The sequence below is a fragment of the Clarias gariepinus genome, chromosome 2, assembly GCF_024256425.1.
Source record: "Clarias gariepinus isolate MV-2021 ecotype Netherlands chromosome 2, CGAR_prim_01v2, whole genome shotgun sequence".
Lineage (NCBI taxonomy): Eukaryota > Metazoa > Chordata > Actinopteri > Siluriformes > Clariidae > Clarias > Clarias gariepinus.
In genome coordinates this window covers 16,377,950-16,499,845 of record NC_071101.1, presented here as the reverse complement: position 1 = coordinate 16,499,845, position 121,896 = coordinate 16,377,950, and the positions used below count along the sequence as shown (strand labels likewise).

At 37.9% G+C, this 121,896-nt stretch overlaps 14 protein-coding genes and 1 pseudogene across 27 annotated transcripts; all 15 read right to left on the bottom strand.

The window, feature by feature from the left end:
- Positions 1-3,982: 3,982 nt before the first annotated feature.
- LOC128540184 (protocadherin alpha-8) lies at positions 3,983-6,507 on the bottom strand. Its single transcript, XM_053510707.1, has one exon. The coding sequence runs from the start codon at positions 6,356-6,358 to the stop codon at positions 3,983-3,985; it is 2,376 nt and encodes a 791-aa protein (XP_053366682.1). The 5' UTR covers positions 6,359-6,507.
- A 543-nt stretch (positions 6,508-7,050) lies between these two features.
- LOC128540168 (protocadherin alpha-7-like) lies at positions 7,051-9,462 on the bottom strand (annotated as a pseudogene).
- Positions 9,463-10,318: 856 nt separating this feature from the next.
- Positions 10,319-12,850, bottom strand: LOC128540152 (protocadherin gamma-C3-like). Its single transcript, XM_053510706.1, has one exon. The coding sequence runs from the start codon at positions 12,713-12,715 to the stop codon at positions 10,319-10,321; it is 2,397 nt and encodes a 798-aa protein (XP_053366681.1). The 5' UTR covers positions 12,716-12,850.
- Positions 12,851-14,065: 1,215 nt separating this feature from the next.
- Positions 14,066-16,629, bottom strand: LOC128540136 (protocadherin alpha-3-like). Its single transcript, XM_053510705.1, has one exon. It carries the CDS (start codon positions 16,547-16,549, stop codon positions 14,066-14,068), a length of 2,484 nt encoding a protein of 827 aa, XP_053366680.1. The 5' UTR covers positions 16,550-16,629.
- Positions 16,630-19,378: 2,749 nt separating this feature from the next.
- LOC128540120 (protocadherin alpha-4-like) lies at positions 19,379-21,891 on the bottom strand. Its single transcript, XM_053510703.1, has one exon. It carries the CDS (start codon positions 21,806-21,808, stop codon positions 19,379-19,381), a length of 2,430 nt encoding a protein of 809 aa, XP_053366678.1. The 5' UTR covers positions 21,809-21,891.
- Positions 21,892-21,948: 57 nt separating this feature from the next.
- On the bottom strand, positions 21,949-24,527 carry LOC128540104 (protocadherin alpha-3-like). Its single transcript, XM_053510702.1, has 2 exons — positions 22,147-24,527; positions 21,949-21,970 (listed from the first exon to the last, which is right to left on the bottom strand). Exons 1-2 carry the CDS (start codon positions 24,525-24,527, stop codon positions 21,949-21,951), a joined length of 2,403 nt encoding a protein of 800 aa, XP_053366677.1.
- A 394-nt stretch (positions 24,528-24,921) lies between these two features.
- LOC128540088 (protocadherin gamma-A1-like) lies at positions 24,922-27,621 on the bottom strand. Its single transcript, XM_053510701.1, has 2 exons — positions 25,270-27,621; positions 24,922-24,984 (listed from the first exon to the last, which is right to left on the bottom strand). Exons 1-2 carry the CDS (start codon positions 27,619-27,621, stop codon positions 24,922-24,924), a joined length of 2,415 nt encoding a protein of 804 aa, XP_053366676.1.
- A 1,335-nt stretch (positions 27,622-28,956) lies between these two features.
- LOC128540072 (protocadherin alpha-8-like) lies at positions 28,957-31,435 on the bottom strand. Its single transcript, XM_053510700.1, has one exon. It carries the CDS (start codon positions 31,384-31,386, stop codon positions 28,957-28,959), a length of 2,430 nt encoding a protein of 809 aa, XP_053366675.1. The 5' UTR covers positions 31,387-31,435.
- Positions 31,436-32,526: 1,091 nt separating this feature from the next.
- LOC128513185 (protocadherin beta-15-like) lies at positions 32,527-33,756 on the bottom strand. Its single transcript, XM_053486863.1, has 2 exons — positions 32,899-33,756; positions 32,527-32,611 (listed from the first exon to the last, which is right to left on the bottom strand). The coding sequence occupies exons 1-2, from the start codon at positions 33,733-33,735 to the stop codon at positions 32,591-32,593; spliced, it is 858 nt and encodes a 285-aa protein (XP_053342838.1). The 5' UTR covers positions 33,736-33,756; the 3' UTR covers positions 32,527-32,590.
- Positions 33,757-41,084: 7,328 nt separating this feature from the next.
- Positions 41,085-43,546, bottom strand: LOC128540056 (protocadherin alpha-7-like). Its single transcript, XM_053510699.1, is given in 2 exon segments — positions 41,085-41,132; positions 41,135-43,546. Coding segments are annotated over 2 exon segments (2,460 nt in total).
- A 618-nt stretch (positions 43,547-44,164) lies between these two features.
- On the bottom strand, positions 44,165-46,534 carry LOC128513797 (protocadherin alpha-8-like). Its single transcript, XM_053487343.1, has one exon. The coding sequence runs from the start codon at positions 46,532-46,534 to the stop codon at positions 44,165-44,167; it is 2,370 nt and encodes a 789-aa protein (XP_053343318.1).
- A 1,139-nt stretch (positions 46,535-47,673) lies between these two features.
- Positions 47,674-50,148, bottom strand: LOC128512928 (protocadherin alpha-8-like). Its single transcript, XM_053486463.1, has one exon. The coding sequence runs from the start codon at positions 50,053-50,055 to the stop codon at positions 47,674-47,676; it is 2,382 nt and encodes a 793-aa protein (XP_053342438.1). The 5' UTR covers positions 50,056-50,148.
- Positions 50,149-50,484: 336 nt separating this feature from the next.
- LOC128540040 (protocadherin gamma-A11-like) lies at positions 50,485-53,004 on the bottom strand. Its single transcript, XM_053510698.1, has one exon. The coding sequence runs from the start codon at positions 52,921-52,923 to the stop codon at positions 50,485-50,487; it is 2,439 nt and encodes an 812-aa protein (XP_053366673.1). The 5' UTR covers positions 52,924-53,004.
- Positions 53,005-53,659: 655 nt separating this feature from the next.
- LOC128513380 (protocadherin alpha-8-like) lies at positions 53,660-56,035 on the bottom strand. Its single transcript, XM_053487131.1, has one exon. The coding sequence runs from the start codon at positions 56,033-56,035 to the stop codon at positions 53,660-53,662; it is 2,376 nt and encodes a 791-aa protein (XP_053343106.1).
- A 2,561-nt stretch (positions 56,036-58,596) lies between these two features.
- Positions 58,597-115,737, bottom strand: LOC128513454 (protocadherin alpha-C2-like). 14 transcript variants are annotated; one of them, XR_008356396.1, is made up of 3 exons: positions 62,624-64,922; positions 62,126-62,161; positions 58,597-61,029 (listed from the first exon to the last, which is right to left on the bottom strand). XR_008356396.1 is itself a non-coding variant. In XM_053487298.1 (3 exons), exons 1-2 carry the CDS (start codon positions 115,705-115,707, stop codon positions 62,150-62,152), a joined length of 2,409 nt encoding a protein of 802 aa, XP_053343273.1. In that variant the 5' UTR covers positions 115,708-115,737; the 3' UTR covers positions 58,597-61,029; positions 62,126-62,149. The 14 variants fall into 14 exon arrangements, 13 of the variants coding, with proteins under 13 accessions (XP_053343273.1, XP_053343243.1, XP_053343234.1 ...); XM_053487298.1 differs by lacking the exon at positions 62,624-64,922 and adding an exon at positions 113,311-115,737; XM_053487268.1 differs by lacking the exon at positions 62,624-64,922 and adding an exon at positions 106,123-108,595.
- Positions 115,738-121,896: the final 6,159 nt, after the last annotated feature.

Sequence of the window (121,896 nt, the reverse complement as noted above, 5' to 3'; positions counted from 1 at the left end):
TTACCCACTACAGACCTGAGCCACTAGAATACTGACCTGACCTACAGCGGGACTGATTCCAATCAAGGATAAAAATTAATTCCAACAAATTCATGACCCACTTGTGAATCTTACTACAGCTCTGATTATACACATACATTATTTGCAACAATAAATTTGCTTCTATCACCAAAGATCAATCAGAGACAGACAGTTGTGTAGCTACCAGATGCAGAACTGCACTGAGAACAGCAAAAAGTATTAAATAATAATAATACAGAAAATAAGTCTGTTCTAGTATCTTTGTAGCCATAGTAATTTTAATTTTATGTTAACACAAATCATGTTTTAAGGCCTTATCAAGTAAATCAATAAGCCCACTCACATATGTCCATGTGATCATCCACACTCTCGTCAGTTCAGCACCACCACCATTGGCCAGCAGCTCATATTCAGCCAATGCCTACACATCTTTTACACATCACTTATGACCAACTTATTAAACGTGCGTTGTTTGTCCAGTGTGGTGTTTATTCAGTGATCTTGTGTTGTCTATCCAGTGCCTTTAAATTACTCAGTGTACATTTTCACTCTAAATTTCTTTTGCAGTTATGATATAGTCTTTCAATGATCTTGACTAAATGCTTTACTCTTTATCATGAAAGTCAATCTCCCTGGAAGACGAGACTAGTAAAGTGGGATTACATGCCCAGGGCACCATTCACTCACACACACACACACACACACACACACACACACACACACACACACACACACACACACACACACCATATAAAGTCACAGTCCACATTGAAATGTTGTATGGAATTTGGAGTAAATCACACAAACACAGAGAGAACATGTGAAAATCTGCACAAATAATACCCTGAGCTCAGCATGAAACCATGGCAATGCTACCAGCCAACTGTAGCACTGTGCCACCCTGTTATATGAAAGCCTTTCAAAAACACAATAAATAAATAAGCAAGCACCTACACGAACATACTGTATGTCAATATCTCTGTTATTCAGAATTGCAACAAACCATACCATCAAGTTCAAGTTCAAGCTCAAGTAGGCTTTATTGTCATTACAACCATATACAGTTAGTACACAGTGAAACGAATCAACGCTCCTCCAGGACCAAGGTGCTACATGCAACATAAATGTACAACATAAATTAACATAGACACTAAACTAGCTAACCAAGAGGCCTAATTAGCTGGCTAGCAGAGACAGGACAGAGAGACCTAACATAAATTACAACATAAATTAACAAAAACTAACTAGCTAAGTATAACATTTTTATAGACAACATGAAGTGCACGTGCAAATGTGCAAACAAGAGCAACGACAAAGTGACAGTGCGCAACCACAACATAACAGAACATAAAATATGGTGTTGAGGTAGTGGGTAAACAATAAAATATGGTGGTGTCAACTTCAAATAATGTAAACATATATTTTTAAATACATGTTGACTTTTATTTTTATGGTGATCACTATGCATTAGATACAGTAAGTGTAATATGATGTGTAATGGTTATAATAATGGTATATTTAATAGGACCACAAGACATAGGGAATCAACACTTTAATTCTGATTCAGTGTCTTTCTTTCTTTCTTTTTTTTCTTTCTTTCTTCACTCGTGAATGCCTTGTTGAATTATTATTGAATTCTTTGCACATTTGTATTCATGAAACACACTTGTTTATTTGTTTACATATACTGTATATTGACACATCAGTGCGACATCATGGATCTGTGTCTTATAATGCTATGCTCTATCTTTCCTGCTGTGCTGGCACTTTCCAAATCAATCAACAAAGCCATCTGGATGCTGCATTGGTGGTATCGCACAGGTTAACGGGATATAGAGAACAATAAACAATATATGAATACTTTTAAAAAATGTCAAGAAAATGTACTTCAGTAGACAATGTTATTACTTACAGCAATCATTGGATGAATTTTTGCTCATGAATACTATTCAGTGGGACAGTTTTTGCTACGTCTGTTAGACAAAGCACACTTTTATCAGGACCAAAATCCTTTGCACATGAAGCCCAGAGTGGTTTCTGCTTCGCGTCTCAACAGTTTATATAAAAGCATACAAGCCGGCATGGTAACCACAGCAACTGATCCAACATACCAGATCATAACCTAATACTGCAGCAGCCAAGGAGATCCCTAGCAGGAAGAATGTAAAATACTGAAAAACCACACACTTGATAAAGCTGCATAACGCTTGCAGCACAGCTTGACTGCAGTCAGCGTAACTATTCATCCTGCAAACAGATTCCATTGGTTACTAAAGAGCTTGTGAAAAAGTAGAGAGCAGCATAAACAGGGAGGAGACGAACAATTGAGTTTGAGGCTGAGCAGGGAGTAAGTCAGTGTAGGGATATATAAAAGGGAGAGTAGTGTGTGTGTGTGTGTGTGTGTGTGTGCGTGTGTGTGTGCAAGAGAAAGAGAGAGAGAGAGAGAGAGAGAGAGAGAGGGGGGTATGTTACCTCTTGTAAAAAGCTAGAAGTTTTATTTCTGCTATGGCTGGGATAGATACAGTATTTCTTTATCATCTTTTTATCATGAAAAAATCATTTTCAATAAGTATTAATACCAGCTTAGATCTGATAATTTTTGTTTTTTTTTACTTTAAATATTCATTCATTCACTTTCAGTAACCAAGTAGAGCTGGGCGCAAAAAGGGAGAATTGAATCAGATAGAGAAGGGATACCTGTCCATGGTAGGCATGCCAGGATACCTAAATATTTCTGAACAATTTAAGGATACCAGAAAATCGAGAGGACACCCAAATAAACAGAAGGAGGTCAGTTGAAACTCTGAACAGACTGTACCTCAGGAAATAAATAAACTATTAAGTAAAAAATAGAGAGAACCTTTTGAGTCAAATGTTAGTCAGAATCAGATAATTGAGACAGTTAAACCAAATTTAACATTAATTTTCTGTATGCACAGTTCAGTTGAGCACAACATATCTTTTTGACAAAACCTGAATATAAAAAGTAAATGAAACATTTACATTTAAGTCATTAACTACTGTATATATTAGGTCTTAAAACCCTTTTTTAAACTGACTTACAATATTTAGTTACACAATTTTAGGTAAAACAAATTTTTTATGTAAAGTTTTAAACTTCTTTGTGTTTTTGTCCTTTTCTCACATGTGAAATAAATTCGTCATCTGTTTCTGAAATCTAAACATAAATTGGTATTTGAAGATAATATTCTTACAAATCTTATACTAGATTAACTGGCATTTCTTAAATTTACTGCAACCATTGAAAAGAGCCATATAAGCTGTAATGTTTTTGTTTGTTTTTGTTTTTGTTTTTTTTAACTAGGAGTAAACTACTGCTAAATTATTACTATTGTTTTAAACAGGGAAAAAAATTATGAACTAAATACATAATTACTTGGAAGCTGGCATGAGAATTAAACACAGGCATACTTTACAATCATTTACAAAATCAGAAGCATTGCTAATACTATGTAGCTCATGTATTGTATCTGAGTAAGTCTCTATCTTTTTGTCAAATATTAGGAAATAAAGAGCAGATCAAGAATAAAAAGACTTGATAAATGGAACACCAAGAATAAAAGAAAGAAATTATGATAAAACAAAGAGAATGAGTTCACAGGCATAATACAAGTAGATAATACCTTATCTGAAATGTTTCACATACAGTAATCTAATATACAGTACATGCAGTATTCCTACTGGCTTAATGGAAACAGCAAGACAAAGAGAGTGAAAGCTAGTGTGCTTTAATCCATTTAATAGTGTGAAAAAAAGAATTCCACATATGGAATATGATTAAAACTGTACACTAACGAACTACTGCATTAGATACTGACCATAACACATGATTAAAAACAAATTTTAGATTTTACACAACTGTCGTTATCTTTCAATAAAATAAGGCATAACCAGAATTCATATTCTATAGTCATGCTAAATACAAACATCCACACCATGTCTACTTTGAGCAAAACCTTACCTCCCTAGATGGTCTCCTCCTGTGATCTGGTACCAGTAAAGTATTTCTGTTACTGCTCGGAACTATAGTAGATCCAATACTCATTCTGGAACCAACTAATGTGTACCGTTTATCTCCAGATCTGTACTGGATGCTGTGACACAGCGTCCCATCATAAGCGGTATCTTGTAAATGCTTGGAAGAATAGTCTGTAGATTTTGAGCACTGCATTGCTATTAAAATGATGATACTAATGATAAAAAGAATTGAAACTGAACCCAGGGTTATAATTAAATAAAATCTAATATTATTTTCCCCCTCATCTTTTACTGCATTTTTGACATTAGAAATTGCAGTAGGTTCTTTGGGCTCTACAAGTTTGACAGTCACTGTTGCTGTTGCTGAAAGTGAAACATTTCCATTGTCTTTGACCAGTATGACCAGTTTATGTTCAGCTTCATCTGTTTCTGTGAATGAGCGAAGGGTCCTTATTTGTCCAGTATAGCGGTCCAAACCAAAGAGACTGTGATCACTCACTTCCTGCAGTGAAAATAATAACCAGCCATTATATCCTATATCTGCATCATAGGCCCTCACTTTTGTCACCAAATGTCCTGGATTTACATTGCGAGGAACCTCCTCCACACCATCAGCAGAACCATTAGCACTAACTGGATATAAGATCACTGGAACGTTGTCATTCTGATCTAGAATGAACACATTCACTGTCCCATTACTGCTTAAAGATGGGTTTCCTGAATCGGTAGCAAGGACTTGGAAGTGGAATGCTTTAACTGTTTCAAAGTCAAAGCTTTTCAGTGCATATACTTGTCCATTTTCTGAATTTATGTTTACAAAGGATGTATACTTGTTTTGCTCACTAATATCCCTCAGAATCTGATAGGTAATCATGGCATTTTCATCTAAATCACAATCACTGGCTGATACAGAAAACATGGTTGTGCCTGGGACATTATTTTCAGTTATGTAGAAGTTGTGTGGGTTAAGTGAAAACTTGGGGCTATTGTCATTTACATCAGATATTTGGACAGTGATAGATCTAAAAGATGACAATGCTGGCTGACCTGCATCTTGGGCCACTAATGTAATGTCATACTGTGATATTTTCTCTCTGTCAAGTAAAGCTGCAGTTGTCAATGAATAGATGTTATGCTGTGAGGTCTGCATTAACCTGAAAGGTATTTCTTCAAGTATAGAGCAGGACACTTTTCTATTTAATCCAGAATCTAAATCACTTACACTAATTAATGCTACCGTAGTCCCCAACTTAGAATCCTCTGGAACTGTGTTTAAAAATGATGTCACTTCAATTTCAGGTGCATTATCATTTACATCAATAATTTGTATTAAAATGCTTTTGTCCGCTGTTAGTGGTGCTAGAGCTTTGTCTGATGCTTGAATGTCAATTTCATAATGGTCTTTTTGCTCAAAATCGATTTGACCTTTTACAATTATTTCGCCTGTGACTGGATCCAGATCAAAAAGTTGGCGCAAGTCACTGTCTACATCGTGGCCAAAGGTGAAAAACACTTCACCATTCACGCCATCATCTCGGTCAGTGGCATTTACCTGCGCTATCGTGGTACCTATGGGGACGTTTTCACTAATCTTCACGGAATACGAGTCTTTTGTAAAAACTGGAATGTTGTCATTTATATCTAGCACATCAATAGTAATCTCCATAGTCCCCGATTTTGGTGGCTTTCCGCCGTCCACCGCTGTGAGCAGAACCTTATGACTAAGACTAGTTTCCCTATCTAACAATTTTTGTAAAATTAAAAAGGGCATCTTTCGGTCCGAGCCTCTGTCTTTAACGTCGATCCGAAAATGTTCATTATGACTGATTTTATACATCTGCACAGAATTAATCCCGCTATCCGGATCGCGTGCCGCTTGAATCTGAAATCGTGAACCCGACACGGCGTTTTCTGAGATTTCCAAACGCTGAGCTCTCTCAGGAAACATCGGAGCATGGTCGTTTATGTCCACAACTTCAACCTCTACGTTATGAATCTCTATAGGATGTTCAAGCGCGATTTTTAAGTTAATTAAGCATGAGCTACTTCTCTCGCATATTTCCTCCCTGTCTATTTTTCCGGTAGTATACAAGATGCCATCATTCTGATTCAGGGTAAATAGAGACTCCCCTGTAGTTGATACAACACGAAAACCTCGCTCCTTTAAAATTCTGCGATCAAGGCCCAAATCCTTTGCGATATTTCCAATCAAGGTGCCGTCTTTCTGTTCTTCTAGCACGGAATATCTTATCTGCGTCAGTGCTACTCTCCAAAACAGCAGCGACAGCGTAAGAAGTGCAAGCTTCAGTCGCCATGATGCAGAGTCCCTTTGTTCCATTTTGGAAGAAAATTATTGCAGTTTCTGCACACGTTAACAAAAACAATCCACGGAATGTGCACCCATTTTGCCGTTCTTATGTCAATCTGGCTGAACCAAGGCAGTACTCAGTTATGGAAAGCATAAAAAATCTTCCTCGTGCACCACGAGGTGCGGCATAGGCTACTAAAAAATATTACCAACAGATGAGGCGGTCCAAATAACCAGGAAGAGACCCAAGCCATGAAGTGCTTCCATTTAGATTACACTGACACCGTGCGATAGCTCAGTGCAGAAAAGCGATTAAACCAATTTGTTCCATTTTTAAAACATGCAACTTAAAAAGAAATCACTTAAACTGCTTTTGGGAGCTATTTAAATAAAAATAGAAAGCCTGTCATTTAAGCACGGTCGCCTTGCACCTCGTGGGTACGGGTTCGATCCCCGTTTCTGTGTGCATGGAGTTTTGAGAGAGTGAGAAATTTGGTTTAGAGTGTAATTTAGAAAATGAAACGTCCTGAGTGTCACAAAACAAATAGTAGTCTAAACATCTCTAAATGAATGGGATTTGAAACTCAGCAGAATATTCTTTAACGTGAATAAATAGGGAAAAACTGGAAAGCTCCGAATATTCGTAATAGTAGCAGTAACCTGAGAAAGTGTTCCAAGAATGACCAGTAGGGCCTAATGTATCAGTTTATAATTATTGAAAATTAATTCAAAAACGTAATTTTATATCTTACCTCACCAGAAGCTTTTCTTCTGTGATCTTGTATCACTAGAGTATTCGCATTACTCCCTGGAACTAGAGTAGAACCGATACTCGTTCTGGGTCCAACTAACATGTAGCGTTTATCTCCAGATCTGTATTGGATGCTGTGACACAGTGTCCCGTCGAAATTGGAATCTTGTAAATATTTGGAGGAATAGTCTGTAGATTTGGAGCACTGCATTACGATCAGCACGAGAATACTAATGAAAAAAAGAAATGAAACTGATCCCAAGGTAATTATCAAATAAAATGTAACGCTATTTTCTTCTTTGTTAGATACTGCTTTTTTTAAATCAGAACCCGCAAAAGCTTCTTTGGGCTCTACAAGTTTAATGATCACAGTCGCTGTTGCTGAAAGTGAAACATTTCCATTGTCTTTGACAAGTATGACCAGTTTGTGTTCAGCCTCATCGGTTTCTGTAAATGAGCGAAAAGTCCTGATCTGTCCTGTGTAACGGTCTAATCCAAACAGACTGTGGTCACTCACTTCCTGCAGTGAAAATAATAACCAGCCATTGTATCCTACATCTGCGTCATAAGCTCTCACTTTTGTCACCAAATGTCCTGGATTCACATTGCTGAAAATCTCAACCACACCTTCAGCAGAACCATTAGCGTTGACTGGATATAAGATTACTGGAACGTTGTCGTTCTGATCCAAAATGAACACGTTTACTGTGACGTTGCTGCTTAGTGGCGGAGTTCCCGAATCTTTAGCAAGCACGTGGAATTGAAAAGTTTTTACACTTTCAAAGTCGAAAGATTTTAATGAGTAAATACACCCATTTTCAGCATTTATATTCACAAACATTTGTTTATCTTCGCCCCGTTCTTTTACTATTTCATATGCGATTATTGCGTTTTCATGTGTGTCTTTGTCAGAGGCCGAAACACAGAATAACGACATGCCTGGAATATTATTTTCCATAATGTAAAATATGTAAGGTGACAGAGAAAACTCTGGATTGTTATCGTTTATATCTGATACCAATATAGTTAAACTTTTCAGTGATGATAATGGTGGTTCCCCTGCATCTTTGGCAATTAATGTAATGTCATATTCGTCCTGCTTCTCTCTGTCAATGGATGATGTAGTAACTAATGAATAAATATTGTCCTGTGAGGTCGGCATTAATTTAAATGGTATATTTTCAGGAACTGAACAAAAAACTTTCCCATTAATTCCAGAGTCTAAATCAGTTACACTTATCAAAGCAACTGTAGTGCCCGCTCTGGAATCTTCTGAAACAGAGCTTAAAAGTGATGTTAACTCTATTTCTGGCGCATTGTCATTGACATCGACTATTTTTATGATGACACTCTTATCTGTTGTCAGCGGTACAGTACCTTTGTCTGATGCTGTTATATCGATTTCATAACCACTCGTTGCTTCAAAATCAATATGTCCTTTGACCAAAATTTCTCCGGTGATCGAATCTATATCAAATATTTTGCGCAATTTACTGTGAACACTATTAGAAAATGCATAAACAACTTCTCCATTTGCGCCGTCATCTAAATCTGTGGCATTTACTCGTATTACAGTGGTACCTATAGGTACGTTTTCATTTAGCTGCACAGAATAAACGTCCTTGTTAAAAACGGGCATGTTATCATTTACATCCAGTACACGAACAGTTATGTCCATTGTTCCAGATTTGGAGGGTCTTCCACCGTCGACAGCAGTTAATAATATTTTCATGCTTTGTATGACCTCTCTGTCTATGGGCCTCTGTAAGACCACTATGGGAATTTTACCACTTTCACCACGATCTTTAACTTCAAGTCGAAAATGATCATTCTGGCTGAGTTTATACGTTTGAATAGAATTTGATCCGCTGTCATGGTCGTGGGCTGGCTGAAGCTGAAAACGTGTTCCGGGTAAGGTTGACTCCCATATCTCTAAGAGCGTTTCTTTTTCATTGAAAACTGGAGCATGATCATTCACATCCAGAATCTCCACAGACACATAATGAATCTCCAGTGGATTTTCCAAGGCGATTTTGATACTGATCGTGCACAGTGTGCTTTTCTCACACACCGTCTCTCTGTCCAAGTTCCCATTAATATACATCGCTCCGTCATTTTGATTTACCTTGAACAGTGAATCCCCGGAGGACGACACGACGCGGAATCCTCTCTCTATTAAGCTTTTTGCATCAATTCCTAAATCCTTCGCAATATTTCCAACGACAGTACCGTCTTTTTGCTCTTCGGAAATAGAATACCGTATCTGTGCCCAAACCGCTCTTCCAAACAACAACGATATAGCCACGAAGGCGAGCCTTACATGTAGCTTTCGCCACAAAGCGCCTCTCCTTTCTTCCATTTTGAGCGGTTACAACACGTCCATATAAAAACAATCACGATGAAATAAATGCGTGGCGCGTTCTCATTTTGTTCTATCTGATATTAAGCACATATCCGTGATCACTGAGTGGGTGGGCACAACACCCATATTATTGATACGTCTTGAACCTTTTTATAGTTACATGCTGACCTCTCGCGAATGTAACGTTCAGTGCAGCAAGAATTTCTTCACGCAGGACAATATACAGTAGTTCTGTATTATTTAATATTTAAGTTATAGTTACGTAAAAGTTAAGTATAATTAAGTTTTCCAGTCGTTCACCAGTTGTTTTCCTTACGTTGGACATGATTGTGGGTCCACAGCAAAATACCAAAAAATACTTTTCACATAACTAAATCATAAATAAAATACCAAACAATGAAACGTTTAAATACATAAGAGCGTAAATAACAGCAACAAAATGCCACGCACTGAAATAGTAATTGTACTGTTTCAATAGCCCAGGTGGCTACATGCTTTCTTGTTCTTAAACACCATCTATCAGCATCCATCTAACACCATCCTAACAGCTGTTTAAGGACAAGAGAGAAGTCATACATACATACATACATACATACATACAAACATACATACTGTACATACATACATACTTGCAATGAGAATTACTTTTGACTATAAGATTTGTTGGCGCTGCAGTAACATCCTACTTTCGACAGTAACCCTGTTTTGCTGTTTCTATGGGTTTGTTGTACTTTCGGGTTTGAATAAGAATGATGAACTGCGATTACTATATACAGATATTATAATTATGCACGATAAGTGTGAGTAAAATATAAAGATTTTAAAGATACATGTGGACACAACGGAGCCTTTTGCATTTAGTTGCAAAAATATTTTATCAGGTACTTGTTAATTTTGAATTTCTAAAGGGAAACTGCCTTACCCCAACAGACGTTCTTTTCCTGCGATCTTGTATCACAAGAGTATTCCCATTGCTGCCGGGGACTAGAGTAGAACCAATACTCGTTCTGGGTCCAACTAACATGTAGCGTTTATCTCCAGATCTGTACTGAATGCTGTGACACAGTGTCCCGTCGTAATTTGTATCTTGCAAATACTTGGAGGAACAGTCTGTAGTTTTGGAGCACTGCATTACAATCAACACGATAATGCTAATGATAAAAAGAAATGAAACCGAACCCAAGGTAATGATTAAATAATATGTAATGTTATTTTCTTCTTTTTTAGATGCAATTTTATTAACATCGGATGCAGCAGAAGCCTCTTTGGGTTCAACGAGTTTAATGATGACAGTCGCTGTTGCTGAAAGTGAAACGTTACCATTGTCTTTAACCAGTATGACCAGTTTGTGTTCAGCCTCATCTGTTTCTGTGAATGACCGAAGAGTCCTGATCTGTCCTGTGTAGCGGTCCAAACCAAAGAGACTGTGGTCACTCACTTCCAATAGTGAAAATAATAACCACCCGTTGTATCCTATATCTGCATCATAGGCTCTCACTTTAGTAACCAAATGTCCTGGATTCACATTTCGGGCAATCTCTTCCTTACCTTCAGCAGACCCATTAGCGCTTATTGGATATAAGATTACTGGAGCGTTGTCGTTCTGGTCCAGAATAAACACGTTCACTGTGACGTTGGTGCTTAGTGATGGAGCTCCTAAATCTGAAGCGAGCACGTAAAACTTGAACTTCTTCATTGTCTCAAAGTCAAAACTTTTTAACGCGAATATGGCGCCATTTTCAGAATGAACATTGATAAAAGATGTGTACTGGTTGTCTTTGGAAGTATCTCTCCATATCTGATAGTTAATTACAGCGTTTTCACCTGAGTCTCGATCAAAAGCAAATACAGAAAATAAAGATGCTCCTGGAGTATTGTTTTCCATTACATAAAACGCGTATGGGGAACTAATAAACTCAGGACTATTATCATTTATATCTGATACCTGTACAGTTATAGTCTTCATCGATGACAATTGTGGGTTCCCTGTGTCTTGGGCAGTTAATATAATAGTATACTGAGAAGCTATTTCCCTATCAAGTGTTGACGACGTAACTAAAGAATAAGCATTATCATGCGAGGCCGACAAAAGCTTAAAAGGCATATCCTCGGGTACTGAACAAAAAACTTTTCCGTTGATCCCAGAGTCTAAATCAGATAAACTTATCAAAGCAACTGTTGTCCCAGATTTTGAATCTTCTGGAATGGTACTCGAAAATGATGTCACCTCTATCTCTGGCGCATTGTCATTTACATCTACAATCTTTATAGTCACTGTCTTGTCTGATGTCATTGGTGCAAGTCCCTTGTCTGAAGCTTGAATATCAATTTCATATTTGTCTTTTATTTCAAAATCTAAAACTCCCTTCACAATGATTTCGCCAGTGGTCGGAGATATTTCAAAAAGTTCCCGTAATTTTCTGTTTAGATTGTTACCAATGGAATAAACAATCTCGCCATTTGAGCCGTCATCCAAATCTGTGGCATTTAACCGTATTACTGTTGTGCCTATCGGCGCGTTTTCCTGCAACATCACAGTATATGTCTCTTCAGAGAAAACGGGTGCGTTATCATTTATGTCCAGGACATTTATGATTACTTCCATTGTTCCAGATTTTGATGGTTTTCCGCCGTCTATAGCAGTTAATAACAATTTTATAGTTTGTGTAGATTCTCTGTCTAACTGCTTCTCCAATATCAGAATAGGAATTTTGCCATCCTCATCACGATCTTTGACTTCAAGTTTAAAATGATCGTTTTGGCTGACTCTATACGTTTGAATAGAATTTGATCCGCTATCAGGGTCGTGGGCCGGCTGAAGCTGAAAACGCGTGCCGGGTAAGGCAGACTCCCATACCTCCATGAGCGTTTCTTCTTCAGTAAAAACAGGATCGTGATCATTTACGTCTATAATCTCTACGGTCACATAATGGATCTCCAGGGGATTTCCCATGGCGATTTTGAGATTGATTGTGCACGATGTGCTTTTCTCGCACACCGCCTCTCTGTCTAAATTACCACTAACATACAACGCTCCGTCATTTTGATTTACCTTGAACAGTGAATCCCCTGAGGATGACACGATGCGGAATTCTCTCTCTCTTAAGCTTCTTCTATCAATTCCTAAATCCTTCGCAATATTTCCGACCACAGTACCGTCCTCCTGCTCTTCAGAGACAGAATACCGTATCCCTGCCCAAACCGCTCTTCCAAACAACAACGGTACAGCCATAAAAGCAAGCCTTAGCCACGAAGATCCTCTCTTTTGTTCCATTTTAAGCAGTTACAACAAGTCCAGATAAATCACAAAGGAATTCGCATTATTCGAAAAACTACCCATAATACCTTCTATAACTTACGAGTACCTAGTGTAAGGCTAAAGCATATAGTCTTTCTTTATTCCCTCTGATTTTTAGAAAATATACGAAGCCACCGAATGGGTGGACACAACAACCGTCTCATATTTACGTCATCAACCTTCTTCTAGTTGTATGCTGACACCTCGCGAATTAAAACGATAATACACTGAGAATTTCTAGAATTAAAACTTTGGTAGTAAAACATTTTAGATGTTCATATGATACCGTTTGCAATTGGACAGGATTATAGAACATGCGCTAAAATACTTAGCTTAAATCCCTAAGCGTTAACAAAATAGATAATCAAATAATAAAACAAACAGACAAAATACGAAGCGAATAAACATACAACACACACACACACAAAAAAAAACAAAAACCTGTCACTCATTTTAAAATCATAATGATACATGCTAGTACCATGGACAGCGACTATTAGGCGTTGCCGGTTTTGTGGAGTCGTTCAATCTGAGATTATCCATTTAATCCCCCTAAATATTCTTCAACGTTTTTCTACATTAATTGTATTCACATTTTTGTAGCAGCTAAGTGTCAAAGCTAATACACTTGGCGGGAAAACAAGTCACAAACGTTGTTCTTGCTTTGCGCCAAACCTAAGCGTCCAGCACAAAAGCACAAACTTTTAGACAACGTGTACTCAACGTACCACATCTGCTCATCGACCACTATGCTCACTGCTTTTTGAGCTTTAGTGAAGATTACACAGATTCTATTATAGAAAGAATCACATTATTTTCGAATCATGTTTTTTTGTTGAATAATTCGTTAAAATGTTAAGTAACATGAGTTCATAAACCAAAACGAGACACAAAAATAAGTAGACAGCAATTTAATAGACATTAAAGAGTAAATAAATACAATTAGGGGGCCTAATTTTTGTGTTACTCAAAAACATTTGGTTTCAGAAAAGTATGTGAATATAAATTGGTTAATAGCGTGCGCGTGTAAGTAATAGGGTCCATTTAAGTATATTTACTTAGCAAGTCTATTCCTTGTGCATTTTTCTTTCCTGTTTTTTTTTCGGGCAATATATTTGCAAGAAAAAAAATCAACATTCACGACTTTGTAATAGTGATTCCCACAAAACGCAATGTTCGCAATCGCGGTTTACTGCTTTTAGCGTAAAAAAAGATATGGGCTAGTTTATTTTAAATTCCTTTAATCAATCCTCAAGACTACGTTGTGCCTTTGTTTTTGGAAAGATGAGTTAATTAAAAATGTTGCAAATTTAAACCCATAACGTTTTAAACAACTATCAGGAAACATCGACTGTTTTTTTTAAAGGAGAGGTACTGAACCCGTCGTGTATAAGGGGTTTTGCCGTAGATACTAAAGGTTCGACTTCGTATGCACATCTTTCTTACCTCAACAGACGTTCTTTTCCTGCGATCTTGTATCACTAGAGTATTCCCATTGTTGCCTGAAACTAGAGTAGAACCGATACTCGTTCTGGGTCCTACTAACATGTAGCGTTTATCTCCAGATCTGTACTGGATGCTGTGACACAGTGTCCCGTCGTAATTTATATCTTGGAAATCTTTGGAAGTATAGTCTGTAGATTTGGAGCACTGCATTATAATCAACACGATGATGCTGATAATGAAAAGAAATGAAACCGAGCCCAACGTAAGAATCAAATAAAATTTAACATCATTTTCTGCTTCATTTGTTACTGGGTTTTTAACATCGGATGCAGCAGAAGCCTCTTTTGGTTCAACGAGTTTAACGATCACAGTCACTGTTGCTGAAAGTGAAACGTTACCATTGTCTTTGACAAGTATGACCAGTTTATGTTTAGCCTCATCTGTTTCTGTGAATGACCGAAGAGTCCTGATCTGTCCAGTGTAGCGGTCCAAACCAAAGAGACTGTGGTCAGTTACTTCCACTAATGAAAATAATAACCAGCCGTTGTATCCTATATCTGCATCATAGGCTCTCACTTTAGTCACCAAATGTCCTGAATTCACATTTCGGGGAATCTCTTTCTCGCTTTCAGCAGATCCATTAGCACTTATTGGATATAAGATCACTGGAGCGTTGTCGTTCTGGTCCAGAAAAAACACGTTCACGGTGACGTTGCTGCTCAGTGATGGAGTTCCTGAATCTGTAGCAAGCACGAAGAACTGGAAGGTCTTTACTGTCTCAAAGTCAAAACTTTTTAACGCGTATATGGCGCCATTTTCTGAATGAACATTGATAAACGATGTGTACTGGTTCTCTTTGAGATTATCTCTCCATATCTGATAGCTGATTTCTGCATTTTCGTTTGAGTCTCGATCAAAAGCAAATACAGAAAACAAAGATGTTCCTGGAGTATTGTTTTCCATTACATAAAACGTGTATGGGGAACTAATAAACTCGGGACTGTTATCATTTACATCTGATACTTGTACAGTTATAGTCTTCACTGATGTCAACGAAGGTTCCCCTGCGTCTTTTGCAGTTAATGTAATAACATATTGAGACGCAATTTCCCTGTCAAGTGTGGACGATGTGACTAAAGAGTAAACATTATCATGTGAGGCTGACAAAAGCTTGAAAGGCATGTGCTCGCTTACTGAGCAAGACACCTTTCCATTGACCCCAGAGTCTAAATCAGATAAACTTATCAAAGCAACTGTAGTCCCAGATTTTGAATCTTCTGGAATGGTACTTGAAAATGATGTCACCTCTATCTCTGGCGCATTATCATTCACGTCTACAATCTTTATAGTTACTGTTTTGTCTGATATCATTGGTACAACGCCTTTGTCGGATGCTTGGATATCAATTTCATATTTGTCTTTGATTTCAAAATCTAAAACTCCCTTCACAATGATTTCACCAGTGGTCGGGGATATTTCAAAAAGTTCCCGTATTTTTCTGTTTAGATTGTTACCAATGGAATAAACAATCTCGCCATTTGAGCCGTCATCCAAATCTGTGGCATTTAACCGTATTACTGTTGTGCCTATCGGCGCGTTTTCCTGCAGCATTACAGTATATGTCTCTTCAGTGAAAACAGGTGCGTTATCATTTATATCCAGGACATTTATGATTACTTCCATTGTTCCGGATTTTGATGGTTTTCCCCCGTCTACAGCAGTTAATAACAATTTTATAGTTTGTGCAGCTTCTCTGTCTAACTGCTTTTGTAATATTAGAATAGGAATTTTACCGTCTTCATCACGATCTTTGACTTCGAATCGAAAATTATCGTTGTGACTCAGTTTATAATTCTGAATAGAATTGCTTCCACTATCAGGGTCGTGAGCTGCTTGGAGCTGGAATCGTGTCCCTGGTAAGGCTGATTCTCCTATATCCAAATGTTTTGTTTTCTGAATGAAATTCGGAGAGTTGTCGTTTATGTCCAAAATATGTACTGACACGTAGTGAATCTCCAGTGGATTTTCAAGAACAATTTTTAAATTTTCAGAACAAGCGTTGCCTCCAGCGCAGACTTCTTCTCTGTCTATTTTTCCGTTCACATAAAGTCCTCCGTCGTCCTGATTCACTCGGAACCTCGACTCTGCCGAGGCTGAAACAATGCGTAATCCTCGCTCTTTTAGGATTCTGTGGTCGATACCTAAATCCTTGGCGATATTACCAACCAGGGTTCCATCATTCTGTTCTTCAGAAATAACCCATTGTATCTGCACACAAATCGTTTTCTCAAACAAAAGCAAAACTGCCACAACGAAGAACCTTGTGTGTGGTTTCCGCCATATCGCACGTCCCCTTTGTTCCATTTTGCAGCTATCACAACAGAAATATCAAAACGTTAAGGCTTATCCATGAATATTAGTTTTCCTCATACGTCGCTGTTGATATTCGCATCGTCAATAAAACTATATCACAGAAATGATGCTAAGCATTTAAACAGTTGCCTGAACGCACAGGAAAATGACGGGGTGGGGTGTGTATTGGACGTCAAGAACCAAATGTGGTTATGTACTGACACCTCGAGGCTGCCACCGAGCTCGAAGTCCATATATTGGACAATGCACTATTTTATTTAAATAACAAAATGGAAAGACCTCTAAGTATTTGGGAGACAGCTGATGAAATAGTTTTTTTATTCAAAATTCCGGGAGTTCAGGCAAATAAAGTTCTTATAGCCAACATATCCTAGCCTAGCAACACCACATCCAAAGAAGGCTAAACAGAGTAATACTGTTCCCCAGATTTTTCACCATCCTCTACAAATTTACAATGGGTAGCATAAAGATAATGAATCAAAACAGTCAAGTCCATAAACATTTTTGCTCAATCATCTATGAAATGTATGGGTAACATCAAGAGATTTCTACACACCACACCTATAATTTGTTTTGCCATCTGTCATCTGAAAACTGCTCCTAAATCAGGTATGCTTCATTAAAACTTAAAAATAGTTAATACTTAAAATAGTCTCTCATCAGACCATCAAGACCAACCTTTAATTTTTGTGAGTTCTGTGAATACTTTATTGAAACACTCGTATTAAGTTCCCAGTCACTTAGTTCATCACTTGTGAGTTTACTCCACAAATAGCCTATATCCCTCTGTACAGACCCACTATTCAGATACACTTATGCATAGTAAGTGCATACATCAATAAATCATGAATATGACAAAATAATTGATAAGTAAAAAGGAGTACACCAGCTTAATAAACGCACTGCTTAACTGGAGGACTTATATATATATATATATTCTTTTATATGTACTGGATAAATGCTTGGTCAGTTTATGTTTAAACCGCAAATATGTTTTCTTTAAAGGAGGGCACATTTTCTTCGAATTAACTTATAAATTGTTTTATTTATTTGACAACTTATAGTAGATTCAATGCATATTAAAACCTGTAAACATTGAAAAATTGATTATATTTAATCATTTGCCCCAAGTGAAAATGGAAAATACACTTAAAAACATGTTAATTGTAATGAAATATTTGGAACAGATAATTTTTAATTTCTTACAAATTCCCTTTATTAATTACCACAAAATGCAGTACACACAACAAGGCAGCAAACATCACTGATAATGATGCTTTTTGTGAACTACCAAATGTAAGACCAATTTTCAAAATGAAGCTTTAAACAGTAAGAACTGTTTACCACCACTTATTACACTCACTCACTTACTCACTCACTTATTGGCATGAGGCAGGATGCACCTTAGAGGGGCGCCAATCCATCGCAGGGCACACACATACACATGCTCATTCACACACCTAATCTGCATATCTTTTTCGATTGTGGGAGGAAACCAGATTACCCGCAGAAAACAACAGTGACATTTTCGCAGACAATTACAACAGACAAAGAAAGAAAATGGCAACCCGTTTACTTCAGTCAACGGTTGATTATCATAATCCGGATATGTGATAAACAGAAAACTGCAAATTACATTTTTCCCCAATAGGGCCCAGGCAGAAAAATATTTGTCGAAATAGAAGGGAAATTGCTGAAAAGAGCAAATTTACTCTGTGTGAATAAGAAAAAGGTGCAACTTTCTCAGTATCCTCCAGCAAACAAGCCAAGACTAACACTGAGTGACAAAGCCAATTATGACATGGAAAATATTGCAGCACTGAAAACAAGTATGTGGTCTTTGGGAAATTTGGTAAGTTAAAGTTTGTTAAACTTATAGGAATATGTAGGCGTGTAGAGTTTGCTGTAAAAAAAAAAAAAAAAAAAAAATTGAACTTGAATTATAAACTCACTGTTTGGAAAATGCCTGATGTTTAAAAAAAATTAAAGTAATTATAATAATCTAGATGTAAATATCAAAAAATCTTTTAAAGCAGCAGAGTACCTCAACTCTCAATAAATATAATTTCCCCAGGTAAATTCTGAAATAACTTTTGAATACTAAGTCTTAACATGGATATTTAGCTCTATGATAGAACTTATCTCATCACTGTGACATATATTCTGTGTAAGCTGATGCTGCTCATACTGATGTCACTGCACTATAACACATAGTTAAGTTCTTCTCCCTTCTAATTTGATGCCACAAATACCTTTTAAATATACATCTGGCAAACAGGAAAGAAGGCAGTGAAAACTATTTGGACAGGGGGGCCTATGTTGTGAGCTTAACCATGTGAAGATGAGTTTCAACATTGTTATGAAATCAGTAAGTTTTTTTTTACAAATTTAAAAGAAATGTTAAGGAAATCCTATCAATTTATATTTCCTTCATTCATTTTCCATTTATTCTTTGTAGGGTCATACGGGCCTGTGGTAAAAATCGATTGCAAGACAGAAATTCATGCCCACACACACTCAGTAATACACTATAGGCAAGTGTGCCAACCAGCTTACAAAGCTTGTCTTTTTACGATGCCAGAAAAACTTAACCCAGTCCCAACCCAGTGCTAGCTGCTGAGTCACTATGCTTATGCAACTTTAAACTTAAATAATAAAAATATATAACGGTATACAGTATCAAGATGCATATCTGCTTTCAGTCTTAATTAGTCAGTAAGGGAAAAAAATAAATATTTTTAGATGCCAAATGTCGGATGTCAATGTAGATTTATATCACTCAGATAAACCATCCAGCAATACTGCACACAGAAGCCACTTTCAAAGGTAAATTGCTGCCAGAGATTCATGTCCCAAATAAACAAGATAATAACAAAACCTGTCTGAATTTCTTACCTCACCAGAAGCTTTTCCTCTCCGATCTGGAATTACTAAGGTGTTTCCATTACTTGCAGAAACTATAGTAGAGCCAATACTCATTCTGGGTCCAACTAACATGTACTGTTTATTTCCAGATCTGTATTGGATGCTGTTACACAGTGTGCCATCATAATTGGTGTCTTGTAAATATTTGGAGGAATAGTCTGTAGACTTGGAGCACTGCATTACAATTAGCACGATGATACTGGTAACAAAAAGCACTGAAACTGAGGCCAGGGTGATGATCAAATAAAATGTAACATCAGTTTCTTCTTCAGTGTTGACTGCAGTCTTAACATCAAAAGATGCAAAAGCTTCTTTAGGCTCTACAAGTTTAATAATCACAGTTGCTGTTGCTGAAAGTGAAACATTGCCATTGTCTTTGACTATTATAACTAGTTTGTGTTCAGTCTCATCTGTTTCTGTAAATGTGCGAAGGGTCCTTATCTGTCCCGTATAGCGGTCCAAACCAAAGAGACTGTGATCACTCACTTCTGCTAGTGAAAATAATAACCAGCCATTGTATCCTATATCTGCATCATAGGCCCTCACTTTTGTCACCAAATGTCCCAAATTCACATTACGGGGAACTTCTTCCTCACCTTTAGCAGAACCATTAGCACTGACTGGATATAATATTACTGGAGCATTGTCATTCAGATCTAGAATGAACACATTCACTGTGACATTGCTACTTAGAGATGGAGTTCCTGAATCTGTAGCCAGCACATTGAACTGGAACATTTTTGTAGTTTCAAAGTCAAAGCGTTGTAGTGCATAAACATAAGCATTCCCATCCTCTGAATTTATATTCAGGTAAGAGACTATGTTTGGTTCATTAACTTCTGCCTTCAGAATATGGTAAGATATTTGTGCATTTTCATTCTGATCTCTGTCAAATGCGCTAATAGAAAATATAGGTGTGCCTGGGGTGTTGTTTTCACTAATATAAAAATTTAATGGATTTTGAGTAAACATTGGACTGTTGTCATTGACATCTGCAATATTAACTTGTATGGTCTTTTGTGAAGATAAAGAAGACTCCCCTCTATCCTTGCAATTTATGGTTATTGTGTAACTAGAAACAGTTTCCCTGTCAAGCAGGCCTTTAGTGACCAGCGAGTACATGCTTCTCTGGAAAGATGGTTTCAATTCAAAAGATATATCATCTATAAGGCTACATATAATCATACTATTCTCACCTGAATCTTTGTCAGATACACTAATCAGAGCTATCACTGTCCCTGAATTTGTGTCCTCTAATATCTCAGAGGACAGCGAGGTTACATCAATCTCAGGTGCGTTATCATTGACATCCTTTATATTAATTATGATACTGCAGTGACCTGTTAAAGGTACTTGGCCTTTATCAGAAGCTTGTACGTCTATTTCATACACACGCTCTTCTTCAAAATCTATTGACCCCTTTATAGTAATCTCACCAGTATTTGAATTTATTTCAAATTTATCTAACGCTTTGCTCATTAGACTTTTGTCAAAGGCATAAACAACTTGTCCGTTGGCATCCTCGTCTAAATCTGTCGCATGTAGTTTTACTACCGATGAACCAAACTCGATGTTTTCCTCTATTGTTACAGTATACACCTGGCGATCAAAAACTGGAGCGTTATCATTGATGTCAACAACAGTTATGGTAATGTTCACTGAACCGAATCTCTCTGGCTTCCCTCCATCATACGCTGTTAATGTTAGATTTAACTCGGGTTTCTGTTCTCTATCTAGCGGCTTTTTCAAAAGTAGAAAAGGAATTTTGTCTTCTCCACGAGTTTTAACATCTAGTTCAAAGTGGTTATTCGGACTAAGGATGTACTTACGCAGAGAATTTACACCAGCGTCTAAATCACGCGCGGCGTCTAGTGGAAGGCGCGTGCTCTGGGGAACAGCATTTTCTGATATTTCTAAATGTTTTTCACGGACAGGAAATACAGGGGAATTGTCATTAATATCTACAATTTCTACCTCAATATAATGTATTTCCAGAGGATTTTCCGCAAGGGTTTTAAGGGTCACTGTGCATACGTTGCTTTTTTCGCAAAGCTCCTCCCTGTCAATGTTCCCACTCACAAAAAGCACTCCATTGTCCTGGTTTATCTGTAAGAAGCCATTCGTTGATCCGGAAACGATCCGAAATCTTCGCTCTTTAAGCTTATTTAGATCAATGCCCAGATCTTTGCCAATATTTCCTACAATAGATCCTTGTATAGATTCTTCCGGAATAGAGTAGCGAATCTGAGCGAGTATGTTTTCACTAAACCACAACACAAAAACGCAGCGCAAAATTGCTAACGGCGAGGACTGCCGAGTCTCCATGACGAAAACACAAATATCCCAAAATGATGTCCGTGGTCAACACCCTCCTATTCCGCACAATTCAGTAAATGTAAGTGTGTCTTCACAAATAAAAAAAAATGCATTGCCTCTTGCAGTGTTTAACATGTACAGACGTTGCTTTACTCTGCTAGTCCAATCTGCCTGCGTCACAGGAGGTGGAGTAAAGTTCAAGATATTGCGCAAATACACAACATTTGGCATGGTTCATCTTTAATGCAGCGACACCAAGTGTAATCATACAGACTTCACAGTAGTATGATTGGCTAAGCAAAGTGTTTCTAATGTTTACTGAAAAAATTATTAAAAGTAAAAAATACTTATGGTAATTTGGTAAACCGCAAAAACTCACCTCACGACTGTGCATACTGGTTCGCCTCAATGTATTCTCATTACACCCACGAACGAGTGTAGAACCGATACTCGTTCTGGGTCCAACTAACATGTAGCTTTTATTTCCGGATCTGTACTGGATGCTGTGACACAACGTCCCGTCGTAATTTGTTTCTTGCACATATTTGGTGGAAATGTCTGTAGATTTGGAACACTGCATTACAATCAGCACAATGATGCTGATGATGAAAAGAAATGAAACAGATCCCAATGTAACGATTAAATAAAATGTCACGTTATTTTCTTCCTCTTCTTTTACTGCCTTATTGACATCGGAAGCAGCAAAAGCCTCCATGGGTTCAACAAGTTTAATAATTACAGTGGCTGTTGCGGAATATGAAACGTTGCCATTGTCTTTGACCAGAATGACCAACTTGTGTTCAGCCTCATCCGTTTCAGTGAATGACCGAAGAGTCCTTATTTGTCCCGTGTAGCGGTCCAAACCAAACAGACTGTGGTCACTTACTTCCTGCAGTGAAAATAATAACCAGCCGTTGTATCCTATGTCCGCGTCATATGCTCTTACTTTAGTCACCAAATGTCCTGGATTCACATTACGGGGAATCTCCTCTACACCTTCAGCAGAACCGTTAGCGCTGACTGGATATAAAATCACTGGAAAGTTGTCGTTCTGATCCAAAATAAAGACGTTTACTGTGACGTTGCTGCTTAGTGAAGGAGTTCCAGAATCAATGGCAAGCACGTGGAAATGGAAAGTTTTCACCTTTTCAAAGTCAAAACTTGTTAAAGCACGTATTTGCCCGCTTTCAGCATTGATGTTCATGAATGATGTCATGTCATTTTGTATGCCGTCTTTTCTGATAATAGAATAAGTAACCACAGCGTTTTCATCAAAATCTCTGTCAGTGGCACTTACAGAGAAGATGAGTTCCCCAGGTGAGTTATTTTCCAGCAAATAAAGTTCAAGAGGATTATGGGGGAATTCCGGGCTGTTATCATTCACGTCACCAATCAGTACTTTCAAATATTTCTCACAGGATTGAGGAGGCTGGCCCAAGTCTGTTGCTTTTATGGTAATGTCGTAATATGAAACAAGTTCTCTGTCTAATCCGTCTTTCGTCACTAATGAAAATATGTTGTCTTGTACTGATGCTTTCAACTCAAAAGGTGTGTGATTTGACAGACTGCAGATAACTTTACCATTAACACCAGAATCTTTATCAGTAACACTAACCAGGGCAATCACTGTTCCTCGTTTAGAATCTTCGAGAACTTTGCTGGATAATGACGTAATATGTATTTCAGGTTTATTATCATTCGCGTCTATAACTTTTATGACCACTCTACAATCTACTGTCATTGGTGGCTGACCTTTATCAGTTGCCTGGACGTTTAACCGGTACACCTCATTTTCCTCATAGTCAATATTCCCTCTTACTCTAATCACTCCAGTAACACTGTCTAACTGAAATAAGTCGTTTGCATTACTTGATCGTCTAAGAGTATACTCAATTTCTCCATTTAGACCATCATCTGCATCGCTAGCATTAACACTTGCAATAATAGTGCCAATTGGGACATTTTCGTTTAAAGTAACTGTATATATTTCCTGAGTAAAAACAGGTGTGTTGTCGTTAACGTCAGTAACAGAAACAATAATGTCTAAAGTACCAGATTTGGGAGGATTACCTCCATCAAATGCGGTCAAACGTAACAAGTGTTTATTATGTTGTTCTCTGTCTAAAGGTTTTTGCAAGACTAAAAAAATTATTTTGTCATCATCATCGCCATTCCTCAACTGCAATTGAAAGTGTTCGTTGGGATCTAATTTATAAGAACGAATAGAATTAATTCCAGCGTCTAGGTCACGCGCTGCTGGAAGTTCAAATCTTGCACCTGAATGTTTATTTTCTGATATTTCCAAATATATTTGTGTTTCTGGAAAAACTGGGAAATTGTCATTAATGTCTGTTATATCTACTTCAATGTAATGGATTTCAAGCGGATTTTCAATGAGGATCTTCAAATGTATTGTACAGGCTCGGTTTCTGTCACATAGCTCCTCTCTGTCGATTTTCTTATGAACAGTCAGGACCCCATTGTTCTGATTAACCTGAAAAAGATCGTCATGAGACCCAGAAACTATACGAAGCCGTCTGTATATCATTGAACTTACATCAAGACCCAAATCCTTAGTAAGATTCCCTACAACGGTTCCGTCTTGAACCTCCTCTGGAACAAAGTACCGTATCTGAGTCGAAGCCTGCTCCGTTAGGCGCATCAGCAAATAGAAGCACAGGACAATCCAGCAGTGCTCCCTTCTCTGCCTTTGTCCGCAACAATACATCGCGAAAGAAAATGACAGCGTCGTTTTTTTTTTCAGCAGAAGTAGCAACGTGTTTTCGTAAAAAATTATATTCCGCATGAACACCAAAAAAAGCAAATTAATTTACCAAATAAATATTCCGATCCATCTTGGAGGTAATAACTGCATACCGCCCTCGCTTTGCAAGAAGTGTCAAGAGCAACGTCAGGAAAGGGGCAGTCGCGAAACCAAAACATCTCATTGTGCAACACTGACATCAAGCGATCTTTATTCAATTTTGTTTGTACCAAATGTAGTTTCTCAGCATGTTTTAATCAAATGCCAGCCAAAATATTTAACCCTTGTTAAATACGTCTCCACGCAAACCGTTTATATAAAGATAAAAAGAGAATAAACTTGGCACAACAATTTGAACTCATGGGCTACATTTTATTTGGAAGAAGGGCAGTATAAGTACGTACTGTATAGCTAGTTTATTCTATGGGCAATACATGTAAAGGCACACGAGCAAATTTTACAGTGTTAAATTATAACCCGGAGTGTTGAATAAAGACCGTATGAATAGGTCCAGTATTTAGGTCCAGTTTGACTGACTTAAACTTTGTTAGTGTTAAACACTGTTTACTCTGTATTTTAAAAATATTTTAAAAAATTATAATAACGTGCCATACTTATATTTAATATGTATGTGGATTTTGTTTCTGTGCGCGTTTGTGTGTGTGTGTGTGTGTGTGTGTGTGTGTGTGTGTGTGTGTGTGTGTACCTCATCAGATGTTCTCCTCCTGCGATCTGGTACCATTAGAGTATTCGCATTACTGCCTGGAACTATAGTAGAACCGACACTCATTCTGGCTCCAACTAACATGTAGCGTTTATCTCCAGATCTGTACTGGATACTATGACACAGTGTCCCGTCGTAATTTGTATCTTGTAAATATTTGGATGAATATTCTGTAGATTTGGAGCACTGCATTACAATCAACACGATGATGCTGGTTATAAAAAGAAATGAAACAGATCCCAAGGTAATGATCAAATAAAATGTCACGTTATTTTTGTCCTCTTCTTTTACTGCGTGTTTAACATCGGACGCAGCAAAAGCCTCTTTTGGTTCAACAAGTTTAATGATCATAGTGGCTGTTGCTGAAAGGGAAACGTTGCCATTGTCTTTAACAAGTATTACTAATTTATGTTCAGCTTCATCTGTTTCTGTGATTGACCGAAGAGTCCTGATCTGTCCCGTATAGCGGTCCAAACCAAACAGACTGTGGTCACTCACTTCCTGGAGTGAAAACAATAACCAGCCGTTGTATCCTATGTCCGCGTCATGGGCTCTTAATTTAGTCACCAAATGTCCTGGATTTACATTGCGGGGAACCTCCTCCACACCTTCCGCAGAACCGTTAGCACTGATTGGATATACGATCACTGGAGCGTTGTCGTTCTGATCGAGAATAAACACGTTCACTGTAACGTTGCTGCTTAGTGGCGGAGTTCCAGAATCTGTTGCGAGAACGTGGAACTGGAACGTTTTGGTTGTTTCAAAATCAAAACTTTTTAGCGCGTGAATAACTCCGGTTTCAGAATTGACATTTATGAATGATGTTATATCATTTGGTGCTACACTATTTCTAATGATGTGATACGAAAGCCCTGCGTTTTCATCAGAGTCAATGTCAAAGGCGCTCACTGAGAAAACGGATGTACCAGGGGTATTGTTTTCCACCAAGTACAGTTCAAAAGAATTTTGAAGAAACTGCGGTCTGTTGTCATTTACGTCTGATACTAGCACGTGTAAGTTTTTAATAGTTGATAACTGAGGCTGGCCTAAATCCGTGGCTGTAATAATTATGTCATAGCTTGCTACCATCTCACGATCTAAGTTTTGCTTTGTTACTAATGAATACATGTTATCTTGAATAGATGGTTTAAGTTCAAAAGGCAAACTTCCTGCAAGAGTGCACACAACCTTTCCGTTAAGTCCGGAGTCTTTATCAGAGACGCTGATGAAAGAAATAACTGTGCCAGGACTGGAGTCTTCAGGAACAACATTTAACAGTGATGTCACTTCGATCTCCGGTTTGTTATCATTCATGTCTAAAATTTTAATGACTACTCTGCTCTCCACTGAGAGAGGAGGCTGTCCTTTATCTGAAGCCTGTATATCTAACTTATAAACCTCCATGTCCTCAAAATCTACTTCCCCTTTAACTCGTATTTCTCCTGTTACGATATCTAACTGAAAAATGTCATATACTTTGCGCTTCATCGTTTTAACAAACGCATATTCAATATTACCGTTGGAGCCGTGGTCACTGTCGGTTGCGTTTACTGTAATTACAGCGGTACCAACTAGAGCATTTTCTTGCAATGTAGTGGAAAATTCCCTTTGACTAAATACGGGCCGATTATCATTTATGTCAAGTACTTTAACGTTAATGTTCAGGGTACCTGTTTTCGGTGGATTTCCCCCATCTTCCGCTGTAACAACCAGTCTATACTCCTCTGTTTGTTCACGATCAAGCGGTTTCCGTATAACTAAGAATGGAATTTTATCTCCATCGCTATTTTTAGTGTCGATTTCAAAGTTGCTATTTTGATTTAACTTATAAATGCGAACAGAATTTGATGCTGTGTCCTGGTCCCGTGCTGCGTGTAACTGAAAGCTTGTCCCTACAGGTGTATGCTCAGCTATATCAAAATGCTGATGTGTTTGAGAAAAAGTGGGAATATTATCGTTAATGTCTATTATTTCCACGACAGCGTGGTGAATTTCTAGAGGGTTTTCAACAGCAATTTTTAGATTAATCAAACAGACGCTATTATCCTCACATACCTCCTCCCTGTCGATTTTCCTTTTAACGTACAAGACGCCATTGTCCTGATTAACCTGAAGCAATTCATATTTAGATCCGGAGACGATACGGAGCCTTCTGTTCACCAAAGAACTCACATCAAGCCCTAAATCCTTAGCAAGATTTCCTACAACGGTTTCCTCTTTCACCTCTTCAGGAATAGAGTATCTTATCTGTGCTGAAGCCTGGTCCGCGACGCAAAGCAACAAAGAGACAATCCACAAATACTTCCACCTCCAGCTTTGTACTCCATCTCCCATCATGAAATGCTCGTTTACCGCTCCTCGTCCGCTATGTTTACTTGCCAAATTAAAAATCTTTTTATAGATTATACCATATGCCATTATTTTTTGTTTAAATGTCGTGATCACTCTAGTGCTGGTCGAACGAGACTGTTCAAAACATGACAGTTCAGTCACAACGTGCAAGAATGGGCAGGGCAAAAATATTTACGCTCCATTGCAATGTAACACTGACATCATCTGGTGCAAAAATGAAAACCAAAACATAGGAATCATAAAATAATTTCAAAATGAGATTCGAAGCTTCCTTAAAAGCTTACGTTCTATATAGTGGTTTAGTGATAGTTTACACGTTTACACACACTTAGCGTTTATGATAAATCATTAATAATAATAATAATAATAATAATAATAATAATAATAATAATAATAATAATATCTATGTGGCCTATATCTAATGTTGAAATCGACTCAATAACTGTTCTGTAATAAAAGTCATACCCTTAAAGGGGAACTTAAAGTTCAAACCATATTTACTCGTATATTCTCTGGTATACACACAACTGATAATTTATAATGACTTTTTTTTTTTTTTTACGAAAAAGCCTCTTTTACAAATTACACTTTTAACAACAAGTCTGGTGTTTTCGGCATACTGAGGACTTTCAAATACAAATAGATATTTTTGGTTTTACAGTTAGATTCATAAGACAAAGGGGTAATTAAATTAATGTGATTTTACCTTGCAACAATGTCATAGATAAATAAATATGATGAACTTGTAACATTGTTTTGATAAATAAAAGTGGATGGCATCAGTGACAAAAATACGATATAAGAAACGAAATTTGTGACTCTAAAGACCCTTGACCATTCACTTAAAGGTTAAAATTAGCGCTTTCAGCACCAAGGACAGCAGATCACGTGTCCCATTCTTGAAAGATAAATGTATGGTGCCTTTTTTCTGGCGGATAAATTCTAAATATTACTCATATCTTGTTTATCTTTAAAGCACAATTAATTTAGTGCTTACATAAATTACAAGTCCATCAATCATTCATTCTATTAATAAGAACATACAGCATTTTGTCACTTATTTTAAAAATATAGGTTAAAAATTGTTACATTCTAAATACTTCTTAATTACCTTGTCATCTGTATATTTCTAAGTTCAGTTATCTACTAAGTTTACCCTAAGAAATTATTTACTTTAAATGTTTATGTTTATTTATTTTGCTAAATATATCATCTAAAAAGTGAAATATGTTTTTATAAACATGTGGCATCTAGCGTTTCTGACCTCTCCAAAAGTTCTCCTCCTGTGATCTTTGGATTAAACAATCTAAGTGTTAATTAAACAATAGAAATTTGCTTTGGTCTCATTACGAATTGACGTTGTGAATATCTCTTTCCTACCTCAACAGAAGTTCTCCTCCTGCGATCTGGTATCACCAGGGTATTTCCATTACTGCCTGGAACCAGAGTAGAACCGATACTGGGTCTGGGTCGAACTAACATGTAGCGTTTATCTCCTGATCTGTACTGGATGCTGTGACACAGTGTTCCGTCGTAATTTGTATCTCGTATATACTTGGACGAAAAGTCTGTAGATTTGGAGCACTGCATTACAATCAGTACAGTGATACTAATAATAAAAAGAAAGCAAACTGAACCCAAAGCAATGATCAAATAAATTGTAACGCTGTTTTCTTCTTCATTATATACTGCTTTTTTGACATCGGATGCAGCAAAAGCCTCTTTGGGTTCAACAAGTTTAATAATCATAGTCGCTGTTGCTGAAAGTGAAACATTTCCATTGTCTTTGACCAGTATGACCAGTTTATGTTCAGCTTCATCTGTTTCTGTGAGCGGACGAAGGGTCCTGATCTGTCCTGTATAGCGGTCTAATCCAAAAAGTGTGTGATCACTCACTTCCTGCAGTGAAAATAATAACCAGCCGTTGTATCCTATATCCGCGTCATAGGCCCTCACTTTGGTCACCAAATGTCCTGGATTCACATTACGCGGAATCTCCTCTACACCTTCAGCAGAACCGTTAGCGCTGATTGGATATAAAATCGCTGGAACGTTGTCGTTCTGATCCAGAATGTACACGTTCACTGTGACGTTGCTGCTTAGTGGCGGAGTTCCAGAATCTGTAGCGAGCACGTGAAACTGAAATGTCTTGGTTGTTTCAAAATCAAAACTTTTTAGCGCGTGAATAACTCCGGTTTCAGAATTCGTACTTAGGAATGATGTTATGATATTTTGTGACTCGATTCCTCTGATAATGTGGTATGAGACTGCAGAGTTTTCATCCACGTCTTTGTCAAGTGCTGAGACAGAAAATATCGATGCTCCAGGCAAGTTATTTTCGAAAAGATAAAATTCTAGTGGATTAATTAAGAACTCTGGTCTATTGTCATTGACATCGGACACTTTTATGGCAAACGATTTTACGGAAGATAATGAAGGCTGCCCCAGATCTGTCGCGGTAATCGTTATCTGATATTGAGAGACTAGCTCTCTATCCAAATGACTTTTAGTCACTAACGAGTACATGTTGTGTTGCACTGAGGGTTTCAACTCAAAGGGTACAGTTTCGTTTAAGTGACACACAACATTTCCATTTACACCTGAATCCTTATCTGTAACACTAATCAAAGAGATGACAGTCCCAAGTTGTGCATCTTCTGAAATCACGTTAGAGAGTGAAGTTATTTCTATTTGCGGTATATTGTCATTTACATCCAATATTTTTATGATTACCCCACTTTCACTTGTTAATGGTGGCTGACCTTTATCCGTTGCTTGTACATCCAGTTTGTAGATATCATTGTCCTCAAAATCAAGAAAGCCTTTTGTTTGAATTTCTCCAGTTTTGCTGTCTAAAGAAAATTTATCACGAACCTCTGCGCTTACTTCACTTCCAAATGAATACGTTATATTGCCATTAGTACCCTCGTCTAAATCTGTTGAAGACACCTTCAGAATAAGGAGACCAGGCTGTATGTTTTCTGGTATGGCTACGGAATAAATTTCTTGACTGAAAACGGGAGGGTTATCATTTGAATCAAGAACTATTATGGTCACATTAAGAGTTGCTGATTTTGGCGGAGTTGCACCATCAGTTGCTGTAAGAATTACATTATGTTTCTCTTTTTTCTCTCGGTCCAGTGGTTTTTGTAAAACCAGATAAGGAATTTGCTCTTCCCCCCTTTCTCTGACTTGCAATTCAAAATGTTCGTTTTGACTTATCTTATATGATCTGACCGAGTTTACACCTATATCTGGATCCCGCGCAGCCTGAAGCTGGAAACGGGCCCCTGCAAGCCTATTTTCTGCTATCTCAAGTCTTTTCTCTTTCTCCGGAAAATTCGGTGAATTATCATTTATATCTGTGATTTCGATTACTATATAGTGTACCTCTAGAGGATCATCGATAGCTATTTTAAGGTTTACAAGGCAGATCGTACTTCCGTCACAGATTTCCTCCCTGTCGATTTTCTTACTCACATATAAGACACCGGTGTTCCGATTTACGTCGAAAAGAGCATCCTTAGATCCAGAAACAGTTCGAAATCCTCTATTCGCCAAAATACTGACATCAAGTCCTAAGTCCTTAGCAACATTTCCCACAACGTATCCTTCATTCCGCTCCTCTGGAATAGAATACTTAATCTGAGCATAAACGAACACATCGAAGCAGAGCAGTAAAGATAAGCACAAAACCGTCCAACGTTTGCTCCTTTGTTCTCCGAAAGTCATTGTAAATGATTTCATTAAACCTGCTTGCCCTTACTAATCAATTGTATCCAATAGTGTACATTCTTACTGTATGTAAAATGTCGTCTTGATTGAACAAGCGATCTTCCTCGGTTTTTCTTATCTTCTATAAGACACAATAAGAGAAAAGACATGCGCAGTAACATTACATTTCACTCTCCCAATCCCTGTGTAACAGTGACACCGTCTGGAGCTGAAGATGACCATTTTCACGAGCCATGAAATGTTTGGTGTGCAAAATCTTCTAGTGTAATCTGAGGTTCCCCATGTCCCTAAACCAGCCTTGCTAGTAGGTGTGCTAACAAATAACATCTGACATCTTGTGTCAATTATTTGAACTCGTAGAAAGACAGAAACGTACAATATATGATAGATATAAACTATACCCACGTTTGAAAATAATAATTGATTCATACAGACACTATTTGCTTTGCATAAAATAAATATAATAAAAAGTGGGTAAGTAGTGGGTAAATAGAATTTTCATTTCTATTTATCTTTTCTGAATTTTTTTTTTTTTTGGTTAAGATATCGACAACAAATCTACAAATATTTTCACGTGCTACTGCCTTAAAATACGATGTTCTTTTTTTCTTTCACAGTTTTAGTCAGATGTAACAATGCAACATTTGGTTGCATGGCATAATAATCATACATAGTGTGGCACAAAAATTATAATGTTTTCAGTGTCTTTGTCGTGCACCACTATTTGTCTGCTGTGACCCAGTACAATCACATGTTCGAGTTTTAACAACTTCAGTTGGGGAGTGGATTGTTTTAGATTGTCAACAAGGGAAGGAGTTGTTTACTATCCCACAACGATACAACAACCCAAAATAAAAACTGACGTTTATGTTGTCTGGAGCCGTACACCATGGCAAGAAATGCAAAACATTTATTTTGACTCGGACATTATTACCTCCTTTAGCGAAACATCAGAAAACCCATTAATGAGAATGAGAGAAGTGACCTGCCTGTAATTGGTTTTAAACAAGCTTAAATGCACGACATCAAAAACTGTAGTGTTTTTTTCAGGGCAAAAATTAAAAGTAAATGTATTTTTGTCGAAGTTGAATCATTGCGTCTTACCTCACCAGAAGTTCTCCTCCTGCGATCTGCTACCACCAGAGTGTTGCCATTGCTACCCGGAAATATTGTTGAACCGATACTCGTTCTTGGTCCAACTAACATGTAGCGTTTGTCACCGGACCTGTATTGGATGCTGTGACACAGTGTTCCGTCGTAATTTGTATCTTGTAAATACTTGGACGAATTTTCTGTTGATTTGGAGCACTGCATTGCTATTAAAACAATAATACTAATAATAAAAAGAACTGAGACAGAGCCCAGGATAATGATCAAATAAAATGTAATATTACTTTCCTCTACATCTTTTACCGAACGTTTAACATCAGAAGCAGCAAAAGCCTCTTTGGGTTCAACAAGTTTAATAATCATTGTCGCCGTTGCTGAAAGTGAAACATTTCCATTGTCTTTGACCAGTATTACCAACTTCTGTTCAGCCTCATCAGTTTCTGTGAGCGGACGAAGGGTCCTGATCTGTCCTGTATAGCGGTCCAATCCAAAAAGACTGTGGTCACTAACTTCCTGCAGTGAAAATAATAACCAGCCGTTGTATCCTATATCCGCGTCATAGGCCCTCACTTTAGTCACCAAATGTCCTGGATTCACATTACGCGGAATCTCCTCTACGCCTTCAGCAGAACCGTTAGCGCTGACTGGATATAAAATCACTGGAATGTTGTCGTTCTGATCCAGAATGTACACATTAACTGTGACGTTGCTGCTTAATGACGGTGATCCAGAATCTGTAGCGAGCACGTGAAACTGGAACGTCTTGGTGGTTTCAAAATCAAAACTCTTTAGCGAGCTAATAATGCCTGTTTCTGGATTGACATTCAAGAACATTGCCATATCATTCTTTATTGTACGAGTCTGTATAATACTTGATCCTAATTGTTCTGTGTTTCTCATAATTTGATAAGAAATCGCAGCATTTTCACTCAGATCCTTATCAAACGCGCTGACAGAGAATATGGAAGTACCGGGGACGTTATTTTCCATTAAGTACAATTCAAGAGGATTTTGGGTAAATTCTGGAATATTATCATTAACATCTGAAATTTGAACAGTCAGTGTTTTGAATGTAGAAAGTGGAGGCTGGCCTAAATCAGTCGCTTTTATTACGATGTCATAATGTGAAACAAGCTCCCGATCTAAAGTTTGTTTAGTAGCTAAAGAGTACATGTTCTCCTGAACGGATGGTTTTAATTCAAATGGTACATCATTGGAGATACTACAAATAACTTTCCCGTTAACACTCATGTCTTTATCTGTCACACTAATTAAGGAAACGACAGTGCCAGGTTGTGAATCTTCAGGTATTACGTTAGACAGTGATGTCACATCTATCTCTGGATAGTTATCATTTTCATCAATAATTTTTATAATAACCCTGCAGTCATTTGTCATTGGCGGCTGCCCTTTGTCGGATGCCTGTATGTTTAGTCTATATACTTCGTTTTCTTCAAAGTCAATAGGCTCTTTAATTAGTATTTCTCCGGTGATACCATCCAGGGTAAATGTGTCATGCACGTTTTGTCGAATAGTTTTACCAAAGTTATACATTATTTCGCCATTTACGCCCTCATCCAAATCTGTCGCATTGACACGTACTACTGAAGCGCCTACAGGTGTGTTTTCTCTTAATGTAACATAATAAGCATCTTTGCTGCATACTGGACGGTTATCGTTGTTGTCAAGGACAAGAATAGTAATGTTTAATGTGCCCGATCTTGGAGGAGTCCCTCCATCTACTGCGGTCAAAACTAAACTATGCTTTTCTTTTTGCTCTCTGTCTAACGCCTTGTGTAAAACCAGGAAAGGGGTTTTCTCCTCCTCTAAGTTATCCCTCATTTCTAAGTCAAAATGGTTATTCTTTGATAGAACGTATGTGCGAATAGAATTAGTGCCGATGTCTGGATCACGGGCACTTTGGAGCTCGAATCGTGCGCCAGGTAAGGTGTTTTCAGCAATTTCAAAATGCTGGTCTTTCTCGGGAAACCATGGGCTATGATCATTAACATCAGTGACTTCTACAATAACATAATGAATCTCAAGCGGATTGTCCACGGCGATTTTTAAATTTAGGATGCACGAAGCGCTGCTATCACATACCTCTTCTCTGTCGATTTTCTCAAGAACAGACAGGACACCATTGTTCTGGTTTAGCTGAAATAAAGCAGCGTTCGTTCCAGAAACGATACGAAACCGTCTGTCCACTAAAGAACTGACATCAAGATTCAGGTCCTTTGCAATATTTCCCACAGTCGAGCCCTCTTTCACTTCCTCTGGTATAAGATACTTCATTTGAGCGCAAACCTGCTTCCCTAAACAGATCAGCAAAGTGTAGCCTATAGCAATCCAGCAGGACACCCATCTCCGTCTTTGTTCTCTGTTATCCATCTTGATTGTGTCTTTAAATCTGTATTTGGTCGCAACAGTGTGATGTTTCTGTTCAGTATACCGTCGGACATATATATATTTTAAAATCCATTATGTATTATATTAAGGCGAGTGGATAGGTTCTATTAAAAAAAAATCCCTCGTGTTACTTAGGCTGATGTCTTTTTAGATAAAGAAGAAAAGCAGACTTGCGCAAAAGACAGCAGTAGGCAGGACTACGGATCTCCTCTCTGTTCTTATGTAACACTGACCCAGTATGGCTATATTTCTGAAAAAAAATCATACTGTTGCTATTTCATTGTTTTATCAAGGAAAAATAGCAGTCTGGAAAAAGCTATAAAAACATTTTCCAACAATTTTAGAATTTTACATTCTACAATGAGAAATATAATTCACAAGTGAAAAGCATTTAATACAGTTGCAAGTCTTCACAGGGGTGGACATCCTAGCACATTTACCCCAAGAGCTAAATCTCAGAACTTACAGGCCTCATGAAGCATATTAATTGTTAAGTCCTTGACAGCACAATTATAAGAAAATTGAACAGGCCAGGAGGAACCTCTTTTCTATAAAAAGAACATGAAAGCACGACTCAGATTGTAAAACTACATCTGAACAAACCACAACAATTCTGGGTTATTGTTCTATAGACTGATGAGACCAAAGTGGAGTTGCTTTCTTTTAACGCCCAACATAATTTTTGGCAAAAATCAAACAGCGTTTCAGCAGAGACACCTCGTACCCACTGTAAAGCATGGTGGTGGAATGGTGATATTTTGATTTGTTTTTGCAGCCACAGGACCTGGACACTTTAGAGTCACTGCTTCAACCATGAACTCCTCTGTATACCAGAATATTTTTTGAGGCAAATGTAAGGTCATTGATTGGACTGATAAAACTTGGTTGAAATTCGTTCACATTGTGTAACATATCTGTCCATGGTTATACTGTTATTTGGCACCCTAGGACTGTATACTTCATTCAGCAAACGAACTTCATCAGTGAGCTCTGTGTATGAGATAATTAAAAATTTTGGTAGAGTGGGTATGCCCCATTTACTATCGCTTATTTTAACATAATACTATTTAAGCTTGGTGTTTAGGAATTAAATTTAAGATGGTTTGTATACATAATTATTACCATAAATTATCTACAAATGTAGTTTTTCCTGACTACACTGCTTCAGATTAAACAAGCTGAAATGCTGTCTTGTTATCTTTATCACTTTTTATAGGGTAATTAACGGCCACAGCCCAATGTGCACTGCTTTTACATCCCGCAGGTTTATTTGAAAAAAATAAATAAAATGAGCATCACATTCCTAGTTAAGGTATTAGAAAGTAAAATACTTGCACTAAGTGACTGTTGTAGTTACCCCAAAAATTATTTTCTGCTTTATCCCATTTACTCTGTTTGCTAGCTCTACATTTTGAGTGTATGTATATAAAGTTAGTTCCGACCAAGCAATCTGATTGGACAAGCAACATTCCATAATAGATGATAAAAACACTGGGACATTTAACTGTGTATCACTCTGCATCCCAGTTGTTCTAACAACAATTAGTTACACAGTCAGTCACAGGCATGGGTGAATGGAGGTTTATACAGTCCGGTAAAAATGTGTCTCTTTAATAAATGCTTCTTCATTGTTCCAGTTGCTTTTATGTTTTCTTATTTACAGCTACAAAGCTAAATTGCTTCTGGCATGAGGCTGAATCCTAAATCACTCTCCAACACTTCCAACACCACCTTACTTGGTGTGTGGGACAAGGGATTGTACACCAAAAGGCACTAACTTTCCATTTAATGCTATTTGGAATTTAACACTGAAACCAGAAAGTTTTAGAAGTACCTGATATTCTAAATATTAGATATTCTGAATATATATATATATACATATACACATATACATACACTCACCTAAAGGATTATTAGGAACACCATACTAATACTGTGTTTGACCCCATTTTGCCTTCAGAACTGCTTTAATTGTACGTGGCATTGATTCAACAAGGTGCTAAAAGCATTCTTTAGAAATGTTGGCCCATATTGATAGGATAGCATCTTGCAGTTGATGGATTTTTGCGGGATGCACATCCAGGGCACGAAGCTCCCGTTGCACCACATCCCAAAGATGCTCTTTTGGGTTGAGATCTGGTGACTTTGGGGGCCATTTTAGTACAGTGAACTCATTGTCATGTTTAAGAAACCAATTTAAAATGATTCGAGCTTTGTGACATGGTGCATTATCCTGCTGGAAGTAGCCATCAGAGGATGGATAAATGGTGGTCATAAAGGGATTGACATGGTCAGAAACAATGCTCAGGTAGCCCCTGGCATTTAAAGCATGCCCAATTGGCACTAAGGGGCCTAATGTGTGCCAGGAAAACATCCCCCACACCATTACACCACCACCAGCCTGCACAGTGGTAACAAGGCAAGATGGATCCATGTTCTCATTCTGTTTACGCCAAATTCTGACTTTACCATTTGAATGTCTCAACAGAAATCGAGACTCATCAGACCATTTTTCCAGTCTTCAACTGACCAATTTTGGTGAGCTCGTGCAAATTGTAGCCTCTTTTTCCTATTTGTAGTTGTAGCCCATCCGCCTCAAGGTTGTGCGAGTTGTGGCTTCGCAAATGCTCCTTTTTTTCCCATTCTGACTTTCAGTTTGGAGTTCAGGAGATTGTCTTGACCAGGACCACACCCCTAAATGCATTGAAGCAACCATGTGATTGGTTGATTAGATAATTGCATTAATGAGAACTTGAACAGGTGTCCCTAATAATCCTTTAGGTGAGTGTATATATATATATATATATATATATATACATATATATATATATATATATATATATATAGTTACGTCCTTGGGCGTATTTGTTTTTTTTTTTATCTTTCTCTCTCTCTCTCTCTCACCTCTCCACTCACAAGTAGGAGGAAATAGCTACCACCTGACATCATTGATTGGCTGTGCCCACTGATTGGAGGATGAGAGAGAGCAGTTGGGATTTAAACAACATTGCTAACATGGCCCAGGGTGGCTGTGAGAGCATGCTGTGAGGATCCTTTCCCACTTTTTGGTCTTAAGAATCCTCTTGTTGCTTTTGGTAATTTGTCCTTTTGTTGAGTTTCTGAGTAGAGTTGTGTCTTACTTCTGAGCTATATTTATCCTTATACTTAAGAAACCTACTCTGTTTGTAAGTAATCATTGCTTGTTATTTGTTTATGATGAGGCCTTAAGTTTTTTTTTTGTAACTGATAATTTAGTTTGGGGTTTAGTAGAGAGGGGGTGCCGTTTTTGTTTAAGTCTGTTTCTTTCCTGTTTATGTTAGTTAAGCAGTTAGTTAGATTCTGAAAACCAGTTATAGCCCCATCTTGATGTCTCAAACCCTGTTTAAAGCCTCCTACCAATAAATGTTTTTTTTCTCTCTCTTATTTCTGTTGCAATGTGTGTTCAATTTGTTCTCTAACCTATGAAGGTTGTTGATGTTCAGCGGTGCTACCACACACAGCTTCCGCTTTATTTTGTTGCGTGCCGATTCCTCCCTAGACATAAAATATAATTGGGCTTGTAACTAATATATAGCCAAAATGTGAGGAGAGTAAATCATGGATGTGGTGAACATTTCTGTACATCCCATAAGTTTCTGTTTTTATATAAAAAAAACAGCTTACCTGTTCAGTTTTATTGCCGTTCCTTTTAAAATATTGTCTTTATAGATTTATATGTTTGTCTTGATTTTCTTTCTTTTACTAATATGACCCAATATATGTTCAGTGATACTTCAAATAATATGTTTAAAAAGCATTGATTTCTGTTTTATCTTTATACTTGTAACTGGTGTTAAATTTATCTCTACATTAATGAGCCAATGTATTATGATGCGGACTGCTGTGGACCAGAAAGTCCAGGGCCACTTTTTGGTCCCAGTCTGCCCCTGTTCACAAGTAACAGAGGGATATGTATTGGCAAAGAAATCATAATCTGTTGATAATAGTGTTTGTGGAACTGTTGTATAAAAGCAATATCACACTTGAGGTTTTGTTGAATATTTGCACACTTGTGATGACCTCATGCCTACAACCCTATCACATCCTAGCACTGATATTTATCCCTCTCCTGTTATATTGCTTATACGTAGTGCATTTATGCTGAGGTTTCATCCATTTATTTGTTTTTGCAAGGAAAAAACAGGATCATAAACTAGAGTATTTGTTGTTCTTCTCAAAGGTAGTCTTAAATAGCCTTAAGTAGTTACCAATTTTTAAAATAGGATTTAGACTCCAGAAGCTTACAGTCAGTCTGATTTAGCCGTTCCAGAACCATTTAGCTGATGACTTGGTTATGTTTAAAAATTCTGAGGTAGACTACTTTCTTCACAGCAGCAAAATGACCCAAAATATTATGCTTAACAGTTGGTACAGTGGGGTTAAATGCATCACCTTTACATGTCCAAACATACCTCTGGTTAAAACTTTCCTTTGTCCATGTGACCAGCTATAACCTTTACAAGTGTTTCAGAAGATTTTATGACAGTTCACACTGATGCAAAATGGCAGGACGGTGCTTTGGTGCAATTGGGCTGTTCATAATTCAAACCAGCTTTCTTCCAGTCACTTTTCTGTACTTTGTATCTACTTAGAATAGTTAAAAATTTTGCATTCTAAAGTCATTTAAAAATGTTTGAGACTTTTCTGCTATTTTAAAGATTGATGCTGAGCTCCTTCAAGTTTTCCATTGTACTGTGTTGCCATACAAAACATTTTAATGTTGGCATACAGAAGCTACCAGCTTTAGTTAATCCTGGCTGTATAATTTTTACCCTGTGTTAATTTCATAAAATTAAATGTTATGCTCAAAATTCATGGGGATATCTTCAAAAAACTAATTGAAAGCCCAATTAAAAAACTAAATGAAATTGTATGTACAGTACACTTCCTTTACAGACATAATTTAAAAATATTTTATTTGTTCAGACATATTTGAAGGTAGGTGTAAAATTTTACAGCATGCTATTGTTCCAAGGGACACAGAGGTGCAACTCAGGGCCCACCTCCTGAGTCGACCAGTTGCACTGTTACTAATCTCAACATAATTTTTTACTACCACAATGATGGAAAATGACTCGTACACTGATTCTAAAAATCAGTTTTAAAAAATGTAAAGCCACACACTTTTATTAAAAAACATGTGAATCTACCAGTAGGTTATTTCTGTGCATATGTCCCTTAAGTTTAGGTGTCTTACAAACAAAAATAGCACAATAAATCCAACAAACAAAACATAACAAAAATGAAGACTAAAACAACAAAATAAATATATATATATATATTTTTTTTTTTACAAATCTACCATTATAAGATTACTCATGTTTTACATATACAAAGTTTATCCTCAATGCAGCAGGCAACACATTTCAACCATATTTCAGATAGCTATAGTTATGGCTTCATTGTTTTAACAGGGAAATAATTTCTAATATAGAATTTTAATAACTTAAATAAATGAAGATGATAGTTTTGTAATAAATGCAAAAGAAGAGCAGGCCATCCTGTTGTGAATGATTTATTATTCATAAGTAGATATTTTTGTTGCTAGCATGGCTCTTGTAAAAGATTACATTTCCTTGTGATCTATAATATCTGATGACAATGAGACAGGTCCTAATTCAGGTTCGAAAAAAGACAGATCCCGGTGTGCATGAATTCTTTGCTGTTTTCCAGTTATATATATATATATATATATATATATATATATATACATATAATGTTAGAATTAGGCAACAAATCCTTCAATATTTTCTCACATAACATTACAGTGAACTAGGAAACTGTCAATGTATACTTAAATCATATTGTAGAGTGCTGTTTTTTAGTTGGTTGATTGACAATCCCATACCAGACAATGAAGAAAGAGTTTGATCAGAGTTTGATCAGAATGATTTAATGAGACAATCATTGATCATGTAGGCCTACGGCTTAATAAAATGTCAAGGTACCATCATTCCTCACTCCTTAGGTATGTTAAACTACAAGTCCACATCTGATGAAATGCCATAAGCATTGTTGAATAAGCTTAAAATAAGTTTTAGCCACCTGACTTCCAACCCAATCCCGTGCCCCTGGCCGTGGCAGATGCTTAGATTCTTCATTATGATATTCATTGAAATTTTGAAAATAAACTGTTTTAAATATTGTGATATTTAAGGCATTAGATAAAAAATACCCAATATGATTCTCCATACAAATACAGTATGAGAAGATTCTATTTTTAAACAGTAAAGAAGACTGACTTGACTCTTACCTCAACAGAAGTTCTTCTCCTGCGATCTGGTACCACTAAAGTATTCCTGTTACTTCCTGGAACTATAGTAGAACCGATACTCATTCGGGGTCCAACTAACATGTAGCGTTTATCTCCAGATCTGTACTGAATGCTGTGACACAGAGTCCCGTCGTAATTTGTATCTTGTAAATACTTGGATGAAAAGTCTGTAGATTTTGAGCACTGCATTACAACCAGCACAATGATACTAATAAGGAAAAGAAATGAAACCGATCCCAAGGTAATAATTAAATAAAATGTCACTTCATTCGACTCATCATGGTTTGCTGAATTTTTAACATCGGACGCAGCAAAAGCTTCTTTGGGTTCAACAAGTTTAATTATTACAGTGGCTGTTGATGAAAGTGAAACGTTACCATTGTCTTTGACCAGTATGACCAGTTTGTGTTCAGCCTCATCTGTTTCTGAGAATGAGCGAAGGGTCCTGATCTGTCCTGTGTAGCGGTCCAAACCAAAAAGGCTGTGGTCACTCACTTCATGCAGTGAAAATAATAACCAGCCACTGTATCCTATATCCACATCATAGGCCCTCACTTTAGTCACCAAATGTCCTGGATTCACATTACGAGGAATCTCCTCTACACCTTCAGCAGATCCATTAGCACTGACTGGATATAAGATCACTGGAATGTTGTCGTTCTGATCCAAAATGAACGCGTTCACTGTAACGTTGCTGCTTAGTGACGGTGTTCCAGAATCTTTAGCGACCACGTGGAACTGGAACATTTTGGTTACTTCATAATCAAAACATTTTAGGGCATGAATAGTCCCTGTTTCAGAATTAATACTTAGAAATGTTGGCATGTTGTTTTTTGCACCATCGCCTCTAAGAATGCTGTATGAGATCACTGCATTTTCATTCAAGTCTTTGTCTGAAGCAGTTACAGAAAATATTGAAGCACCGGGGGTGTTATTTTCTGTTAGATATAATTCCATGGGATTTCGAGCAAACTCTGGTCGATTATCATTCACATCTGATACCTGGACACTAAAACTCTTTTGTGCAGTTAGAGAAGGCTGACCCAGGTCTGTGGCTGTTAAAATTATTTCGTAATGTGAAATCTCCTCTCTGTCCAAATACGAGTTTGTAATTAAAGAGTACATATTTTCTTGCACAGACGGTTTTAGTTCAAATGGTATGTTCGATGACAAAGAACATATAACTTTCCCGTTTACACCAGAATCTTTGTCTAAAACACTGATTAAAGCAATAACTGTTCCCGGTTTGGAATCTTCAGGCACTACATTAGAGAGTGATGTAATTTCTATTTCAGGACTGTTATCATTCACATCTAAAATTTTTACAGTGACCCTGCAATTAACAGTCATCGGAGGTGTGCCTTTATCGGAAGCCAAAATGTCCAATCTGTGCACATCACTGCTTTCAAAATCGATTTTGCCTTTAACGCTTATTTCACCAGAAACTGTATTCAAATCAAATACATCATAAACTTTACTGTTGAAGTTATTACCAAAGGAGTATATGATCTCTCCGTTTGTACCATCGTCTAGATCTGTAGCGTTTACTTGTAGTACAATAGTACCGATTAGAACGTTTTCCTGCAAATGTACTGTGTAAACCTCTTGACTGAACTGTGGACGATTGTCATTGTTATCGAGAACAGTGACAGTGACAGTTAATGTCCCAGACCTTGATGGATTTCCACCATCCACTGCGGTCAGTGTCAGTTCGTGCTCTGCTTTACGCTCCCTGTCTAATGCTTTCTGTAAAACCAGGAATGGTACTTTTTCGTCGTCTCTATCTTTTATTTCTAAATCGAAATGTTCGTTTTTGCTTAATTTGTAAGAGCGCACAGAATGTACGCCAATGTCAGGATCGCGTGCACTTTGTAATTGAAAACGCGCCCCTGGTATTGTGCTCTCCGCGATCTCTACTCTTTGTTGTTTATCTGGGAATCGAGGTGCGTTGTCATTTGTATCCGTAATGTCTACTACCACGTAATGAATCTCTAACGGGTTATCTATTGCAATTTTAAGGTTAAATACACAGGGACTGATGCTGTCACATACCTCCTCTCTGTCGATTTTATTATGAACATGCAAGACGCCATTGTTCTGGTTTACTTGGAAAGGAATGTCTTTAGGTCCCGAAACGATACGTAAACGTCTTTCCACCAACGTTCTTACATCCAGGTCCAAATCCTTTGCAAGATTTCCCACAACTGTTCCATCGTTTACTTCCTCTGGAATAGAGTACCTTATCTGAGCACAAACCTGTTTTCCGAAGCACAGCAGCAAAGAAATACGTAGCGCAAACCAGCAGTACTTCCATGTACGCCATTGTGTGACTTTATCCATCCCATATGATTTCCTTAATCAGTTTAGGTCGTAAATTATTATTTTATTTTAGGTTACCAAAAATACATATCCATGACCTATAATATATTCTTGGTGATAACAACACAATTTATCTAAAAATAAAATTGGGTAAAACAGCCCTCGTGCCACAAAATCCCGCGCCTCCCTGGATGCAGAACAAAACAAGTACGTACAGCAGTGGGTGGGAACTGCTGGTATCTGTCCCTAGGTAACACTGACTCCATCTGGTCACTGGACCAATTTGTTTTAATAAGCCATAAAATCTAAATTTACAAAAAGTAACCAAATAATGAGCAGTAATAATAATAATAATAATAATAATAAAAGTAGTAATAGTAGCATTAGTAGTACTTGTAGTATTTTAATGAAACGTTAAGTATATCAATATCAGAGCATTAATGTGAGACCAGAGTCAACAAAAAATCAACTGAACAAAACGTGTCTCGGAGACAAATACATTTATAGTCGTTTTTGATAGTACATAGATCGTTTTTGATAGAACATATCGAGATAAAGTTTTATCAGTGGTATGGAAAGCCTCCTCCTTATTACTGCACAGCACACTGTTCACATTTTAATATACCAGAAAGGTATTAATCAAATCACGCTTACCTCCATAGAAGTTCTTCTCCTGCGATCTTGTATTACTAGAGTATTCGCGCTACTTCCTGCAACTGTATTAGAACCGATACTCGTTCGGGGTCCAACTAACATGTACCGTTTATCTCCAGATCTGTACTGGATGCTGTGACACAGAGTCCCGTCATAATTTATATCCTGTATATACTTAGAGGAATAGTCTGTAGATTTGGAGCACTGCATTACAATCAGCACTATGATACTGATGATGAAAAGGAAGGAAACTGATCCCAAGGTAATGATCAAATAAAATGTAACGCTATTTTCTTCTTCATTATATACTGCTTTTTTGACATCGGAAGCTGCAAAAGCTTCTTTGGGCTCAGCAAGTTTAATAATTACAGTGGACGTTGCGGAAAGTGAAACATTTCCATTGTCTTTGACCAGTATGACCAGTTTGTGTTCAGCCTCATCTGTTTCTGTGAATGACCGAAGGGTCCTGATCTGTCCTGTATAGCGGTCTAATCCAAAAAGAGTGTGATCACTCACTTCCTGCAGTGAAAATAATAACCAGCCGTTGTATCCTATGTCTGCGTCATAAGCTCTCACTTTAGTCACCAAATGTCCTGGATTTACATTACGAGGAACCTCCTCCACACCTTCAGCAGAACCGTTAGAGCTGATTGGATATAAGATCACTGGAGCGTTGTCGTTCTGATCCAGAATGAACACGTTTACTGTAACGTTGCTGCTTAGTGGCGGAGTTCCAGAATCTGTAGCGAGAACGTGGAATTTGAAGGTTTTGACTTCCTCATAATCGAAACTCTTAAGCGCATAAATTACTCCTGTTTCAGAATTGATATTCAGGAAAGAAGCAATATTTTGTTCCTTTCTGTTAAGAAGTTGATAAGAGATCGCGGCATTTTCATTTATGTCTTTGTCTGAAGCGCTAACAGAAAATATGGACGCACTAGGGTAGTTGTTCTCAAGTAGATAAAACTCAAGAGGGTTCTGAAAAAATTCTGGACTGTTGTCGTTTACATCTGATATTTGGACGAGTAATGTTTTAAATGAAGATAGGGGCGGCTGTCCCACATCTGTAGCTGTTATTGTTATTTCGTAATGTGATTTACGCTCTCGGTCTAGTCGTGAACTGATCACTAAGGAATACATATTTTCTTTAAATGACGACTTCAGCTCAAAAGGTGTGCTGTTTAGTGCGCTACAAATTACCTTTCCATTGATCCCGGAGTCTTTGTCGGTTACACTAATAATAGAAATTACGGTTCCGATCTTTGAATTTTCAGGGATCACATCTGAAAGAGACGTAATATCAATTTCAGGTTTGTTGTCATTTATATCAGCTACTTTTATTAACACTTTGCAGTTGCTTGTTTTAGGTGGTTGTCCTTTATCTGACGCCGTAATTATAGCCCTAAAAGTATCTGTAACCTCGAAGTCTACGTCGCCTTTTACGGTAACGTCACCTGTATTTTTGTCTAATTCGAAAGTACTGTAAATCTTTTTGTCGAGGTTTTTAACGAAAGAAAATGTTATAATTCCATTTGAGCCTTCGTCCAAATCAGTGGCATTGACTCTGAAAACAAGAGTTCCAAATTGAGCATTTTCTTTTATTGTAACAGAATAAAGTTCCTGGCTAAATTTTGGCCTGTTATCATTTTCATCTAAAACGATTATTGAAATATTTATGCTACCAGATCTTATTGGGGTTCCGCCGTCAATGGCTGTCAGCATCAAATTATGTATTTTTTGTAGCTCCCTGTCCAACGACTTCTGTAGTTTTAAAACTGGTATTTTTCCTTCTCCGTTTTCTCGAACTACAACATCAAAATAGTCGTTTTGACTTAATTTATACAAGCGTATAGTATTTACACCAGAATCAGGGTCACGTGCAGGTTGTAACTGAAATTCCTCACCGGGCATAGTGGATTCGGATATTTCTAGAACCTGTTCGTTATCAGTAAAATTGGGTGAATGATCGTTTACGTCTATAACTTCAACTTCCACATAATGAATTTCAAGGGGATTCTCCACAATAAGTTTTAGATTAATCGAACATGCACTGGAGTCATCACATATCTTCTCTCTGTCTATTTTCTCATGAATTATCAAAATCCCATTGTTCAGGTTTAATTCAAAAAGGGCGTCATTAGAGCCAGAAACCAAACGGGGTCTTCTTTCTAACAAAGTACTTACATCAAAACCCAAATCCTTGGCAATATTTCCAACAACCGATCCTGTTTTTACTTCCTCTGGAACAGAGTAACGTATCTGAGCAAATACTCCTTCTGTAAAGCCCATCGTCAAAGAAAAGTACAGCGACATCCAGTATGTCTGCCATTTGTGCCTTTGTCTTCCGCCCTCCATCGCTAAAGAAGACGTTTTAATACAAATAATCCAATAAACGCAGTTTCCTTTTATTCTAGTAAAAGGTCTACTCCCAAACACTGAATATTGGCATTTGTGAGTTCTTCATTTTATAAAAATGTCGTCGTCCTACATAATCGCCATGCTCCGTTTAGCAGGTTTATATGGATCTGCTGCTGCCTGACCCAACGCAATCCAGCAAAGCCTACTCCAATAAATTTCCTTATGCATTAGTGACACCTTGAGGTCTACTTAAGCCAAGCGCACAATGTTCCTTTTTACCCTTGTTCGAAAATGTATAAATAATATATTATAACAGAAAAATAAACAAATTCCCTGAAGAAAACAACACGTGTCATTTAGCTATTAAGTAAGCAGGTTCACAAGCAAAAGCAAAAACTTTACACATATACATAAACAACAAACATTCATAATAATGATACAGTGTTTACATTGAATCGTGACAAAGCTGTTTAATAAACAGCCATCGGAGGCTTTATATGCAGTAAGAAACAATTAATCATTATCTATTAAATTTTAAAAATTTTACATAAAGATTAAGTGAGTACACTTATCCCTGTAATACAGATCTGCTGATATAATTAGTGTCCTTATATCTGTTTTCGTTTTTATCCCTGTCATATAGAGACCTGTTGTATAATCAATGCACATACTGTATATCTGGTATAAGATCAAGGTACTATGATTTATCTTATTTATTATCAAAGAACAAAGATAACATTATAAAAAACTGACATCAAATTGGCAATAGACCTTCAGGAGTCAGATAAATTCTACTATTTATTCTTAGACTTAAATGAATTAATTAAATAGTCTTTTTTTCACTGACTCATAGAGTTTGTGAACAAAACATTCCAATGCCCTTATACTGTTGGTATGTGTACTAATGGCAAGTAAAGTCTCTTAAACCTTAAATCCTTTGAACATTGTATTTCTATTTTTCTTCTTCTTCTACACGTCTAAATGCAAAAGAATTTTGTTACCACGAATAGCGTTAAATTTCAGGACCATGGAGAGCTTTCGACCTACTAGCAGATAATATACATTAATATACAGTATGGATGGATGGATTGATTGATGGATGAACATTAAAATGATCAAAGTCGCCTGCAAATGTATTATACATTAGATTTTGGTCTTACCTCAACAGAAATTCTCCTGCGATCTTGTACCACTAGTGTATTTGCATTACTGCCGGGAACTAGAGTCGAACCGATACTCGTTCTGGGTCCAACTAACATGTAGCGCCTATCTCCAGATCTGTACTGAATGCTGTGACACAGTGTTCCGTCGTAATTTGTATCTTGTAAATACTTGGAGGAACAGTCTATAGATTTGGAGCACTGCATTACAATCAGCACAATGATGCTAATAAGAAAAAGAAAAGAAACCAATCCCAGGGTAATGATCAAATAAAACGCCACATTATTTTCTTCATCTTCTTTTACTGCATGTTTAACATCGGACGCAGCAAAGGCTTCTTTGGGTTCAACAAGTTTAATGATCACAGTGGCTGTTGCTGAAAGTGAAACATTTCCATTGTCTTTGACCAGTATGACCAGTTTGTGTTCAGCCTCATCTGTTTCTGTGATTGACCGAAGAGTCCTGATCTGTCCCGTATAGCGGTCCAAACCAAACAGACTGTGGTCACTCAGTTCCTGCAGTGAAAATAATAACCAGCCGTTGTATCCTATATCCGCATCATAGGCTTTTACTTTAGTCACCAAATGTCCTGGATTTACATTGCGGGAAACTTCCTCCACACCTTCCGTAGAACCGTTAGCATTGATTGGGTATACGATCACTGGAGCGTTGTCGTTCTGATCGAGAATGAACACGTTCACTGTAACGTTGCTGCTTAGTGACGGAGTTCCAGAATCTGTAGCGAGAACGTGGAACTGGAACGTCTTGGTTGTTTCAAAGTCAAACGATTTTAGCGCATGAATAACTCCCGTTTCAGAATGAATTGTAAGGAATGATGCAATGTCATTGTATACATCGCCCCCTCTGAGAATACTATAGGATATTAAAGCATTTTCATTTACATCACTATCAGATGCACTGATAGAGAATATAGATGAGCCTGAAAAATTATTTTCAAATATATACAGTTCAACGGGCCTTTGGGTGAATACTGGATTGTTGTCATTTACATCTGAAATTTGCACGCTTAGTGTTCTAGTAGAGATTAAGGGAGGTTGCCCTAGGTCTTTGGCTGTAATTGTTATGTCATAATACGAAACTAGCTCTCGGTCCAGTTGTTCTTTTATCACTAATGAGTACATGTTCTCTTGAATGGATGGCTTTAATTCAAATGGCACAATTTCTAATATAGCACATTTGACTTCTCCATTGGCACCAGTGTCTCTATCACTAAAACTAATTAGCGATATTACAGTTCCTGGTCTGGTATCCTCAGGAACTATATTCGATAACGACGTTACCTCTATGTATGGCCTATTGTCATTTACATCTAGAATCTTTATGATTACTCTACAATCTGTGGTCAAAGGAGGCTGCCCGCCGTCTGATGCTTGAATATCTAGTTTGTAAATGTTAGTCTTTTCAAAATCTATTTCGCCCTTTACTCGAATTTCACCCGTTACTTGATCTAAAACAAAATTATCAAACGCGTTTTGTTTTTTGCCGGCCCCAAAACTAAAAGTCACTTCCCCGTTTATACCGTCATCATTATCATTTGCATGTAATTTCAACACCAAAGTTCCCATCGGTGTGTTTTCTTTTAGTGTTGTCGTATAAACGTCTTGACTAAATATAGGACGATTGTCATTGACGTCAAGAACAATAACTGTTATGTTGAGTGCACCTGACCTTTGTGGGCTTCCTCCATCGAAAGCAGTTAAGATTAATTTATGTTCAGCTTTGCGCTCGCGATCAAGTGGCTTCTGTAATACCAGAAAGGGAAGCTTGTCTTCTCCCCAGTCTCTTATTTCCACATCAAAATGTTCGTTTTTACTTAGTTTGTATAAACGAACAGAGTTCTCACCAGTGTCAGGGTCACGAGCAGCTTGTAACTGAAAACGAGTATTTTGAGCAGTTGATTCAGCTATTTCAAGAAATTTCTCCTTTTCTATAAACATCGGTGAGTGGTCATTTACATCTGTTATTTCCACCCCTATATAATGAATCTCAAGTGGGTTTTCAACCACTATTTTTAAATCTATAACGCAATGACTGTTTCCGTGACATGCTTCCTCTCTATCGATTTTCTTATGGGTGTACAAAACGCCATTGTTTTTGTTTAAGTAGAAAAGATTGCTATCGGAACCAGACACAATACGAAGCCGTCTGTCCCCTAACGTATTAATCTCAAGATCTAAATCCTTCGCGATATTTCCTACAACAGATCCTTCCTTCAATTCTTCCGAAATTGAGTACCTTATCTGGGCCGTAATCTTGTTTCCAAGGCAGATTAGCAATGAAATTCGAAGAACAATCCACGAACAATCCCGTCTGCGCCTTTGCCTGTTGTTATCCATCACGAGCAATCGCCTTTAAAGAACAAACAAATAGCCAACGATACAGTCAAGCCATGACCACATTTTTCTAACTAGAATATTTTTTTTTTCCACGTCCCGTTAAGGTAGATTTAGATCAGTTTATCGTCGTGCTCACGGCAGTCGTCATACGGCACTGCACGAGAACACAGTGGATGGGCAGGGTCTGGCCTTTACAATGGATCGTGGTGTTGTACTGACACCTTGAGTCCTGTTCTATAAAGACAGTTTTTCCATATATTAAGGAAATGCGCTTAATGAGTGTCTAAACTGTTAATTGTAAACAACCAAGCAAAATTCTTCAAACTCTCAAAAATTTATTCTGTTCTAAAAAACAAAGAGATAAAAAAGCAAACCATAAAACCTCGAAAATGGTAATGCCTTTCTTGAAGAACACATATAAGTTTCATTTCACCAATAAACAATGTTTGTATCTAGTATTGTATACTGTAGGGTAAAAATATAGCCGTTATGAAAAGAAATGCCCCTTACCTCACCAGAAGTCCTCCTCCTTTGACCTTGTATCACTAGAGTATTTCCATTACTTCCTGGAATTATAGTAGAACCGGTACTCGTTCTGGGTCCAACTAACATGTAGCGTTTATCTCCGGATCTGTACTGTATGCTATGACACAGTGTCCCGTCATAATTTGCATCTTGTAAATACTTGGGCGAATAGTCTGTAGTTTTGCATTGCATTACAATCAGCACGATGATGCTTATAACAAAAAGAAATGAAACAGATCCCAATGTAATGACCAAATAAAATATACTGTTATTTTTGTCCTCTTCTTTTACTACGTTTTTAACATCAGACGCAGCAAAGGCTTCTTTGGGTTCAACAAATTTTATAATTACAGTCGCTGTTGCTGAAAGAGAAACGTTTCCATTGTCTTTAACCAGTATGATTAGTTTATGTTCAGACTCATCTGTTTCTGTGAATGAGCGAAGAGTCCTTATCTGTCCCGTATAGCGGTCCAAAGCAAATAGACTGTGATCACTCACTTCCTGCAGTGAAAATAATAACCAGCCGTTGTATCCTATGTCCGCGTCATAGGCTCTTACTTTAGTTACCAAATGTCCTGGATTCACATTTCTGGGAATCTCCTCCACACCTTCCGCAGAACCGTTAGAGCTGATTGGATATAAGATTACTGGGACGTTGTCATTCTGATCCAGAATGAACACGTTCACTGTAACGTTGCTGCTTAGTGACGGTGTTCCAGAATCTGTAGCGAGCACGTGGAACTGGAACGTTTTTGTAGTTTCGAAGTCAAAGCTCTTAAGTGCAAGTATAACACCTGTCTCTGCATTTATATTTAAAACTGACCAGAAGTGATTAGTCCTCGCTTCCACTTTCATGATTTGATATGTGATTTCTCCATTTTCGTTCAGGTCTTTGTCGGTTGCGCTCACCGAGGATATGGAAGTACCCGGTACATTGTTTTCTTTTATGTAAAGCTCAAGTGGGTCTTGAGGAAATTGAGGAACGTTATCATTTATGTCTGTCACCTGCACATTTAGTGATTTAAAAGAGGACAACGCAGATTCGCCCATGTCTTTAGCCATTAATACAATATCATAGTAAGACGTAAGCTCTCTGTCTAAGTTTTTACTTGTAATTAATGAATAGACGTTGTCCTCAACAGATGGCTTTAGCTCAAATGGCAAACCACCTGAGATGCTACAAACGACTTTGCCATTAATTCCAGAGTCTTTGTCTGTAACACTAATCAAAGAAATTACAGTTCCTGGTTTTGAGTCCTCTGGAACAGTGTTTAGAATTGAGGTTACTTCTATTTCAGGTTTATTGTCGTTCACGTCTATTATTTTGATTACAACCCTGCAGTCGACAGAGAGCGGAGGCTGTCCTTTATCGGAGGCTTGTATGTGTAATCTATATGTCTGAATGTTCTCAAAATCGATCTCATTTTTTACTTGAATTTCTCCAGTAATGCTGTCTATTTGAAAAATATCTTTGATTTTACTTTGCGTATTCCTACCCCAAGAATACTCTATCTCTCCATTGCTGCCTTCATCCGGGTCAGTCGCATTCACTTTCATTACAATCTTTCCAACAGAGACATTTTCATGCAAAGATAACGAGTACACGTCTTGGCTGCACACAGGCTGATTGTCATTTATATCAAGGACAGTAATAGTTATGTTGAGATTCCCCGATTTTGGTGGATTTCCACCATCTAGTGCCGTTAAAAGTAATTCATGTTCAGGCTTACTTTCTCGATCCAAATATTTCCGTAACACAAGCGACGGAATTCTTTCCTCATCACTGTCTCTTATTTCTAAACTAAAATGTTCATTTTGAATTAATTTATAAGTGCGAATAGAATTAGTACCAATATCTGGATCACGCGCTGGTTGCAAATCAAGTCGCGCACCAGGAGCTTTATTTTCTGCTATATTTAAATGTAAGTGTTTATCTGCAAACGTGGGAGGGTGGTCGTTTTTGTCAACTATTTCAATTCCAATAGAATGGATTTGAAGAGGGTTTTCAAGAGCAATTTTTATGTTAATCAAACAAACATTACCACTGTCACATATTTCTTCTCTGTCGATTTTCTTTTGCACGTATAATACGCCATTGTTTTGGTTTACCTTGAAAAGCGCTTCCTTAGAACCAGAAACAATACGTAATCGTCTGTCCAACAAAGTACCGACATCAAGACCCAAATCCCTAGCCAGGTTTCCTACAACAGTTCCTTCTTTGACCTCCTCCGAAATAGCGTACCTTATCTGACCAAAAACCCGTTCCACGAAGCACAATTGCAAAGAGAAAAACAGAGCAATCCAACAGGACTCCCATTTTCGCCTTTGTCCACTGTCGTCCATCGCGGAAAAAAATATTTAAATTAATCAAGAACAATCGGTCAATAATTTTCATGAATCGCGTAGCTTAAAGGCAATAATAAGGATATCGCACAAACGTAACATGAACAGGATAAAACATTAACCAAACCAAAAAATCCACACTGTTCCATGCACTCGTCACATACACTTTCCAGCTTGAAAAAAAAAAATAGGGGTTAATACTATGATGGCGTAATACTGACGCCATGTGGCGCAAAACCACGCCCGTATTTTTTTATGTTATTTGCGCTTTGGCTCTAAAAGAAAGGAAACATTTTCGAGATGGGTTTGGTGGTTAACTTAATTTTCTTCTTGCAACCATTTTCAAGAAATATTAATTTATTAATTAAACTTAATAGGTGCTTCTATAATGTGAATCAACCAAAAGAAAGAAAATGAAATAGTTCGTATTTAACAAAGTTTAAAACAAGTTTTGACGATAATAAGGGCAACATGGTGAAAAAAAAGACTACTTATAATAATACTAATAACAATCCCAGATGTAATTAAGTAATCAAGCAAAATTATATGATTATATGAAGTACCCCATTTAATATAATATGGAAGACCCTTTGTCAAATCAATTCAGCACTTTGGACAGCACCACAGTTGTCCAAAGTCAGTTGAACCCTTAAATTTTAAGTACTGATAAAATTATACCAAAGATATTGCAAAAAGTGATAACAAAAGTAAATAACCGTAACACAGTTCAGTTAATTTAGTCAGCTCTTACCTCTCCAGACGGTCTCCTTCTCCGATCCTGAACAACTAGAGTATTTCCTTTACTTCCTGGAATTATAGTAGAACCGATACTCGTTCTGGGTCCAACTAACATGTAGCGTTTATCTCCGGATCTGTACTGGATGCTGTGACACAGTGTCCCGTCATAATTTGAATCCTGTAAATACTTGGATGAACGGTCTGTAGAGTGGGAGCACTGCATTACAATCAGTACAATGATGCTGATAATAAAAAGAAAAGAAACTGATCCCAAGGTAATGACCAAATAAAATGTTACGTTATTTTCTTGTACATTGTTTTCCACACTTTTAACATCAGAAGCTGAAAAAGCCTCTTTGGGTTCAACAAGTTTAATAATTACAGTCGCTGTTGCTGAAAGAGAAACGTTTCCATTGTCTTTGACCAGTATAACCAGTTTGTGTTCAGCTTCATCTGTTTCTGTGAATGAGCGAAGAGTCCTTATTTGTCCTGTATAGCGGTCCAAAGCAAAAAGACTGTGGTCACTCACTTCCTGCAAAGAAAATAATAACCAGCCGTTGTATCCTATGTCCGCGTCATAGGCTCTTACTTTAGTTACCAAATGTCCTGGATTCACATTTCTGGAAATTTCCTCTACACCTTTAGCAGACCCGTTAGCGCTGATTGGATATAGGATCATTGGAACGTTGTCGTTCTGATCCAGAATGAACACATTCACCGTAACGATGCTGCTTAGTGGTGGAGTTCCCAAATCTGTAGCGAGCACGTGGAACTGGAATGTTTTCTGTAATTCAAAGTCAAAGCTTTTTAGCGCAAAAACTGCCCCACTCTCATCATTAATATCCACGAATGATGTCACACTTTGTTCTGAGTTCGCATGATCTATTGAATATGAAACTCTTGAGTTTTCACCCTCATCTACATCAGCTGCGCTCACCGAGAAAACAGAAACACCCGGTTTATTGTTTTCGGGTACATAGAAAGTGTACGGGCTTTGGATGAACACAGGGCTGTTATCATTGACGTCCATCACTTTTACATGAATTATCTTGGTTGATGATTGAGAAGGAGTTCCCAGATCCTTAGCTGTTATAGCAATATCATAAAACGACTTTAGCTCTTTATCCAAGTTTCCTTTAGTAACCAATGAATAAAAATTTGTATCTGATGACTGCTTAAGTTCAAAAGGTATGTTTTCTGGCAAAGAGCAGACTACTTGTCCATTAACACCTGAATCCAAGTCTGTCACTCCCATCAAAGCAACTACGGTACCGGGACGCGCGTCTTCGGAAATTCGGTCGGATAAGGAGGTGACGTCTATTTCCGGTCGGTTATCATTCACATCTTCCACTTTCACCAGCACGTTACATTGGGTGGACAGCGACACGACTCCTTTATCGGCGGCAAGAACTTTAAGCTCGTAGACTTGTTTTTCCTCAAAATTAAGGCCACCATTAATGCGTAATTCTCCAGTTTTGCTGTCTAAATAAAAAATGTCAGACGCGCCATTTCTAAATTTACTTCGCAATACGTATTCAATTTCGCCGTTTTCACCTTCATCTAGATCCGTCGCGTTAATCTGTAACAAAAACGTGCCATTTGGAGCGTCTTCTTTCACTGTTACATTATATTTTTGTTTGCCACAATTAGGCGCATTATCATTGACGTCTGACACAACGACATTAATTGTTAGAGTGCCTGTTTTTTGTGGCTTTCCTCCATCTACTGCAGTTAATATTAAAGCATGCCTTGCGCTATTTTCCCTGTCCAGAATTCTTTGCAGAACGAGGACGGGGACTTTTCCTCCATCTCCAAAATCATCTGTTTCTAAACGGAAAAATTGGTTCTGCGTTAATTTATAAGATTGCAAGGCATTGGAACCAATATCTGGGTCGTGCGCACCTTCCAACTGATACCGTGTTCCAGTCATTGCAGTTTCAAGTGTCTCTAAATTGTAAACATTATCTGTAAATGTAGGTGCGTTATCATTTACATCTACAATTTCAACTGTTATTTGATGCATTTCGAGAGGATTCTCAATTACAGTTTTAATATTGATCAAACACTGGTTACTCGTAGCGCACAGCTCCTCTCTGTCGATCCTACGATTAACGAACAATGAGCCTTCTTTTTGGTTTACCTGAAAAAGATCCTGTTTTGTCCCAGTCACGATTCGCAGATTCCTCCCCGTCAGCGCAGACGAGTCCATGCCCATATCCTTAGCTATATTTCCTAAAAGAGTCCCAATCTTTGATTCTTCTTGGAGAGAATAACGTAAATGTGTTGAGGCAAAGTCGGAAAGAAGCAGGAGACACACAAAATAGAGGACAAAATGTCTGTATATCCACATTGTCCTTAAATATTCACGCCGCATATTGTAAAAAATATGAAAAAATGGCTTTAAAAGCCTTAAACGACAACAACAACTGGATCAAGGTGGACGTTCACCATGGGCCCTCTCCTCGCTTTGTTATCTCCTCTCATTGTGGTGATACGGCGGCTTTAACGCCCAATATTAACCACGTTATAGCGCCACCACGTGTCTTGTTGCATAGATGCAATCACACCTAAATCAAGAAGTACTATATTTTTAGTATATATATTTATATTTAGTAGTATGTAAAAATACACAGTATATGCGTATTTAAATAATTAGGTAATTAGGTAATAATAATAATAATAATAATAATAATAATAATTATTATTATTATTATTATTATTATTGTTATTATTTTAGTAGTAGTATTTGTGCAAATGGTTACCTAATGATTTACATAAATAAAATGCAAATAATAATAATAATAATAATAATAATAATAATAATGTTACATTCCTATCCCAGTCTAGGGGTTGGGGAGGAATCAACAATATTATTTTTGCTAACGAAAATAAAGACATTTTTTTTAAATATGGCCCGTGAGCACAAACGGGCGAAATTAAACGCGGAGAAATCACCTTTCTCTTATCCCAAAACAACTTCACCACTATTTAGATTAACACCACTTAACACACGATTTAAATTCAAGCATGAAGAAGTGTTTTTATTTTATTTGTCAGCTTAGATGGGCCGGGTAATTATTATGTACAATGATTGATAAAAAAAAAACAATAACACAATTCGTCAGGAGAGGGAAAATGCCAAAATAATAAACAAAACCAAATCTTCCAAAAGGGTTTAAAACAATATAGTTTACCTACCCAAAAGAAAGCAAATAAAAGACAGTTCTCTTACCTCTCTCCCTGACTAACGAAAACAACAGGAGAAAACTGAAAGGGGGTTAAAACCCAAAATAAATAGGCTCCCGTCTCCTTAGACGGGTTTACGTTTAAACTTTAAGCTTAGTTTATCACTTCTTATGTACACCACTTGTTCACAATCTACACAATGTTGTCACTAAAAAACGCTGGTTGGGATAAGTGAAGGAGATCTCACACTGGTCTCTGCTTTGCTGTCGTCTTATACACTGCCCGTTCCACGCTCCTAATTAGACTAGATAATTTGAAGCGCTGCGTGGCAATAGAGAGAGAAAGAGCAAGAGAGACAAGCAACACAATTATCTTCACCCAATCACCATCCTCTTACGTCACGGGATGTAATAATAATAATAATAATAATAATAATAATAATAATAATAATAATAAGTGAAGTTTTCCTAAATATAAATAATCAGTTAAATATTTATAAATTGATGTTCTTGATATTAAAATATCAATAAAATTTAAATATTTTACTTTTATTTATTTATTTATTTATTTATTTTGTTTGATTGCTGCTCGAAGGATGTTTTGCCACCAGGTTATCCTCACGTCATCCACGCGTCATAGGCATTGGTCCGTCTTTTTCTCTTGCGCACAGTGACACCATCTGGTAGAATTCCTCAACTCACGTGACAGTATACGCTCCACCCGTGTTGAACGCATTACGTCATGTTGCTTTTACTCGGCAAAATGGCGATGCTGTGAAACCACACAGACAGTAAGAGATTACCAACGCGAGAGGGCATCTCGACTAACTTAACCACGTGACGCCTTCAACAAGACATAGCAACACCCCCCACCCCCACCCCCCGCAACGCTTCCCCAGCTCACGCGCACGACACACACATACACCCAGCATGTTCGAAATTCAGTTCTCCTATTGTGCACATCCAAGGTATACCTTATAGTCTGATGTCATTTTACATGTAATGTTATACAGTAAATCACTAAGGACAATCATGTTTTATTTTCAACCATTGTATTATTTCAGTCTGTAATAACTGTGTATTGTATAGGATGCTGCAGGTTAGGCGGGTTATGGGTGCTTATGTTTCACACACACACACACACACACACACACACACATCGTGCACCCCTTTTCCTGCCCGCAGCCTGTTGCCATGGAAACGGCTCCTCCACGAGCAGGGTCGCTGTCTGTGGTGCTGAACATTAACACGAGAGAGGGGGGCAAAATAATACTACATCCTGTCATTTTTAGCTGCAGTCCTAATTTTAAAAATCTTTTTAAATAATTCTAGGTGTAATTTTAAACACAATTTTATTCAATTGATTTGTGTAACATTATTTTTCTTTCCTTACGCATATTTTAATGTATCTCATCTGTAATTCGTGATGTGGTTGCTTAGAAACAAGCAGCCAGCAAAATTCAGGCTTTGTCACTGCTGCATGAAGGTGGATTGGGGGATGGGGCTCTGATGGCATTAGGTGGTTATTTGAGGAGAGAGGGGTGGAGTGGAGCTGAGAGGGAGAGAATAAAAAGGGTGTTGGCTATGGGAAAGCTCACGTGAGAGAGAGAGAGAGAGAGAGAGAGAGAGAGAGAGAGAGAGAGAGAGAGAGATTTTTTGCTGCAGCCCAGTGCACACTGCTGCAGTTTCTCACTTTCTCTTTAATGGGGAGGGGTGAGGGGAAGAAGTTAAATCAGACCGGACATGTTGCTGCTATTTCTCAGTCTAGTTTATTAGACACATTTATGCTGTAGACATACTACAGTATTTCCAGAATTTTATTTATACTTTTGTAATCCCAGGAAAAGCAAAGTATGCAATACAGCTAATAGTACAACTCTGAATGTTCATATAAACCAAGCTTTCAAATGAAATGTGCAATAAACAATGTTGATAATAAAATACTGTTAACCAAAACAAAGTAAACCTTGGTGAGTTAGATCATTATAATTTTAAGAGCTTAGTCATTTTATTCACCCACCTGGTGTACACACATACAAAACACACAGCATTGTATCATGCAGGAATACAGAATGTTTCTTTGCTTTTTTTAATCTTGTCAGATGTACTAATGTATCAATATCATTACTTTCAGTTTCTTATTTTACTGAAACACATTTTTATGGATATCCAGGCAGTCAAAATCCAGTGCTTGTGTTCTGAAAAAGCTACATACAGTTTATGCGGGTTATTTCCCTTTTACCTGTACTGCTTGCATTATATAAACTGTAATAAAAAGCATCACCAATACAATGTGTTTATATCTATCTAGTCATAAAAATTAACAGAGCACATGCGAGTACTATTTATTATGATGTACACAGAGTCTTGAAGCTGAGGCTAGCAGGTTAGACAGAATTTTATAAAAAAGAAAATCCCCAAGCAGAATGTGTTGAGTTGAAATAAGATACATACCTTCAACTCAACACACAATTCACTATGTAAATTGACAGCCCTGGGCTGAAAGAGAGTTGCAAGAAGGATAATAATTAACTCTCTCTTTCTCTCTTTTACTCACTTGTAGTAATTCCTTTTTATTCTTATGTAGCAATCAGCATATACACATTTATTATTAGAGCTTACAATTCCTTGAGGTGTCTGTCCTGCCTGCCATACATGCAGATGTCCTGACATCTGCATGTATTTTAGTTTTAAAACATTTTTTAAAACATTTAATTGTTTACAAATAAAAAACCATTGGATAGCTTTTAGAACTGCAGAGTAGGAAAATTATGAAGTGCACATTATAGGTTAACACACAACCATATAAATAATACACCAACAGTGTATCACTTTACAAAAAAGGAAGAAAAAAAAACACTTTAAATTCATTAATCACAAAATAATGCTGAATCAGTTTCAAGTTCTCAGAAAACATTTCAATAGTATAAGGGAGCTGGACATTTTAGCTAAGTCTTAAGGCAACCAAATAAATTGCGTAAACAAACAAACAAACAAACAAACACAACCCACAGTTAAATTAAACATAATAATAAAACCTTGCTGTAGTTGTGTTTTTTCTACATAGTACAACAATATTGCAGTAAGTCTATGAAATAGTATGACTATATTATATATGGTCACAACAATGCAAGCTGTATGTCTTTCTAGTCTGTCTAATATGTGCTTATTTACAGTAATGTTTGAAAGTTATATAAATAAAATGAAATTGATTTGAAACTTTATTCATGTTGATTGAAAAGTATAATCCTAAATGAGCCTACTTGTGCTGTGATACTTCATGAGTTAGCAAATATGCTAATAAATGCATAACAACTAACTAATATTTCTAATTAATAAAAATAAAATTCGGTAATGCAATACAAATTATATAAATGAGCCCTCTGTGTCATTTTCTGTTTGTCACACTTGTCTCTTCAGCTTTTTAAATACCTTTATTTTATTTTTATTTTGTTTTTTTACAAATATTTTGTATAACACACAACATAAACACAAAGACCTAATTTCCTATTTATACTGTAGTGGTTTTAGTATGTATTGTTAGTAGTATGTAGTTGTTTCTTAATATCAAATTGAAATGAAATATTAGACACCCATTAGAGAGGGGTTAAAAATCTCCAGTTCAAAGTAATCACCATGTACTGTACATAATGTCAGGATCCTATTACTTTGGTCACATTTTGTTGTGCGTCTTCGCGTTACTTCCTTTTTTATTTACTTGCTGCATTTTAGCCTTTTTCAAGCACAATTGAAAGCTTTCATGAAACACTCAAAGCAAAGTCCCAAAAAAATCATATAAAGTGAGAAAATTACCATAGACAGAGCTATTATGCAGGTTCATGCATGGAGCCTAATTCACACTGAATATTTTGGAAAGGGTGGAAATAGGAGTGAGAATATCCTTTACTAGGTAAGTATATACATCAGTCACTAATGTATTTTTTAATACAGATTTAAAAAGTAATTTGCACACAGGTGTGTTGGACTTCAAGAATTCATTTAGAAATAAGGACATACATTTGGTGCACAGAAAAAGAATCCAAGTAGAGACACCATCTAAATAAAAAAATTATTGGGCAGGTCGGCAAGATGCTCCATTTTCGTAGGTTCTTCTTAGCATAACTTGAGAATCAGTAGGTTGAATGAAGCCTCACGAAGAACTGCTGCTGGTGGTGGTGGAGGCCTAACAATAAGAGAACAAAAAGAGAATCAGAGACAGACATTGTACCAGCAGTTACTCTGTAATTAATCAAAATGTAAACATCTCATGCAGCTATCACCTGTCAATCAAAAAAAAAAAAAAAACATCTTGGCTTAAACCATGTTTGTTTTTTTTTCCAAGGAGATGAGAATTTATCTAAAAAAAAATACCATGCTCAGAGAATACCTGGGATTGTGAAGATGATTATCATATAAAAATAAGAGCTTGTGATTCTTGTAAGTAATTATCAATCAACCAGAAATTATATATCATCTAAAATTATGTAAAAGTATGTATACTAAATGTGTATATAAATATTATATACATAACAGAACAAGCAAAAAAGATCAATTATGGTAATGGTGTTCAGCATATTATGAAGGAAAATTATTTACATCCAAATTACATCATGCAAAAGAAAATGTGAAGGGTGTGCCTAGAGAGCTGTCTCTTCTCTTAAATTTATTTTGTATATAATTGAAGGTGAAGGTTTGCTTAAAAGATGTTAAGTATCATTTTCAGGTAGCCTGTTGGTTAGTTGAAGAGCATGCCAAAAGTATCCTGAAGTTCTATAACAGGTATCTGTAGATTTGGAATAAAAAAGAATGGTCAGGAGAAACACAGAACTTGATCTCCTTTTTTAATTTAAATAACCATTTGAATGTGATTTGCTGCTAATCAAAAAATTCAATAATCATTATCATTACAATTTTTTTCATGTCATACTAGGAATGCCAAGGATGAACTACTGTATACACACTGTAAATACTATGTATTTACCATGAGCACATTCTTTCTGTAGCATTGTAAATATCAAACTTTGGAGCAGCACGGGATTTAACAAAAACAGGCTTAGTTTAAAAAGTTTGGCTTGGCCAATATGACATCCAGGAATAAATCTTAATTAAATTAAATTAAATTAATTACTTCCACAACTTCTCCAACAGCAGGACAGATTGAACACCACAAAACACAAAAAATAGATAAAGACAAACAGGTGTACTCATTTCAAGAAATGTAAAAAGTTAAAGGGCGCATGGCTGAGGTGCTCCAGAAAGAAGATGGCAGAACCGCATACCTCCAGCATGAGAAGGGACATCTCTCATTTTGAGTACTTTAGAATAGAAAAAAACAAGAGACAATTTTAATTAATGTGTTAAGTTGTCGCAAAAAAAAAAAACAAGGTAAAATATGGCAGAGCGTAGAAATGGACACTTGATTACAGTACATTTAATTACGTGGCATCATTATAAATAGTAGTATGTTCATTGGATTGAAATGAACATAATATTGTCAAACTGGTCAAAAGCATGGTTAAAACAATCTAGAAATATTTAAATGACTATGGAAATATTTAATTGACCAAATTTTAAAAATGCAATTTAAATCAAATCACCAATTAGGTTTAATACTTATATTAAAAAAACAATGGCAAGACAATGGCAAAAATAACATATAAAATACCCGAAGAAGGGAAAGTAATAGTTGAGAAATTTTTCCTTTCCTGTTCTCTCACTCTCTTTCTCTCTCTCTCTCACTCAATCTGAAAGAGAGAGAGATTCCATTGTGCACTTACCTTTCTGTTTGTAGAAAAATCCGTTCAAAGAAGAAGTATTATAACACTATCATTAGATTCGACCACAAAGAAAGTACAAAATAATTTTTAAATTAGATTAAATTAAAGACAGACATAAAATTAAACTATACCACAACCAGATAAAAAGCTCTGAGTTTTGAGCCTGACCCAGAAAACTAATACATCAATTACTATGCTAAAAAAAATTATCCAAGTACACTTGCCACAGCAATTATTGCATTCTGTGTTATTCCGTAGGTGAGCTTAAGTTTTAAATCTCTCCCCAATATAAAGCATTCATATGTATGTTGCAAAACCGCCAACAATAACAAGGCACGTCTCTGCTTATATAATCTCACAAGGTTTGTATACAGAGAAGAACTAGAATGTTTGTGTTACGGGTTCATTGCGGACACAAGTGCATGTCAACAGATTTTACTATACTTAAATGGAACAAAAATGTACTTCTGTGGTCAAGAAACAGACGATCAGGTGATTAATAAACTACATTGTAAATCAAGAGGAAAATAAGGAAACCAGAACAAGATTATGTCTGGTTTACCCAATTCTGAATCAAGGTTTGGCAAGACCAAACCTTTAACAATTAGAATTAAAAAAACACAGAAAAAAACAAATGTGCATTGTAGGCAAAATCCTAAAAAAGCTATGGAATTCTAAGCTGCTATGGAGACTAAGAACCACTATAAGATAATTACTAACATCTATTTGCACTGATACAGGCTTAAGCTTTTGGTCACATGAGACCAAATATACAGTACAATTATCATAAAAATACACATTACAGTGTATTAAAAATACCAAACAAAATGAATATTCATAAATGTACAGCAAACAAGAAATTATTAAATTTAAATAGATACAAATGTGTCTCACAGATTTATCCAGCATCCTTGTATTTAAATCAGTTAAAATTAATAGCTACTTCCAGTACGTCCATTTTAAATGACACCCTGACACCCTTTACACAGGGACTTTCAGTATCTCTCATCTGTATGAAGGCTTCCAGTACTGAGGTGGAAAACCAAAAATACTTTTTTCACTTTTTTATGTTACTTTTTGTGTCACATCTGTTTGTAAATGTGTTACCTTGCTGCAAAACAAATCTATATGGATACTAATAAAGTAAACCTAGCCCTAACCTAATCTAATATGTGCTTTTGAGATGAAACTGAAGATTTCAAATCAATATGCCAAACAGCCTTTAATTAAACATGCCAGCGTTCATTTTACAGCCAACTTGGCAAATTCTACATAAAACCTTTCATAAGGAAAGTGACTGAATGTTGAAGAGGTTTACAAGAATGTGTCTTTGGCCAGTAAAGTTGATGCAGCTGGGCCACTGTGTCTATTCCCCCTTGTTAAGCAAACACAAGTAGATATAATTTATCTCATTTCTTTTGGCCCAAGCTATCAAAACACCAGCTTTCCTTTTTCTGCTAGAAATAATTTGTACTAGAAAACTGCCAACAATAAAAAGACAAATCTCTGTTTACACAATCTCACAAGATTTGAAAACAGAGAAGGTCTAGAATGTTTGTGTCACAAGTTCAGATGAGGACACATTGCATGTCAACAAACTTATACAGTATATATATAAATATATTTGTTAAACAGCACAAAAATGTACTGTGGAATTGTGGTCAAGACATAAGTCAAGAGATCAACAAACACCATTGTAAACCAATAGCAGGACAAGAAAACCAGAATGAGATTAGATCCAGCTAAACAAATTCTGAATCAAGGCTTGGCGAGGTTAAACTACAGTATGAAGTTTATAGCTGAGCATGTCAAACCATCATAATGCCCACAGATAGTCTTTAATAAAGTGTGCCAGTCTTACCACAAAATACACAGATGAGTATTTGGTAGCCAACTTGATAAATTTGACATAAAACGTCCTGTTAGGAAAATGAGTGAATGTTGAAGAGGTTTTCCAACAAAAAACAAAATGTTTTTTTGACCTGTAAAGTTGATGCAGCTGGTCATAACAAGCAAACACAAGCAGATACAATTTATTTCATTCCCTTTAGCCCAAGCTTTCAAAACAACAGCTTTCCCCTTTTACTGCTAGAAATAATTTGTACTAGGAGACTGCCAACAATAACAAAGCAAATCTCTGCTTGCACAATTTCACAAGTGTTGCATAAACAGAAGGTCTAAAATGTTTGTGTCAGGAGTTCAGTTTAGGACACAAGTGCATGTCAAAACATTTTTTTTATACTTGGGAAATGGCAAAAATGTACCTCAAAATTGTGATAAAGAAGCAGATATAGATCAGGTGATTATTTAGATATTTAATATCCTATTAAACAAATTCAAAATCAAAGCTTGACAACAATTTAAAGAATAAAACCACAGGAAAAACAAAGGTGCAGCATAAACAAATGCTAGAAAATATGAAGGTAGGTGCTGTAAAATTCTAAGCTGCTATGCAGACTAAGAATTACCGTAAAATAATTACTAACATGCATTTGCATGCAGGGTTAAGCTTAGAGTCACATAATATACACAAAATATACAGTACACTTATCATAATAATACGCAGTACACACTGAATATTTAAAAAATAATAATAATACCAGAAAAATGTTTAAAACCAAAATTTAAAAAAATCATATTCAGAAATGGATAGCAAAATAAGTAATGATAATATTCAAATAGTTAAAAAAATGTGTCTAACAGATGTATAATTGTTTTTACAGCTTCCTTATTTTTAAATCAGTTAAAATGGATAGCTACTTCCATTATGTGTATTTGCCTGGTAAAGTTGATGCAGTTGATAAAGTTTGCCTGGTAAAGTTGGGCTCATGTGCCTGTACCCCTTGTTAAGCAAACACAAGTAGATACAATGTATCTCATTCATTTTGGCATATGCTTTCAAAACACCAGATTTCCCATTTCTGCTAAAATCATTTGTACCAGTAGACATTGGCCACCAATGTGTGTTAAAATTTAAGAAACAATTTGATACTATTAAGGGAGGGCAACTACAGTCCTATTATATATTAGAAGAATACTTTTCATGATATGCAAATGTGTGCTCTATGTGTGGCTATTTGTAATATAATTAACAAAGAAAGAGCTTTCAGGACAGCTGAAAACTACCTAGGGATGGCATAGAGGGATGTGAGGTTAGGCGAATGTGTTCTTAGCAAACAATCTGATAGCAGTGACTTTAGAAAAATGAGCCATCTACCATCTATTCTTAACCTTAATACTGAAGTGCCACTGCCCTGCATATTTTAGCATTTTCCCTGCTCCACCACACCCAATTTATTTAAAAAAAGGCTATAAATATGTAAAGTAGTTAAATTAGGTGTACAAGAAGGTGAGTACCTTCTACAGAGCAGTAGTCCCTCTGAAGTAAAGTCGAGAACCACTGATCTATAGCACTTAGTTTAGTTACTACTAGCTCAACAGTAAAAGACCTGGGCGTAATATTAGACAGTAACTTGTCCTTTGAAAAGCATCCTATCGGTATCTGATGCAGAAAAGCTAGTTCATCCATTCATGACCACCAGACTGGACTATTGTAATGCATTACTAGGTGGTTGTCCTGCATCCTCAATAAACAAGCTTCAGTTAGTCCAAAATGCAGCCGCCAGGGTTCTCACTAGATCCAGAAAATATGATCATATAACCCCAATATTATCATCCCTGAACTGGCTACCTGTTCAGTTTAGAATTAATTACAAAATAGTATTACTTACATACAAGGCTTTAAATGGTTTAGCTTCCACATACCTAACCAGTCTTCTGCTACAATCCACTATGTTCCTTAAGATCATAAAACTCCGGACTTCTGGTTGTTCCCAGAATTTTAAAATCTACAAAAGGGGGTAGGGCATTTTCATATTTAGCTCCAAAGCTTTGGAATAGCCTTCCAGACAGTGTTCGGGGCTCAGACATGGTTTCCCAATTCAAAAGTAGACTCAAGACGCATCTCTTTAATCTGGCATACATGTAACTCATCCCATAACCTCATACTCCAGTACATCTATCCTGAATGGCAACTACGCTAATTCTCTCCATCTGTTCTGTATTTTTCTGTATTTTCTGCCCTCTGCACCTACTGACTCCTTGTGCTGAACTTGACTTCGTGTTAATTTAAATAACTTCTGTTATATTGAACTTTCACCTGCACAACACACATGATGTTATTTCTATCTGTTAACACCCAAATGAGGATGGGTTCCCTGATTGAGTCCAGTTCCTCTCAAGGTTTCTTCCTTTTCGCATTCACGATCTCATCAGAGAGTTTGGCTGAAACTGACATATCCTCTATTTCTCCAAGAATGGAACAACAAATAACACCAGACTCTATGTTAATAAATATGAATTACATAAAAAAATTACCTTTTGCAGACACATAAGTAATATGATGTGAGTTAAAAGTGCAGATGACAGAAGTACCATTAACTGCCATCAGACTATTATGTATCTCCATTGATAATTACTTTCAAGGTGTATTTCAGAGCCAAAAACACAACAGAAAGACTACCTGATGATTACCTGTTTACCTAACTACAAATCCTTTGTCACACAGATAAAAGAGGCCATATATGCATATGTATTAACACATGCATCCAAACAGAATGTGAAATAACACCCCAACACCTATTAAAACAGCAAACACTACCTACCTAAAGTAGGTGAGTATACACAGCTGAGTTACTACTCTCAGTCAGTGTTTTGCACCTCACTATTACTTCTATCTAATACTAGTTACAAAGTATTAAGCCCCCTTTGGCACAGGTTGTCTAACCACCAGTTTTTGGATCAGCTTGAATGGAATTGTGATCAGTATGAATGATCAGTAACAAAAATGAGTCCATTCCAATTACCATTGCCAAATCTTGTCTTATATAACCTCGGTCAGGTGACGTTATCTGATGAGATGCACCTGCAGGTTATAAATAGGAGTGAAACGGAAACATTCGGAAACGGAAACATTCCTCAGAACAATTTTGTCTGAAGGGACGTCCAGTCACGCAGGCAGTGCGGCACTGGAACACAGCATCTCGTTACCACTTTTTCAGGGAACAGGGTTACAGCAAAGTAACACTCGATGCTGCGTAAAAACGCTATGGGAACGAGAATACAAACGCCGCCGCACTGCAAGTGTCTGAACGCCCAAGGTTGTGTAGCGTGTGCGCACAAAGGCCGAGGATCTGGCAGTTTGACTTAAGGACCCGTAAGCCCGGAGTGGCATGAACATCCAGACTATAAAATCTAACAAATGTGTGCCAATGTGAGGACCAACCTCACACACTTGCTGCAGTGGAATACCTCTTGCTAGCGCAATAGATGAGGCGATCCCCCTGGTCGAATGAGCCCTAATTCGTAGAGGCAAAGTGAGCCCACAGGCCTCACAGGAGAGGGCAATAGCATCTCTCACCCAGTGTGACACGGTCTGTGTAGTGGCGCCTGCCCCCAAGTTGCGGCCCCCATAGCATATGAAAAGCTGCTCTGACTTACGCCATTGCCTGGTGCGGTGGACGTAATTTTGAAGAGCATGTACTGGACACAGTAAGTGAAGTCTCTCCTGCTCCGGAGCTGTAAAAGGCGGAGGACAGAAGGCTTCAAGAACAACAGGGTGCGTGGTTGAGAATAGAACTTTCGGAAGATAGTTCGGGTGAGGATGCAAAATGCCCTTGACTAGCCCAGGGGCAAAGTCTAGGCAGGATGGGGAGACTGAAAAGGCGTGCAGATCTCCAATTCTCTTCAGAGAGGTATTGGCCATTTGAAAAAACATTTTAAGGGTCAGAAGCCTGACAGGCGCTGACTCCAGTGGTTTGAAAGGGGTGTGTCTATTGGACCTTCGAGCACAATAAATAAATCCCAAGAAGGGACAGTGGCTCTAGTGGGTGGCCTCAACCGTTTAGCTCCACGAATGAATTGGGCGACTAAAGGGTGCTTTCCCACGGAAACCCCATCAATCAGAACATGGCAGGCTGAAATAGCAGCTACGTACGTTCTGAGAGTACTAGGGCACAAGCCTAAGGATAACTTTTCCTGCAGAAACTCCAGCACTGAAACAATTCGGCAGTGGACTTGGTCTACATGTTTTGTCATGCAACAATTTTCAAATACATTCCATTTAAGGGCATAAGCTTTTCTAGTGGAGGGATCCCTAGCACTTAGAATAGTCTTAATTACGCTGGGTGGAAGACCAGCTTGACTTAGTTGATCCCGCTCAGGGGCCAAACGTGAAGGTTCCAAAGCTCGGGCCGGGAATAAAACATTGTCCCCTGCGCCTGAGACAGAAGAACCTCTTCTCACTGGAATCACCCATGGTGAGGAAAGATATTAGATCCCAGAACCACACTCTGGTCGGCCAAGAGGGCGCTATCAATAAGAGGCGCAAACGCTGTTGATGGACCCTCGCCAGGACTCCCGGGAGCAGAGCTATTGGAGAAAACGCATAAAAGCGTAAATTGGGCCACGTATGGGCCATCGTGTCCACACCCAGGGGAGCTGGAAGAGTCAGAGAATAGTAGAGGAGACATTGTGCTGTCTCTTGGGAGGCAAAGAGGTCCACCTCTGCTATAAAGAATCTTTCCCAGTTCTGACTGACTACTTCGGGGTGGAGTCTCCTATCCCCGTGTGTCACAGCTTGTCTGGACAGTAAGTCTGCTCCCACATTCATGTGCCCCAGAATGTAAATCGCCCTAAGGGACAGGAACTTGTCCTGTGCCCAAAGCAGAACCTGGTGCGCTAGCTTGTTCAAGCGGCGCAAGCACAGTCCGCCCTGGCGATTTATGTTTCAAACTACCAACGTGTTGTCCCCCTGCACTAGAATATGGTAGCCTCATGGTAACTGCTGGCAGAAGTGCTATAGGACCTAAAATAGAGCCATCATTTCGAGGCAATTGATGTGCTATGCGAGAAGATGGCCTCTCCAGCTCCCTTGGGCTGGACGGCCATCCAAGACCGCACCCCAGCCTGTAAGGGAAGCGTCTGTCATTAACATTTGCGACTTCAGCCCGTGAAGATCTAGGATTGGATGCAGCCCCCTGTTTTTCTTGGAAACCAAGAAATAACCACTGTAGTACTCTGACTATGTACATGTTTTATGGCCCCTTTTTCCAGCAACGTCTGCAGTTCGAGAGTCAACAAATGCGCCCTTTCCGGTATCACTGAAGTGGAGACCACGCCGTTGAAACGCGGAGGGCGATATACGAAATGAATCCTGTAGCCTTTTTCTACAGTCCTTAGTACCCAAGGAGATATGCCTGGCAGTAGCTTCCACGCTGTCAGTTTCTCTCAAAGAGGTACAAGTTTTAGCACTTCGGCTGTACCGGGGGGGGGGGGGGGGGGGATGTTAGCGGTTCGGCATCCTGAGGTACAGCAGGATATGACCGAAGGGCTAACGTGGTGTTGGAGACCGGTGTTGTCCGAAACTCCAATAGTGGCGGAGCCTGAACATTGGCCTCCTGGAGGTGCCACTTCCTTATTGAAAAGAATGTTACGTGCCTTCTTCTTAGAGAAGAAGACAGTGCTGCGGTCTGATCTCCTTGAGGCGGCTTTTGAAGGGCGGCGAGCCATACCCCAGTCCTTACAAGGGGGTGCCCGGCTGCTAACACTTACCTTCTGAGCCTCCTGCCTGGCGAGAATCAGATCTGGTCTGGACTGTTGCCCACCGAGTCTCGACCAGATCTGATTCTCGCCAGACGGGAGGTACAGAAGAAAAGCGTGTGTGCACGTGTGCAGTGAAGCGGCGGCCTGAACTGCTGCCTGAAACGCCTTTCCCACCAGGGTAGGTGAGAGTCTACACGGCTTGGAGGGAAGTGTTGGCTTTTTTTTTTTTAGGGAGGATAATGTCCCAGGAGAGAGTCTCTTCTACACACTCACAAGAAGCACCGAGGCGCACTTGTGAAGTGGAGGGAGAGACTTCCCGATCAGATGAGAGGGTGAGAGAAAGGAGGGAGAAATCCGTCTCGCGCACCTCTGCCAGATCGGCTTGTGAGCCCCAGAAATGCAGCGTGGCTCATGGTTCTCTAAGGAAAGAGAGGTGCTTGCAAAGCACCTTCATAGGGAGAAGATCACAATGTTCACAGTCTCCTTGGAGCCCAAAGAGAGTGTGCTTTTCGCCCAAACACAAAGTGTGGAGATCGCCCTCCGAACAGAAATTTTCACAAGGAGGGACACATCTCGTTTTAAACTCTGCTAATTTATAGGTGAGTTAACACTTTTCTTTCTTTTATCTTGCTTGTAAACACACGTGACACAATGCGGTCTAAGGACAAAAAGATCTGAGGAATGTTTCCGGTTCACTTCTATTTATAACCTGCAGGTGAGTCTCATCAGACAACGTCACCTGACCGAGGTTATATAAGCCAAAATTTGGTGTGTTTGATACACACATGCCTTACAACCGGCAACATGAAAAGATGTTCCCATAGCGTTTTCACACAGCATCGAGTGTAGCTTTTGAAAGGTAACTTCCTATTTTCTGGATTTATGAAAAAGAGCATTTAAATAAAAGTGATGTCATATTTTGGAACCTGTTTACGGTCCAACAGTTCTGAAATTGCAAACTCGTAGTAGTTGTCAGATGTCTCTCTGGGTTTAAAAGGTAGCTTATAATGAAACTTACCCATCATCTTGATTTGACCTTCAAGTTTTTGTCCAGGAAATTAGTTTAATATGCTAGTTATGTTAGTGGATCTTTAACAAGGGTATGCACAATGTTTGCAAATGTTCAGGAAGTTAAATACAGGGAAAACATGTTGCAGCCTGAAACGTGAGATGCATCTTGTTTGAGAAGCTTTTCTGTTTCCTTGGTGTGGGGTGGAGCTGCATCCACCATAGTGATTTTTTTTTTGTTTGTTTTTGTAAAATTTTCACTCAGTATGTAGTTAGGGACTTGTTGGGGACTTTTTCACTCAGTCGGTTGTTGGGGACTAGTGACTAAGCTCGCTCACTAAAGCCTAGTTACTGTGGATTCTCAGTGGCTGAGTTGTGAAGAACTGAAGAACTTGTATTAATAAAAACTTCAAAGTAAAGTAGTTCAATTATGTAAAAGTGTCAGACAGAAAGTATTCATGAAAAAAAATCTAATTTAACCTAAAGTGTCAATCAGGGAAAAATAGATTTTCTGTGAAAATTCAGGGAGTAAAAGATGGCTCGTCACCAACTTGCAGAAAAAATGCCATCTGTCTGTAGGACATTTACAGTCGTTTATGAACAGCACTTGCACATTTCATGTCAGTTGCGAGTTAGTGCCACATGTCCAATACAGTCCAGACATTGCTCCAAGCTATTTTTACATGTTTTGACCAACAAAAAAGTACCTATATGACTTGCAGCATGCTGTCCGGGTATAACTCCAAAGTAGAAAATGTTTTACCTTGATGATATGCTGGGATAAGTGCATTACTTTAAAAGGAAATTAAACAGAGAAATAAAAATTGTTTTTACTCTTAGAAATGTTATTCTGCACAAACAACAGTCCTGGTTTGACTTAAACACCGCTGATATAAACCTAAAGTAAGGAGAAAAAAATTACATCCTACCTGTAGAGTAGATGCAGCTGAGTCACTAGTCTCAGTTATTCCTGTGCTCCTAGGTATACTAGACACAATGTATCCCGTCCCCTTTGGCACAGGTTGTCTAACTACTAGCATTCCTCTTCTGGTTTCAGCTAGAAATAAACTGTATAATAATATAATTCAGTAAGCATCATTGGACACAAGGGTGGAACCTGCAAGTTCTTCTCACTGATCACACTGTTCCTACAAGGAGGAGCAGCTTTACTGGACTTTGATTTCTAACACTTCAGCACAATGGTCACCATATGTTAATCAGTAACAGGAATGACACTGAGCCCAGTCCAATTACCAAATACAGGTTTGGATCTGAAAAGATATCATATTCTAAACGTACTTTATTCATGTCAGCATAGCTTTTAAAGGCGATCTCCACTGTGGACAGTTTAATGGTAACTGTAGAAGAAAAAGATGGCTCTCCGTTATCCTTGGCGATCACCACAAGCCACTGGTGGCGTGAGTCTCTATTACTGAACATTCTTGTGGTCCGAATCTCTCTGTTGTACTGGTCCAATCTGAATAAAGTAGCATCAGTATTTTGGAGAAATTGGTAAGTAATTCAAAAGTTGTGAACAGAATCGGAGTCTATAGCAATTACTTTGGCTTTAAGAGTTCCTTTATCGGTGGATCTCAGTATTTTTTCCTCCACCACTGTGTGCGCCATAGAGACACAATAACTGGGGTGTTGTTGTTCTGGTCCATAATAATAATGTGAACAGTCATGTTACTGCTTGGTGGGTGAAGTCTCATTGCCAGATAATAGAGGATTTCCGCGGTCAGTAATGGTAAATGTGATGTCATATTCTGGGACATGTTCCCAGTCCAACGGTTCTGAAACTACAAGCTCATAATAGTTGCCAGATGTCTCTCCAAGTTTAAAAGGGAGCTTATAACTGTATCTGTATATCCTTTTTAATAGGACTTGAAAAGGATTTAATAGAAATTGCCGGATGGTTCTTATCATTGATTAGTATAGTTACTTTGCATTGCCCATATAATGAATTTGCACCTTTGTCTTTAGCTATTATTTCTGCATTGTAAATTCTAAAATCCTCATAATTGATAATTTCCCAAACTCTTATTTCAACGTTATTTGGATTTAATCCAAATGTCTTTTGTGTTTTTTTAGAGGTAATTCAATTTGATTACAAGGTGGCCAATGGGTGAGTTTTCCATTAGATTTATGGTATAGCTGTCTTTATTAAACTGGGGGGCGTTGTCGTTGGTATCTAGCACACAAACAATCATTTTAGCTGTACAAGAGCATGCAGGAGCACCACTGTCGATAGCAGTGAGTATTAAATTATGAATATGCACGTTTCTCTTGGTCCAGAGATCTTTTAAAAATTAAGTTTGGAAATTTTTATCCTTCCCATCCAGTTTGTATGTCAATATTAAGGTACTCACTTTCGCTGAAATAATAGGTTTTAATAGAGCTTGAGCCAACATCGGGGTCAACAGCATTAGTGAGAGAAAACTTACAAGGTGAATGGTATCCCAACGAAATTGCGGTGAATTATCATTTATGTCTATTATCAATATTGGCAGAAGTCACCTTCCCGAATGTTTGGCTTTGAGTAGTTGCTTTTCTTGAAGCAAAAACCTGTAGTTAGTGCATTAGGCAAGGAATGCCCAACTTCTCTATGGGATACTTGCAGGAACAGTTGATAGTGAAATACCAAAAAGAATGACTGAGAAAAATCTCCAAATGTCTGATGAGATAAAACTCAGTATTTTGTACAAGGAACTGCGAGTTAAGACCAAGGAGTACATTTCTGTTTCTAAAGTATTATGAATATGAGAGTCTGAAACCATTTATGAAGTTGATTCAAATTCCTCTGTCTGTTAAAATTCCTGAACAAATATGAATAATATTTCCTCAATCAAGCCCACGACAGAAAAAAGAAAAATTACACCCAATATATATGAGGAAAATAGTCAAAACCTTCAGCTAAAACACAGACTTAACTATAGGTCTCATGACCAATGTCTTTTGAGGCTAAAATATAAAACAAAATCAAGGGGAAAATAGTAAAAATATAACTTTTGCCATCCTACCTGTAGAGTAGACGCAGCTGAGTCACTAGTCTCAGTCATTCCTGTGCTTCTTGGTATGCTAGATACAACGTATCTCGTCCCCTTTGGCACAGGTTGTCTAACTACCAGCTTTCCTTTTCTGGTTTCTGCTAGAAATAAACTGTACCAGTAGGCATCATTAGACACCAGTGTGGAATCTGCGATAGTAGAGTTCCTCTCACTGATCACACTGTTCCTACAGGAAGGAGCAGCTTTACTAGCCTTTGGTTTTTGACACTTCAGCACGATGGTCACCAGTATGGTGATCAGTAACAGGAATGACACAGAGCCCAGTCCGATTACCAGATACAGGTTTAAATCTGAAAAAACATCATATTCTAAAGGAACTTCAGTCATGCCAGCATAACTTTTAAGTGCAGTCTCCACTGTGGACAGTTTGATGGTGACTGTGGCAGAGAGAGAGGGCTCTCCGTTATCCTTGGCGACTACCACAAGGCGCTGGTGGCGCGAGTCTCTGTAACTGAACATTCTCGTCGTCCGAATCTCTCCGTTGTACTGGTCCAAACTAAACAATGTAGCATCAGTGTTCTGGAGAAACTGGTATGTAATCCGGGAGTTGTGCACAGAGTCTGTATCTATGGCAATCACTTTGGCTATCAGAGTTCCTTTATCAGTGGATCTCTGTATTTTCTCTTCAACCACTGAACCATGGGCACGCCACGGAGACACTATAACCGGGGTGTTGTCGTTCTGGTCCATAATAATAATGTGAACAGTCACATTACTGCTTAGTGGGGAAACACCAGAATCTCTGGCTTCAACATGAAAAATAAACTCCTTCTCTATCTCATAATCAAATGTCTTGAGCGCATAAAGGTTACCGTTCTCTGGATTAATAGAGAAGAGCATTGACATGGATGTGTTTGCGATTTCCTTTTCTATTATAAAATAAACTAGATATTGATTTTCATGCAGGTCTGGGTCATGTGCAGTGAGGGAGCCCAGTAATGCTCCTGGTGGATTATTTTCCATCACTTTTATGGTATAAAATGTTTGTGGAAATTGTGGAATATTGTCATTCACATCCAGAAGCTCTAAAGTTACAGTTTCATTATCAGATAATGAAGGATTTCCTCTGTCAGTAACAGTAAATGTGATGTCATATTCTGGGGTATGTTCACGGTCCAAAGGTTCTGAAACTACAAGCTCGTAATAGTTGTCAGATGTCTCTCTAAGTCTGAAAGGAAGCTTATCAGAAATATGTACATCTATTTCGCCATTTTCTCCAGAATCCTTATCACTCACACTAATCACTGCAATAACTGTGTCTGTAGCTATATCCTCTTTAATAGGACTTGAAAAGGATTTAATAGAAATTTCCGGATGATTGTCATTCATATCATTGATTAGTATAGTTACTTTGCATTGCCCAGATAGGGAATTGGCACCTTTGTCTTTAGCTATTATTTCTGCATTGTAAATTCTGAAATCCTCATAATTGATCATTTCCTTAACTCTTATTTCACCATTATTTGGATTTAATCCAAATGTCTCTTGTGTTTTCTCAGAGGTATATAGACTAAATGAGTATTCAATTTCAGAATTTGTGCCTTCATCCTTATCTGTTGCATTCAATTTGATTACAAGGTGGCCAATGGGTGAGTTTTCCATTAGATTTATGGTATAGCTGTCTTTATCAAACTGGGGGGCGTTGTCGTTGGTATCTAGCACACGAACAATAATTTTAGCTGTACCAGAGCGCGCAGGGGCGCCACCATCTACAGCAGTGAGTATTAGATTATGAATAGCCCGTTCCTCACGGTCCAGAGCTCTCTTCAAAATTAAGTCTGGAAATTTTGAACCATCCCGCCCAGTTTGTATGTCAATATTAAAGTACTCACTTTCGCTGAGATAATAGGTTTTAATTGAGTTTGAACCGACATCGGGGTCAACAGCATTGGTGAGAGAAAACTTCTCTCCTACTGGTGTTGATTCGGATATATCAAGGTGAATGGTATCCCGACGAAATTGCGGTGAATTATCGTTTATGTCCATAATCTCAAGTTCAATATTAAACATCCTTATCGGATTTTCAATAATGACGTCGAGTTTCAAAAAGCATGTAGCTGTTTTAAAGTTGCACAGTTGCTCCCTGTCCATTTTCTCCACAATGTAAAGCTCACCAGTCTCTTTGTTAACATCCAAGTATTTTTTGTTGGTCACAACATCCAGTCGCATCTTTCGTGCACTTAAGGTTTTTACATCAAGTCCTAAATCGGCTGCGAGATTTGAAACAACAGAACCCTCTTTCATTTCTTCGGGTATCGAGTAGTGCGTAACAGCAAACGTGGAGGATATAACCGCAAAAATGAGAAGGGATGTTGCGACGTACCTCCACAACAGCTGTTTCATGATGCGGATCTCCATTCTATGGATTTCAGCTATAAATAAACGCAAATACCACCAAAACACGCTGTTGGTTATTTAAGGGTAGGAATAAAGAAACAGATAATTAAAGGTTTTAAAAGAGTAATTTTCATCAGTTGCGTGAAGAACAAATTCTCGTCCGTATTCCAGAGAGGCAACTCCCCACAACCGGCTGCATACAAAAAATAATGGCCGCAACAGACAAACTAACAATCAGCTTTGCTGGTGAACAGCGACGCTAAGTGCACATACCTTTTCAGTACAATATCCTTTGTATTTTCTCATATTACAATATTAAAAAACATTTTTAAATGATTCGATGCATGTAATTTTTATTATAATATTTGGTAAGCACCGTTATCTAGAGCCAAAGAAATGCTGATACTTTAGCAAGTGTGGTTAGTAACGAAGTAAATGCAACCCGTTACTGTAGTTAAGTGTATTTTAATCAGCAATAATATTAAAACCACTTAAAGGTGAAGTGACTAATATTGCTTATTTTTATTATAAGGAGTCGGATATATTAGTCTGCAGGTAAACAAGGGCCAAATATTGATAGCTAAACAATTAAAATCTCTAAAATGGCATGTCTTCTAGAGTTTTTCTGAAATGCAGTAGTAGAAGCTACTAAAAGTGGTCAAAGATAGGACCCATGACAATTTAATGGCATCCTAATGGTCACCTGTTGCCTGAGCTGTTATAGAATACATTGCTGAAAAACCTAATGCTTGCTACAGTAGAAAAGTATCACAACACACTGTGCATAGCAGTTTGCTTCATGTGTGACTGCGTAGCTGAAGACTGGTTGGAGTGCCTATGATGATCCCATCCATGGGTAAAAATGCTTACAGTTAGAATGTTTTGTAAAATAACTAGGCCCTGGAGCAATGAAAGAAGGTGGCCTGTCTGATGAATCACATTTTCTTTTGCATTCTTAATGTGGATTCATTGCTTGCCTGGGCATGGAATGGCAGAAAAGATGCACTACGGAAAGGAGTACATCTTCATGGCAACATTGTTCACTAATGTAAGTGGTCTTTTTAAACAGGCTAATGCACCCTGCTACACTGGAAGAGAAATTGATCAGGAATGGGTTGATGAAAAACAGACAAAAGAAGTTCAAGGTGCTGAGTTGGCCTCCAATTTCATCTGTAGGATATACTGGAGAAACAAGTCTGATCCATGAAGGCCCATCCTAAAAAGTTACAAAGTTTAAAGATCTTCTGCCAGACATTTGGATGACATATACTACAGCAAACCTTTAATAGCCTACACAATTATAGGCACTCTCATCAATCTCACCGTAGGACAGTATGCCTATCTGCAAAGTTTTCAAAAGCCATTATTTTAATATGTCAACTCTTGTTTAATGACAGCCAATATATACGCATTAAAGAGGAGATCTCCCTACCCCATAGTACCTCAGTATGTCCCGGTGTAAATAAGTAGAAGTGAGTGCACCAAAATTATGTGAATATCACTACTTCACTTGGCAGAGGCTTTAATCAAAGCTGGTAATGTCTTAAGTGACAATTTTGACATGGCGTGAGTTTCTAAAATAAATGGTAAGTCCAGTAAATAGGGCCTACAGTTTGGATACAGGACAAAACCAGCACACTCCCTTCACACATCTCTTCATATCTCACATGGTAAGAGAATGTTGTGGCCAAGTACGCCTTAATAGTGGAAAATGCCATGCTTATTTTGAAAAGGCTGTAAGAGATGTGTTAATTGTTTCAAGTCATTTATTTGTGTGGCCTGCAGGTGTGATTCTCCAGGGACAATCTGACCATTTTGATTTATACACATTCAAATTCCATACAAACTTAAATAATTCTTTTAAGTGTGTAAAGCTGCTTTGGGACAATGCCAATTGTTAAAAGTGCTATACAAATAAAATTGAATTGAATTAAGTCTCACACTCAATTTACTGTCCTGCCCTCATACATGGCTGCCCAACCCCAGAAAGATGCATTTGACATGATCGTCTACTATATATGGGCAGTATGATACTCATCATAATTCCCTGTGACAGGAAGGCTGATTGCCTCCATGCAAATTTACAACTTGCTATGAACAGCATGCAACAGTGACTGTAGATTCATCTGCAAGAGGCTACCAACTGCTAGAACACTCACATATAGAAGTGAATAAACCAAGTTGCCACAAGAATCAACGTCATTAACCCCAATAGACCGAGGCCCATTTTTAATGTGATATACTCCTCTTTTCAAAAATTGTCCACTCCCAAAAAGAATTTATACATTCCACTGACAGACTCAATCAGTAACAACAACAATACAGAATCTAGGCTCTGTCAGTTTCAGAACAATCTTGGGCATGTTTACACAAAAATCTAGAGCATTTAGATCCTCTCTGAAAATCTTTTGTTCTGATTGAGCTGAAAAAGATTATTTATGTATTTAAATGGCCAGACGACTATCTTTAGCCTGGAATAATCCCTTGGCCACCTCAAAGTATTTTACAAATATTCAAGGACTTAGAGGAAACCTAAAAATGACCACCATGTAAGCGCATGTGCTGAAATAATAAAAAGTCAGGAAATTTTTCTAGGAAGGATTTATATTATGAGAGGAATATATGCATTTTGTAGACCAACTGAGGTGAATCTGTCAGTTTTATTTTATTTTATTTTATTTGGGCGAAGTGCATATATATATATATACGTTGTACCATGCACCTAAACGTCCTATCACTCCTTGCTTACTCTGGAGCTCACTGGGTAGACAGCCTCTCCCTTCTGCAGGTGTGTGAGGGGTTCGGGACCACCGGGATGGGCACCGACTGGTGATTAATCCTTACTAATGGATCTTGAGCTTCTCTTTTCATTTTCTCCCAGCATAGTTGCATAAATGCAATAACAGACACGAACTTTTTCTTTGTGAGAAAGTATAGAAAGGTTAAGCCAATTTGCTCTCCTGTGCCAAAATAAAACCAATTTCTCTTCCCAATGCATTGGGGGTACAACAGTGCAGGCCTATAGATAAGTAATTTATTATCTAGATCATTCCTTCCTTTAGCTCAGGCTGGTATAGAATAAAAATAAGGAAGACATCTTACTGCTATGGTGACTAAGCATTAACATTATCCTATAAGAGTTCAAGTTGTCTTCCTTGAAGGGAACAGAGAAAAATGTTGCTGCTATAGACTTCACATCTAGCAAGAGATGAAAGGATACTACCAGGTCATTTGGAAGTCGATGAGAAAGAACTTTTTTAACCATGTCCACATAATCCTGAGCAGAACACATATGGATGGAGTTCTGGTATAAAAAAAAATAGAGTTGTTTCTTTTTGTACTTCAGCAATATTGGCAGAAGTCACCCTCCCGAATGTTTGGTTTTGAGTAGTTGCTTATCTTGAAGCAAAAACTGGTGGACAGTGCATTAGGCAAGGAATGCTCAACTTCTCTATGCGATACTTGCAGGGATAGTCCATAGTGAAATACCAAAAATAATGACTGAGAAAGATCTTCAAGTGTCTAATGAGATGCAACTCAATATTTTGTACAAGGAACTGCAGGTTAAGACCAAGGAGTATATTTTTGTTTCTAAATTATTATGAATATCTTAATATTTACTCAATCAAGACCACGACAGAAAAAAAATACACCAAATATATATGAGCAAATTAGTCAAAACAGACTTGACTTCAGGCAAGAAAAAAGTCTCTTTGGGCTAAAATATGAAGCAAAATCAAGGACAAAATGGTAAAAATATAACTTTTTCCATCCTACCTGTAGAGTAGACGCAGCTGAGTCACTAGTCTCAGTCATTCCTGTGCTTCTTGGTATGCTAGATACAACGTATCTCGTCCCCTTTGGCACAGGCTGTCTAACTACCAGCTTCCCTTTTCTGGTTTCTGCTAGAAATAAACTGTACCAGTAGGCATCATTGGATACCAGCGTGGAATCTGCGATGGTAGAGTTCCTCTCACTGATCACACTGTTCCTACAAGAAGGAGCAGCTTTACTAGCCTTTGGTTTCTGACACTTCAGCACGATGGTCACCAGTATGGTGATCAGTAACAGGAATGACACAGAGCCCAGGCCGATTACCAGATACAGGTTTAAATCTGAAAAAATATCATATTCTAAAGGAACTTCAGTCATGTCAGCATAGCTTTTAAGTGCGGTCTCCACTGTGGACAGTTTGATGGTGACTGTGGCAGAGAGAGAGGGCTCTCCGTTATCCTTGGCGATCACCACAAGGCGCTGGTGGCGTGAGTCTCTGTAACTGAACATTCTTGTGGTCCGGATCTCTCCGTTGTATTGGTCCAAACTGAACAATGTAGCATCAGTGTTCTGAAGAAACTGATATGTAATCCGGGAGTTGTGCACCGAGTCTGTGTCTATAGCAATCACTTTGGCTATGAGAGTTCCTTTATCAGTGGATCTTGGTATTTTCTCTTCAACCACTGAGCCATGGGCACGCCACGGAGACACTATAACCGGGGTGTTGTCGTTCTGGTCCATAATAATAATGTGAACAGTCACATTACTTCTTAGTGGGGGAACACCAGAGTCTCTGGCCTCAATGTGAAAAAGAAACTCTTTTTCTATCTCATAATCAAATGTCTTGAGCGCGTAAAGGTTACCGTTCTCTGGATTAATGGAAAAGAGCATTGACATGGATGTGTTTGCGATTTCCTTTTCTATTATAAAATAAACTAGATACTGATTTTCATGAAGGTCTGGGTCATGTGCAGTGAGGAAGCCCAGTGATGCTCCTGGTGGATTATTTTCCATTACTTTTATGGTATAAAATGATTGTGGAAATTGTGGAATATTGTCATTTACATCCAGGAGCTCTAATGTTACAGTTTCATTATCAGATAATGGAGGATTTCCTCTGTCAGTAACAGTAAATGTGATGTCATATTCTGGGGTATGTTCACGGTCCAATGGTTCTGAAACTACAAGCTCGTAATAGTTGTCAGATGTTTCTCTAAGTCTAAAAGGAAGCTTATCAGAAATATGTACATCTATTTCGCCATTTTCTCCCGAATCCTTATCACTCACACTAATCACTGCAATAACTGTGTCTGTAGCTATATCCTCTTTAATAGGACTTGAAAAGGATTTAATAGAAATTTCCGGATGATTGTCATTCATATCATTGATTAGTATAGTTACTTTGCATTGCCCAGATAATGAATTGGCGCCTTTGTCTTTAGCTATTATTTCTGCATTGTAAATTCTAAAATCCTCATAATTGATCATTTCCTTAACTCTTATTTCACCATTATTTGGATTTAATCCAAATGTCTCTTGTGTTTTCTCAGAGGTATATAGACTAAATGAGTATTCAATTTCAGAATTTGTGCCTTCATCCTTATCTGTTGCATTCAATTTGATTACAAGGTGGCCAATGGGTGAGTTTTCCATTAGATTTATGGTATAGCTGTCTTTATCAAACTGGGGGGCGTTGTCGTTGGTATCTAGCACACGAACAATAATTTTAGCTGTACCAGAGCGCGCAGGGGCGCCACCATCTACAGCAGTGAGTATTAGATTATGAATAGCCCGTTCCTCACGGTCCAGAGCTTTTTTTAAAATCAAGTCTGTAAATTTGGAACCATCACGTCCAGTATGAATGTCGATATTAAAATGATCACTTTCGCTTAGGTAGTACGTTTTTACGGAGTTTGTGCCTACATCGGGGTCAACAGCATTGGTGAGAGAAAACTTCTCTCCTACTGGTGTTGATTCGGATATATCAAGGTGAATGGTATCCCGACGAAAATGTGGCGAATTATCATTTATGTCCATTATCTCAAGTTCAATGTTAAACATCCTTACTGGGTTTTCAATTATGGCATCCAGTTTTAAAAAACACGTTGTAGCTGTTTTAACGTTGCACAGTTGCTCCCTGTCCATTTTCTCCACAATGTAAAGCTCACCAGTCTCTTTGTTAATCTCCAAATATTTCTTGTCGGCAAGAACATCCAGTCGCATCTTTCGTGCACTTAAGGTTTTTACATCAAGTCCTAAATCGGCTGCGAGATTTGAAACAACAGAACCCTCTTTCATTTCTTCGGGTATCGAGTAGTGCGTAACAGCAAACGTGGAGGATATAACCGCAAAAATGAGAAGGGATGTTGCGACGTACCTCCACAACAGCTGTTTCATGATGCGGATCTCCATTCTATGGATTTAAGCTATTATTAAACGCAAATACCACCAAAACACGCTGCTGGTTATTTGAGGTTTTGAAAAAAGAAACAGATAATTAAAGGTTTTAAGAGAGTAATTTTCATCAGTTGCGTGAAGAACAAATTCTCGTCCGTATTCCAGAGAGGCAACTCCCCACAACCGGCTGCATACAAAAAATAATGGCCGCAACAGACAAACTAACAATCAGTTTAGCTGGTGAACAGCGACGCTAAGTGCACATACCTTTTCAGTACAATTTCATTCAAATTTACCCGTATAACAATATAAAGAAACATTTTTAAATGATGCGGTGCATGTGAATTTTTATTATAGCACTTGGCAGGTACCGTTAGAGTGTTCCTGGAATGCAGTAGTAGGAGCTACCAAAAGTGGTCAAAGATAGGACAACTGGTGAACCATGACAATTTCATAGCTTCCTAAGGGTCACATTTTTTCTCAGCTAATATACATACATTGCCACACTGATACATTGCTGATAACTTAATGCTGGCTACAATAGTAAAGTGTCACAGCATACTGTGCATAACAGTTTGCTTTATATGTGACTGCATAGCTGTAGACTGGTTGGAGTCCCTAAACTATACTGATCCCATCGATTGGCAAAAACGCCTACAATAAGCATGTTTTGCAAAATAACTAAGCCATGGAGCAACGAAAGAAGGTAACCTGGTCTGAGGAATCACTTTTTCTTTTATATTGTGTAGATGGCTGGATGTGGATTCATTGCTTGCTTGGGGATGAAATACCAGCAAGATGCACTATTGAAAGAAATGCATTTTCATAGCAGCAGTGTTCACTAATGTAAGTGGTCTTCTTAAACAGGTTAATGCACCCTGCTACACTGGGGGAAAATGATCAGGAATAATGCACCCTGCTACACTGTGGACAAAATTATCAGGAGAAACAAGTCTGATCCATGGAGGCGCCTTCTAAAAAGTTTCAGACCTTCCGTTAACATTTTAGTACCAGGTACCACAACAAACCCTCTGTGGTCTTGTGGGGTAAATATGTTTATGCCATTTTGGCTACACACACAGAATATACACAATATTGCACTCTCATTAATCTTACTGTGGGACAGTATGCCCTCCTGGAAAGTTTTCAAAAGCCATTATTTTAAAATGTCAACTCTTGTTGAATGGTAGTCAATATATACACATCAACAAGGAGACCTCCGTATCCCATAGTACCCAGTATTTGCTTGCGTAGATAAGTAGAAGTGGGTGCACCAAAAGTGTGTGAATATCACTACTTCACTTAGCAGAGACTTTCATCGAAACTGGTGATGTCTTAAGTGACGATTTTCAACATTTCACGAGATTCTAAAACCTATAGTAAAGGAGGCCAACAGTTTGGATCCAGGACAAACCCAGCACACTCCCTTCACACATCTTTTTATATCTCACATGGCAAGAGGAGATTTTGGCCAAGTACACCACAAGAATCAACGTCATTAACCCCAATGGACTGAGGCCCATTCTTAATGTTATATACTAGGCTCTGTCAGTGTCAGAAACAATCTTGGACATGTTTACACAAAAATCTACAGCATTTAGATGTTCTCTGGGCCTGTCCTTGTTCCCCATGGTCTTCTGTTATGACTGAGCTGAAAAAACTATTTATGTATATAAATGGCCAGCAGACTATCCTTGAATAGTTTTGAAATAGTCCCTCGGCCACCTCAAAGTATTTTACAAAAACTCTAGCACTTAGAGGGACCCTGAAAGGGAGCACTATGTATATGTTTCACGTGCTGAGATACAAAAGTCAAGAAATTTTTCTGGGGAGGATTTATAATGAGATGAATTTATGCATCTTGTAGACCAACTGAGGTGAATCTGTATATTTGAATCTTTAATTTTTTTTGGGACATATTGTATATATATATATATATATATATATATATATATATATATATATATATATATATATATATTGTAGGGTGAATAGTGGTAAAGTGGGACAATGGGTAAAGTGGGACAGTTAAGCTTAATAATTTATATCTTTGCATGGATATGTTTTTATTACTAAAAATCAACAATGAGTTCATCATTAGCAAGTACGTGATAAAAAAAAAAATCTGTGGCTATGACATCACTTCCGGGGTGTGGCACATCATATTTAACAACCATTTTCAGAAAGTGTCCCACTTTACCACTATTCACCCTATATGAACCTCAGGGTGAAACTGGACTGCACCACTTTGTCCAACAGCAATGATATGTTTCTACAATCCCCCTTTAAAAACATTAGGACTTCGAATTGGGTTTGAGCAACAGCAAATTTAGGACTTAGGCTGTGTTAGTGGTCCCATATGTGCTCCCATTGGTACTTTCTAAATGTTGTAACTTGGAGGAGATCTGACACATGTGCAAAGGTTTAGACAGACTGTCCTACCAGGGATGTATAGCCGGAAAGTTCTACTCTCTGTTTTCATTTTTTCACAGCACAATTGCATAAAGGCTTGAACAGGCATGAAACTTTCTCCTCGTTAGAAAGGCTAGAGAGGTTAAGCCACTTTGCTCTCTCTCCTGTGCCAACATAATTAGCTTCTCAATGCCTTAATGGCACAGCAGTGCAGGCCTATAGATAAGCAATTTATGATCTAGGTCATTACTTCCTCAGCCTGGTATGGAATAAGCATAAAAGTAGACATATTGCTGCTATGGTGACTAACCAGTAACATTTTCGTGAAAAATTTCAAGTAATCTTTCTTGAAGAAAACAGAGGGAAATTCTGCTATTAGACTTCAGGTCAAGAGTAAGATGAAAAGATATTGCCAGGTCATTTGGAGATTGATAAGAAATAACTTTTTCAACCATGTTCACATAATCCTGAACAGAACCCATATGGATGTAGTTCTGGTATAAAAAACAAGATTAGTTTCTTTTTGTATTTTACCAATATAGACAGAAGTCACCTTCCCGAATGTTTGGCTTTGAGTAACTGCTTCCCTTGAAACAAAAACTGGTGGTCAGTGCATTACACAAGGAATACACAACTTCTGTATTGGATACTTGCAAAAATCTATTGATTCATGTTAAGAGGGAGAGTGATATCAGTATCAGAGTAATTGGTCTCTAAAGAATTTGTTTGGGAAGCCAGATTACATGGAATGAAAGTAAACTTATCAATTTACCTCACCCCAACATAAATTATATGGTTCACCAAGAAATCTAAACTAATCCACCTTGTCAGGGGTTCATGGCATGACCATAAGGCCTTTGCTGAACATTTCAATAAATGCGTCAATGTGGTCAAGCTGATTTCCCAAGCTTGAGCTGGGTGTACCTTTGCATTAACCGTAGCTACTATTGAAAAATCTGGGGTAATTCCATTTATTGGCCAATATCCAAGAAATTTGTTAGTTAAGCTAGTTCATGTTGGAATCTCTTTAGCGAGAGGATTCAGAAAGATTGTCAATAGTGAAATACCAAAAAGAATGCCTGAGAAAGATGTCCAAGTGTGAGATGAGACTCAGTATTTTTTACAAGGACTCAGCACATGAGACCAAAAACTATATCAGCACATGAGACCAAGAAGTGCATTACTGTCTAAATAACTGTGGGTTTCAAAATTATTATATGTAAGAGTGTAAAACAATTTATAAATTTGATCCCAATTCCGTTGTTAAAATTCTCCAACAAATGTAATATTCACTCAATCAAGACCACAAGGGGGTATAGATAAAACCAAATATATATGAGAAACTCATACATTCAAAGCATTCTGTTCAAGAACAGACTTGCCTTTAGCGGTCTCATTAAAAATATCTTTTTAGGTTATAATACGGAGAGAAATCAAGAGAAAAAATAGTAACAATATAACTTTGCATCCTACCTGTAGAGTAGACGCAGCTGAGTCACTAGTCTCAGTCATTCCTGTGCTTCTTGGTATGCTAGATACAATGTATCTCGTCCCTTTTGGTACAGGTTGTCTGACTACCAGCTTCCCTTTTCTGGTTTCTGCTAAAAATAAACTGTACCAGTAGGCATCATTGGACACCAGGGTGGAATCTGCGATGGTAGAGTTCCTCTCACTGATCACACTATTCCTACAGGGAGAAGCAGCTTTACTGGGTTTTGATTTTTGACACTTCAGCACGATGGTCACCAGTATGGTAATCAGCAACAGGAATGACACCGAGCCCAGTCCGATTACCAGATACAGGTTTAGATCTGAAAACATATCATATTCTAAGGGAACTTCAGTCATGTCAGCATAACTTTTAAGTGCGGTCTCCACTGTGGACAATTTGATGGTGACTGTAGCAGAAAGAGAGGGCTCTCCATTATCCTTGGCGATCACCACAAGCCTCTGGTGGCGCGAATCTCTGTAACTAAACATTCTTGTGGTCCGAATTTCTCCATTGTACTGATCCAGACTGAATAAAGTAGTGTCAGTGTTCTGGAGAAACTGGTATGTAATCCTGGAGTTGTGCACAGAGTCTGTATCTATCGCAATCACTTTGGCTATAAGAGTTCCTTTATCAGTAGATCTCGGTATTTTCTCCTCCACAACTGATCCATGGGCGCGCCATGGAGACACTATAATCGGTGAGTTGTCGTTCTGGTCCATGATAATAATGTGAACAGTCACGTTACTGCTGAGTGGAGGAACACCAGAGTCTCTGGCTTCAATATGAAAAAGAAACTCCTTTTCTATCTCATAATCAAATGTCTTGAGCGTGTAAAGGTTACCATTCTCTGGATTAATGGAGAAGAGCATTGACATAGAGGTGTTTATGATTTCCTTTTCTATTATAAAATAAACTAGATATTGATTTTCATGCAGGTCTGGGTCATGTGCAGTGAGGGAGCCCAGTAATGCCCCTGGTGGATTATTTTCCATCACTTTTATGGTATAAAATGATTGTGGAAATTGGGGAATATTGTCATTTACATCCAGGAGCTCTAATGTTACAGTTTCATTATCAGATAATGAAGGATTTCCTCTGTCAGTAACAGTAAATGTGATGTCATATTCTGAGGCATGTTCACGGTCCAAAGGTTCTGAAACTACAAGCTCATAATAGTTGTCCGTTGTCTCTCTAAGTTTAAAAGGGAGCTTATCAGAAATATGTACATCTATTTCGCCATTCTCACCCGAATCCTTATCACTCACACTAATCACTGCAATAACTGTGTCTGTGGCTATATCCTCTTTAATAGGACTTAAAAAGGATTTAATAGAAATTTCTGGATGATTGTCATTCATATCATTGATTAGTATAGTTACTTTGCATTGCCCAGATAATGAATTGGCGCCTTTGTCTTTAGCTATTATTTCTGCATTGTAAATTCTAAAATCCTCATAATTGATCATTTCCTTAACTCTTATTTCACCATTATTTGGATTCAATCCAAATGTCTCTTGTGTTTTCTCAGAGGTATATAGACTAAATGAGTATTCAATTTCAGAATTTGTGCCTTCATCCTTATCTGTTGCATTCAGTTTGATTACAAGGTGGCCAATGGGTGAGTTTTCCATTAGATTTATGGTATAGCTGTCTTTATCAAACTGGGGGGCGTTGTCGTTGGTATCTAGCACACGAACAATAATTTTAGCTGTACCAGAGCGCGCAGGGGCGCCACCATCTACAGCAGTGAGTATTAGATTATGAATAGCCCGTTCCTCACGGTCCAGAGCTCTCTTTAATATTAAGTCTGTAAATTTTGAACCATCCCGCCCAGTTTGTATGTCAATATTAAAGTACTCACTTTCGCTGAGATAATAGGTTTTAATAGAGTTTGAGCCGACATCAGGGTCAACAGCATTGGTGAGAGAAAACTTCTCTCCTACTGGTGTTGATTCGGATATATCAAGGTGAATGGTATCCCGACGAAATTGCGGTGAATTATCGTTTATGTCCATAATCTCAAATTCGATATTAAAGATTCTTATCGGATTTTCAATAATGACGTCGAGTTTCAAAAAGCATGTTGCTGTTTTAACGTTGCACAGTTGCTCCCTGTCCATTTTCTCCACAATGTAAAGCTCACCAGTCTCTTTGTTAACATCCAAGTATTTTTTGTTGGTCACAACATCCAGTCGCATCTTTCGTGCACTCAAGGTTTTTACATCAAGTCCTAAATCGGCTGCGAGATTTGAAACAACAGAACCCTCTTTCATTTCTTCGGGTATCGAGTAGTGCGTAACAGCAAACGTGGAGGATATAACCGCAAAAATGAGAAAGGATGTTGCGACGTACCTCCACAACGGCTGTTTCATGATGCGGATCTCCATTCTATGGATTTAAGCTTTTAATAAACGTAAATACCATGAAAACACACCATTTGTTATGGGGAAAGAAAAAAATCCAATATTTTAAAAGAGTAATTTTCACCAGTTGCCTAAAGAATGAAGTCTCGTGCGTGTTCCAGAGAGACAACTCCCCACAACCAGCTGCGAACAAAAAATAATGGCCTCAAACAGAAAGATCAGTTTGCTGGTGAACAGCGACCCTAAGTGCACATACTTTTTCAGTACAGTATCCTTTATATTTACTTGCGTAACAATATTAAGAAACATTTTAAAACGAGGTTTAATATCGGTTCATGTGAATTTATATTATAGCGTTTGGTAGACACTGTTATCCAGAGCCAAAGATATGCTGGTAGATATGGGTGGTTAGTAACGAAGTGAATTTAATCTGTTACTGTACTTATGCATTTTAAGTATCTGTACTTGTGTAAATTCCTTTTGGGCCTTATTCCTTTTACTCCACTACCTTTAACAGTAAGATATCCTACTATCGTCTCCACTACATTAGGAGACGTCATTTGTTTCTTATTTATGAATAGGGAAGAGACTGTGCAAATGGACGCACTTCATACACAACAATCAGGGTACAGCGCACTGCTTTATTTGGGCTAAATTGCTTTGACTTGTTGCAGTTACTATATTTATCAAACACAACGTTACCAATTCAAGATCATCTACTATACTGGAAGATAAATTTAAAAAGTGGTCGAAGAAAGTCTGAACTCTAACACTTCAACACTCATGGCCTTATTTGTGAGAATATTTTTCAAGTTGTAGAGCAAAAGAAAGAGCTGGTTATTTCTAAATGTTTTCTCAGCTTTGCCTGATTCCTATAGGATTTCTTCTTATATAGATTCATTACCTAAGTATTAAGCCCGTTTTCGCCCTAGTGGTTATCTTTCCCTAATGTGTAATCTTATGTTTGCTTGCAGCAGCAAAATATTTTAATGTGTATGTGTTTACAATAAATGCGTCATCATCATTGTTATATTGTGTGCATGACTTATTTAGTAATTGGTAACCTCTAAGCAACGAAAGTGTTACTACACAGCAAACCAATACAAAATGCAGGCTATCTCTGTAGGTTTTATGCATTTTCACTTGTTCACTGGCTGTTTCTCCTTAGTTTGTAATGTTCGAAGCTTTTCGACTGATTGCATTCATATCGTGAACTTGTAAACATTTTAATGTTAGCCCTTAGTCTAGGCTAAACTAAATCACTGACTAGTTTTACATGTTGCTAATGAGGCTAAATCGTTAGCAGGTGGAGTGAAGTTCTACGTTACCCGAGTTTGCTTTTCCACAAATTCATCTTACACCGGCTGTAATCATAATATTTGCTAAACTATGCATTATAAGCCATACACTTAAAACTATTTTATCAAAGAGATTAAAAATGACACCTGGGAAATTTCGCTAGAATGTTTTAGATTTTTCATTTTGCATTTATAGAGATGTCAAGTTTAAAATAATTAATCTAAGGAATCAAGGAAAGTTTTCAAATCCGGTAATTTCTCAGCCACACAGATGGGAATTACTCACCTGCCTTCTGACTGTTCATAACAATGTTTACCAATGTCAGACTAATTTACTGAGATCATCGGTGTGCCAAGGTATGTAGATTAAGCAAAAAGAGTCTAATTACAAAAATAATAATATAACATTAGACCCGAAAAAATAACAGCGTCCTACTTTTACTTCTAATATTTGATTACAATTGAAGGCAATTGCTTTACACCAATGACAATGTTAACGGATAACTTTTATTGGAGTATTTTTTTTTTACTAAGGGTATCTCTACTTTTACTCGATAATGAGATTCGTGCATTTCGTCCACTATCACTTGTAGGTGCACATATTTTCTGTAGTTTTAACCAGTATTTGGAATTTACGTCTATTATAAACCCAAAGCTCAAAAATAGGTTGGATTCAGGGGCACGCTAAAGGTTTAGACGAGTTACCACATCCAATGCAATTTCTGATATAGTTGAGCTCGTGTCCCTCATAAAACATGGCATTATGTGGAAACAACCATCGGTGGTGGAGCTAAAGTTTAAGTGCTTCATAAAGATGATGAAAAAATTATGTGCATTAAATCGCATGTTGTTCTTAGAAAGAACAACACACTTTTCGCATTAAATGAACTTTACAATATTTATAAACATTTAAATTACCTGTAAAGTAGACGCAGCTGAGTCACTAGTCTCAGTCATTCCTGTGCTCCTAGGAATACTGGACACAAAGTATCTCGTCCCCTTTGGCACAGGCTGTCTAACGACCAACTTCCCTTTTCTGGTTTCAGCTAGAAACAAACTGTACCAGTAGGCATCATTGGAGACCAAAGTGGAATCTGCGATGGTAGAGTTCCTCTCACTGATCACACTGTTCCTACAGGTAGGAGCAGCTTTACTGGCTTTCGGTTTCTGACACTTCAGCACGATGGTCACCAATATAGTAATTAGTAAGAGGAATGACACTGAGCCCAGTCCGATTACCAGATACAGGTTTAAATCTGAGAAGATGTCATATTCTAAAGGAATTTCCGTCATGTCAGCATAGCTTTTAAGTGCAGTCTCCACTGTGGACAGTTTGATTGTGACTGTGGCAGAAAGAGATGGCTCTCCGTTATCCTTGGCGATCACTACGAGTCGCTGGTGGCGCGAGTCTCTGTAACTGAACATTCTTGTGGTCCGTATCTCTCCGTTGTACTGGTCCAGACTGAACAATGTAGCATCAGTGTTCTGGAGAAACTGATATGTAATGCGTGAGTTGTGCACCGAGTCTGTGTCTATAGCAATTACTTTTGCTATAAGAGTTCCTTTATCTGTTGATCTTGGTATTTTCTCCTCAACCACTGAGCCATGGGCGCGCCATGGAGACACTATAACCGGTGAGTTATCGTTCTGGTCCATGATAATAATGTGCACAGTTACGTTACTGCTGAGTGGAGGAACACCAGAGTCCCTGGCCTCAATGTGAAAAAGAAACTCCTTTTCTATCTCATAATCAAATGTCTTTAGCGCGTAAAGGTTACCGTTCTCTGGATTAATGGAAAACAGCATAGACATGGAAGTGTTTACTATATCCCTTTCTATTATAAAATAAACAAGGTACTGGTTTTCATGAAGATCCGGGTCATGTGCGGTGAGGGAGCTCAGTAAGGCCCCAGGTGGATTATTTTCCATAACCTGTATAGTATAAATTGTTTGAGAAAATCGAGGGACGTTGTCATTTACGTCCAACAGCTCAATACTCACAGTTTCATTATCAGACAACATAGGATTTCCTCTGTCAGTAACAGTAAATGTGATGTCATATTCTGCAAACTTTTCACGGTCCAGTGGTTCTGAAACAACGAGCTCGTAATAATTATCTGATGATTTTTTTAATGCAAAAGGTAACTTTTCAGAAATATGAACATCAATTTGACCATTTTCTCCTGAATCTTTATCACTGACACTAACCACGGCTATCACTGTATCTACAGATACATCCTCTTTGATTGGATTTGAGAGAGATTTTATAGATATTTCGGGATGATTATCGTTCATATCTGTCACTAAAATTGTTACTTTGCATTGTCCAGACAAACTGCTAATTCCCTTATCTGTTGCAATTATCTCCATGTCATAGATTCTGAATTCTTCATAATTAATAACTCCCTTAACTCTTATCTCACCATTATTAGGGTTTAAACTAAACGTTTCCTGTGTCTTCTCAGATGTGTACAGACTAAACGAATAATCAATATCCGAGTTGGATCCCTCATCAAGATCCGTTGCGTTTAACTTCACTACAAGGTTTCCAATTGGGGAGTTTTCCATTAAATGTATTGTATAACTCTCTTTGTCGAATTTAGGGGAGTTGTCATTTGTGTCCAGTACCCGCACTATAATGCTCGCTGTGCCGGACCGCGCTGGGACTCCGCCATCCACAGCAGTGAGGATTAGACTGTGCACGGCCTGCGTCTCTCTATCCAAAGCTTGTCTAAGAATTAAATCAGCAAACTTGGTACCATCTCTACCAGTCTGCATTTCGATATCAAAATACTCGCTTACACTTAAATGGTACGTTTTAATAGAATTCGTTCCTATATCAGGATCAATTGCATTACTAAGAGAAAATCTCTCACCCTTAGAAGTGGACTCTGAGATATCCAAATGAATTGTATCCCTCCGAAACCGTGGTGCGTTGTCATTTATATCCACGATTTCAATTTCTATGTTAAATATTCTTACGGGGTTCTCAAGCGTAACCTCTATTTTAATGAAGCATGTTGCTGCTGCCTTGAAACAAAGACTTTCTCTGTCTATCTTTTCCAAAATATAAAGCTCACCAGTCTCCTTGTTTATTTCAATGTATTTTTTATTTGAAAGTACGTCTAACCTCATTTTTCGGCTGCTCATTGTTTTCAGGTCCAGTCCCAAATCTGCTGCTAAATTTGCAACCACAGATCCTTCCTTCAATTCTTCTGGAATAGAATAATGAGTAACTCCAGACACTCCGCATAAGAACGATGTAAAAATAAGGAAGATTGACGCGTAGTTCCGTGGCTGTGGTTTTAAACCGCCTTCCATTGTTTCTCATAAAGATCTCAAGGTTTATCCTGTGCGCTTGTATCGTTTCTTTAAAAAAAAATAAAAAGGCGATAAGCATTTAAATATCTCGAGTGCGTTTTGTCTTATAAATAATTATGTATTATCTAGATCGGTAGACGATGAGAGTATCATTTGGTCAAACGGGTGTGTGCGTGTCCTTAAAATGAACTATAATGGCGACGTACATGAACATGCGTTTTTTAGTAAACAGCGACGCTCTCTGTTTTAGCTTATGAGACATCATTGCGAGGTATGATATTTAAAAAGTATAAAAAGATAGAAACAAATAAAATCAATTAGTTTTTTTTAAAGTTTAAAAAAAAATTAAGATTGTGTAATCTTTGTTCCTACAAACAATACATTTGGGGATTTTAAATTTACTGCATTGATTTGTTTTTATTACAGGTATTGCATATCATGGTATTTATTTATTTGTGTTTTAATTTAGAAATTATTATTTATTATTTACATTGCATTATTATTATTATTATTATTATTATTATTATTATTATTTTGTCTATATCCCTGCATGTGTAATATTTAATTTATTGGTTATGTTGCTCACATTAAGAGGAACTAACAAGTTACCTGTCTTAGGTTCAGGTGAGAAGCACGACATGGTGTGAGAAGCACATGGGGGAAGTTTGTATACTGTCGTGCTGTTTAGCTTAATAAAATAAGTTTTGCAAACTCAACTGTAGCCCGCTTTTTCCCCACAGCCAGATGGAGACATGGAGAATAGTCAGACAAGTCAAGAAAGAAGGGTTACAGACTGGTGGCAGGGGCGTTTTTTTTTCTTCCCCAATTTTTTTCGGATTAATTAGCCAAGGCATGCAACTCGGTTTTTCGCCGCGGAAAATGCCTGCTGTCTGCACGTGCGCTCCATGAGTTGTGTTTTTTCGGACTTTGACGCAATTACTCGGGCAGTGTCTGAAGTAGAAAGGCAGACCGGATATTTTACGTTAAACGCTGTGAGTTGGACAGTACAAAAAATGTCTTCAGTGGACAGCGTTGGTGACGGCGATGCTCCAGCTGATAATGACGGTGCGCGCAACGGAAACCAAAAAGACACAACAACAAAAACTGTGGAGCATTACAGAGTGGAATTACCGCCATATTTCCACGGAGATGGTAAGGACAAGGAGAGTTTATCTTTATGGAAAACTAGATCGGAGCTAGCAGTTAAAGCTTGTGCGGATGGACAACAATTAGATCTAGCCACCATTTTCCCCACACGTCTTAGTGGAGATGCTCTAGCTTCCTGCGTGTCTTTGTCGCCCGATGTGCAACAGGATTATGAGGACTGTGCAGCCAAGTTGAATGAAGTTTTTGGCAGGAAATAAATTTTTGCTACACTTTCAGACTTGTGAATGCTAGACAGCGTTTGCCTAAAGAACCTTTAGAGGTTTATGCTGCAGAAATTACATGGCTAGTATTAGAAGCATTCCTTAACTATGGTGAGCCGTGGAACGTTTCAGACGGTTTGTTGCTGGTTTGGATCCCATTCACCAAGCAAAATGTCATGAACATGGTGCTGCTACACTGGAAGATGCTTTAGCTGTTGCATGTAAGTGGGAATGTGCACAGGAGGCCTTGAAACTCCTTCCTCTACCTGTTTCTGCACAAACCTTGACACCTCTTGCTGCTTCTCTTGCTTCACCTGATGAACCACTTTCAGCTATGGTGTCCACCAAGCATGAAATAACTCAGTCAGACCAATCTGCTGGACTTTTTGATGTGGTTAAACTGCTCTCAGATGATGTTTGTGCACTTAAATTAGAAGTTTCTCAGCTTGGAAGACATTGCACCCATTCTGTTCGTTACCGCTCTCCCAATGATTTTGCCAGACACATGTATGACCCTGCAGTTGAACAAAGACCTGAGCGTGGAAGAGAGAGATCAACACTCCCCATCAGTGTCTCCTTAACGTGCTGTTTATTCATCTGCACCCAGTTATCACAGATTAAACAGGTCACACAGTGAACATCTCAATTCAAGAAACTCTCCAGATCGCCGCAACAGACACTACTCGCCTACCACTACATATTCTCCAAATCATCGTGAGTATGATTCTTCCAGTAGCCGCGATCATTTTTGTCACCACAGCCCAGACAGGCAACGATCTCCTGACCATTCCAAGGACAGATATGCACATCAACATGATTTCTCCAGATACACCTCACCACATCCTTATGATAGACGCAGGTCCAGCTATGACTCACACCAAGCCCACTCAGCCAGGAAAAGACACCTAATCCCAACGGAGAGGAGTCATCATGTGAGATTTACTGAAGACTCCATGGATCAGGGAAAAGAGTGGTAGCAGATGCTGGGGGCCAAGTGTCTGCTGCTATTGGTGATGAGGCCCAACAGGTATTGCCACGTTCAAATAAAACCCCCACACGCTATGTGATAACTATTATTGAGAACATTGCCACCAAAGTCTACCTAGACACAGGTTCTGACAAATCACTGATTAGTGAAGCTTTCAGGATGTCTATTCTATCCTTGAGGACTAACAATGTTCTCTCCTTTTTTCTAGGGCAGTGACTGGTGATTATCTGGATAATTTAGGCACACTTACCATAACCATCAGGCTAGGTGCTGAAACTTTCACCCACACAGTTCAAGTAGTCAGGAATATTACACAACCAGTGTTCCTAGGTTGGAACTTTTTGCTCACCCATCACGCAGTAGTAGATTTGCGGGAAGGTAGTTTTAAAGTTATTCATTCATTCATTCAAATTCAAATTTTATTTCTCACATACACAATCATACAGAGTACAATATGCAGTGAAATGTTTTTGTGCGACCACAGAGTCGCGACGGCAGCCGCCTAAACAGCGCCATCATAGAAGATAAGAAATAGATACATTAGGATACGAGGGTAAAAAATCCCCTCCCAGACTGTCCTTCGAAAAGGGCAGTGTGCGATCAGGGGTACAAAAATACCTCAGCAACAAGCACATAAAAAACATGTAAACACAAGACATAAACATTGCAACGATTAGGGTACAGGGGATAGGAAATGTCCAATGTAGGCAAACAGCTCCAGTCCCTGCAGCTAGAGAGCGCTGGTCCCGATTCCGCCTGCCCACACTGAAGGGAATACATAAGCACACGAAGGCGTTGGATATGGGGAAGGTAGAGTGTCTATCTGTAGCTGTTATGTGTGTGCGTGAGTGCGTGCGTATCAGTTTGTAAGCCTGTAGCATCCCGTAATAGTCTGCGCCAGGTGTCCTTGAAGGGGGAGGGAGTAGGATTCCAGAGCGTCTCGTTATCTTGGTCTTCGGGGAGTTTGTTATGACTCCAGCCACGGCCTTGAATGCAGTAGCTGGAAGAAAAAAGGGGCAGCCGAAAAAGAAAATCATATTTTCCAGGTTTCGAACAATATCTGCCAATTTCACAGATATTTAATGTCCATCACTGGTCTGCAGGTCTGTCCAAATCACGTTGCATAGCTGCTAGTCTCACCAAGATGTTATCCAATTTGCGGTCCAGAACCACAGTCTGATTACCGACAGCTCTCGTCACCACTATTTCCCAGCCAGCCAGTCTCTTGGGGTTGAGACTGGCTGCTTTTAAGATTTTTCGATATCCAAGTATCCCACCTAATCCAATCAGCAGAATCCCAGTTATCAGAGTTCCGAATAGGTAGATATCTTCAACGTCCTCCAGAGACAGTGCGGCCAGGCACACAATGCGCCACTTCTCCCAACCGTCCATCGTGTATCCAGCAGCAAACGTCCCAGCAGGACAAGTAGGTTCCCCAGAACCCACACTTCTCGTCGAGAAGATCGTGTCAATTGCATTCAGAGACCAGTTGATCAAATCCATATTCCTTTTTAATTTTTAAGAGCAAGACGAGAAGAGTCTCTGAATATATTCACAAGACAGACAAGAGAAGCAAGCGGGGAGAGATAAGGGAGGGAGAGCAGATGCGACCGCCTTCGTCAAGAGCCAAGAGGGAAAAAAAAAAAAAAAAAAAAAAAAAAGTTGGAAATCGCACTAGTGTTCCCCTTCTATGTGCTACTGAGGCAGCTCCTCTAAGCTGCAGCACAGTTACCCTGTCCTGTCTTAATTCCTGCTTTGTCACAGATGACTGTTTTAGCTAAGATTTAACCAGCTGTTGGTGTACCTGATCTTAATGTTGACTATACAGGTGTCTTAGAGCCCATCTTCACATGTTACCAACAGTCACGTTGGTGGACGCGCTTCGCTTAGCCATGGGCCTGTGCAGGTCACATATCGTGCAGGTCATCAGGTTAGGCGGCCACTTAAGTACAGAGACTTTGTCCCCTAACGGACTTGATTGGTTAGTAACAGCATCTTGTGTGTTGTATTTTGTTGTTTGGGTGCTGTAACTAGGTGTTGCACTGCAATTTGCATGTGAATGTTTTGAGTATGATTCAGGCTAAACACTACCTTTCATGAGACTATATTGCTGTTTTATGTGTAAAATTATTGTTACTGATATTTGCCAAAGATGCCCTTTTTGTTTTCTCTCATGTCTGTAATTTATTTTCTTACTGGTTTATTGAAATGAGGACATTTCCACTTGTAGCAAGGGAAGACTGTAACCTTAGTACCTACAAACAATACATTTTGGGATTAAGTTTACTGCATTGATTTGTTTTTATTACAGGTATTGCATATCATGGTATTTATTTATTTGTGTTTTAATTAAGTTAAAATTATTATTTATTATTTACATTGCATTGTTATTATTATGTCTATATCCCTGCATGTGTAATATTTAATTTATTGGTTATGTTGCTCACATTAAGAAGAACTAACAAGTTACCTGTCCTAGGTACCATGTCACACTCTCACCTATCCCAGAGGAACAGGTGAGAGTGTGACATGGTGTGAAAAGCACATGAGAGAAGTTTGTATACTACCGTGCTATTTGGCTTAATAAAATAAGTTTTGCCAACTCAACTGTAGCCCGCTTTTTACCCACAGCCAGAGAGAGACTGGAGAAAAGTCAGACAAGTAAAGAAAGAAGGGTTACAATTGTGATGAGAAGACGCCAAGGTTAAATACTGCCAAAGGCTTACTGTTCTATCCTAGGGCTAGGTTCTATTTATTTGGCAAGTAAAAAAATAGAATTGTGTGCAACCGGATCTTTGACCCTTCGATTAAACAAAAATGGTTTTGATCTATAAATGATATTTAATTAATTGTGACAGAGGTATCCATCATGATGGTTGTGAGTGACAATTAAGCAGACAAATTGACAAATTAAGAAGGATTGTTTTTTTTTTCCTTGAACGACTTAAGACTACATATTCTTACCTGTAAAGTAGACGCAGCTGAATCACTAGTCTCAGTCATTCCTGTGCTCCTCGGTATACTGGACACCATATATCTTGTTCCCTTTGGTACAGGTTGTCTAACTACCAGCTTCCCTTTTCTGGTCTCTGCTAGAAATAAACTGTACCAGTAGGCATCGTTGGAAACCAAAGTGGAATCTGCGATGGTAGAGTTCCTCTCACTGATCACGCTGTTCCTACAAGGAGGAGCAGCTTTACTGATCTTTGGTTTCTGACACTTTAGCACAATGGTCACTAATATGGTGATCAGTAACAAAAATGACACCGAGCCCAGTCCGATTACCAGATACAGATTTAAATCTGAGAAAATGTCATATTCTAATGGTACTTCAGTCATGTCAGCATAGCGTTTAAGTGCGGTCTCCAATGTGGACAGTTTGATGGTGACTGTAGCAGAAAGAGAAGGCTCTCCGTTATCCTTGGCGATCACAACGAGTCGCTGGTGGCGCGAGTCTCTGTAACTGAACATTCTCATAGTCCTGATCTCTCCGTTGTACTGGTCCAGACTGAATAATGTAGCATCAGTGTTCTGGAGAAACTGATATGTAATGCGTGAGTTGTGCACAGAGTCTGTATCTATAGCAATAACTTTTGCTATAAGAGTTCCCTTATCTGTAGATCTTGGTATTTTCTCTGCAACCACTGATCCATGTGCGCGCCATGGAGACACTATAACCGGTGAGTTGTCGTTCTGGTCCATGATAATAATGTGAACCGTTACATTACTGCTTAGTGGAGGAACACCAGAGTCTCTGGCCTCGATATGAAAAAGAAACTCCTTCTCTATTTCATAATCAAATGACTTTAGTGCGTAAAGATTACCGTCTTCTGGATTAATGGAGAAGAGCATGGACATTGAGGTGTTTACTATTTCTTTTTCTATTATGAAATAAACGAGGTACTGATTTTCATGAAGGTCTGGATCCTGCGCGGTGACAGAACTCAGCAAAGCTCCGGGTGGATTATTTTCCATAACTTGCAATGTAAAAAATGATTGTGGAAACTGTGGGGCGTTGTCATTAACATCAAGCAGCTCTAGTGTTACAGTTTCATTATCAGTTAATGGGGGATTTCCTCTGTCAGTAACAGTAAAAGTAATATCGTACTCTGCAACTTTTTCGCGGTCCAACGGCTCTGAAATAAATAGCTCGTAATAATTATCTGATGATTCCTTTAAAGCAAAAGGTAGTTTTTCTGAAATATCAACGTCAATTTGCCCATTTTCTCCAGAATCTTTATCATTCACACTGATTACTGCAATAACAGTCCCTACACCTACATCCTCTTTGATTGGACTTGTAAATGATCGTATGGATATTTCTGGATGATTGTCATTCATATCCGCGATTAAAATTCTTACTTTGCAATTCCCAGATAAGGAATTTGTTCCTTTGTCTGTTGCCACAATTTCCATGTCATAAATCCTGAAATCCTCGTAATTAATCATTTCTTTGACTCTAATTTCCCCAGTATCTGGATTTAAACTGAACGTTTGCTGCGTTTTTTCTGTGGTATATAAACTGTATGCGTACGTGAGGGCGGAATTAGATCCGTCATCGGCGTCGGTTGCATTTAATTTTACCACAAGACTTCCGATCGGAGAGTTTTCCGTTACATTTATGGTGTAATTGTCTTTATCAAACTGAGGAGCGTTGTCGTTAGTGTCAAGAACGCGCACAATAATGCTGGCTGTGCCAGAACGCGCAGGAACTCCGCCATCCACAGCAGTGAGTATCAGATTATGGATTGCCACTTCCTCTCTGTCTAAAGATTTTTTCAAAATTAAATCTGTAAATTTTGATCCATCACGACCAGTTTGTATTTCGATAGAAAAGTGATCACTGTCACTGAGATAATACGTTTTAATTGAGTTTACTCCGATGTCAGGATCAACTGCATTATTTAATGAAAATCGTTCTCCAACAGGCGTGGATTCAGAAATGTCTAAATGCATGGTGTCTCTTCTGAAATGGGGAGCATTGTCGTTGATATCCATAATTTCCAATTCAATGTTAAACATCCTTACAGGATTTTCTATGGTTGCATCAAGCTTCAAAATGCAAGTTGCTGCTGATTTAGTTGTGCAAATATATTCGCGATCAATCCTCTCCAAGATTACCAGATCGCCAGTTTCTTTGTTAATGTCCAGATATTTTTTATTAGACAAATTATCCAGTCGTATCTTGCGTTTGCTTAAAGTCTTAACATCCAAGCCAAGATCCGTAGCTAAATTAGATACCACGGAACCTGCCTCCATTTCCTCAGGAATAGAATAATGAGTAACAGCTGCCGCTGTATTTAGGAAAACAGACAAAACGATGGAGACAACGTACCTTTTCATTACCGAACCTCTTGGTCTAAAATCCATTGTCTAATGTCGTAGGAGTCTTACAACAAAAGAAACCAGGGAAAATGGCAACCGAGTGCTAGACAATCTCCGAATGAAACCGCTAACAGTTTACAACGTCAGAACGCTGCATAAATCGTTTAAAATCGGTTTAAATGTTGAACTGACAGTTTCTGAGACAGCCGCACTTCCACCATCCCTTCATCTCCTCAACCACTGTAAGGAAGTAATGTGAAATAATTCATTTCATGGAGAACAGCGACACTGTGTGCAGAAAACCACACGATGCACTACGCAGCAACTTTTTATAACACTTTAACGAAACCCCCCTCCCCTTAAATAAATATTCAACCTGCACGTAAAATCTCTTAGTTTGATTTATAGTATGAAGTTCCTTCCATTGTAATGCCTCGAGAATACCGTATGCGACCCTTACATGGACACGCACAAGAACAAGAGTAGTTTGATAATAAGAGAAAATGTTTTATATAAAGCGCGCTCGTACTGAATAACTATTGCTTATCTTCTACAATTAGTATCTATCTATCTATCTATCTATCTATCAACAGTACAGAATATACTGTACACTCACCTAAAGTATTATTAGGAACACCTGTTTAATTTCTCATTAATGCAATTATTTAATCAACCAATCACCTGGCAGTTGCATTTAGGGGTGTGGTCCTGATCAAGACAATCTCCTGAACTCCAAACTGAATGTCAGAATGGAAAAGAAAGGTAATTTAAGCAATTTTGAGCGTGGCATGGTTGTTGGTGCCAGACGGGCCGGTCTGAGTATTTCACAATCTGCTCAGTTACTGGGATTTTCACGCACAACCCTTTCTAGGGTTTACAAAGAATAGTGTAAAAAGAGAAAAAAAAACAGTATGCGGCAGTCCTGTGGGCGGAAATGTCTTGTTGATGCTAGAGATCAGAGGAGAATGGGCTGACTGATTCAAGCTGATAGAAAAACAACTTTGACTGAAATAAACACAAGTTACAACCGAGGTATGCAGCAAAGCATTTGTGAAGCCACAACATGCACAACCTTGAGGCGGATGGGCTACAACAGCAGAAGTCCCCACCGGGTACCACTCATCTCCACTACAAATAGGAAAAAGAGGCTACAATTTGTACAAGCTCCCCAGAATTAGGCAGTTGAAGACTGGAAAAATGTTGCCTGGTCTGATGTGTCTCGATTTCTGTTAAGACATTCAAATGGTAAAGTAAAAATTTGGCGCAAACAGAATGAGAACATGGATCCATCATGCCTTGTTACCATTGTGCAGGCTGGTGGTGGTGGTGTAATGGTGTGGGGGATGTTTTCTTGGCACACGTTAGACCCCTTAGTGCCAATTGGGTATCGTTTAAATGCCACGGGCTACCTGAGCATTGTTTCTGACTGTGTCCATCCCTTTATGACCACCAAAGGTAGGCACCAGAACAAACAGTGCACCACAGCCCGCCATGCATAGGCCCAGAAGTCAAAAGCCCAGGGTTGGCAACTTGACCACCAAACTCCCCAGCTCCCAATCCGATCGAGCAACTATGGGATGTGCAGGATAAACAGCATAGTTTAACTGAGGGCTCTCCCAGTACCCACGGTACCCAAAGAATCAGTTACCAACGTGCAGGTGCGAGACAAATAGCACACCAGTGGTTCAAGGGTGAATTAAAATCAAGGTCATCACAATGTTAATGGTATAAGTGATCCTGTATATACAATACATTAGAAATGTATTCCTACCTGTAAGGTAGACGCAGCTGAGTCACTAGTCTCAGTCATTCCTGTGCTCCTAGGAATACTGGACACAATGTATCTTGACCCTTTTGGTACAGGTTGTCTAACTACCAGCTTTCCTTTCCTGGTCTCTGCTAGAAACAAACTGTACCAGTATGCATCGTTGGACACAAGCGTGGAATCTGCGATGGTAGAGTTCCTCTCACTGATCACACTGTTCCTACAGGGAGGAGCAGCTTTACTAGTCTTCGGTTTCTGACACTTCAGCACGATGGTCACCAGTATGGTGATCAGTAAGAGGAATGACACCGAGCCCAGTCCGATTACCAGATACAGGTTTAAATCTGAAAAGATGTCATATTCTAAAGGTACTTCCGTCATGTCAGCATAGCTTTTAAGTGCAGTCTCCACTGTGGACAGTTTGATGGTGACTGTAGCAGACAGAGAAGGCTCTCCGTTATCCTTGGCGATCACAACGAGCCGCTGGTGGCGTGAGTCTCTGTAACTGAACATTCTCGTGGTCCGTATCTCTCCGTTGTACTGGTCCAGACTGAATAATGTAGCATCAGTGTTCTGGAGAAACTGGTATGTAATCCGGGAGTTGTGCACAGAGTCTGTGTCTATAGCAATTACTTTGGCTATAAGAGTTCCTTTATCTGTTGATCTTGGTATTTTCTCCTCAACCACTGATCCATGTGCGCGCCATGGAGACACTATAACCGGTGAGTTGTCGTTCTGGTCCATAATAATAATGTGCACAGTTACGTTACTGCTGAGTGGAGGAACACCAGAGTCTCTGGCCTCGATATGAAAAAGAAACTCCTTCTCTATCTCATAATCAAATGTCTTTAATGCGTAAAGATTACCGTTCTCTGGATTAATGGAGAAAAGCATTGACATAGACGTATTCACTATTTCCTTTTCTACTATAAAATAAACGAGGTACTGATTTTCATGGAGGTCTGGGTCGTGCGCCGTAAGGGAGCTCAGTAAAGCTCCGGGTGGATTATTTTCCATAACTTGCAATGTAAAAAATGATTTTGCAAACTGTGGGGCGTTGTCATTAACGTCCATCAGCTCCAGGGTTACAGTTTCATTATCAGTTAATGGAGGATTTCCTCTGTCAGTAACGGTGAAAGTAATATCGTACTCTGCAACTTTTTCGCGGTCCAACGGCTCTGAAATAAAGAGCTCGTAATAATTATCTGATGATTCCTTTAGAGCAAAAGGTAGTTTTTCTGAAATATCAACGTCAATTTGCCCATTTTCTCCAGAATCTTTATCACTCACACTGATTACTGCAATAACAGTCCCTACACCTACATCCTCTTTGATTGGACTTGTAAATGATCGTATGGATATTTCTGGATGATTGTCATTCATATCCGCGATTAAAATTCTTACTTTGCAATTCCCAGATAAGGAATTTGTTCCTTTGTCTGTTGCCACAATTTCCATGTCATAAATCCTAAAATCCTCGTAATTAATCATTTCTTTCACTCTAATTTCCCCAGTATCTGGATTTAAACTGAACGTTTGCTGCGTTTTTTCTGTGGTATATAAACTGTATGCGTACGTGAGGGCGGAATTAGATCCGTCATCGGCGTCGGTTGCATTTAATTTTACCACAAGACTTCCGATCGGAGAGTTTTCCGTTACATTTATGGTGTAATTGTCTTTATCAAACTGAGGAGCGTTGTCGTTAGTGTCAAGAACGCGCACAATAATGCTGGCTGTGCCAGAACGCGCAGGAACTCCGCCATCCACAGCAGTGAGTATCAGATTATGGATTGCCACTTCCTCTCTGTCTAAAGATTTTTTCAAAATTAAATCTGTAAATTTCGAACCATCACGACCAGTTTGTATTTCGATAGAAAAGTGATCACTGTCACTGAGATAATACGTTTTAATTGAGTTTACTCCGATGTCAGGATCAACTGCATTATTTAATGAAAATCGTTCTCCAACAGGCGTGGATTCAGAAATGTCTAAATGCATGGTGTCTCTTCTGAAATGGGGAGCATTGTCGTTAATATCCACAATTTCCAATTCAATGTTAAACATCCTTACAGGATTTTCTGTCGTTGCATCAAGCTTCAAAATGCAAGTCGATTTAGACGTGCAAATATGTTCGCGGTCAATCCTCTCCAAGATTACCAGATCGCCAGTTTCTTTGTTAATGTCCAGATATTTTTTATTAGACAAATTATCCAGTCGTATCTTGCGTTTGCTTAAAGTCTTAACATCCAAGCCAAGATCCGTAGCTAAATTAGATACCACGGAACCTGCCTCCATTTCCTCAGGAATAGAATAATGAGTAACAGCCGCTGCTGTATTTAGGAAAACAGACAAAACGAAGGAGACAACGTACCTTTTCATTAACGAACCGCTTAGTCGAAAATCCATTGTCATGTGTATCATGAGTGTTATAACCAGAGAATATGATCACCAAGCAATGACGATATCCTAATGTTAATAGGTAACAAAAACGTTATAACGGTGCGTGAATCGTTAAGATTGCTTAAATGTTGAACTGGCGGATTCTGACATGGCCACACAAAGAGCTGATCCACCATCTCCTGAGTGACTGCAAGGGAGTGATTAAAAATAATGCGTTTCATGGAGAACAGCGACACTGTGCGCAACACATCGCAAAATGCATTAAATTATACTGAATACACACTGTTATGCAAACTCTTGAATTAAATATTTAAGATTCACTTAAAAAAGACTGTTAACAAATCCTTAAAAAATTTCCTTAAAATATAATTTAATGCTTCAAGATTAACGCCTGTGTTACTGACAAAAAAAAACACATATTCACAAGGGTAAAGAATAGGCTGATTAAAGCCTTTTATAAGTGAAACATACCCGCAATTAATACTTATCAATTGCCTTTAAACTTGTTCTTTCTTACTTACTTTCTTTTTTTTATTTTGTTATTAGTCTATGATATATTTTATGTAAGAAATTCCTTCCTACCTGGAGAGTAGATGCAGCTGAGTCACTAGTCTCAGTCATTCCTGTGCTCCTAGGAATACTGGACACAATGTATCTTGACCCTTTTGGTACAGGTTGTCTAACTACCAGCTTTCCTTTTCTGGTTTCTGCTAGAAACAAACTGTACCAGTAGGCATCGTTGGACACAAGCGTGGAATCCGCGATGGTAGAGTTCCTCTCACTGATCACACTGTTCCTACAGAGGGGAGCAGCTTTACTGGCCTTTGGTTTCTGACACTTCAGCACGATGGTCACCAATATAGTGATTAGTAACAAAAATGACACCGAGCCCAGTCCTATTACAAGATATAGGTTTAAATCGGAAAAGATGTCATATTCTAAAGGTACTTCCGTCATGTCAGCATAGCTTTTAAGTGCGGTCTCCACTGTGGACAGTTTGATGGTGACTGTAGCAGACAGAGAGGGCTCTCCGTTATCTTTGGCGATCACCACGAGCCGCTGGTGGCGCGAGTCTCTGTAACTGAACATTCTCGTGGTCCGTATCTCTCCGTTGTACTGGTCCAGACTGAACAATGTAGCATCAGTGTTCTGGAGAAACTGGTATGTAATCCGAGAGTTGTGCACTGAGTCTGTGTCTATAGCAATCACTTTGGCTATAAGAGTTCCTTTATCAGTGGATCTCTGTATTTTTTCCTCAACCACTGATCCATGTGCGCGCCACGGAGACACTATAACCGGTGGGTTATCATTTTGGTCTATTATAATTACCTGAACAGTAACGTTACTGCTGAGTGGAGGTACACCAGAGTCTCTGGCCTCAATATGAAAAACAAACTCCTTCTCTATTTCATAGTCAAATGTCTTTAGTGCGTAAAGATTACCGTTCTCTGGATTAATGGAGAAGAGCATTGACATTGAGGTGTTCACTATTTCCTTTTCTAATATGAAATAAACTAGATACTGATTTTCATGGAGGTCTGGGTCAACAGCGGTTAAAGAACTTAACAAAGCTCCAGGTGGATTATTTTCCATAACCTGTATTGTATACATTGACTTGGAAAACTGTGGCACGTTGTCATTAACGTCCAGCAGTTCTAGAGTTACAGTTTCGTTATCAGATAAAGGAGGATTTCCTCGGTCAGTAACAGTAAACGTGATGTCATATTCTACAACCTTTTCACGGTCTAACAGTTCTGCAACTACTAGCTCGTAATAATTGTTAGCTGACTCCTTAAGCTCAAATGGTAGGTCTTCGTTAATATGAACGTCGATTTGACCATTTTCTTCCGAATCTTTATCGTTCACACTGATTATTGCAATGACAGTGCCAAGAACAACATCCTCTTTAATTGGACTTTGAAATGACTTTATGGAAATTTCTGGGTGATTGTCATTCATGTCGGAGATAATAATTGTTAATTTGCATTTCCCCAGCAAATGATTTACCCCGTTATCTTTGGCTATTATCTCTATGTTATAAATATTAAAGTCTTCGTAATTGATCATTTCTTTTACTCTGATTTCACCGTTATATTCATTTAAACTAAACGTCTCTTGGGTTTTTTCAGATGTGTAGATACTGAATGAATAAGTAATTTCAGAATTGGAACCTTCGTCTAAATCCGTCGCATTTAATTGTACAACTAAGCTACCAATAGGAGCGTTCTCGGTAAGATATATTTCAAAACTTTCCTTTTCAAATTTTGGGGCGTTGTCATTCGTATCCAGCACACGAATGATGACACTAGCTGTACCTGATCGCGAAGGCACTCCGCCATCTACGGCTGTAAGTGTCAAAAAATGAACAGCCCTTTCTTCTCTGTCCAAGGCTTTGTTTAAAATTAAATCAACAAACTTTGATCCATCTCTTCCAGTTTGTATTTCTATGGAGAAGTGTTCACTTTCACTCAGAAAATATGTTTTGATCGAATTTGTCCCTATATCTGGATCCACAGCATTGTTAAGAGAAAATCTTTCTCCGGGCAGTGTTGACTCAGAGATATCCAAGTGCATTGTATCTCGTCGGAAATTAGGAGCATTGTCGTTAATATCCATTATTAGTAATTCGAAATTAAACATTCTCACTGGATTTTCAAGTGAAGCCTCTAATTTAAGAAAACACGAGTTTGTCGTTTTTGATGGACACAGGGACTCTCTATCAATTTTTTCTGCGATATACAAATCTCCTGTCTCTTTGTTTATCTCTAAATATTTTCGATTGGATATCACGTCTAAGCGTATCTTACGCCTCACTAAGCTTTTGATGTCCAGTCCCATATCAGCTGCTATATTCGCTACAAACGATCCCTTTTCCATTTCCTCGGGAATACTGTAATGAGTAACTGCCACGGCTATATTGATAATAGCGGAAATAAATACAAAGATCGAGCCATACCTCATCCACTTCGGGTGTTTAACAGTTACATCCATTGTTTACACTCGGTGCGCAACGTGACTACAAGACATCAGAAAAATATATGGACAAAAAAGGTAAAGGTCGGTGCACAACGAGATCACCTCAAACCGTTTCACTTAACAAAAGAAATCCACTGTTCAAACGACCCACTTAGCGCTATGAAGGAATATCTTGCCCTGAGATGTTTACGTGGTGAGTAGCGACGCCGTGTGCATAGACTGAAACGGTACGCTTTTGCCGAAAACGAAAATAATGTTTGCAATAACATTCATTCCAAGATGAGTAGTGCTAATTCTTACATATTTACCTCTTCTATTATTTTTCAGTTGAGCTTGACCAATTTACAGGTTTTCTTCCTGAAAATGTAGTTAAATGAATCCGACCATCATGAGGTTACATTGATTGTGTATCTAAACACATACCCTTCCAAGCCTGCACACACACACACACACACACACACACACTACTTTTGTTAGCATTCCACACTGGACAACATATGTTGACATTTTCAGACAAAAAAACAACGTTTCAATAATATATAGATGGGAATAAGGTAGACCTGTCAAACATCAACAACTAATCTATCATGAATTTATGTGATGAAGAATTATTTTTTTGTACTTTAGACATTTCATGTATTGTTATGGGTGATTTGCTTCCACAACCTGATACTATATTAAGCTCCTGTCAACAAAACAAAATGGCAGTGATCAGAGAAGGTGGGTAGAATTGGGTAGAGCATCCAGACATTAGAGCTGATGAGCTTTGGGTCACTTTTAGGGGATGTTTGCCATTTCAAATATTAAATCCCAAGCAAACTGTCTAATTGAAAAATAAAGATATGAGCACTTTGTAATTCCAGGACAGTTATGCTTTGAAACATTCAGGTTTAAACAGTAAACCTGCAGATTATGAATACAGCAGTATGCAATATTTGCTTATCACATGCAACAAACCTCATATACTAAACTACTATACTATTATACTAAACTATACTACTACATGTGCAACCTAGAAAATATTTTTGATTATTGTTAGTAATACTGTTGTTATTATTTTAAATGTTTTCAGACATTAATTTTGCTATGTTTGTTTCCACATTTATTTTGGAGCCTGTCTTTTTTCCAGAAACACAAAATATGCTATTTTGTTCTACTATTTAAAAATACTTTTTTTTTTAAACAAATGTTCTTTTTAATCTTTGCCAGAATATAGCATGTAGAGCACAATAAAATATAAATAGCATAATATGTTTCATCTGAATATGTGTAATAGTGAGAATAAATCATAAACAAAAAAATTAGCTCTATGAGCTTAGGTCAGTGAAGCAGATGGACCATAAATATCAAATATAATTTAAAAATGTGTAATGTTCTGGATAAATAATAAGATTGCAATATTAGGGATCTATAATTAGCCATAATTGGATGGTCATTTTAGACTGCATGAAATTAGCACCATGAGAGGGTTAATATATTGCTAGGACAACCCCAGATAGGAAATATTATTTTCAAAAACTTCTACCAACAAAACTAAAGTCTTAAATGAGTACGTTGACACTTGAGGATAAAAATATCGGTACCATTGTTGATCAAAAATATGTTACCTGTAGAGTAGATGCAGCTGAGTCACTAGTCTCAGTCATTCCTGTGCTCCTCGGTATGCTGGACACAATGTATCTTGTACCCTTTGGTACAGGTTGTCTAACTACCAGCTTTCCTTTCCTGGTCTCTGCTAGAAACAAACTGTACCAGTATGCATCGTTGGACACCAGAGTGGAATCTGCGATGGTAGAGTTCCTCTCACTGATCACACTGTTCCTACAGGGAGGAGCAGCTTTACTGGCTGGTTTCTGTTTCTGACACTTCAGCACAATGGTCACCAGTATGGTGATCAGTAACAGGAATGACACAGAGCCCAGGCCGATTACCAGATACAGGTTTAAATCGGAAAATATGTCATATTCCAAAGGTACATCAGTCATGTCAGCATAGCTTTTAAGTGCAGTCTCCACTGTGGACAGTTTGATGGTGACTGTGGCAGAAAGAGATGGCTCTCCGTTATCTTTGGCGATCACCACGAGCCGCTGGTGGCGCGAGTCTCTGTAACTGAACATTCTCGTGGTCCGTATCTCTCCGTTGTACTGGTCCAGACTAAATAATGTAGCATCAGTGTTCTGGAGAAACTGGTATGTAACGCGAGAGTTGTGCACAGAGTCTGTATCTATAGCAATTACTTTGGCTATAAGAGTTCCTTTATCTGTGGATCTTGGTATTTTCTCCTCCACCACTGATCCATGCGCGCGCCACGGAGACACAATAACAGGTGAGTTATCGTTCTGGTCCATGATGATTATGTGAACTGTTACGTTACTGCTGAGTGGAGGAACACCAGAGTCTCTGGCCTCGATATGAAAAAGAAACTCCTTCTCTATCTCATAATCAAATGTTTTTAGTGCGTAAAGGTTGCCGTTCTCTGGATTAATGGAGAACAACATTGACATTGAGGTGTTTGCGATTTCCTTTTCTATTATAAAATAAACTAGATACTGATTTTCATGGAGGTCTGGATCGTGTGCACTAAGGGAACTCAGTAAAGCTCCAGGCGAATTATTTTCCACAACCCGTATTGTATAAAATGATTGTGGAAACTGTGGCACGTTGTCATTAATGTCCAGCAGCTCTAGAGTTACAGTTTCATTATCAGATAAAGGAGGGTTTCCTCTGTCAATAACGGTAAACGTGATGTCATATTCTGCAACTTGCTCACGGTCCAATGGTTCGGATATCACGAGCTCGTAATAATTCTCCGATGATTCTTTTAGTGCAAAAGGTAAATTTGTAGGAATATGAAGATCAATTTGACCATTTTTACCCGAATCTTTATCACTTACACTAATCACTGCAACAACTGATCCCACGGCGATGTCCTCTTTAACCGGACTTGTAAAGGATCTTACCGAAATTTCTGGATGATTGTCATTCATGTCTGTAATCATAATTGTTACTTTACACGTTCCCGATAAGAAATTAGTACCTTTATCTTTTGCTATAATCTCCATATTATAAATTCGAAAATCTTCATAATTAATAATTTCTTTAACTTTTATCTCACCAGTGTCTGGGCTTAAACTAAAAGCCTCTTGAGCTTTTTCGGAAGTATACAGGCCAAACGAGTATGTAATATCTGAGTTATAGCCTTCATCTAAGTCAGTTGCATTCAGTTTAACGACTAGGCTTCCTATAGGCGAGTTCTCTGTTACATTGATCGAATAGCTTTCCCGATCAAACTTGGGTGCGTTGTCGTTTGCATCCTGCACTCGAACCACAATGCTGGCTGTACCAGAGCGCGCAGGAACTCCGCCATCCACAGCAGTAAGTATCAGATTATGGACAGCTTGAACTTCACGATCTAATGTCTTCTTTAAAATTAAATCAGCAAATTTTGAGCCGTCTCTACCAGACTGTATCTCTATACCAAAGTGATCGCTTTCGCTTAGATAGTATGTTTTAACCGAATTGGATCCAACATCCGAATCCACCGCATTGCTGACAGAAAACCTTTCACCTGCTGGCGTTGATTCTAAAATGTCCAAATGAATAGTGTCCCGTCGAAAATTAGGGTTATTGTCATTAATATCAGTTATTTCTAATTCTATATAAAATATGCGCACAGGGTTCTCCACAATCACTTCCATTTTCAAAAAACAAGTCGTTTTAGCAGGACAAAGATGTTCACGGTCAATCTTTTCTAATATGAAGAGTTCCCCTTTCTCTTTGTTTATGCCGAGATATTTCTTATTCGCAATAACATCTAGTCGAACCTTTCGTTTAATTAGCGTGTCTAAATCCAGTCCTAAATCTGTTGCTAGATTTGCAACCACCGATCCTTCCTCCATCTCTTCAGGTATAGAATAGTGAGTTACAGTAAATGATGTCTGAATCATGGCAGAGAATAGGACAACACCCGAGACGTACCTTCTCCAGCACCGCGCGTTCATATGAACCCCCATTGTCTCCTTCTATCGTTTTTCCTGCACAAATCAGTAACTTTCCGATAGGACTTCGAACTCCATTAAGAAGACAAAGTAGATATTACTAAATTATGTCACGTTTTGAGAGAAGTAAAAGACTTCTTTACGCGGGATTGCGGTAATTGATGTAAATCCTTTTAAGCACGATGCCCTTTATGATCGCCCAGTTTTCCACTGTGATGGCGACAGGCATGTCCGCCCATCGGACACTCCTATGATTCTTTTTCCTGGAATACAGCGCCACGTTTTGCACAGGCCGAAAGATACATGTTAAATAAGAATATACTGGGGAAATAATCTCTCTAGCCTCAGTAAATTGTACATCATTATAGAATAAATAAAAAAAACTAATACGAAAAAATCGGTAAGCACCCCCAATAATCACATTAATAGTCACAAAAAGTATCACTTTCACTACTGTTACAACTACCTTCGTTAAAAAAAAACATGACAAAAAGGCCACCACCAACCTAATTATGTAGTTAAACGATTTGTGGAACACACATCTGAAATTCAGTTTGCACCCTCTGAAAGTACAATTTATGCTTATGTTCTTTACTCTTGCTAAAAACATGATCTTGTTTTGCCTGGTGTATAATCCAAATTTTATATGTGATGTGAACATAAATACCAATTGTTTGTTTGTTTGTTTGTTTAAGTATGACTTTTGCTTACCCAGTGTAAAAATTAAGCATTGTGAACTGTAATATTGAGATCTCCTTAAATACATGTAGGCCTATGCCAGTATTTGCTGTCTTACCTGGAGAGTAGATGCCGCTGAGTCACTAGTCTCAGTCATTCCTGTGCTCCTCGGTATACTCGACACAACGTATCTCGTCCCCTTTGGCACAGGTTGTCTAACTACCAGCTTTCCTTTTCTGGTCTCTGCTAGAAACAAACTGTACCAGTAGGCATCATTGGACACGAGTGTAGAATCTGCGATGGTAGAGTTCCTCTCACTGATCACACTGTTCCTACAAGGAGGAGCAGCTTTACTGGCTGGTTTCTGTTTCTGACACTTCAGCACAATGGTCACCAATATAGTAATTAGTAAGAGGAATGACACCGAGCCCAGTCCGATTACCAGATACAGGTTTAGATCTGAAAAGATGTCATATTCTAAAGGTACTTCCGTCATGTCAGCATAACTTTTAAGTGCAGTCTCCACTGTGGACAGTTTGATGGTGACTGTAGCAGACAGAGAAGGCTCTCCATTATCCTTGGCGATCACCACGAGCCGCTGGTGGCGCGAGTCTCTGTAACTGAACATTCTCGTGGTCCGTATCTCTCCGTTGTACTGGTCCAGACTGAACAATGTAGCATCAGTGTTCTGGAGAAACTGGTATGTAACGCGAGAGTTGTGCACAGAGTCTGTATCTATCGCAATAACTTTGGCTATAAGAGTTCCTTTATCTGTGGATCTTGGTATTTTTTCCTCCACCACTGATCCATGCGCGCGCCATGGAGACACTATAACCGGTGTGTTGTCGTTCTGGTCCATGATAATTATGTGAACTGTTACGTTTGTGCTGAGTGGAGAAACACCAGAGTCTCTGGCCTCGACGTGGAAAAGAAACTCCTTCTCTATCTCATAATCAAATGTTTTTAGTGCGTAAAGATTACCGTTCTCTGGATTAATAGAGAAAAGCATTGACATTGAGGTGTTTGTTATTTCCCTTTCTATTATAAAATAAACTAGATACTGATTTTCATGTAAATCTGGGTCATTGGCAGTTAAAGAGGACAACAAAGCCCCGGGCGGATTATTTTCCATTATCGCTATCTTGTAGAAACTCAGTGGGAACCGAGGCGCGTTATCATTAACGTCCAGTAAATGCACTGTTATGGTTTCATTGTCGGACAGTGGAGGATTTCCCCTGTCTGTCACTACTAAAGTAATATCATATTCCGGAGTTATTTCTCGATCTAATGATTCGGAGATTATCAGTTCGTAGTGATACTCAGATGACTTATTTAGAGTAAATGGTATGTTTTTGTTTATTGTGAGATTAACTTTGCCATTTTCCCCCGTGTCTCTGTCACTAACACCTACAAGGGCTATGACTGTGCCTACAGGAATGTCCTCTTTTACAGTGTTTTTCAATGATTTGATGGTTATCTCTGGATAATTGTCATTCATGTCTATAATATCCACTGTTATTCTACACTGACTGGACAGCGGAACAGGGCCGTTATCTTTGGCCTCTATGTGCATCTCAAATATTTTCATATCTTCAAAATCTATAGTGCCTTTAACAATTATTTCACCAGTTTTTGAATTTAAATTGAATACCTCTTGCGTTTTTTCTGAGGTATAAAGGGTAAAAGAATACGTTATGTCTGCGTTTGAGCCTTCATCAGCATCGGCTGCGTTTAGTTTAGTAACAAGTGTTCCTATCGGTGAATTTTCATTCATTTTCACGGTCATCAATGAGAGGTCAAACTGAGGGGCGTTGTCGTTTGTATCTAGCACACGAACAATAATATTGGCAGTTCCAGAGCGTGCAGGCACACCGCCATCCACAGCAGTGAGAATAAGATTATGGATAGGCTGTGCTTCACGGTCTAATGCTTTTTTAAGGACCAAGTCGACATACTTTGTACCATCACTACCAGAATGAATGTCTATTGTAAAATGATCACTTTCACTAATTCTGTAAGTATGTATAGCGTTAGCTCCTACATCCGGGTCTTGAGCATTGGGTAAAGAAAATCTTTCACCAGGCGATGCGGACTCGGAGACATCCAATTCTACCTTGTCCATTCTAAAATATGGAGCATTATCATTTATATCTGTGATTTCTAATTCAATGTTAAAAATACGAAGTGGGCTTTTGATTATCATATCCAATTTAATGAAACAGTTTGACGTTTTGATCTGACAAATGCCTTCTCTATCTATTCTTTCAACAATGTACAGCTCCCCAGTTTTCTTATTAACATCCAAGTATTTTTTGTTAGTAAATATATCTAACTTTACCTCTCGTTGAGCAAGAGCCCCTACGTCCAGTCCAAAGTCTGCAGCTAGATTCGCAACAGTAGACCCCCTTTCCATCTCCTCTGCTATAGAGTAACGCGTGACTGACAAAGCCGGTCTCCATGTTGCCCAAAATACAAAAGAAAAGATCATGAAGCACATGCACTCTATAGTCTTCATGCTTCAGTTGATTTGGCTCCTCTCTGAAAGCTCTCTGTAGTTTCTCTTACTTTTCACTTGAATATATAAGCTATAAAGTATTAGAAAGGCGATCACGGAAAGTCCTGTGGTCCTCTTAGATAAAATGGATATCTGAGAATTATACTCACTCCCTCTTACTACAAGAGCATGCGCCGGACAGTGTCATTTACTAGCAAACAGCGACACCCGGAGACAAACGTCAGCGAGTTCCGCTAAATGAAGAGATTAGTCTATCTTCAGGACCACAGTAATGGACAGCGACATCCAAATTAACATCAATCGAACCCTGTAATAATAATAATACGTGATTGTTTTTGTTGTTGTTGTTGTTGAGGATGATGATTTTTTTTTGTAAAGTGATTAACCCTCATCTTGTGTTCCTGTCAAATTTGACCGGTTTAATACAGGGCAGTTAATTACATCTTTTTACGTTTGTCATGGTTCCATGACTTTATTCACACATGTCATTTGAACACATAAGTAGATGTAAAATATTTTTGTACAAATCTGTGTGTTTTATGGAACTTTTATACACTCTTGGTTTTCTGGTGACTGGTCATTGGATAATGAATGGGTGAGACTACAATTAGGTTATAAATCAAAAATCTTTCCCATACCTCAACATGCAGGTGTCTTTGAGCAGACACACAAACATGCACGCAGGGCCAAAGCAATATGCCATATCCAGAGTCGATGACATTATGTTCCGTTTTTTAACATTTCCTTACGGACTTTTCAATATCATCGTCTGTCTGCTTATAATGGCTTTGGGGTTTTCAGGAAAATCAATTCATGCATTGGTCAGAGACATGCAAGCAACAACAGCAACATGACAACTAAAAAAGGAGGAGGCAATAGAAAGAGGTGCCGACTTTGTGCACAGATGTGGTGTATATATTTACAAAGAACATGCAACGACCTCAGTAGACCACCCAAAATGCTCAAGAGAGAACGAAAACACATTATATATGTATTATTTTGGATTTATAATGAATTGATCTCGGTCAAAAGTGACAGGGAAAATTATGAGTGTGGGTCAAAACGAACACAACATGAAGGATATTAATTTAAGAAGACTCAGGTCGCAAAGATTAGATTTCACGTTTAGGTAGCTGAATTACATTTTACAATAGACATTTATTCTGGTAGTGATAGTACAAAGTATGTCGACTTAGTCCTTAAAAAGAATTAGACCAGGAAGCTCAGCTACTTTCTGAATTCGACAAGCCACTTTACAAATGTGAAAAGTGATTTGCTTCTTCTCTTACTTTTAGGTAAATTACATAGATGGCAGTTTTATCTTGGGGAAGCTTGCTGCTTTATACTTGGGAGCAATTTTTTTAACTGTATGCCGCACACTTCTCTGATTCTTGCTAGAAATCTGTAAAAACCACATTCATAGTGTTTTATTAGCTAAGACGCTATTTAACATAAAAAACATAAGTTATTGACATTAACCTCTTAAGCATAATTTATACACTCTGTAAAAACCTACCTACCTACAAACAGTACCGTACCTACCTACCTACACACCTTCCTACCTACTAGCTTAACTAACTAACTAACTAACTAAATTAGCATTTAGGCTTTGGGTATTTTTCTTTCACACTCACCAGTGTGTTCTTGTGCAATGTTGTTCACTGTTCACTACTGTAAGTACTAAAGATGGTAAGTAAATAATATGGTTGGGCCATAAGATCAACTGCCCTGCATGGTCCTTAATCTTTTTCATGTAATTTCTTTTCTTTTTCTGAATTGCCTCTCATACAATTAATTCATTTGTCCTCAACTATTTGAAGTTGTCTCAACATTTTTCCATTTCTGGCAATGACCTATTATAATATGGTTTGGGCAGCATGGTGGCACAATGGTTAGAACTGTGGCCTCACCCCTCCAGTGTTGAGTGTTCGATTCTCACCTCGGTAAGTGTGCCTGTGAGTTTGTGTGCTTGTGTATGCTGCAATGGATTGGCGCCCTATTGAGGGTGTACCCTGCTTCTTTCTTTTTGGCCCCTGGGATAGGATCCACCAACAACAATGTACAGAAGAAGTGGTATAAAAGATGAGGGAGTGTGTGAGAAAGTAGTTTGAGGGAAATTCTTTGGTCTCTGGGGCACCCAAGCCTCTATAAACATAAAAAGAAAAGAATTATGTTGAACACCAATCCTACCAATAAGGACAGGAGGTTAGTAGTTTACCCAATGACCCAGCTGTATTACACAATCTGTAATTATCCACTATTGGGGTTAAGTTTGTGGACACTTCATGACTTCTACATGTGTGCTTTCCCCAAGCATAATATTTTCATAATTGCATAATTATTTAAAAATTGCAAAAGTGCATAATTCATTTTAGACATTTAAAGTGTATAACTCTGGGTATTGTTATGGATATAATAATTGTGACAAATATGGAGTGCTGTGTTATACTAATGGAAATGCAAATGCTAAATGCCAATTGTTTTTAGAGGAGAAGTGGTGGTATGAGTGGAAGACAACCAGAACAAGACATAAGATATGTGCCTGATAAAATGCAAGGTATAACTGTAGAACATGTTATACTGGAAAACATGGTCTCACTTGAAAAGAAGCAGGTTGAAAAGTGCAGCCAAATGTAGGATTTAGAAGAAAAAAAACATTTTGTTGTCTTATTTACACCACAAAGAATTGGGGATGTTATTGTTGTTGTTGCTGATGCTTTGCATTCCTACTAAAGTTCTGTTGTAAGTGACTTTATTATTTTAAGGGGCATACTTAACCCCAATGAATAGCTGTATAAAATATAACGTGAACTTGGAAAATGAAAAGGAAAGAAGCAGTGTAATGCAATTGCAAACATTTGTGCTTAATATTGACTCCCAATTTATGTAATTCATTGTTGTATTTTTCTATTTTATTGTATTTGTTAAAAAATAACTTTTCTCAATTGTTTGTGCAATAAAAAAAATTTGCTGCTTAAAAACAAAAAAAAAAATTTACAAATTTCATTTTCACCCCACAGCACTTAGATATTTTTGCAAAAGCTAATGATTTTGTCACATCTTTAGTCAGTGGCGCAAAATTAAAAGATAAATAAAGGTTCCCACAATCATTGTGTAAGCCACTGTTGACAAAATTGTTAGTGAATTTGCCAAAAATAAAAATTTAAATGGTGCATTTTCCATAAATATTGATATTGGCATTTTACAAATTGTTTATTGTGCTGCAAAAAAAAAAAAATTATAATAGAAGAAGATAAATTTAAAACATGCATTTTTATTTGAAGTTTGTAAAAAAGAATTGCTTTTCAAATGACAAAAATATGAAATAGTGAAACAAATTTGCTAAAAGTTAATATAGCGCTGCATCATAAAACTTGTGGTTTAGCAGTAATAAAATTATGCTACTGCTGCAAACTATAATGTACAGTAACACATTTTAACATGCATTGAGCTCACTGCACACCTCTTCTTTACACTCATCTGACCACAGATTATCTTCTACCTTACACGTTACATTTTATTAGCTATGCATCGCTGTAAATGATGAAGTCACTTATAGTAGAATTTTAATACAAATTAAAAACCAAAGCAATGCGGAAATGCAATACACTAAATAAAATATTTTAAAAATCACAATGTCAGAAAACACAGCCATTTTTTCTCCTAAATGTTTAAAGTATGGAGGAAACAATGCATCATCCGACATTGGTTGCACTCTTCAACCTGCTTCTTGCATAAAGAGACCATTTACCAGTATGACGTGCATAAAATAAGGTGTTGGTGATCACAATAACGTGTCTGGGTTGCAGTGTATGCTGGGAAATGAAGTCCTGATGTGTATGTCAATATAAAAGTCTGAAAAAAAAGCATGAAAAAATATACTATAATAAAGAAAAAATATACACATGGAAAACATTTATTAAAGAGAACTCATATGAGGAATTACAACACAGTATTTCTACAACTCCTAATTTTTCTGTCTGTTGAGCCACAGATTCTGTTCTGCATCACAACACAGCACTGAAAGAATCTTTAGGAATGCCTTCTCCATCCTCTGCATACCTCACACACCACATCTATAGCAGCCAGGTGTTTTAGAGAACTAGTTGATCAAATACTTTATGCATTGGTGAAGTCAAAATTCACCTGAGAGTAATCAATTTTGATCAACATGAAATATAGGTAACTTACAAAAAAACATCTTCTGATGCACAACCTTGGACACATCATCAGTGTTGTTTCCTGGACTCCGGGGGTGTTTCGGGTCTTACAACAGACACCCTCCTCCAGGCGACCTGACCGAGGCTGATTATGTAGGAAACAGCAGACAATTGTACCTATCTATTTGCATAAATGTGCCAAAGCATTTGCAATTTTTCAAAGGAAGGGAAATTGCTTTTATGATATGCACAAATTATTAAATGATGTGAATTTTGGGCAAGGTTTTTTTTTTTTTGAGAATTTCCACATTGATTTGAGAATTGTACCAAAGAAAAGGCTGGAAAAGGCTGTAATATGATATACAGTATCTCACAGTACTTGCAGATTTAAATAATGCCATTACAATTGCTTATTTCCTGGGCTTAAAACTCAGGTGTTTAAATAACCAGATATCGCACATGTTGAATAGTGCCATTAGATTATTTGTTTCATAGTGAGCCTCCATTGTAAATATACACCTATGCAAAATTTTGATTATAAAAAGTATTAGTTTTAAATTAACTAGGTTAGTTACAGAATTTTTTTCATTAAATCAGTCATGGCGAGGTGTTGGTGGTTACAACAGTCCTACTAAGAAACAGATATCAAACACCTTATCTTACTATATTGAGCATTAAACATTAACAAATTAAAATACATCACTTGTTGTGACACCCTTCGTTTAAAAAATATATAGTGTTAGAAACACTTCAATCAGTTTCATAATATATTTTATTCTGCATTTTGATTTTGGAGGACCTGGACTTCAGCATTCAACTATCTGAAAAGTGATTTTTGTCACTTTCTTTACTAACAAAAATATTTAAACCATTTTTTTTTAAATAATAATGATAATAATAATAATACAGACATTATTAACGAAATACCTATAGCAACATTTGTAATAAAATAAAGTGACTAAGGCTTTTTTTACAGTATTGTGTGTTGACAGCATGTTTATCACTGTCTCTCCTCCCTGTTTCTATTTCCACTTTCTTTCTCTCTCTCATTCAGATCAGTGAAAAAGTCAGAGGGATCATCGGCACGGACCAGGATCTGATTTCCCTAAGTAAAATTCTGAATAGAATAAAATTCTGTGATTTTTTAAAAATTATTTATTTATTTACTGTATTCATTTATTTTGCTATGTCTGCAAAAAAGAAACAAATTAATATTAAATTATGTGGTAAGTCTGGTAAGATCCTATCTGTGATCCGGCTTGTTCTACTAATTGTATTATGTTACTTTCGTTTGTAAACAAAAGCATTAGGATTAGACTGAGGTTTTACATACTATATTCTGCATGGTTTACATGTGTAACCTATATAAGCGACCTCTAGTGGCTGAACTTCAGAAAGTTCCTCTAATTAGATTGACAGAAACTGTTATGTGCTTATTGTATACAATATACTAATATACATCTATAGTGCTTATAATACCCTTTTGTAAGGAAAATAATTTCGTAATAAATGATAATATTTTATGTAAACAGTGCTAGGTGAAATGCTTACATGTATGTGTGTGTGTGTGTGTTATTTGTCATTTATGTGCTGTATGCAGTATTTGTTGATCTTCTCAGTGCCCTCTGCAGGCCAATCAGAGGTATTGATGCCTTGTTTGAATTACAACAGGAAATATGTCTTTTATATGGCTGGTTAGAAGAAACTATGAAAAACTTTAAATTATGTAATTTGGGAGAATTGCACTTATACTGTGTAGTGTAGTCTGTCTCTTTAATAGGTCAAATGCCACACTGATTTATAAGATGGATAATGTATGTTGAAATGTGACCCTAATGCAGGTAATGTTTATTATCTTTAAAAAATGCTTCTAGTTTCCTTTGTTGAGTAAGGCTTATTTTTATTTTATCTTTGGCTTATTTTCCACTGCAGGGTAGAACAAACACAACGCCAGCCTACAGTGGTTTTATAACTACTACTAAGTTTTTCGAGAATGGTTGACAGGGTGTGAAAAAGAATGGCAAGGATA

What these genes read in the sequence shown, in the direction of transcription:
- LOC128513380 (XM_053487131.1), bottom strand. Translation starts at nt 56,035, where the DNA reads ATGCGGCGTGAATATTTAAGGACAATGTGGATATACAGACATTTTGTC.
- LOC128513454 (XM_053487205.1), bottom strand. Translation starts at nt 105,561, where the DNA reads ATGATACACATGACAATGGATTTTCGACTAAGCGGTTCGTTAATGAAA. An exon ending in CAGCTGCGTCTACCTTACAG is followed by an intron (nt 61,030 to 103,146) that starts GTAGGAATACAT and finishes TCTTATTGTTAG; the next exon opens with GCCTCCACCACCACCAGCAG.
- LOC128540088 (XM_053510701.1), bottom strand. Translation starts at nt 27,621, where the DNA reads ATGGGAGATGGAGTACAAAGCTGGAGGTGGAAGTATTTGTGGATTGTC. An exon ending in GGAGGAGAACATCTGATGAG is followed by an intron (nt 24,985 to 25,269) that starts GTACACACACAC and finishes TATTGCCCATAG; the next exon opens with AATAAACTAGCTATACAGTA.
- LOC128540136 (XM_053510705.1), bottom strand. Translation starts at nt 16,549, where the DNA reads ATGGAACAAAGGGGACGTGCGATATGGCGGAAACCACACACAAGGTTC.
- LOC128540152 (XM_053510706.1), bottom strand. Translation starts at nt 12,715, where the DNA reads ATGGAACAAAAGAGAGGATCTTCGTGGCTAAGGCTTGCTTTTATGGCT.
- LOC128513797 (XM_053487343.1), bottom strand. Translation starts at nt 46,534, where the DNA reads ATGGAGGGCGGAAGACAAAGGCACAAATGGCAGACATACTGGATGTCG.
- LOC128540120 (XM_053510703.1), bottom strand. Translation starts at nt 21,808, where the DNA reads ATGGAGACTCGGCAGTCCTCGCCGTTAGCAATTTTGCGCTGCGTTTTT.
- LOC128540072 (XM_053510700.1), bottom strand. Translation starts at nt 31,386, where the DNA reads ATGAAATCATTTACAATGACTTTCGGAGAACAAAGGAGCAAACGTTGG.
- LOC128540184 (XM_053510707.1), bottom strand. Translation starts at nt 6,358, where the DNA reads ATGGAACAAAGGGACTCTGCATCATGGCGACTGAAGCTTGCACTTCTT.
- LOC128540040 (XM_053510698.1), bottom strand. Translation starts at nt 52,923, where the DNA reads ATGGACGACAGTGGACAAAGGCGAAAATGGGAGTCCTGTTGGATTGCT.
- LOC128513185 (XM_053486863.1), bottom strand. Translation starts at nt 33,735, where the DNA reads ATGAGTGTTAACGGGAAAGTTATTTGTAGTATCTCCAATGATGTACCA. An exon ending in ATGAGGCTGAACAGAAGTTG is followed by an intron (nt 32,612 to 32,898) that starts GTAATACTGGTC and finishes ACTGTGTCACAG; the next exon opens with CATCCAATACAGGTCCGGTG.
- LOC128540104 (XM_053510702.1), bottom strand. Translation starts at nt 24,527, where the DNA reads ATGTATTGTTGCGGACAAAGGCAGAGAAGGGAGCACTGCTGGATTGTC. An exon ending in GGTTTACCAAATTACCATAA is followed by an intron (nt 21,971 to 22,146) that starts GTATTTTTTACT and finishes CCTGTGACGCAG; the next exon opens with GCAGATTGGACTAGCAGAGT.
- LOC128512928 (XM_053486463.1), bottom strand. Translation starts at nt 50,055, where the DNA reads ATGGATAACAACAGGCAAAGGCGCAGACGGGATTGTTCGTGGATTGTT.